Genomic DNA, 117,563 nt, shown 5'->3' on the forward strand with positions numbered 1-117,563 from the left:
ATACCAATTAACAATTCTATGACATTTTCATGAACAATTCATGAGCATTTCAAATTTCAAATCCGTTGACATAAACATAGGTCTGAATTTCATGAACACAAACAAAATTTTTGTGAATACCAATTAACACTTTCATGAACATAACTCTAAATCTAATTCGAAACTATCTAAAATATAAATTTTCGGAAATTCTTGAAAAAATTTGAAAAAACATATGTTAACCGAGGATTGAATATAAGCATCTTCCATTCCCAAATGTATCACAACAAAAATCAAATAAACACGAAATTGATTTATTTCTAACAAAATATTTATAACACTTCACTTTTCGGTATTTGTTTAAAAAAAATTGAAAAAAACTTATGTGAACCACGGAGTCAATATAAGCAACTTTCATGAAGAAAAATTTCACAAAAAAAAATCATTTAGATACGAAAATGGACTAAATTCAAATCGACCGACACAAAATTACGGGCCAGATCTCGACACGTCGCTGAAGTTCAGCCGAAATTTCCGACATTTTGTTGATTTTGAACGCAGATAATCGGCATTACCTGGGCGTGACGGAAATGACGAGGTTTTGTCAGTGGATCTTGGCGAGCTGAGTGAGAGAAAAAAACTGTGTTTCCTTCGTCGGCTTTTCTTGGAAATATCCCGAATTTTTGTGTTTTATACACTAACCCGAACGACAATTATGGACGAAACGACATGGACAAAAAAAGACATTTCCTTGCAAAGTCGACGACAAATAAATCAGGAACGACAAAAAACGAATAAAAACTGCCGGACTCCTCCAAATGACGTGACGCCGACGTAATTTCGCCGACTTTTTCCGACAATTTAAACCTTGCATATAATAACCAAATTTTAAATATCTAGTAAACTAGTCAAAACATACGTAAATATTAACCCACATTCATAAAATTATTTGCACCGTAATTTTTTTTTTATTGATATCTAGTATTTTCACTTTTTGAAATATTTGGCAACAATATACCCTATTTTTTAATTTTAAAAAAAAATCTTTTTTTGTATGTTTTTTTTTTTTGAGAAATTGCTCAAACTACCACCATATCAATAATTTTTTCCAAAAATCCACCAAAGTATAACTTTGGCCAAAAATATAAGTTCCTCAAAAGTGTGAAATTGAAAGAAAAAATAAGGTTGAGGGTATATTTGGTTTTTCACTTTGAGACAACTTGTATTTTTTGCCAAAGTTATACTTTGGTGGATTTTTGGAAAAAATTATTGATATGGTGGTAGTTTGAGCAATTTCTCTTTTCTTTTTTTTCCCTTTCAGAAGTCAATGGAATTAATGTTGGTAGCTAGTGGTACTATGAATACCATAAATACTGTATTGAATGGTTATAATCAACCTACAATCTTCTATCTAGTCTACCTTATGATCTAGTGACAAGCTTTTTGTTTAATTAGTTATATATCTTTCGATAATGTATTATTTATGTAACGAAAGAGGATACGTGAAATTAACAAAAAGGAGGAGATTAGAAAAAAGATGAAGTAATAATTCTAAAACACTTGGGATAATAGATATAGAAACAGAAAATTTAAATTAACCTTGACCGGTTATAAAGCAATAAACGGAAGGCATTCATCAAGACTTGCTGGGCAAGCGTTATTTTATCTCGCGATTTCTTGAAAAGCTAAAGCAAACATCTCGTAGGATACAAACCGATGAGACAAGTGGTGCACCAACACGTATTTCTCAAGGTTAAGCCTTGTTATCAAGGACCCACCCGAACATACACAATTTTTTCGTAACTTATTTTACCCAAATTTATGTTTTTCCTCATATTTTTGCCTGAAAATTTATAAATTAGACTCTTTTGAAAGAAAAAAAAACCCCTATAAGTTTAGAGAACTACTTTGTCTCTGCTTGTTATATTAGTATACTAAAATTCGGTTACAAAAGTTAAAGAAAAATGTTTTGAATTGAAGCTAAATTCATAAAGTTCTAGAGTGATTTTGTATCACTACTCTTTGAGAATCAATTTATCATTTATATAAGCTCTAAGTTTCCTCTTGTTATGTCATAAAGAATACGAATATACTATAGAATTTCAAATTTAATAAATTCAATGGCTGAACCCTAGTAGATATATATATCACAAAGCAATAATATAAATTTTTTATTGCACTACCACACAAATACACCTCAAAATTAAATACATATAGACAATACCGCCTACGAGATGTGATCTCGCGTTCTATTCGTAAGAGAAAAAATGGTATTATCACGTGCCTTAAACAAGCTTGAGTGAGATCAGATACTCATTAATACCACTTTCTTAACAATATACAATCATATTTTAAGCCATTAAAAAAAATTATGGTGAAATTGAAAGTATAAAGCTATCGAACTAAAGAAAAAGAAAAGGAGAGTCTAAAAATCAATGAACTAAGGAAACTGTGTGCGAATTAATATCCCAGCCAAATATAAAGATATGTGTGCTAAAGTCCTCCTTTTCCTTATGTTAATGTACTTATGGGCATTAAACGAGGCCCATTTTTGCTGCAGAGTCTTCGGCCACTCTTCGTGTGTGATCATATGGGAGTGGGCCTGAACTGCTTTGTGAAATCGGACCATTACTTTGGTTTCTTTGTGGGCATGTTATGATTTGCGATCTCTTGAAATTGAGAAAATGATTAATATACTACCCTTTGATAACTTTTTCTCATTTACCTTCAAAAATATAATTTGGACAAATATACTAGTAGGTTCAATGTACAAATACATTTTTTTCCCTTTCTTTAAAGAGAAATTGTCTCAACTATCAATATTTGATTTTTTTTTTTTCAATTTTTTCACCAAAAACTTAATTTGGCAAAAAATACTAGCTAGGGGTGTTTCACGAGAATCGACAAACCGAACAATCCGATCATCCAAACCAATCCGCACTCTTTTGTAACCCGTCCCATTACAACCCGAAGAATTTTGAGTTGAAACCAACCCAACCCGCAAGTGTTACAGATTGGTTTGGTTTTTGATTGTCATGAGATTGAATTGAACCAAACCAACACGATCCCGTTAAAATAAAAAAAAATTCTCTAAAAAAATGAAAAATGTTATTAAGGTAAAATAAAAGGGCCGGTTAGGTATGTAGCCCAAATTGGCCACCTCCTTTAAAATTTTAGCCGAACTATCACTTAAATTAGGCAAGTAGCCTAATTCACTACCAAACAATATTATATTCCTATCTTGCCCCTCATCAAACACATACCAAAATTTTCGCATCCAACTCCGAATCCTTCAATCCTCCGATATTGCCTCCGAAACTCACCGTCGATTTCGAATCCTTCAATCCTCCGAAATTGCCTCCGACCTCCTTTTCCGCCACCAATTTTCTGATTTTGCCGGTTCCGAATCCGAAGAAAACGTCTCCGTTCTCAGACTTGGAAAAAATAGTAAGTAATATTATTTTCAATTCGATTAACTCATAGAACACCATAATTGAAACCCTAGCTCGCATCTCCGATCAATTCTCTGTTAGATTAACTATAAAATATGGTAAGTATTATTTCCAAGTCGATTAATCCATAGAACACCATAACCGAAATTCTGAAACTTTAATGGTAAATAATATTTACAGTCTTACCATTCGATAGTAAATATTATTTACCATTCGAAAAAGCCAAATACTTGTCTTCAATTTGGCCAAAATTCCATGATTCAAATCCGATGATGAATAACTGGGAAAAATTAGAATTAGCAAACAAATAAGAACGAAGTTTTATGAAACCAAATAACCTAAAATACCTACACTAGACAAACAAAAACTAAGAAGAATTAAATGATTAACCTAGACAAACAGATAATATAAGAACAATAGAAGAACATCTACGAAATCGACGATCCTAAACATCTATTCCAAATGAGTCATCGAATATTTTAGTTGCAAATTGCAGGATAATTTTAATGGTAAATAATATTTACTATCGGTCTTTCGATAGTAAATATTATTTACCATTCAAAAAAGCAGAATACCTCTCTACGATTTGGCGAACGATTCCATGATTCAAATCCGATGATGAATAACTGAAATTTTTTTTGAAATTAACAAACAAATAAGAACTAAGTTTTATGAAACCAAGGGCAATTTTGGAAGTATGAGAAATATGAGCTATTTCCCTAAATAAATAGATAGTTGGACTATAATTTAAAAGTCTCCTCTATAAGTAGGCTAGTTGTTTACAAATCTCAAATAAAAAATACACCATATGCTTTATGATTTTAAAATGAAAATACAAATGCATTTTTAAATTAATTAATTGTTATATAGGTGTATCTCTATGGTCACGACAATTGATAAATAAATAATACAAGTAAACTCGATATGATCATAAAAACTTACTACAACTCATTTTTTTTTTATTTTGCTGATTTTTACGAGGTTTAGATTTTTATGGAGTATGACATTTGAGATGAGACATAATCTATTTATTTTTTGTTTTTGTATGGGTTTTTTTTTTATGAATTTGATTCAACGATTCTATTTTGTACATTTGTTGTGACAAATTTAGCCGAACAAACTGACTTAAGTCACCCTAAATAAATCAAATTAAACCAACCCGTTTAATACCGGTTCGGGTTGGTTTGGTTTCAGTACCATAAACAGTTTGGGTTGGGTTATAAAAATGACAAACCGAAGATTTCAGGTCGGGTTCATGAAATGTACAAATCCGAATAACCCAACCCGATGTACATGCCTATAAAATACCTCTAAGCCTCTTGTAGAAATACAATTTTAACATCAACAATTGATGTCAATTGTTGACATAGATGTCAATAATACATGCTGATTGTTGACATCTATGTCAACAAACAGAGAACCTAAAACTCACAGATGTCAACAATAGATATCAATTGTTGACATCATGTTAAGGGTAAAATTGTATTTGTACAAATAGTTTACTAGTATTTTCGGCCAAACTTTTGGTGAGAAATTGAAAAAAAAAACTTATCAAATGATGATAGTTGATGCAATTTCTCTTATTTTTTCATTAAAGTCCCGACCAACAAAAAATTAGGGTTCTCATTTGCCGTTCGCAACCCATGAGTCCTCTCTCTCCACCTCTCCACCCAAGTGGAAATCCTCCGTTACCACCTCACATTGCCGTCGACGAGCTTCTCAATGGCAGATTCCATGGCATCTCGATCGCCAATGATATTCGGATCGGTCTCAAATCGCGCGTCTTTGAACTCCTTATGCCCTGAGGAGAGTCGCTAGGAAGATGTCGCAATATAGGCACAAGTCTTCCTTTCGGATGCTCGTTAGTCACCGCGGGGTCGAGGACTCGTCTTCTCCGACGCTCATATAGATCTCTGGGCAAAGCCGCTCCGGTGAGTCTCTGATGTGAGGTTCCGTAGAGCGCTACCGTGCCCTCCTTAGAATTTGATTGTTATATTTCCATTCTTATTGTGACAATATTATGAAACATATGTATAAATCTCTCGAAACTTGTAATAAATATATAGGCACTTCTTTATTGGTAAATCACCGTATAAATCAATGGAAAGTAATAGAACATTCAAAGCATAATAAGTGGGTTCTTTGAATATAAGGGGTGAAAAGAAGAAGGAAAATTAAATAACGTGTCGAACAATTATACTATTTATTATCTCATACACAAAAAAGAAAAAAGGAAAAAAAAATGTCGCTCAAGTTTTGCAACAGTGGCCAGGTATTCACGTGTATGATGAACCAAATAAATTGTCACGGTGATCATAGTGAAAAGTGCCAACCTGTTCACCTCAATTACATCCTCGCTCACGTTTCTTTTTAATTTTATCGCTACAACAGTACAAGCTTCCAAATGACATTGAATAGTGTGGCAAATATATATCCCATTTATTGAAAAAAGAAAAAGAGGAAAGATGATAATAATAATAAAATATAGAAAAATCATAGCATTTATAATAGGAGACTCGGTTCCGAGTCGCCGCATATTCTGAGAGAGCACGGACATCTGTACTTGACACACAACCTAAAGCCTCCTTGAGTTTCCCACATACAATGACTTTCTTTCTCTTACCGCCAACCAATCACATCCCTACACGTGTCCCCCTAATTTCTCCCCAAATAGCGGTGAATTCAGAATTGCGAACCTCTCTCTCTCTCGTTGTTTACTGGAATTAAATAACATTTAACCACGGTTACTTACAGATTTCAATACTGGCAGTGATAAACTGTGACTCTGTGAGGGAGCGAGAACATATTTTTGGACTTTTTTTTTTATTCAATTCTATTTTATGTTTCTTAGGAAGTCACTTTAAAAATTGACTCCCCGGGCAGAAAAGATATATTCATATATTCCGAATAATAGGCCTTTTCCTTTTACCCTATCTCTTTAATTGTCAAAATTGAAACATAAGCATATTGATTCTTTTGCGTACCCATTTTCAGCTTTCACGATACTCATTTTTTTTATGTCAACTTTTGAGTTAATGCCAACAATGATAAAGCTGGTGTCTATAATTAGTCTTCAACGGAGTGATATTTCTCTTCAAATTTTCCTTCACTTGCCTTTTCTTTTTTTCCTTCTTCTTTTTCTTTTTGGGTTATGAATATATACGATGACACTTAAGAGATGACTATTACTACACCTGTAAAATTCTATGCTTTCCTGTGCAATCTATCTGCATGAAACGAAGTAAAAAAAAAGGAGAAATAACTTTTCCTTTTTTCAGTAATAATACTATGACTGTCATTCATTAGCTGTAAAAATAAATTCGAAAATTCTCACCGCATAATTTACATTTCCCGATACCAAAAACATCAGCTTTTGAAAGAAAAAAAAAAAAACCAAAAAACCGCGTATTACTAGTAGTTGTACTACGATCTCTCTCTCTCTCTCTCAAAAATAAAACAAATTCAATAAAATTAAACAAGGTCATCACTGGTTTCGTTGCTCTTGAACTGCCACGTCATCGGGAACATGGACATCGTCAATGGTGGTGACTTCTTTATCAGCTTTCTCATCGGAACCACCGTCTTTTCCGACGTGACTCTGACTGGCTTGGGCGGCGAAAGAGAGGAAGTTGGAGCAGACGGGCGTGGCGAGGAAAGTGGGGTTTTGATCGCCGGCCATGATGACCAGAATCTTCTCTTCGTAGATCTTCGGCGCTTTCTCGGCCGAGTCGAGCGAGTCATCCTTTCCGGCGGAGGACTCGAGGTCTCTCCGCCGCTGCTCTTCCCGGTCGGTGAGTCGCCAGTACGAGCAGGCAAGGATGAGAAGCGCGAACGCGATCAGCCCCAGCATCGCCGCCAGCCCGCCAAACAGGTACGGCACCGGCGAGTGCCACGGCGATCTCTGCATCGTCGCCGCCGTGGCCGCGGTCGGAGCTTGGCCGATCGCTCTGGCGGCTGTTGATTGGGCCGTCGAGAGTGCCATCGTAACAATCGTCGTGGTCGTGGTTCTCATTTTTTTTTTGTCTTTATATATTTTGGGTTAATTCCGGTGAATATATGTTTCCAAGGTGTTTTTTGTGGCTGAGAGAGAGAGAGGAGGGTGAGTAGGGCTTGGGAAAGAAATCATGGTGGAATGGGTATTTATAGCGAGGGAAAAGTTGAGAGAGAGAGAGAGTTTATGTGTAAATGTTTATAAATAATTATTTGTTTTTATTTATTTTTATGGGGGGGTTTATTTTTGAGTTCACGGACTTGGTGTGTAATGTTGTTGAGAGCACCAAAGCAAAAGGCAAAAGACAGGGTCGTTAATATTATACTTTGCTAATGAAAACTCGGATCCTCTGCTTTACCACATTGCCTTGTATCGCTGAGTTCATTTCTGGAATCCAATATTTGGCCTCGAGCTTTTGGGGTATGGCCTCTCTAATCTTGCTACGTGGCTGATTCTCAAGACAGACATCTTCACTTTTTATTTCAAATTTTATTTTAATTAATCCATGCTTTACATTTATTTACCGTTCATGAAAAATGATATCAAGACTTTTGTTTACGTAATTACATATTAGACCATGCATAAATGAGCCTGTAAACCTAATCAAATTTCAAACATGGAGGAATAGTATGTCTCTTTTGGGGATTGTTTCTTCCTTTAATTACGTTGATAATTTTTTCATTTTTTTATTTGTTGTTTTAATTGCGACGGAGGATTATTCCTTTTTATACGTATGATGCAATATTTGACCGCGTGTGCATGAATGAGGGGTTACTCCAAATTGCTAAGCAACAGCTCAGAATTATGAAAAAATATATAATAAAATAAATATGTCTTGTTGATCAAGATATATATATATATATATATATATAAATATATACATATAATATATATATATATATTGTATATATATATATATATATATATATATAGTTTGTTGTATTCCTTGTCAGCGAAACAAAAGTTCTTAAATGTCCTCGTTTTCTTGGAAACCCTACGCCTATAAAGTTTATATCTACCACAATAAAGCCTTCCTACTCCAATGGGTCATCACCAAAAAAGAAATACTTAATCAAATATGCATATAGACTACGTATATACGCGTATATATAGTTCTAGTCTTTATCTTGGTTAAGTATTTCTTTTTTGGTGATGATCTTACACATTTTAGTATGTTATCTTTCATTTTCATTTCTTCATATGACCAAACCCAATCACAATTCACAAAATATGGAAATCAGGTATGTATTTCTCTCACCAAGTTATTACATATTTATAAATATATAATAAAAAAAGCAAGCTATTGCCATATATGACTGCGATTTATCATTAAACGCACCATCATGCATAGCACTATTATTATTATTATTATTATTATTATTATTATTATTATTATTATTATTATTATTATTATACGATTTTCTAAAGATACAAGTGAACTGTGCATTATAGAAGGTCTTTTAGAATATAGAATGGTCCGTGCGATTTTAAAAAAGAGCAAATGTCACAAATAGAAACCGTACATGCTATATCATTACACTTCCATCAAAATAATGGTTGATACTTGATATCCCAGGTTAATTTGAAAGAAAAGCTTAGTCATATATTTATCTAGATCGTATCGCTGCTTTTGGAAATAGGGAAAGATTTGCCAGCAGGTACTGGTTTGGATTTGGAAATTGCACACAGCACACAGTAACTTTTCCATTACGATACAACGAAAATGATTGATAGCAACAAATATTATTTAATTTAAATCATCTTGCTTTTTCTCGGATATGAATCCAAAAACTGCTTGGCGTATTCTATCTAATCTTCCACTAGCTATATTTTTTTATTCTCTCTCTCTCTAGAAGCTATGGAATGTTTTTTGTGCGCGGGTGACGTAAATATTCATTTTGAGTTCGAGTGCAGTGAAAATATATTATTATAAAAGGGGAAGAGGCAATTTGGCTGATATGATCTGAAGACACAGTAAAAACGCACTGAAACATATCATTGAGAGGAGATATATGTGTTGGTTGCGAGAGAGACCATAATCATTTAGATATAATGTTAACAGCCATTGTATGAGCTAAGTGGAAGCCAAGGGAATGTGCCTTTCTTTTCCTTTCATCATCTCATTCCCTCACTCATTCTCATCTAATGCTCATCCCACTTAACAAAGACAAAAAATCAGGTTCAATTATATCGTATATTATGCAGGTTAGTTAGCCAAGGTAATTATTGAAAAAGTGGAGATGGTGACAAATTTGACCAATAACGGCCATGTTTAAATTTCAGTGAGAAATTAAAAGCAAAAAATTAGGAAAATAGCTAATTTAAACGTTTGACATTGCTAAATAATCGATGTTTGATAAATTTTAGATAAATAGTCGTAAATAATAACGTGATTTAACATATGAAAGTGACTATTTATCTAAAATTTACGTTTATAAATACATGAAAATGACTATTTACGTAAAATTTATCAAACGTTGGCTATTTAGCAATGTCAAACGTTTATATTGACTATTTTCCTAATGAACCCAGATAAAATATTCGTTAAAGATAAAACGAACCAAGATAGAGACATACTGGACAAGAAGCGGAAAAAACGGTTTCGGGGATTCTCTACTCAAGTTGAGTGAGATTGGATGTTCCCTTTCATTCATATATTACGTACATAACTTTACACATGTACATAAGAAGTTACAATGTTCATCCATGTCAGTTAAAGTATAAGGTGACGGTACCTAACCACGGTGAGCTTAGAGCACATCAAAGTAAATCGATAGGTAGACAACGATTTGGTTAGTACACATTTGATCCAACATGGGAATATGAAAAACCTGAAATCCCCCGGATACATTTCGTCTATGATGAAATTCGTACAAGTCTAGTTCGACATATAAAATCGAATTAGAGGAAAAAGCTATGGTGCTGATACTATAAACCTAAACGGTATGTAGACTAGAAAGATGGAATTTTTCACTGTGCAAAACTACTGCAAATATAATAATATAATTTTTAGAAGCGGGGAGGTTTTAAAAGAGCGATTAGTCGCTTATAAAGATATCAATGTGATATTTAAAAAAATAGGAGTTTAACAATTAAATTTCTAGAATTTAAAAGCGACAAGTCGCTTTTAAATATTTTTTCGCACTATTTAAAGCAACTTGTCGTTTCTAAAGTTGAAAAAATTTTAAGCAGTAAATTTTTGCTCATTTTATTTCTTCGAGTGACATTAAAAGTGATAGTCAAACTCAAGTTAGCTTGACAACATAATGAGCAAGACTACGAGCCTTTGTATTATTCCAAATACATTATTTTCTTTCTTCTTGGAAATCTAGGAATTGGGATTGCTTCCCAAAATAGACAAGTTAGCGGTCGAGTAGGGTTTGACTCTTAGTCTGAATCATAATAGTAAAACCTTGTTAAGTATCTTAAGATTTTATTTGTTGTCTTCCAATGTGAAGAGTAAAAGGATTATGCATAAATTAACATACGCGATTTACACCCTACACTATCTTAAGTATGATGATGCAAGTATATGGGATGAGATCCAACTATATAGGTTCGTCGCATACAATTGCTGCACAAAACTCTAATTATTCGCACCAATGATGAACTTGGTCATCTGAGGAAGAACCTCAATAAACATTGATGACAATATTAAGCAAACTAATAGATGTGATTTTGATGACTTCACATCACTTTAATTCAATAGTTGGATGATCTGGGTCATTGTTAACCATTTATTTAGAACACGTGATTTGATTGTTGATGTAGCCTTCTAGACCTTTGCCTCGAATCGCAGAAATGGCTTGTTAATGTCAAACAAAAAAGTTATATATGTCAAGTTTCACATAGATCGAGTGATTTGACGATTTGGGTCATTGTTAACCATATATCTATGACACATGATTGAATTGTTGAGGTAGTCTTCTAGACTTTTCCTCGAATCGCAGAAGCGGCTTGTTAATGTCAAACAAAAAAGTTATATATGTCAAGTTTGACATAGATCGAGTGATTTGACGATTGAGAATCTTCGGTGAAAATAAAGTTATTGAATTTGGAATTGAGAATGATGCTAGTGAAGATTTATGGATTTCCATTGATGAACACATATGGACTTGTAAAGAACTCAAAATCGCGAGCTCTGATACCATAAACGAAGAGAAAGAGGAAAAACTATTTTGATAATTCTATATTCGAACAAAGTGGATTTGTTACTGTCCTTCATTCATATAGGTACTTTAGTCGCTGAAAATTGGACAATATCGAAGACTTCGAGCGGTTCGACCCAAGGCCGAACCAAGTGACCTCGCCCGAGCCGGAGTTGTAGAAACTCAACAATCACAAGTTCCTTCTCCTAGCTCAAGAACGTTCTTCGTTCGTCGCGGAGACCTGAGAGTAAGAAGAAAAAGAAAATAAGCTAGAAGGGCGCAAAAGCGGTGCCTTCGACGCTCAACATTAGTCTGATTGCTTTTAGTGAGGTGGGGACGTCGTTATTCTTTGAGAACATTGAGAGAATCGAGCTCTATCAAAGTGAAATCAAGTGCGGAGGGTTCTCGGCAGCGTTTCACGACTCTAGAATCAAGTGATTTTGTTGAAAGAGAAGTGTGTACATTTTGCCTCTTGGTGAATGATATATTTATAGGGGAATGAGGGCTGCAGAAGCCCTAAATTTCTTGGTGCAAGGACCCATACGTGATTTGGCTTGTGCAAGGCGCAGGAGCTGCGCACGCCGCGCTATTCGTGAGGTGCGGCATGCCGGTATATACTTGATAGGTGTAGGGGCACACCGCACCAATCGAGATGGGATTTTCAAGAGCGCGCTCCCCATGCGCATCCGTGCGACGTGCGCCTCTTTTTGAGACGCATGCTAGGATATTTTCAAGAGCGCGCTTCCTGCGCGCGTCGTGCAGCGCGTCAAGAGCTTTTAGGTATTTTTCTTTGTTTTTCCTCGCCTTTTTTCATGGGTTCGTCTCGAGTGAATTTTTTAGCGTTCGTGGACTCGAATCGAGTTTTTTTGTGGGCTTCATTTAGGCTTTGACGTGGAATTCTCTGTAAATTAATTTTTTTTTAATATTTTCGAAAACGACCGACAACATGTGCAACTATCCACATAAAATAAATGCATCAGTTGTCCCATAATATGGATTATTGGCTTTAATACGGATATGTGAAAAAAAAACATTATAAGATATTTCGATTAAAAAATTAATTAATTTAGAGAATGTAATTGTGTTTTTCTTCCACGTATGCGTATGGTCGGGCTTTAGCAATTTTAAATTAATACTAATTCAATTCATTTTGGAATGCCAAAACAGCCGACCACATTCCAACATAAAGACCGATATACGTCAAGATTCAGACTTGAAGGTTAAGGTGAGAACAATATATATATATATATATATATATATATATATATATATATATATATATATATATAATATTTAATTTATCATAGCTTGTCAAGAGCGTATCTGTTTATACTCAGAAATAAAATTTAAATAGTTATGTTCTATCTATTGACACGTAGACCTAATTAATGTTCAACTTCGATAATGCGATACACAACTATATGCTGCATTCTCTAGGGACCTCGAGGAAGCTCGAATAATAATAATAATAATAATAATAATAATAATAATAATAATAATAATAATAATAATAATAATAATAATAATAATAATAAAGAGTCTATATATTAGGAGAATAGCTAACTTAAACGTTTGATATTGTTAAATAGCTAATGTTTGGTAAATCTTAGGTAAATAGTCATCTTCATTTATTTACAAACGTAAATCTTAGATAAATTGTCACCTCCATACATTAGGTCACATTATTATTTATGACTATTTACTTAAGATTTACCAAACGTTGACTATTTAGCAATACCAAACGTTTAAATTGACTATTTTCCTAATTTGCTCTTAGCAAAAATTATTCAACCTCTTTTTGGCCATTTGAAGTGTCCTCGGCCAACCAAAGTCCTTGGCCAGCCAAATTAATTCTCGGCCGTATTGAGGAGTCCTCACTAGCCCAACTGTTGATCTAAGCAAGGTTTTAAATGTCATTTTCGTTGTCATTTCGAGCTTCATGATTTATGGAAAATCGTTATGCCGATGGAAAACCGAAAGGAAAAAAAATGTGAAAAAGAGCAAATGAAATTCCATTTTCAAATGCCGTTTTCAATGGAAAACCGACGTGCCGACGGAAAATCGAGCGAAAATAATGTGGCGAAACAAAAGCATACATATATATTTGTAAATATAGTCCAAATTTAAAACACTTCAAATCATATATATTTAGCATAAATGTTTCATACTGAATGACATACCTACCGAATTTTTCATGAAATAAATATATTTTACAAATTTCCATTTCAACATGTCAACAAATTTACATCTCAACATGTCAACAAATTTCTATTTCTACATGTCAATAAATTCTATTCAAAGTTATTTCATTTCAATTCAAAATGTAACAATTTCATTAATTCCTATTCTAACAATTTCATTTTTAGCATAAATGATAAACTAATTTCAATTCAAAGTCTAACTATTTCAATTCAAAGTCTAACCATTTCAATTTCAATTCAAAATCAAACACCATCAATTGAATTCAACATATACCAATTCCAATTCAAAACATAAGTATATGTAATTTAAAATTTAAAGACATAATATTAGTTAAAAATAAAGAAATAAATAGTTGAAAATCTGATTTTTGAGTCACCTGAAAAAATGGTGGGTCGCCGGAAAAAAATGGTGGTTTGCCGGAAAAATGGTAGTTCGCTGGAAGTTCTCCAAAAAATATGAAAAAATATATATGATATATCGTCAAATTATAAACAACATTAATGAAGGCGATCTTATGAAAAAAAATCAACTTAAACATCAAAATGACGAAAAACAAAATCTGGGTTAAAGGGTATAAAAACGAAAATGAGTTTCGTCATTTCATCACCGATTCTTGCCGAGATATTGTGGAAAAGTGACTGTGCTCGTCCGAAAGTCGTCGATTGATGAAGAAACTCACCGAAAATCGCCGGTGCTTGTCGTCTCCAACAGTTGCCGAGAGTCGCCCAAAAATTTTTCTTTTTCGTCCGAAAACGCTTCACTGTCGCCGAAACCAGACTTTTTTTTTACTCTTTATAGTGGACGAAAATGACCGGCGTTCATTCATGGAAACAACATGACCATGTCGTCGATTTTCGAACGACAAAATGAAGAGAAACGACATTCTTCTTATCTTCGGCCGTCAGGTGTCCGAAAATGACTTTTCCGGCGATTTTCCTGGGTTTTCGCCGTCGTTTTGAACCATGGATCTAAGCTCTCGGCCACCACGTGTTGTTTCAACTCTTGATCTACAAATGACATCCACATATTACATTTAGACTATTTGTAACTAGTTTTGGCTAGATAATTTTAAACTAAAAATCCTAATAAGAATTGGAGAACAAAACACCTATATCCACATGTGATCAGGCGGACAGTGGTGCTCATATATTTCATGTTTAATTATTACCATCGATTTTTTTGAAGTATTTTGCTCTTACGTCGCGTATATATCTTAAAATTGATTACATCGAACATACATTTTTTAGCTATAATTTTGAAACATAAATTATAATATTAAGATTGTCCCACGTATAGAAAACCTCGAAATACTAATGCGTGTTAATTAGGTATAGTTAACCTAATTCATCATTCATATCGAATAATATAAAAACTTCAAGAAATGAACGTAAATATCAAAAGTACTGTGCTAGCTATCCTGATTCCTGTGCGTTGTGTGCTTTATAATATCGATCGACCGGTATTTGTTAATCCGCTGGCTAAGAGATATCATCGTTTTTTCTTTCTTTCTTTCTATTTCTTACAAAAAAAAGAAAAAAGAACAAGGGACTTATCTTTTATTTATTTATTTATCGGAACAAGGGACTTGTTGTTGGACCTTGCTGTTGAATTGGTCGCGGTTGGTATAACTTAGTAATTGTTTCTCTTTGCAAAAACAAACAAAATACTTAATATATACTTGATTACTGTATATCTCCTAGATATTTTAAGAATTTATTAATTTAAATAAAATAACACGTAACCAAAATAGTAAGTCAGTCTTCTAGCTAAAAAGTAACCAAAATTGTAACTTTTGCTAAAATGTATGAATAACAATTTCAAATTATAATTTATGAAAATTCTTGAGTTTTTTTTTAATTTTTTTTTAAATTAAAATTCAGAGAATAAGTCAGCAGTACCCCAATGCTTTCATGATTAACTTATAAATGATTGAAAATGTAATATAGATATATATTAAGTTAACTAATAAATGACTTTACTGAAATAACTTAATAAGTTGATTTACTGAATAAAATACTAATAAATTGAAATAATTTAATAAAAAATTAATACTGAAAATGGCTAATGTTTATTAACAATACTTAGTTCAAAAACTTAATAAAGAAAACTGCCAATATAGTAGCCCTTATATCTGTTGCTTTTTAGTGGCAATTCCATTTCCTTAAAGCGAGTGACGATATCGGTAGCCTTGAATCAGATGAATGTGTAAATGCATTTTACGTTGGACCAATTAAATTTCATGCAGGTATACCTTACTCTCATGCATTAATTTTCAAAATATATATATATATATATATATATATATATATTTGTTACAACTAGTTAATTTTTTAACTAGTTTTTAATATTTTAATCAAAGTTTCATTTTATTAAGAAATTAGTCCATCAAATCGAAACAAAATAAATTAACTAAAACAGTCAATTCAATTTCTTTTGGTCAGATTGAAATAAATTAAATTAATTAAAATAATTAATTTAATTTATTTCGATTTAATAAACTATTTATTTAATAAAATAAAATTTTAATTATTTTTTTAAAAGAGCGTGTGCTATTTATGTACTAGCCAATCCTGGAACCTGGATGGACCACATGATGATATAGTAGTAGCTATTTTTCTTTTCTTTTTATATATGTGAAATATAGAAAGGAACAAAATAATGGAAGAAGATAGATATTTATTTATTAATTGAAGGCACGCGAACAAAAAAGGATTATAAGAGACCAAGTAATTATACGATTTACAAAGTAATTGTGTCATTCTTTACATGACCAGTCTCTTTTCGTAAAAAAAAATGATTATTCTAAAATTAAGACTATATATATAGTAGTATTTTTGCTATTATGAAAAAAACAGTTTTAATGACAGTTATGATAATAAAAATAGAATAAAACTCAGCTACTAGATAATGAGAAAAAAAATTCTTCTAATTAATCATATTTTTAAAATAATTACAAAATAAAACTAATCCTTACATAGAGCGAAGATAACAATTACGGATACATATCAAAAGCATGCATAGGTTAAACCCGGGGAAGGACTATTCCCATATCTTTTATTTTCCCTCTATTATTAGTTAGTAAAGGGGAAAAATGTGTGATTGATTGGTATGAAATGAATATGTGGGTCCCAGAAGGCATTGAAATTAAGTAAAGAGTATTGGATTGGTAATATATGGCCGCATTAACTAGCTCCAATAACACTCTTTGAAAAAGAAGAAAAAAAATCAGCTCCAATAACATTATCTCCATCATTATAATCCGATCCCTACTTCTTTATGCTTTGCTTTCAACACTCTCCGGACCCATCAAATATACTATAGATATATTTGAAATTATTGCGTAAGGGAAGAATAGGACAACCGAGTCTTGTGGTAATCATAATATTGATCGAGCAATTTCAATTTGCTGTCTGTAGGACTATGAGTTGTATATGTAAGTAATTAGTATGTCTATTTAATTATTTTTATATGATCCCCTAATTAAACTAGTTCATCGATTAATCACAGAGATTGAAGGATTGTACGATAAGTGAACTTTGAAAAGACTGCAATCCACTAATGATAATGATATATTTATATTGCACTGGTGGATTGTGTGTGTACGCGTGTCTATGTACGTATTCATTATATAATATATTTATATATGTAATTTGCCGTAGCTCTGCTCCACTAGTGGTAAGTATAATACTATAATACACAATTATTACCATTGATAGAGTCTCCGGGTACTAAGATCTCTTTAAACTAAATCTTACGAATTTTTTTTAAACCATACTCTATTTATATCAATTTATTTTTAATGAGTTTGAATTTGGATAAAATCCTAGTTAATGAGATGACCTATGCGTATTTTATAAGTATTTTAATAAAAAAAATCTAAAAAATACTTAAATTAATAAATATGTATACTAAAATTTGCTTAAAATTTATTGATATAGTAATAATTTCAAACGAATAGGGTATGAGTATGATCTTGGCTAAAATACTTAAAAATCGTACCCTATCCATACCTTTATAATTTTTAATGGATAATATCTACTCATTACACATTCATTCGGGTAAAATTATATCCATAGCGTGTAGAATCTTGCGAATACGTGGATATTTGAGTAAAATTGTTATCCCTATGTACAATTGTTTGTTTCTTCCTTTTTGAAAAACAAATTTAGTTAGTTATATGTTCTTTAATTTAGTCGTTTTTTTTAAAAAGGGATTTAGTCGTGTTTTTCTTTATAGGTTTTTTTTTTTCAATTCTATTTATAGTTTTTTTATAATTGTCAAATCATATGATTACGTGTGATCTACTAACCAGAGGAAGAGTAATCCAAAACTCAATTTATAGTTACACTTGACATAATGATTATTTAAAAGTAAAAACTGAGATCATGCATATATTGCTTAATTAAATTTGGAAATTCTTTCATTTTTTTTCCCGTCTCCGTTTATTTCCTGACAGTGAAAGAAAGCGGATGCTAATTAATGTTTTATTTTTAGAATCAATCATGTGAAGGCTCTTCTCTGTTCGTTTTAGTTTTTTTATTCCTTTTTAATAAAGTAACTTTATTTTCTATTATCCAATCAACTATTTCTTGCATGGCCGTTTTTATGGGTATACTATTATGATGCTTATGATAAACTAAACTAGGGTTTAGTTACCAAATAAGATATTTATTTATCATGTATAGTACAATATAGAATAATATTCCACTAAGATATTTATTAATAAGTATAAATAGATGATGCTCTCAGGGAGGAAAAAAAACGACGCACTCTATATATTAGTTTTATATTCTAATATATTTTAGTACTAGTCACTTGAGTGCTCTAATTTATTTGCTACATCATGTCAATAGATATTCCATATCTGTACACTCGAAGCCACTTGGGGGTTGAAATGCTCTTCTTAATTTTATTCCTAAACTTGAAAATTATTTGATATTGTCGCTTAGCTTTTCCTTTGCGCACAAACTCCATCGGATATAATTTGGATCCCCAACTTTCACAAACAAATTTCAGATACACTTTAGATCAATCAATCCCACTTTATCACTTTTGAAATATTTATACGCATTCTTTCCTGAATTACTATTGTTTATTGACTAATTAATAGTTAGAGGGATCATATAGTAATTCATATGGATCAAAGGAACATACATTAAGTAATGAGTGTGCACAAAGGAACATACATTAAGTAACAGTGCTCTCTCTCTCTCTCGCACGCAAAAAAAAATAAAAATTGAGCCTATGGAATTCCGGTTTCAAAGTCCAAATTGTACTGGAATTTTGGCTAAATTATAAATAATACTCTATTTTTTATAGTTCCGATAACACTTTATATATTTAGAAAAACTAAAATATACTAAAATATTTAAATTAATAATTTTTTTAAAATAATGCGAACAAGTGCGAAATGGTATGAATTTTATTTCCGTGAACATTACCATAACAAAATATTTGGTACTTTAACTTGGCTGGAACATAATATAATTCCCGTTCTGTTTCGTCCTAGCACCCCATGTTTAACACAAACACACACAACCAAACAATTATTTGTTTTTCACTAAGATATACCTGTAAGTATCACTATGTTTATGTTAAAATTTGATGACACCCTTTGGATTGAATGTGGGGCATGATCAAACACAGCGATGCATTTATGATTCATAATTATGGGTTTAGAGACATCAAATATATGCGTGCAGTTTTACACTTCACGTACGTTTAGTATTACTCACCAATGGTAATATATTTCTTTTAACATAGTAAAGCGTTGTCATTCGCCCTTAGTGTTTTGTTTTTGTTTGGTTTGAATTTGTATTTTCAATGTATGTATGTTCTTAGTTTTTCCATATTTGATTACTTACAATTTATACTAATTCATGCAAACATGCATATCTTACATATTACATCCCTTATCATAGATAAAATTGGTTGTAATTTTGAATGTCTGGAGTATGAGCGACAAAATAAGGTCCAAAAGAATTGATAGAGAGGATGAGAAATATTTGATAAGGAGCTAAATCAAATCTTTAATCATGAGTCATATGTTGCAAACTCGATTTTATATTTTTATGCAATTAATCCCTGGCATTTCTCGAATTGTTCTGAATGGCTTCTGTAGATATTGAGAGAGAGAGAGAGAGAGATAGAGAGAGAGAGAGAGTCGAATATGAGAAATATTATGCTTATCTTGATATGAAATTGTATCACCTATTTATACATATGGTGGATACATGAACTAGACTAGATACATGATCAGTGTAATAAATATGCGTAATAACTACTTCTAGGAAATAGAGAATAATAAATATTACACAGAGAACAAGACATAAAAAATTGAATGAAAAATAAATGCAACACTTTTTTCAAGGTGAGGTGAGTTCCAAGAAGTGTGGGTTCCCGAGACATGCTTGTCAGGAGGAAGGAGAAGTGACGGCGTGACGAGGTGAAGCTTTGGCGAGGTAGGAGCTAGCGAGGTGACGAGGTGAAGGTCAGGGGGAGCGGACTGACGAGCTAGATTTCAAGGTGGTGAGGTCAGTTCGGAGTGCGGACTCCGAACTGAGGACGACTTAGTGTTGACACGAGCTGGAGTGAAGGCGAGCTTCAGTAAAACGAGCTGGAAGGTGAGACGAGCTCACGAGCTGATTTTCTATACTCCCCCTCAAGCTTGATTTGGTATGATGAACAAATCGAGCTTGGATTGCACAGTTCGAAGAGGCTCGTCTCGATGTGAGAAGAGCTTCGAAGTGAGACGAGTCCTAACTGGAATAGGCTTGCTCAGTGATACGAGCTTCCGATTTTCTTCCACAGGATTACAATTGATTTCTTCCAAGCATGCATGTCTCTTTTGCAGGTCTTCATTCCTAGAGTTGTGTCTTGGAGCTTATTTACTTCTAAGTATACCTGGTCTATGTTAACAGACGTCCGGAACATAATTTGAGTCTTGGGGCTGGTTCTCGAATCATGTTGTTGTGTGGAGTGATGTTGGAGCTTGACTTGTCTGAGCAGCGTAGAGATTCTTCCAGTATTGACATAGATGGTAGCTTTGAATCATGAGCACGGGCGATTGATCGTATAGTCATTGATCAAGTTCTCCCCCTGACTAGCCGAACATAGAGTGAAGAGCTCGTTGGATATGAGAGCTCAGTGATGAAGTGAATAGCTTATTCGGTGAGAGCCCGAATGTGTCGTTCACTTCTGATAGTCATTCTGTTATCCCCCTGAATATCAGAAGTGGATAAGAAAGATGATGTCTTGAGAGTGAAGACTTCTTAGTGGTGAGTTGTGAGCTCGATGTAGTGGGGTATAACGTCCTGAGCCGAAATGACACCAAGTGGATATGTCACCGAAGTGAAGAGGTCACCGGAGTAAGGCTCGGTTTAATAGCTGATTTGGTGACGAGAAGATTCGGTGATGAGAAGACTTGGTGGCGAGTGCTCGTTGTGGAGAACTCAGCTTGATGATAGGAGCGCGTGGTGGTGAGCTCGTTGTGGAGAGGCCGAGGTGGTGAGCTCGTTGTGGAAAGGTCGAGGTGGTGACCTCGTTGTAACGAGGTCGAGGTGGTGAGCTCTGTGTGTGCAATTTCCCATTTTGAATAGTCATTGATTCATTTCTCCCCTTGTCTATCAAAGGTACATCAATTTAAGCTTTTCATGTGAATTTCTTCGAGTGAGAGGTCACCTAGTAATAACTCGCCGAGTGAGGGCTCGCTGAGTGAGAGGTCACCAATTGATATGTTCGGTGAGGATATGACTCAGAGAGGAGATGACTCAGTGAGAAGCTGAGACGTGGTGATGATGAGACTCAAAATTCTTCAATTGAAAAATAGGATTGATGCTTGATATTTTGCTATCAAGGTGTACCACTTCGGATAGGCATTGTTTTGGTTCTCCCCCTGACTATCGGAAGTGGGACGCTATATATATAGAAATATTACCTCGTAGTCACTTTTCCAAAAAAAACTGAGGCCGAGGTCGAGGTCGAGGAGGTCCAAGATTGAGTGTCGAAGTCGAGGTCGAGGAGGTCCAAGACTTAGTGGCGAAGTCGAGGTCGAGCTTGGAACGAGTGGCGAAGTCGAGGATCTTGAAGAGGCGTTCCGGGGAGCATGTTCCGATGGCGAAGTCGAAGAGCTGAATTGCGGAGCTGCGACAAACGTCCATGAATTAGAGATCAGAGAAGACTCAGTCGCAGAGGCAGCGCTCGCTCTTGGATCTCGGGCGACGTTGCAGGGTGTACGCTGTGGATGGCGTCGAAGGTTGTAGAGTTGTCGGAGAACTAGGCTGCAAGAGTGGATATGTCACCAAGTGGAGATGTCACCGAAGTGAAAAATGTCACCAGAGTAAGGCTCGGTGAAGAGCTGATTTGGCGACGAGAAGAATTGATGATTAGGAGACTTGATGACGAGACACTTGCGGATGGGAGGCCGTTTGGAACAAAAAAAATCGCCTTCGATGTTTCATAGAATTTGACAGATATGGAAGTGTGGAAGAGCTTTTGGCGTGAGGCCGAGAAATAAGCTCAGAGATATTTTCAAAGTATATAATAAACTATACGTGAGTAAGGAAATAGGCAGAGCTTTTGGTATTGGACCAGGAAATAATTAGCTCATATAATTGTGTGAGAGTGAAATATGTATTTTTGTGTTCCGCCCGACGACGATCACCGTCGGGCGGAGTTGGCGGAAGCTTTGAGGTCACAGATCTACTGTTCTGATACCATGTAGATATTTAGAGAGAGAGAGAGAGAGAGAGAGAGAGAGAGAGAGAGAGAGAGAGAGAGAGAGAGAGAGAGAGAGAGAGAGAGAGAGATCTGAGAAATATTATGCTTATCTTGATATGAAATTGTATCACCTATTTATACATATGGTGGATACATGGACTAGACTAGATACATGATCAGTGTAATAAATATACGTGATAACTACTTCTAGGAAATAGAGAATAATAAATATTACACAAAGAACAAGACATAGAAAATGGAATGAAAAATAAATGCAACACTTTTCCAAGGTGAGGTGAGTTCCAAGAAGTGTGGGTTCCCGAGACACGCCTGTCAGGAGGAAGGAGAAGTGACGGCTTGACGATGTGAAGCTTTGGCGAGGTAGGAGCTAGCGAGGTGACGAGGTGAAGGTCAGGGGGAGCAGACTGACGAGTTAGATTTCAAGGTGGTGAGGTCAGTTCGAAGTGCGGACTCCGAACTGAGGACGATTTAGTGTTCACGAGCTGGAGTGAAGGCGAGCTTGAGTAAAACGAGCTGGAAGGTGAAACGAGTTCACGAACTGATTTTCTACAGCTTCGGATTGCTTCGAATTGCTCTAGTTTCGCTAGTTTACATCCCATATACTCCTCTTGGCCTCAAATACCCGAAATTACATTAAAAGTTACAAAGTATAATTAAAATACTTAAAAACGTGTCCCAATTCTTGTTCATAAGTTAGTGATATGTTGAAAAAATCGCATTTAATGAGTTAGTCAGATACACATTTTTTGTTTGTCATCAACACTGATAATATTTACGTCAATGTATAACGTTTATAATTAATATGTATTAGCTAAATCCGAACTACTCTGCTTGAAGTTGTGTTTTTCTTAGCTCTTATATTAAGTTTATAGCTCCTGTATAATACTAGAAAATGATATGATTATAACTCACTTATGATATAATTTTTCATCTCGGATTGACTATCAGATATTTCACAATATATATGTATCTGTATATTTTATATTTACAAATTTCTAATAATGGAATAATAAGGAAAATTAAAACTGTTGTAATGTAGATCAGGCGCTCGGCCTCTGGGCCTATTTGCATCATGTACCTGATTAAAATAAAAGGCATTAATAGCGTCCAAATTAATCTAATCGATCCATAGCAACAAACCATAACAAAGATTAGTGTTGGAATCTTTTGAGGCCATAACATAATATAAATAAATGAATTGAACATTATAAAAATTAAAAACACTAATGAGGAATAATAGAAGGGGCACCGTGTTCCCTCCACTTAGAGGCTTTATGACGTGAAGTTTTAGTTTTAAAATAGATTATTATTCTCGATATATTCAGATAAGGGGTATAGCACTGAGAAACGTTAATTATAGTAATTTTTACAATATTAAAATAATTGCGTAGTACACCATATATGTACTTCCAGATAATTGTACCTGCCAACAATTTTCATTATACTATTCATAAGCTCAACTATGGTTCAAATTACGCCACGTTTTGATTTTTCTGGTTTTAGAACTTATTGTAACATAGTAAGGAACATCAATAATCTATGTGCTATCGTAAAAGTTCCGTTAGGAAGAAAGTACTCTAGATGTTTTTGTTTTGTTTATATGTCGTGATAAACTACCGAACATTATCTTAAGCTAATGGTTGTTACTTTGATCTCATCTACTATTATATTTATACACATATATCTTTAAATACTACGCTTCCAGTGGAACATCTGAGAGATGTATATTATATATCCTGAAGAATGGTGTTTAAACTTAGTATTGCTCATGATACGATATATATACATATATATGTATATGTTAATGTTATATATATATGCGCATATATAAGAATCACGTTGCTGTCAAGTTTTAATATTGTATGAGATTCGCTCTCTTATTTTCTCCTATGTCTTGAAAAACACGAGCCAATAAGCAAATGTTTCCGAGTAGAATTTTTCAACCTTCTGTGAAATCGTTCTCGCAACAACGTCTTTATCCATTGATACTCTTAACATTACATAAAAAAAAAATCAATTTGGATGCCACTGTAACATATCATATGGCGTTGGCATTTCGATTTAAGCAGAAAAAAGTCAAGATCATGGTGAAAGCTGACAGCCATATATTCTTCTCAAATATGGAAGCTATATATGTGTGTGTATATATATTCCGAATTTAAGTGTGGTCTAATCATGCATATAGCTCTCCGCTCTCACAAACACGAACATGTTTTATATTCATATTAAAAGTATAGGTCAGTGAATATATATCCCACTCTGTTGATTCATGTTTCTGATTCTCTCAAGATTTGGATTAGACGTACAACTTGCTCTCATATTGGCAAGTTCTATTTTGGTTCCAATTCTATCATATAGTTGGATAGTTTTGGCTAAGCATATCCTTGAAATTCTATCATTTACATGCGTTGGCGGATCAGTCATTTCATTGGACAAGTGCACATGTATATAGTAAATTGTAAAGATAAGCTATTAGATCAGGGTATATAGCTAGTTCTTTGTATTTAACTTTAATGATTTGTTAAGATCTTGTGTATTGTAAGATTTTTATGTCTTTCAAATGTATTTAACTTTAATGATTTGTTAAGATCTTGTGTATTGTAAGATTTTTATGTCTTTCAAAATGGAGGAGCCTATTCACATCTCTTTAATTACTGTTAATAATAGATTTGTGCGTGTATCTACGTAATGGGATAAATAGTACAAAAAAATGAGATAATTAGCCAATATTAAAACGTTTGAGATTGTTATATAATCAACGTTTCGTAAATTTTAAGTAAATAATCACAAATATGATGTTGGTATTTCTGATTTCCCTTTTCATTGAAATAAAATGGTAAAATATTTACATCAATTTATGCGTGTAAATATATAGACGTGACTATTTATTTAAGATTTACGAAATGTTAGTTATATAGATATATAAAATTGTAAATATGGCTATATAACTGATGGACCAGGAGTGACCTTAATCATCACAAGTACTTGCTATGTAAGTTTCTTATTTTCCTGGTTAATATGGACATAAACAAAGGGAAATTTTGAAAATCTTTGAAATTTCAGGGGAATTAGAAGAAATACGCATTAATATTTAGAAAAGTGGAAGACAATTCCATTATATTTTGGGTCAACTACTTTTAACTATTTCTATATATTTACTCATAAAATATATGTGTAATTTAAATTTGAAAAGAGAAATATCATTTTGTAGACCTAAAAATATAAAAATATCAAGACTAGACCCATTAGTTTAATAATATCTTAAATTGGACTTTTGGTCATTTTTCGGACAAAAATGCCCCTGAAATTCAAATAACCCCTCTTCCTCTCTCATTTCAAACCCTCTTCATCTCTCTCTCTCTCTCTCTCTCTCTCTCTCTCTCTCTCTCTCTCTCTCTTTCTCTCTCCCTCTTCATCACAAGTCTTGTCACCTTCGAATTGGTTGCGCTTAGATTAGAACTTTGGGTATGTGTTCAGCTTCGATTTTGGGGGTTTCGCATCGTTTTTGGGAAAGTTCCATAGTTAGATTTTCTAAAAAAACTTGGAAAAATCCGGTGAATCTCATCGGAGTTCATCGGAATCCGATGAGATTCATCGAATTTTTTCGATGATCTTCAACCTAAAATCTCCGCCAAAATCCGATGCAATCCGTTGAAATCCAATGCTTTTTTATATATATATATGGACTTTTAGGGGTATTTTTTGTCCGAAAAGTGTCCAAAAGTCTAATTTCGGATATTATTAAACTAATGAGTCTAGTCTTGATATTTTGATAATTTTTTGACCTATAAAATAAAATTTCTCTTTTGAAAACTTAAAATTTGGCTTTCTGAATAATAAATTTAAAGTAGCAAGTCTATAACCTATATTATTTCATAAACATATGTATTGTTTGGAGGTCCAATTTCAATGATTTCTTTCCAGAAGCCCATTTAAATTTGTGGTGTCGTTTTTGGTCGAAATTACGTTAATTATCTCATTATGAAATGTTTTCTTATAATATCTTTATTATTGTTCTTGTTTAAAGAATACCTTATTTTTTGTGTATTTTATTTTAAACCCTTATTTCAAGTGTTCGTCTTCGCCTAAAGAAAATGAGTTCCTATGAAGATTCGTAGGACTAGGAAGATAACATTAGCAAAAACGAAGCAGCTTTTAGGTTTATATAGGGTAATAAGGTCTTATTTCTAATCTCAAGAGAGTTGTTTTCCGGATATGTAGCTCGTGAGGTTATGCGTGTTACAAATGAGCTATTTAGAGAATATCTTAATATTGTTACTAGCCATGGAATTTCTCCGCTTTCTTAAGAAGTAAGCCAGACATTTTGGCCAAAGCCCATTAAGATTGTTTTACGGTACCACACACTTCTCCAATGTTCCAAACGGTACAGTCCAGATCGAGCATCCTTCTTCTCCGATACATCACGATCCACATTCGCCGATCGTCGTAATTTTAAATGTTATATCGCTAGGCTCATATTAAGCCACGTGTCCTGAAAATCTGGAGGCAGCTTTTGGCGCCACGTGTCTCCTCTTTCGCTCCCATTGAGAAAAAAGAAAGCATCGCGCACACGATCAGGAAAATAACTTGTTCGCTTTGTTATTCTTCGTATCGCTTTTAAGAAAATTCATACACACCTCTGAACTGATCGATCAAGGAAAAGAAGACGAACAGGAAACCCTAGAAAGTGCATTAACCGATTGTGGCAAAGAAATTTCAAGATGAGGACACTTGTATCTCGGTTGATTCAATCAAGATCATTGATTCCCTTTCCCAGGCTTATGTAATTTCATTCTCTCTCTTAGCATTTTAATTTAATATGAAATGATTTCGCTTTTAGAAGGTTTTCTATTTGACATTGTCGTCGCACCTCGTTTTGAACGAATATTATGAAACCGCAATGGAGTTTGTGCAATTTTCTTAACCTGTATGTGTATCTTTCTGGTGTAGTACGATAGCTGGGTCGAGCAATGGAAGATATCTATCGACGGATTCTAATAAGGTCGACGAACCGTTTAAAGTTGAGGAAGCAGAGACTGTCAATGTCCCTCCTCCTCCTACAGAGAAGGTATTGATTGATTGATTTATTTATTTATATCTTGGAGTATACACTATTGGCATTTCAACCTTTGATTCTGCTGGAATTTATAGTTTTGGCCATAAGGCGATATTTGTCTGGGTTTGATGTTTTGTTTGTTTCAGTTACTTGTTCTTGGCGGAAATGGATTTGTTGGCTCGCATGTCTGCAAAGAAGCTCTTGACCGTGGCTTATCTGTTGCAAGCCTAAGCAGGTATATTCTTTTGTTATTGCAAAGCTAGATGGTTTTCAACAATTGTTATGTATTGTGGAGATGTAGCTTTCTAAGTGTATAATCAGTTTTTGGTATGTTAATGATTATGTTTATGTGGTCATGTTTTGTGTTGTCAGGTAGACATACTGTGGATGCTATAAGAGTGAGATACCATTTAGATTTTAGACGATTTTGGAACAAACTAAATCATCCATTTCGTGTGTTAAAATTTTTGTTTCCTCTATTTGATTTCTGATAATAGTTGAGAGATATACTATTAAGTGAATCCAATTGGATTGGATATGCCCTGTTGGCTTTAGATCAAAAGCAAGGTCATGATAGGATTCAATTTTTGTTTCCCACCAATTTGGCAGATCTGGTAGATCAACTATACAGGATTCGTGGGCATCTAATGTGGCATGGCATCAAGGTTTTCCTTTGTCATTTCATGTTTGCTATTCGGGCTCATTTTTGTGACGTTGTGATCTCTCTAAACCTATCTTCAATAAACAGGAAATCTTCTCTCTCCTGGTTCTTGGGAGGAGGCTTTGAATGACGTCACTGCAGTGGTATTGTTCATTCTCTTGTTTGGCCTCATCTTTCATATAACTTTTGACTCCCATTTTTTTTTTTTTCATTATGAGATCTGTGGTTCTTTGTTTTTCTTCTTTCTAGATCTCCTGCGTCGGTGGCTTTGGCTCCAATTCTTACATGTATAAGATTAACGGGACTGCAAATATAAATGCCATTAGAGCCGCGGCAGAGAAAGGTTTGAATTGACAGAAATAGTTTAATTGTAGTTCGGTCTCTTCCAACAAAATTTGAAGGCATAAAGCAAAATCCTGTTTACAATTTGCAGGTGTGAAAAGATTTGTCTATGTCTCAGCCGCTGATTTTGGCGTGGCTAATTATGTATTGCAAGGGTATTACGAAGGAAAGGTAATCACAACATTGACTAGCTCCGTAAAAGTTTTGTTCTTTCCATTCCCAAGTTAATAATGCAGTGATACATGTAATGTAGAGAGCTACAGAGGCGGAGCTACTAATTAAATTCCCTTATGGAGGTGAGAAATCTCAGTTCTCGGTACCTCTCTTTTCATTCAGATACCACCAGATTGTGTAAGACTTTATTATTTCAGGAGTGGTTCTGAGGCCAGGATTCATCTACGGAACTCGCCGTGTCGGAAGCATGAATTTACCTTTGGGTGTTATCGGCTCTCCACTCGAGATGGTAAAATCTCTCCCCTTTAATGAATTTGGACCCAAAATCTCTAGTCAAATGCGCTATGTTAATTTTGTTGTCGTGGGTAATATCCTAAAATTGTGTAAAACGTACGAGTGCAGGTATTTAAATACACAAAGCCTCTGACCCAAGTGCCTTTGGTCGGACCGCTGTTCGTTCCTCCGGTGAATGTCACTTCAGTTTCAAAGGTTGCTGTCAGAGCGGCGACCGATTCTGTGTTCCCTCCGGGAATCGTTGATGTCTATGGAATTCAACGCTATGGCCAGAAGAAATTTTAGAGTTCCTGTGGCGCTTTGGATTTTCCTAAACTTTCTTTTGGTTTATTAATAGTTTATACTTAATACTAGAGACTTTTGAGTAAGAAAAAGTATTCACATGAAATGGAGAATCTTTTCTGCCCTTTAACCTGTGAAGCTGAGAATTTATATGGGGTTCTTTTGTTCCCAGTTATCCAATAATGATCGCCTGATATATGGCGAATGTACTTATTTGTGTTTTTTTTCCCCCTTCTAATTCTGTGTTGATATTTTATACACATACTGTGTACACAATGTATGACAGAAGATGGCAAATGCCTCTCATATTTTAAACGGCATACAGAATCATATCTTGTATTTTAGGAATATTTTGTATGTAACCCTTGGAAGTTAAGAGTCTTCCAATATATAAATTTAGACCGGTGAGAATTTGTTCATTTTACACCATCGATCAATGTAATCAGTTTAACTGGGTTCCACATTTAAAAAAAATTAAAATTGGTTTAGTTTGGGATTTTGTGTGCGCGCGCGTGTTCAATTACATATAATAAAAAGGATAAAAAGGAGAAATGGTGGCAATAATACTTAATGTTTGATCAAAATACTATTTATATATTCAAACTTTTTTTTCTTTGGTACAAATACCACATGTTACGTTATAGTGAGTCCGTTATTACTCGGACCGTTAAGTTCTAACAGAAATTTTAACGAGAAAGTATTTGCGTGTGACTAAATTTGAAACTTTGAGTATTTTTGCCTAAAAAAAAGAATGAGTATATAAATAGTGTTTTGTCTAAACATCGAATATTTTTGCCATTATTTCCAGTATTTTTTAGGGTCAAACGGCTATATAGCCAAATAGAACTTAAGCTTTTGCAAAATAGTCATAGTTTGTCAACTATAAGCAAACTAGCCAAAGTAAGATTAATCTAGGTTGGATTGAATTTAATCCCAACGAACTATAAAGACAGAATGTAAGGTTTATGACGGCAGGATTAAAATTAATCGAGGCAGGATTAAAAGTCGTAGTACTCTCAATTGATTATTTTACTATACCTAATGAAACTATGGTTATTTTGCAAAAGTCATAGTTTGAATTAGCTATTTCATACCATTTTTCCTATGGGAACAAACTTGAAGCGGGGCTAGGCATGCATTTCCCTTTATAAATGGTACTTGATGTCGTTTATTGCTTGCAAATAAAACGACGCGTCGTTTGAAGAACACGAATGTATTAATTCGTAAATCACGGATAGAGCAGAGAGAGAGAGAGAGAGAGAGAGAGAGGAGAGAATGAACCAGAATCAGAACCAGAACCAGCAATCGAGCGACGGAAGGCACGATGACGACTCAGCCTTATCGGAGTTCTTGGCCTCTCTGATGGACTACACTCCCACCGTGGGTTTCCTTCCTTCTCGGTCTACTGAATTTTTCATTTAAGTTTGTCTATTTCGCGTGATCGATGTATAGGCCACCAGTTTTTTTTATGGGTCCGTGAAATTTCAGATTCCCGACGAGTTAGTCGAGCATTACCTCGCCAAGAGCGGCTTCCAATGCCCCGACGTTCGATTGTAGGTACTTCTTTGCCTTTCCTAACCTCCGATTTCTTCTTTATTTGCTTTGCCCTAAATTTCGCTTCACCTCTTTACTTGTCAAAATAATCGATCTCGAAATGATTTTAATTTGTTGAAAAATAAGCGCGTGATGTATTCGTTTTTTTAATTAATTGTTCATTACAATGTCAGAGTGAGGCTTGTTGCTGTTGCGACTCAGAAGTTTGTTGCAGAGGTTGCAACCGATGCTCTTCAGTAAGTCTCTTACACTAACAATGCCAATTGAAATTCTGTTTTCGTTGACCATAAGCTGATACGGTATTGCGTTTAGCTAGAATTCGAGTGTTTTTTGTTAGCCAGAGAGTCTCTCTATCTTGTTCATGATATAGGTTTTGATTCATCCATATTTGCGATGCAGGCAGTGCAAAGCAAGACAGTCGTCCATCGTGAAGGACAAAAGGGATAAGCAGCAAAAAGTATTTCATTCGCATCTCAATTTGTGATTCAGGGCCGGTTTTTATTTTTTATTCTATTTTTTATTATATCTTGTTTTAATTTATCAGGACAAGCGTCTCATATTGACGATGGAGGACTTGTCGAAGGCGTTGAAAGAGGTAAGCATAGCATTACGTAGGATAGGATTCTCTCTCTCTAGTTTAGACACAACTAATTGAAAGTATGTATTGCCAAATCTGATAAACTTTGTTGAATGATAATGATCAGCACGGCGTGAATGTGAAGCACCAAGAATATTTTGCCGACAACCCTTCGGCTGGGATGGACCCAGCTGCAAGAGAAGAATGAAGAAGCCCTCCGCAAAGTCGATGATCGGATAAGCTTAGCTTTGGTTGTGCCTTGACCTTTCAAATCACTGTTTTCTTCCAAAAAATAATGTGATAATTTGTTGAAATTTCTTCTATCATCGTTGTCATGTCGTTTTTTTTTTCTTCTTGAAATCTTTAGATTGAGAAACCGGAGAAATCACCAAGCAACCATTGTTTACTCGTCTCAAATATGTACAAATACATTGCCCTCTGTGTTCTATTCTATCCTTGTGTTTTATTAACATTGCTTGGTTGACTTTTAATCTCACACCACTCAGTAATTTTGTGTTCCGGAAATATGACAGCCAATAGATAGAATATGATGGTCATTATATGAATTACAACCCCAACGGTCGAAACATGTTTTCAAAACATATTTAATCTTTTTTTTTTTGGCGGAAAAAACATATTTCATCAAATTCTCAGTAAATGGATATATCTGTTCTACTTGAATCTTGATCATGCAATAGACTTGGGCGACTCTAAAAATCATGATCGCTCTGACGAGTTTTCCTAAAGCTGTGATATTTAGTACCTCGGTAATTAAATTATAAAATAACAACTCAGTATATATTTGCGCTCTCTCTCTGTGTCGCACCTTAAAAACTCACGGGCTCAGACTGAGACTGAAGCAATTTAGAGACAGCTATGTACAGGAGAATCTTACGTCAAAGTCACGAAGACTTGGCTTCTATTTCAGCATTGCGCTCGAAGTACTGGTTCTGCTCCGCAACGAGCTTGGTCCGACCATTGCGAGATTTCCACAGCGAAGAGGCTCTCGCAGATAATCTCGTTCCGATATTGCAAGCCTGTTGCGATCGCTCTCTTCTCCCTCAAGCAAGGCAAGTCCACGCACAATTAGTGGTCTCCGATGGACTCGCCCAAAACTGCCTCGTGGCCACCAAAATCCTTGCTGTTTATGTTCTCTCTCGGAGCTTTCTTCACGCCAAGAGCCTCTTTCTCGGCCTTGATTTGCGCTTCGCTTCGCCTTGGAATTGGATGATCAGATGGTTCGGCAACATGGGTTTGTTCGACCTCGCTCTCAGGTTTTACTTCAAGATGCTCTGTCATGGAACTTTGCCTGATAAGTACACTTTCCCTTCGGTGATCAAGGCTTGTGGCGGTCTGAGGAGCGTGGCGTTGGCTAAGATGGTTCACAAAAACGCCGAGTTCATGGGTTTGGAGGTTGACGTGTTTGTGGGGAGTTCTCTGATAAAGCTCTACGCAGAGCATGGCTTGATTCAGAGTGCCAGACAGGTGTTCGATAAAATGCCTACGAGAGACGGCGTTCTCTGGAACGTCATGCTCCGTGGTTATTCCAAGAATGGGGATCCGAAAAGCTCGCTCGAGATGTTCTTGGGATTGTGCAAGAGCGACGTGAAGCCCAATTCGGTTTCGTTTGCTTGTATGTTATCCGTTTGTTCCTCGGAGGAGTTGCTTCATTTCGGCGCTCAGCTTCACGGCAAGTCTGTCGTATCGGGTCTGGAATTGGATTCTCCGGTGGCCAATACGCTCTTGGCAATGTATTCGAAATCCCAGCGCTTGAACGATGCCCGAAAGCTCTTCAACCTGATGCCGAAGACCGACACCGTGACCTGGAACGGAATGATATCCGGGTTCGTCCAAACCGGATCCATGAGCGAAGCTTCGTCCTGTTTCCGCGACATGATATCTTCTCGGGTAAAACCCGACCCGATAACTTTTGCAAGTTTTCTCCCGTGCGTCACCGAGTCCGCCGGTCTCCGACAAGGCAAGGAGATCCACGGCTACGTGGTGAGACACGGTCTCCATTTCGACGTGTTTCTGAAGAGCGCTCTCCTCGATCTGTACTTCAAATGCCGAAACTCCGAGATGGCTCGCAAGGTTCTCGAACAGAGCGACACCGTGGACGTCATCGTCTGCACCGCGATGATATCTGGGTTCGTCCTCAACGGGATGAGCTCCGACGCCCTCGCGATCTTCCGGCGGTTGCTCAGAGAGAGAATGAGGCCGAACTCCGTGACCCTGGCGAGCGTTTTCCCGGCTCTCGCCGCCTTGGCCGCTCTGAAGCTCGGGAAAGAACTCCACGCCGAGATCCTGAAGAGCGGGACCCACGACGGGAAATGCTTCGTCGAGAGCGCGATCGCGGACATGTACGCGAAATGCGGACGATTAGACCTCGCCCGCCGGGTCTTCCAACGAATGACTGTCCGAGACATGGTCTCTTGGAACACGATGATCACGAGCTGTTCCCAGAACGGAGAGCCCGAGGAGGCGATCGAGTATTTCCGGCGGATGGGCTCGCCGGAGGAGAGAGGTCCGACGACGACGAGATACGACTGCGTGAGCGTCTCGGCCGCTCTCTCGTCCTGCGCGGCCATCCCGTCACTCCGCCACGGCAGGGAGATCCACGGCTTCGCGATCCGGACCGGCCTCGGCTCCGACGCGTTCTCCGCGAGCTCGCTCGTCGACATGTACGCCAAGTGCGGGTCCCTCGGCCTCGCCCGCCGCGCCTTCGACCGCCACCTGTCCCTCGAGAAGGCCAACGAGGTCGCGTGGAACAGCATGATCGCGGCTTACGGGAGCCACGGCCGGCTCGAGGAGTGCCTCGCGCTCTTCCGCGAGATGCGCCGAAACGGGATCGTCCCCGACCACGTCACGTTCCTCGGGATCATATCGGCGTGCGGGCATTCCGGGCGGGTCGACGATGGGGTCCGCTTCTTCCGCGCGATGACCGACGAGCATCGGATCCGACCCCGGGCGGAGCACTACGCGTGCGTGGTCGACTTACTCGGGCGGGCCGGGCGGTTGAGAGAAGCGTTCGAGGCGATCGAGGGCATGCCGTTCCGGCCCGACTCCGGGGTCTGGGGGACCCTCCTCGGGGCATGCCGGGTCCACAAGAACGTGGAGCTCGCTGAGGTGGCGGCGAGGCATTTGTTCGAGATGGAGCCTCGGAATTCGGGCTACTACGTATTGCTGGCGAACGTCCACGCCGACGCGGGAGACTGGGACGGTGTTCTTCGGGTTCGCGGGCTGATGAAGGAGAGAGGGGTTCAGAAGGTTCCGGGGTACAGCTGGATCGAGATTCGGAGCGAGACTCGGGTGTTTGTCGCCGCGGACGGGACTCATCCCGAGTCTGCCGAGATATATTCGGCGCTCAACAGCCTTCTTGTTGAGCTGAGGAGAGAGGGTTATGTTCCTCGGCCGTACCTTCCGTTGCATCCCCAAACGATGACACACGAAAATTCTGGGGTTTCTTGAGCCTCAAGGTTCTGGAGATACAGCAAAACCGCCATGGGCACGAAGAGAGAGTGCTCATTCAGTTATGTCGGTCACAGCACAAAACTCGTCTAAGGGTAGTGAGAGAGGAAGTGAACATGGAATCGAGGATGTCGCTGAGCTGTCTGAATATGGCGATCTCTCGTCACTCGTACAATGCTCGACTCGTTCTTCGTGTTAGGGTTGAAGCTGCTTCTTCAGGTTATCCCTCTCATCTCTCTCATGACATTTCTTCTTATAGTTACAGATTGATGATACATGGATTTTTTTAGTTATACCTAAAAATTGGAGCAACTGGTTGATGCTTTTCACGAAGTCTCACCCTAACAAAATCGCTGCACACAAATGAAGTTCCGTTGCATTGAACTAGAAATGTTGGGTGATTAGAGAGACTCGTATTAAATTTGTAAGCTGATTAACATGTTAGTTAGTGAGAGAGGGGTAGATGAATGAATGAATGAATGAAGCAGAATAAGCTAGTGAAATTTGTATATCTTTAAGCAACTTATGTTGACTTGTCAAAAAAAATAAAAAAGGCAGTGTGAGAGAGGCAAGCCTAGGAAGGATAGGACAATCCCTCTACTTACTAGTCCATACATTGGCGTTCAAAACAACCAATATGATTTGGGTACATTGGCGTTCAAAACAACCAACTTATTTTGAATTGCTTTCCGAGTAGACATCCTTCACAGACTTGATTTGGGTGGCTGATGGAGGGCAATCCTTTGACCATTTCCTTCTTGGAGAGCAACTCCAATCCTCCAAAGTTGAGATGCCCAAATTGAAGATGCCAAAGCCACGACTCCTCCTTGTAGCACATCTTGAGACATTGTGCGACGTCATTTTGAATGTTGAGGATGAACATCCTATTTCTTGTCATCAGTGCCTTAGCAATGAATTTGTTCACATTGTCTCTTATAGAAAGGTTACTATCTTTCAATCGAATATCCTAACCTTTCTCTAAGAGTTGTCTTAGGCTCAAGATGTTGCTCTTCATGTTTGGCACGTAGTAGACATTGGAGATGAATTGATGATCGCCATTCTTCAATCGAATGAGAATGTTTCCTTTACCTTTCACCGCCACATTTGATTCATCTCCGAAAGCAACGTTCCCCTTCACCGATTCGTCAAGCTCTACGAACATGCTTTTTCGCCTGCACATATGGTTGCTCGCACCACTATCAAGGTACCATTGTGTATCTCCTCTCCTTTCGTTGTCTTTGTGAGCCAACAAAACCGTCGTTGGGTTCTTTCTTCAACATAGTTAGCCTTCTCTTCAATTCTGTTGTTGCGCGGAGCTCTACATTCGGAAGCATAAAGCCCAAACTTCTCACAGTTGTAACATTTAATCCGTGACTTTCATACCTTGGTTTTGTGGCTCCTCTCCCACGACCTCTGGATGAGCTTTCTCCTCTTTGGTTGTTGTTGTCGTCATTGGGCCTCCAACCTCGTCCATGTCCTCGTCCTTGATCGCCACCTCTTATTTGTTGGCTTCCACCGCGATTTTCATTTGTCGAATCGACTCGTGTCTTGAGTGCTTGCTCCACGATATCTCACTTCTTCTTTTTCTTTTCTTCATAAGCTTGAAGCGACTCGATGAGTTGCTCCATTGTCATGGCTTCCAAGTCCTTCGTCTCTTCGATGACAGTGACGATATGCTCGAACTTCAAATCCATGGATCTAAGAACCTTCACCATGATTCTCACGTCATCTAACTTCTCGCCGTTTCTTTTGAGGTTATTGGTAACCGTCAAGACTCTCGAGAAATAATCGCAGACGAGTTTACCTTCTCTCATGTGCAAGGCTTCAAACTCTCCTCTTAAAGTTTGAAGACGTACCTTCTTGACTTGATCCGCTCCCTTGTAAGAGGTTCGAAGCTTCTCCCAAGCTTCTTTGGCCGACTTTGCTCCCGAGATCTTCTCAAACGTATCTTCGTCTAACCCTTGGTAGATTAGACAGAGAGCCTTCTTGTCTCTCTTCCTTGAGTCTCTCAAACTATCCTTTTGAGTTTGAGATAGACTACCTTCGTTCTCCGAGTCAGCGTGGCCTTTCTCGACTATCTCTCACACGTCGTGTACACCAAAGAGAGCCACCATTCTAAGACTCCAGTTATCATAGTTGCTCTTCGTGAGTATAGGGACTTGGAAGGGAACACCGTTATTCACCATCTTTAGGAGGATCTTGTAGCTCTGATACCACTTTGTTGGAAGGAAGTTTTGGGTTGGTGGAGAAAGTGTTTAAATATTTTGGATGTTTACGGAAAATATTTAGAAATTTGAAGGCTTGGGTATAAAGTAGAGAGGTGGAGAATTTCTTTGTAGAAAAGAGAACTTTTTATTTTTTGGCTTGATTAAAAAATGTAGGATTACATCCCTATTTATACTAGTTTATGGAAATCTCTAGATACAACATTTTTTAGAGAATTCTCCTTATTAATGACTATCCTAGATATTATAGATTATTCTAGAATTTATTCTCTCTAAGCTCTCTAGGCATATCAAAAATATTCTAGATAATATGACCACTTAACCAGGCCCAAAATACTAAAGGCCCAAACTACAACAAGAAATAATTAGGCTCAAATACTATAACCCAAAATCAAGTTTAATTATTCAACATGTATATCATTTGTCTTTTCTACGGAGAGTAACTAATTCTTCTGAAATAAATTAGTATGCATGCCAGCACTTCTCTGTCCATGCACTAGAATGTTTTTGTAAAATATTTAACGTAGAAAGTTATCATTATTTTTACCTGTTTTATTCAGCTAAACAGTGTCTTGCAATCTGTTTACAGAAATACGACGCAATAGTGTCGGACATCACAATCAGGGTAAACAGGTCAACGCGCGTTGACTTTACATTGCCGTACACAGAGTCTGGCGTGGTCATGGTGGTTCCCTTGAAAGACAACAAACGAAAAAGTGCATGGATTTTCTTGGAGCCATTGACGTGGGATCTCTGGCTCACAAGCTTTTGCTTCTTCGTCTTCATAGGCTTCGTAGTTTGGGTTCTCGAGCACCGAATCAATCCAGACTTTCGAGGGTCTCCGTCGCATCAGATCGGCACTGGATTCTGGTTTTCCTTCTCAACTATGGTCTTCGCACACAGTAAGTCCCACTATAAAATTTAATCGTAATGTTAATAATATCATATTGAAAGATCACGGATTACTTTTCTCATTCTAATAAGTTTTGAGAATTTATAAGGTTTATATTACCATGTTTTCAGAGGTCTCAAAATAGTGAGATTTGAACTAAGATGAGTAAACACAAAGAACCATCAGAACGAAAATATAAATTGATTTAACAAAATATATAAGGCTACTTATTGCATTCTAATATTTGAGGCTCTAATAAAAAAGATAAATGGATTTAACAAAATATATATTAAAATCATGAATTACTCATCTTATAGTCAATTAATTTTGGAATGAAACTGGTGCATGGCTCTTAGTAATTTGGTTTTTTCTTTGAAAATCTTCAGAGGAAAGCGTGACTAGCAATGCGGCGAGGTTTGTTGTGATAATTTGGGTGTTCGTAGTGCTGATATTAACGCAGAGTTACACAGCTAGTCTGGCGTCACTTTTGACGGTGGAGCAACTCCAACCCACGATGGCAGACTTTAACCAACTGCTTAAAAGTGGCAGCGATAAAGTAGGGTGTCTTCAGGGCTCTTTCGTGCACTCGCTTTTGATAGAATCAGGTTTTCCGAAATCAAGAATCGTGCCTTGTAAATCTGCGGAGGAACTTGACAATCTTTTTTCCAAAGGAAGCGCCAATGGAGGTATATCCGCTGCTATTGACGAATCTCCATACATGAAGCTTTTTCTTGCTCAGTACTGCTCCAAATACGCCACCATCGGACCAATATTCAAAACTGCTGGTTTTGGCTTTGTAAGATTACTTCTCCATCTTTTATATACCCTCCTCAATATATTTTCTTGTTTTATCTAACTATTTAGGCTCTTTATGGAACCCGAAAAATTGCAATTCATATATTTTGTACTGAATTAATGCCCAGGTATTTCCAAAAGGGTCTCCGCTTGTAGCCGACGTGTCGAGAGCGATCCTCAAGGTGACTGAGGGAGACGAGATCAAGAAAATCGAGGACAAATGGTTAAAACTAGACCGATCGGAATGCCGAGCTCAACACCCCAATGTCTCGTCCCACAGCCTCAGCCTAGGCAGTTTCTGGGGCCTATTCCTTATTGCGGGCACTGCTTCGTCGCTATCTTTATTCCACTTTGCAGCCAGATTCTTCTATAGACACCGCAAACTCTTGCTTGACCAGAAAGACTCCGTGGTCAAGAGAATCCAGATCGCCTTCAAAAGCTTTGACCAAAAAGACTTGAGCTCGCACACTTTCAGGAAGAGAGAACAAGAAGTCATGGCCGTTAATGGTAATCATAACGTGGACCTGCAAAATAGTACTTGTCCTCCAAGTCCGTCGAGTTATTCGTCAGATGTTACCGGATCGAATTCACCGGCGTTCTTTAGCGAGAATACAAGACCTTTTTCTAGTGGCCAAGCTTATCTAGAGATCGAGTTGATTGTGCAGGACAGTGAGGGACAAACAACTAATAGCTTGATTGTCACTACGACAAATTAGGGTTAGAGTCGTTAGACGCATATGCGGGATCTAACTAGGGACCAACAAGTACAACTAATAGCTTAATTGTTTCTACACATGCATGCATGTATTGTGTTTAAGTATAAGAGTCAATTCGTTGTATATAAGTTGACAATATGGTCCGTATATACAGATCTATAGTGATGAATTTTGTCGTCTATAAATATAAAGTGCTTTATAGCTTAAAATTGAAGCCAAATGTACATCAATAATTAATGTCTCGAATCAATGTTTGTCGGAGTATGTGAAAGTATCATAGAGTTCTATCTCAAAACCAATTGACTATGAAAGTAGTAACTCGTGATCTTTATAAACCTTGTTAGTTCTCATTCTCTTTTCTATGTGAGATTCCTAACAGCCCCTCTCAAGATGATGACTCTTTAACGAATGACTACATCATCTTGGATCAAATCCCAATGAAATAGATTGGATACCCGTTTGAGCTTAATGAGCTATGTTACCATATGAAAGTATCATGAGTTCCATCTCAAAATCAATTGGTTATGAGAAGAGTAACTCGTGACTTTTATAAACTTTGTTGATTCCCATTCTTTTTTCTACGTGAGATTCCTAACAATACAGTATCGTGTCTGTAGCCATGGAGCCTTGAACTAGCAATGAAAAACCTCAATCAAGTTGGCTAAAGATTAATCTAGAGTTTCAAAATTGAATTAGGTAGAGTTGGGTTTTTTTTTTTTATTTTTTGAGTCAATGGTTATGTTTGGACATATGAATCACTACAAAAGAGTTTCGGAAGTAACTTTGATTTCAGCTTCAAACAATTTTCTCTGAAGTTCCGACTCCTCAGAGTATATTTTAGAGTCCACGTTGATTATCGAAGTTATTAATATGTACAATTACGTAGTGCTACAAACGTATTTATTTTTTTTATAAAAAAATATATACTTTTATAAGGTTTTAGTTTGAATTTTGCACTACGTATATTAATTTTGTTACAGAACATCAAAGTCAAGAGATGGACGTTAAGGATATTCAGTGTGAGATTAATAAGCTCAACTTGGTGAGCAAGTCTTTACAAACTTGGGGAGCAAGCAAACTTGATGAGTAAGGATACTTGATGAGCAAGGATTTTAATTTAGTATTTTATTTCCTATAAATAGCCATAGTTGTATCCATTTCATTTTAACTCAAACTTGTATTTGACATATTATCTTCCAAACAAAGAGAAAGAATTTTTCTCCCAATATAGTGTTCTCCTTATTCTCCTTTCAACTCTTTATCATTGTTTTGGTAACGATCTTATATTTGGAACCAACATTTGGTATCAGAGTCTATGCCGAAGTACATGGAGTCACCTAGCAAATCCACCGGAGGAGATACGATGGCGACGAAGATCGGGAAGGAAGGAATCGTGACGCTCAACTATCCGATGCTCACGAAGAGCAACTACTCAGTGTGGGCGTTGAAGATGCAGGTGAATCTGCAGGCGCTAGGCGTTTGGGAGGCATTAGAAGATGGAGTAATCGAAGTGCACAAGGATAGGATGGCTCTCGCCGTCATCTATCAGGGAGTTCCGGAAGATGTCCTTCTCATGATCGGGTCTGGAATCGGATTCTCCGGTGGCCAATACGCTCTTGGCAATGTATTCGAAATCCCAGCGCTTGAACGAGGCCCGAAAGCTCTTCAACCTGATGCCAAAGACAGACACCGTGACCTGGAACGAAATGATATCCGGGTTCGTCTAATCCGGGTCCATCTAATCCGGGTCCATGAGCGAAGCTTCGTCCTGTTTCCGCGACATGATATCTTCTCGGGTGAAACCCGACCCGATAACTTTTGCGAGTTTTCTCCCGTGCGTCACCGAGTCCGCCGGTCTCCAACAAGGCAAGGAGATCCACGGCTACGTGGTGAGACACGTTCTCCATTTCGACGTGTTTCTGAAGACCGCTCTCCTCGATCTGTACTTCAAATGCTGAAACGCCGAGATGGCTCGCAAGGTTCTCCAACAAAGCGACACCGTGGACGTCATCGTCTGCACCGCGATGATATTTGTTGTAATAAAGTGTCATGAAGACTCTTGCTTGTAATTGCTTATTCATTAATAAAAAGTTGAAACGTTCATTCATTCCTCCTTGTCTGTTTGAAGCTTTATGATAAAACATTAGTCTTTAGTCCATAAACAAACTAAACAACTTACGAAGAGACAAATGTAGATTTGCATGAATAAACTCTTCGTAGTTTTCTTAAAACGATATATTCGCAATCTAAGGGTCAAAGGACTATTGACCTCAGTATGATTGTTAGAAGAATCTATGATGTCTGGTTATGAGGCATTAAGAGTTGGAGACTCTATAGTTCTTCTAGGTATCTTCCGAAGGTACTGAATTGACCAGTGCACTTCTAGAGACGAAATAAGAACAAACCATTTAACCTCTTATGTCTCGAAGTCACTACGTATGAATTGCATCGTGCTTACCTTAATCCTGAAATGAGACATGCCATTTCACAACTTACGTATTCTCATTTGAGAAAATCAGAGTTCGGACTCACTATGTGATTCCGAACAGGGCCTATTGGTGAAGTACTAAGTTGTGAAGATGTCATGAGTAACTTTGTGAAGTTCTCATAGATATGGAATTCATGTACAAGATTGCTGAAATGCAATGTATATCACCTCATGCTTTGTTCCTTGGAGTGTGAATAAATGAACTGGCCAGTGTCCAAATTGAGTCTTGACTCTTTTGGATGAAACAATGTGACTTGTTAGCTCCTCGTCAATACATTGTTTCTAACTTATTCACAAGCGACAAATGAGTTGAAGAAATATCAGCTAGAAGGGTAAAATGATAATTTTGTAAATCCCGACTAGCTGATGATATTCATGAAGGGTAAACACTGATAATATTCTGTGGATCCGCTCATTACAATTAGGTTGAATTCTTGAGTAGAAAATAAATTCATTTGAACCGAGAGATTTTCAGTGTCAACTCTTTAGTGGAGTCAGTTGACATTAAGCTAAACTTGGAAAAGGTTTTGTGAACTTTTGAGTCCAAGTGTTTAGCTCAAGCTTTGTTCATTTGGATCCATGAGGTCACTGTCACGAATCACATTGAGTATGAATAGTTAAACTGGAAGCTAAGTCAAAACAAGAACGAATATTGTAAAAAATGTATTTTTGTCTTTTGAGACATAGGACGAAATAAATGTCAATAAATTTTTTGACATGGTCATTTGATGACAAGTAACACTCGGCCAAAATTAGATTTATTGGGCCTTGTGGATTAATTTCATTTCATAAGAATTTTATTGAAAATTCTTAATGGGCATTTTTCATGTTGTCATGAACAAATGGAAAAGCTTCTAGAAGCCTTTTCTAGATGACCTTGGGCGCCCAACATACCCAAAGAAAGAGAGAATATTTTGTGCATAAATGTATCATGATATTTGCCAAAAGAAAAAGAGGAAACAAATTTCCCACACATGCATAGGGAATTTCGGCCAAGAGGAGTTAAGGGAGAAGCAAATAAAAGAGGAAACAAATCCAAGGACTTGCTTGGCAAGCCTTGGCCGTGTACCACATGAAAGAAAAGAGGAAATTGGCTCATCAATATGTGATATTCTATAGAAGAGGAAACTACCTTATTGAAGGTGAGACCTCTCCTATAAATAGGAGCCTCATTCCACACATTTCATTCATCCAAGTTTAAGAGATTTGAGAGACTCTCTCTCTAGAACTTGGCCGATCCTCTCTCTCTCTCTCTCTAGTTAATTTTCGATTTTTTGTTTTGGCACCTAGGTCCTCATTTGACCTAGTGTTTAGCTCTGTGACTTCAAGACTCGTTCTTAAGTCGTAGTGTTTAAAAGTGCCCACACACTAATTCCTTTTCTCTCTATAGTGATTTAGTGATAGAAACTTTCGTGGTTGCTCGAGTTGCCAAGGAAGGAAGAGAGACGTGCTGCGAGGGGAGACGAACGTTGCAACCTTTTCCAAAACCTTCTCAACGTTCAAGCTTCTAAAAAGGTTAGTAATCTTTTATGCTCATATTAGTTTTTATTTACATGTGCTTGCTCTTTGTCTAGGTTAGTAAAAACTGTTTTGCTTGAAAAATAAAATTTTTAAAATTCCGTCGCTTAACGAAGCGTTAAACTTTTTCTTAAACCCTAGATCAATTCCAACAGATATCTGGGTTCGTCCTCAACAGGATGAGCTCCGACGCCCTCGCGATCTTCCGGCGGTTGCTCAGAGAGAGAATGAGGCCGAACTCCGTGACCCTGGCGAGCGATTTCCCGGCTCTCGCCGCCTTGGCCGCTCTGAAGCTCGGGAAAGAACTCCACGCCGAGATCCTGAAGAGCGGGACCCATGACGGGAAATGCTTCGTCGAGAGCGCGATCGCGGACATGTACGCGAAATGCGGACGATTAGACCTCGCCCGCCGGGTCTTCCAACGAATGACTGTCCGAGACATGGTCTCTTGGAACACGATGATCACGAGCTGTTCCCAGAACGGAGAGCCCGAGGAGGCGATCGAGTATTTCCGGCGGATGGGCTCGCCGGAGGAGAGAGGTCCGACGACGACGAGATACGACTGCGTGAGCGTCTCGGCCGCTCTCTCGTCCTGCGCGGCCATCCCGTCACTCCGCCACGGCAGGGAGATCCACGGCTTCGCGATCCGGACCGGCCTCGGCTCCGACGCGTTCTCCGCGAGCTCGCTCGTCGACATGTACGCCAAATGCGGATCCCTCGGCCTCGCCCGCCGCGCCTTCGACCGCCACCTGTCCCTCGAGAAGGCCAACGAGGTCGCGTGGAACAGCATGATCGCGGCTTACGGGAGCCACGGCCGGCTCGAGGAGTGCCTCGCGCTCTTCCGCGAGATGCGCCGAAACGGGATCGTCCCCGACCACGTCACGTTCCTCGGGATCATATCGGCGTGCGGGCATTCCGGGCGGGTCGACGATGGGGTCCGCTTCTTCCGCGCGATGACCGACGAGCATCGGATCCGACCCCGGGCGGAGCACTACGCGTGCGTGGTCGACTTACTCGGGCGGGCCGGGCGTTTGAGAGAAGCGTTCGAGGCGATCGAGGGCATGCCGTTCCGGCCCGACTCCGGGGTCTGGGGGACCCTCCTCGGGGCATGCCGGGTCCACAAGAACGTGGAGCTCGCTGAGGTGGCGGCGAGGCATTTGTTCGAGATGGAGCCTCGGAATTCGGGCTACTACGTATTGCTGGCGAACGTCCACGCCGACGCGGGAGACTGGGACGGTGTTCTTCGGGTTCGCGGGCTGATGAAGGAGAGAGGGGTTCAGAAGGTTCCGGGGTACAGCTGGATCGAGATTCGGAGCGAGACTCGGGTGTTTGTCGCCGCGGACGGGACTCATCCCGAGTCTGCCGAGATATATTCGGCGCTCAACAGCCTTCTTGTTGAGCTGAGGAGAGAGGGTTATGTTCCTCGGCCGTACCTTCCGTTGCATCCCCAAACGATGACACACGAAAATTCTGGGGTTTCTTGAGCCTCAAGGTTCTGGAGATACAGCAAAACCGCCATGGGCACGAAGAGAGAGTGCTCATTCAGTTATGTCGGTCACAGCACAAAACTCGTCTAAGGGTAGTGAGAGAGGAAGTGAACATGGAATCGAGGATGTCGCTGAGCTGTCTGAATATGGCGATCTCTCGTCACTCATACAATGCTCGACTCGTTCTTCGTGTTAGGGTTGAAGCTGCTTCTTCAGGTTATCCCTCTCATCTCTCTCATGACATTTCTTCTTATAGTTACAGATTGATGATACATGGATTTTTTTAGTTATACCTAAAAATTGGAGCAACTGGTTGATGCTTTTCACTAAGTCTCACCCTAACAAAATCGCTGCACACAAATGAAGTTCCGTTGCATTGAACTAGAAATGTTGGGTGATTAGAGAGACTCGTATTAAATTTGTAAGCTGATTAACATGTTAGTTAGTGAGAGAGGGGTAGATGAATGAATGAATGAATGAAGCAGAATAAGCTAGTGAAATTTGTATATCTTTAAGCAACTTATGTTGACTTGTCAAAAAAAATAAAAAAGGCAGTGTGAGAGAGGCAAGCTTAGGAAGGATAGGACAATCCCTCTACTTACTAGTCCATACATTGGCGTTCAAAACAACCAATATGATTTTCGCAACAAACTATCTGTGATCAACTTTGCTCTACAATAAAAGGGTGATTCTTGGGGCTTGTCAATTCTCGATTCGCTGGACACAACAATTAGGGTAGTCTTCTGGTTCTGGTTGATGATGTCAGAACTTCATGGATTTTAGTCGGGTCTAACCTGGACAACATAGTTATAATAAATAAAAAATAATGACCGTAAAAGGGATTTAAAAAATCCGGAGCCGGAGCCAGAAGAACCTGAACTTTTGCACGTTCCTATTATGTGATGGGTTGTGGAAACATCTGTGTCGTTTTTCTCATATGCGTTTCCTCTGTGTTTATTTATCTAAATTCTATGCGTATGTGCAATTACGTAGTGCTACACCATTATCTTAATAATATATTGAGTTTGAATTTTGCCCTCTGTATCGTTAATTTTGTTACGGAATATTGGGCTCTGTTTGGAATCTTGGAATATGCATAAAAAAGAAAATGGAAGAGAAAATAAGAGGGCAATAAAAATTATATATTATGTAAAAGTTCTGAATGAGTATCATTTTTTCTTTTGCCTTGTATTTTTCCTCCATCGAGACAAATTCTCGAATTAAATTATCTGTACTTGCAACTTCCAAGTAATGACAGACTTTCCAGCGTTTCAGATTCAGTGAATATATTATGAACAAGCAATATGTTCCACCGATTAATTAATATATTTTAGTCTGAAAAAATATATATATAAAAACATATTTAAAAATATTTAAATTTGTAAAAAATGTATTTAAGATTTTTTTGAAATACTTTATCTTTTTTTTAAAAAAAAATCGGAATAAATGAATGTACTACTTCTGTATAAAGCAAAAAAAAAAAAAAAAATCAATGAACAGTATTTGGTGGGTAGAGATATTTCTTTTACTATATATATATATATATATATATATATATATAATACTTCCTACTTTATATATATAATATAATACGATGTATATATACATCTCAGCAACGACTTATCGGAGTCTAGTTGCCGCTCTGCTGGCTTTTCCAAATGTTTTTGGCATTTAGGATCTGAGAAATGATAAATATGTATAATAAACTCATAATAGTACTATTCATAGTCATCTCACTTTCTTAGCAAGTATGTTTTAGAAGTATCTGGATTTTATTGACTCCAACTGTTCGCAATTTAACGTTTCTTATTGTTACTTGATCCAATGACAGCTGTAAATTGTTTAGTTCTATTCTATATAAATTATAATTAGAAGCCAATTGGCTCCATATTTATTAAAGGTAAGAAATAAATTTTTTTTTAATGGAACATGAAACCCAAGAGCAGATAATAATAGAAACTAATCCAGAGTTTAGAAATTTACAGTATTTATTTGGCTAATAGTTTTTAATTCGTTTCTTTCAGATCAAAGTTTCCTATGATTCCGTAGCGTGGCACATTAAACCTGCTTCAATAAGAACATGCACAATGTTAGTTGCTACTAGCATTGACCAAAGTTTAAAATTTTGGGAAATTGCGCGGAAATTACGCCGAAATTGCGCGGAAATTACGCCGAAATTGCGGTATTTGAGAAGTCCGACACGTTTACGATCATATGTGCGTCCCTTAATATCGTTTTGCCCATAGTATAAAACACAAAAAATCATGTAATTTTCGTCACAATTTCTGTTGCATTTCACGCCGCAATTTCGGTCGCGTCGCCCATAAGCCGACCAAGCTAGTGCAAATTCAACAATATTTCGAAAAATTGCGTTTATTTGTGTACATTTGTGTCTTTCAGCTTATAAATTGTAATTTTTAAGGTTTTTTCATAAAATGTTGTTTTGTACTTGTTTCATGGTAAAGATATAATTGTTTTAATTTTTTTGGAGAAGTTACAAATTTGAAATTGATGTCAATTGTAAGTTAATTGTTAGTAAATTGTAGTTTAATATATGTATTTGTAAACAAGTATTTGAAATATGAAAAATAATAACTTATTAGTGAATTTCATATTTATGGTAGTTTTTGAAACTATGATGTGTTTAGAACTTATTATATATGCTTGAATTTGATATTTTTAACTTATTATGTACTTGTTTATTATTTGTGTTTGACTTTGAAGTTTGAACTTATTATAGTCGTGTATTATGCGTGTTTGTAATTGAAACTTATGTATATTTAGAACTTTTTATGTAAACAAAACTTATTTTTTATGTTTGAATTATGCAACATTATCTCCATCGTAATTTCCGTTGGCTACCACAATTTTCGTGAACACAATTTTTTTAAATTTTTACATTATTTTCGTCGTAATTTTCATCGATCATCGCAATTTTCGATTTTTAGGACAACCGATAAAAATGGCAGGGGACATTTCAATCATTGGTGTTAACACACCAAAGATAAGTCATTTGACATCCATCAAAGACCAGCTTATTTATTTTTATTTTTTTGAAATTCCATGAATTTGACAAGTCTACCGGCTATGTATACATTGATTTTCTTTGTTTTATTAGTTGTTAATACGTTACTACTACGAAGATGACCATGACACACAACTGCTTCTTGGCCAATCATCACTTCTTCATTTATGTTTTTATTAATTCATTGTCTATCAAACGAGGAGAGAGTTCTGGAGCATCGTTCTGGTAATTGTTTTCCACACAGACACATTCACACTTACTTTGAATGGGTCAGAGCAGAAGAAAACAAGAAAGAAAAAGGAAGTACTTTGAATGGGGTAAGAATCTTTGACGGTTGAATATAGGAAAGCCAAAATAAAATAAAATATAAATAATTTCAGTACCTTGTATAATTATAGGTGATTGCAATACGTGGGATGGTCAGATACTAAAAAAAACAAACATGACGGCAAAGCTCCACTTCCGCTTCATCGTCCTATCGTCGTTTCTGGTATTAATGGGAGTTTCGGGGCAGAACGAAACGTTTCAGGTGAAGGTGGGGGTGGTTGTCGACGTGGAAACTCCGATGGCCAAGGTTTGGCTGAGCTGTCTCGACATGGCTTTGTCTGAGTTTTACGCCTCAAACCCTCACTTCAAAACTCGCCTTCTTCTCAAAATCAGAGACTCCAACCAAGATATCGTCGACGCTGCTAGCGCAGGTTTTATTTCAGCCTCTCTCTCTCTCTCCCTCTCTCTCTCTCTCCTTAATTAATCATTTCATTCCATCTTAGTTCTCCGACGATATGTACGTTTTTCCTGAATTCAAGTAGTTGAGCCATTGGTTTGTGAGATTCGGTTAGTAATAATAATGTTTCCGTTTTAATCATATAGTCAGATAATTAAGATCTTACGTACGTAGGAGACAAATTAATTTAAAGATAATAGATATTCACCACAAAACCTAAGTGACTTAAGCAATGTCCAGGTATATTCGTAATTCGTGCCGGAAATAATTAATGAATAACAACCCGTTGAATTAAGTCATGATCAAAGTTTATACAATAACGTATGCATAATATATTATATATATCTTATCCTTGATGTTTGGCTTGAATAATTTTCAACTGACAACTAATAAACTAAATACAGCTGTGGACCTGATAAAGAACGAGCAAGTTGAAGCGATCCTGGGACCACCGTCATCGAGGCAAGCCAAATTCATGATCGGATTGGGCCAAAAATCACGAGTACCGATCCTATCGTTCTCCGCCACAAGCCCGTGTTTGACCTCAGACATTCGGAGTCCGTACTTCTTCCGAGCCGCCATTGATGACTTGTCTCAAGCTCCAGCAATAAGCTCTCTGGCTCAGAACTTTAAGTGGCGCGAAATCGTGCCCATCTATGCCGACACAACCTACGGCGAAGGACTCATTCCATACCTCGTTGACTCACTCCACGCAGTCGATGCTCGCGTGCCGTACCGGAGCGCAATCTCACGATCTGCCACAGACGACCAGATCGAGAAAGAGCTTTACAAGCTCATGACCATGCAGACCAGGGTTTTCGTGGTCCACATGTGGTACGTAAAAGTCATAACTAATTATATGGTCAAATATTTACCAAAGGTGATCGTGTATTACTACTTGTTGATTTTCTTTATATGATAATATTACTTGTGAATAGGTCTTCTTTTATTGAGGTGTTTAAAGTCACAAGTAACACTAGGACAAAAAAGGATTTTTAGAGGCTTTAAAGAAACAAATCACGTCTATAAGTTTATTTATTTGCTGCTTTTTTTTTTTTTTAATTTTCTTTTGACCTCATGATTGCGGGGCATTACAGGTACGATCTCGGAGCTCGGCTATTTAAGAAAGCGAATGAGATTGGGATGATGAAGAAAGGCTTTGTTTGGATCGTGACAAACGATTTCACCGATTTGTTGGGGTCGTTGAATTCTTCGGTGGTGGATTCCATGCAAGGAGTTTTGGGAGTGAGGACCTACGTCCCGAGGACGAGGAAGCTCCGAGACTTCGAGGTTCGATGGAGGAGGAAGTTCTGGCGAGAGAATCCCGAAACTTTCGAGGAAGAGAAACTGAACGCCATGAGCTTGAGGGCATACGATTCTGTTTTTGCCTTGGCCTTCGCCGTTGAGAAGGTTAGGGAAAATGCAACCAGCTTTGTCTTCGAAACCGGAACTACTATTGGCTCGACCGATCTGGATTCTCTCGGAGTATCTCAAACGGGTCCGAGGCTCATCGAAGCCCTAGCGGAGACAAGCTTCGACGGAATTTCGGGGGAGTTCAGGCTGGCCAGCGGTCAACTACAGTCAGACACGTTTGAGATAGTCAATCTGAATGGTGACGGATGGAGAAGGGTCGGTTTCTGGAGCCCGAAAAGCAAGCTGTCAGAGAAGTACTTATCGGTAAATACTAATAGTAATAGCGGCAAGAATTCTTCTAGGGTTTTGGGACCAATCATATGGCCCGGAGCATCAGTGGTAGCTCCGAAGGGATGGGACATTCCGACGAACGACAAGAAGCTTCGGATCGGTGTTGTGGTGAGGGATGGGTTTAAGGAGTTTGTGGACGTAAGTAATGGAACTAGGCTGGTCAAAGGGTTCTCCATTGACGTGTTTGAGGCTGCTTTGAATGAACTGCCTTATGCCCTTCCTCATGACTATATTCCCTTTGCTTTTCCTAATGGCTCCAGTGCAGGGACTTATGATGACTTAGTCGATCAAGTCTTTCTTGGGGTAACATTTCTATTCTTTTCTTTATATCCTTAGCTGACATTGTTCTTCATTTACCAGATTATATATATATATATAGTCTTTGCATTCAACTCCACTACGTATAAGGTTTTTTATGACTTTTTCTAGGACTTTTTTTTTTTTTTTTGAAGCAAAAAGCTCCTGTTATTAGGTAAGTAATATTTTAGTTGTGAATGCATTATTGCATGTTGAAGTGAATGTATTAATTGACAACGACAAGAGTAACCTATTACCTTTTTAAACAATCATGAGTTCTCATTCACGCTCAGGGTGGGGTTCCTTATATATATTAGCCCATACTATATTAGTAACTGTTTTTTTTTTTTTCTTTCAAGAATTCGATGATCAAAGAAACAATTTTCTGATATTACTTCATACATATAACCAAGTTTTTCTTCTTTCATGAAGTTAAGAAATACTTCCTCACTGGAACACATTGATACGATAGAATTTAAATTAGATCCATAAAAAAAGCCATGACTTCATCCTTACGTGTAGTGTGTGTACGTGTCTATATATATGAATATCATTTATTTTTTCTACGGAGAGTAACTAATTCTTCTGAAATAAATTAGTATGCATGCCAGCACTTCTCTATCCATGCACTAGAATGCTTTTGTAGAATATTTAACGTAGAAAGTTATCATTAGTTTTTTACCTGTTTTATTCAGCTAAACAGTGTCCTGCAATCTGTTTGCAGAACTACGACGCAATAGTGTCGGACACCACAATCAGGGCAAGCAGGTCAACGCGCGTTGACTTTACATTGCCGTACACGGAGTCTGGCGTGGTCATGGTGGTTCCCTTGAAAGACAACAAACGAAGAAGTGCATGGATTTTCTTGGAGCCATTGACGTGGGATCTCTGGCTCACAAGCTTTTGCTTCTTCGTCTTCATAGGCTTCGTAGTTTGGGCTCTCGAGCACCGAATCAATCCAGACTTTCGAGGGTCTCCGTCGCATCAGATCGGCACTGGATTATGGTTTTCCTTCTCAACTATGGTCTTCGCACACAGTAAGTCCCACTATAAATTTAATCGTAATGTTAATAATATCATATTGAAACATTACGGATTACTTTTCTCATTCTAAAAAGTTTTGAGAATTTATAAGGTTTATAAAGTCGAATACTCCCCTCATTAACATGCTTTCAGAGGTCTCAAAATAGTGAGATTCGAACTAAGATGAGTAAAACACAAAGAATCGTCAGAACGAAAATATAAATTGATTTAACAAAATATATAAGGCTACTTATTGCATTCTAATTTTTGAGGCTCTAATAAAAAAGATAAATGGATTTAACAAAATATATAATAAGATCACGAATTGCTCAGCTTATAGTCAATTAATTTTGGAATGAAACTGGTGCGCATGGCTCTTAGTAATTTGGTTTTCTCTTTGAAAATCTTCAGAGGAAAGCGTGACTAGCAATGCGGCGAGGTTTGTGGTGATAATTTGGGTGTTCGTAGTGGTGATATTAACGCAGAGTTACACAGCTAGTCTGACGTCACTTTTGACGGTGGAGCAACTCCAACCTACGATGGCAGACTTTAACCAACTGCTTAGAAGTGGCAGCGATAAAGTAGGGTGTCTTCAGAGCTCTTTCATGCACTCGCTTTTGATAGAATCAGGTTTTCCAAAATCAAGAATCGTGACTTGTAAATCCGCGGAGGAAGTTGACAATCTTTTGTCCAAAGGAAGCGCCAATGGAGGTATATCCGCTGCTATTGACGAATCTCCATACATGAAGCTTTTTCTTGCTCAGTACTGCTCCAAATACGCCACCATCGGACCAATATTAAAAACTGCTGGTTTTGGCTTTGTAAGATTACTTCTCCATCTTTTATATATATACCCTCCTCGAGGGTCTTTATGGAACCCGAAAAATTGCAATTCATATATTTTGTACTGAATTAATCCCCAGGTATTTCCAAAAAGGTCTCCTCTTGTAGCCGACGTGTCGAGGGCGATCCTCAAGGTGACTGAGGGAGACGAGATCAAGAAAATCGAGGACAAATGGTTAAAACTAGACCGATCGGAATGCCAAGCTCAACACCCCAGTGTCTCGTCCCACAGCCTCAGCCTAGGCAGTTTCTGGGGCCTATTCCTTATTGCGGGCACTGCTTCGTCGCTATCTCTATTCCACTTTGCAGCCAGATTCTTCTATAGACACCGCGAACTCTTGCTTGACCAGAAAGACTCCGTGGTCAAGAGAATCCAGACCGCCTTCAAAAGCTTTGACCAAAAAGACTTGAGCTCGCACACTTTCAGGAAGAGAGAACAAGAAGTCATGGCCGTTAATGGTAATCATAACGCGGACCTGCAAAATAGTACTTGTCCTCCAAGTCCGTCGAGTTATTCGTTAGATGTTACCGGATCGAATTCACCGGCGTTCTTTAGCGAGAATACAAGATATTTTTCTAGTGGCCAAGCTTCTCCAGAGATCGAGTTGATTGTGCAGGACAATGAGGGACAAACAACTAATAGCTTGATTGTCACTACGACAAATTAGGGTTAGAGTCGTTCGACGCATATGCGGGATCTAACGAAGGACCAACAACAACTAATAGCTTAATTGTTTCTACACATGCATGCATGTATTGTGTTTGAGTATAAGAGTCAATTCGTTGTATATAAGTTGACAATATGGTCCGTATATATACAGATCTATAGTGATGAATTTTTTCGTCTATAAATATATAGTGATTTATAGCTTAAAAAATTGAAGCCAAATGTACATCACTGATTAATGTCTCGAATCAGTGTTTGTCGGAGTATGTCAAAGTATCATAGTTCTATCTCAAAACCAATTGACTGTGAAAGTAGTAACCCGTGATCTTTATAAATCTTGTTAGTTCTCATTCTCTTTTCTATGTGAGATTCCTAACAGCCCCTCTCAAAATGATGACTCTTGGATCAAATACCAATTAAATGGATCGGATACCCGTTTGAGCTTAATGGGTTATGTTATCATGTGAAAGTATCATGAGGTTCCATCTCAAAACCAATTGACTATGAGAAGAGTAACTCGATCATTACTTTTATAAACCTTGTTAATTTCTATTCTTTTTTTTTTATGTGGGATTCCTAACAATACAATATCGTGTATGTAGCCATGGAGCCTTGAACTAGCAATGAAAAACCTCTATCAAGTTGGCTAAAGATTAATCTAGAGTTTCAAAATTGAATTAGGTAGAATTGGGTCTTTGTTTCTATTTTTTGAGTCAATGGTTATGTTTGGACATGTGAATCACTGCAAAAGAGTTTAGGAAGTAACTTAGATTTCAGCTTCAAACAATTTTCTCTGAGGCTCCGACTCCTCAAAGTATATTTCAGAGTCTATGTTTGGACATGTGAATCACTGCAAAAGGGTTCCGTTTTGGTAGGTACAAGAACTTAGGTGTTAACAAACCAGGGACAATATAGAAGAAGAGAGAAAAATGAGAGAAATGTGTTTGGATAGAATCAGACTTTTATTATTCAGACTTGATTACTAATGATTTTTAACAGTAAAGAGTATATATACAGACTTTACACGTTGGCAAGTGGGACCTATAACAATCTCTCATACTTGTGTTTAATACGCCCCCTCAAGCTCAACCTGGAGACGCAAGGTTAAGCTTGGAACACAATGACATGAATCTGGGAACACTCAGTGGTTTGGTAAACATATCGGCAACTTGATCTTCAGTCGGCACGTATCGAACTTCAATCTGCCCTGATGCTACTTCTCCCGGATGAAGTGGGCATCGATTTCGATACGTTTGGTCCGCGCGTGGAATACCGGGTTCGACGCTAGAGAGCCAGCCCCCATGTTGTCACACCAAATCACCGAGGCTTGAGTGGCCACTTTGACGCCAAGTTCTTCAAACAAAGATCGAAGCCAAATAATCTCAGCGGCTGTAGAGGAGAGCGCCCGATATTCTGCCTCTGTGCTGCTCCGGGAAACAACCTCTTGTTTCTTTGACGTCCACGTGATTAAGTTGTCACCGAGAAACACGCACACCCCGCTGGTTGACCTCCGGTCGTCCAGATTGTTTCCCCAATCGGCATCGGCATATGCCGTGAGTAAAATTTGTGGTGCGGGAGTGAACTTGAGACCTCATGTGGGAGTGCCGACGAGATACCAAAGGACACGCTTACAGGCTAACCAATGATTCACCGTTGGTGCTTGTAAGTATTGGCTCAACTTATTCACAGCGAAGGAGATGTCGGGGCGTGTCCAGGTCAGGTATTGGAGTGATCCGACGGTACTGCGATACAAGGTTGGTTCCTCAAGGAGTGGACCATCGGACTTGTGAAGCTTGTGACTCGGGCACATCGGCGTTGGGCAAGGAGTAGAGTTTGCCATGTTTGTTTTCAGCAAGAGCTCTTTGAGATACTTTTGTTGAGTGAGCCTTAATTCCGAGTTGGTCCGGGATGCTTCAAACCCGAGGAAGAAATTGATGAAGCCGAGGCTTTTTAGCGTGAATGACTTATCTAAGTCGGAGATAGCCTTGTTAATCAGATATGCATCATTGCCGGTGACGAGGATGTCATCAACGTAGACGAGAAGAAGAATGATTTTGTCAACCTTCTTATAGATGAACAAGGATATATCTGAGGTGGAGTTTGTGAAACCCCACTGGAGAAGGGCATTACTGAGCTGATCGTACCAAACTCGTGGGGCTTGACGGAGGCTGTACAACGCCTTCTTTAGGAGACATACATGATTAGGCTTGGAGTTGTCGATGAATCCCTCGGGTTGTCGCATGAACACTTTCTCCTTTAGAGTGCCATTAAGAAAAGCGTTGTTGACGTCGACTTGTTGTATATCCCAGTTGTAGGTAACGGCTAGAGTGAACACCACCTTCAGTGTTGAGGGTTTAATGACTGGGCTATATGTTTCAAAGAAATCCAGACCAGGGGTTTGTTGAAAACCCTTGGCAACCAGCCTTGCTTTGAGCCTTTCCACTGATCCATCAGCTTTATGCTTCACTCTGAATACCCATCTGTTCTGGACCACATGCATTGACTGTTCGAATGGCACTAGCTCCCATGTATTGTTCCTAAGCAGAGCTGCATACTCAGAAGACATAGCATTCTTCCATTCTGGGATAGACAAAACCTCACTGATAGATAAAGGCTCACTTTCCAATTCACACATTAGTAATTCCACATTAAATGATATTTTTGGCTTTGAGATGCCAGCCTTAGCACGGGTGGTCATGGAGTGATTATTGATGGGAAGTAAGGGTAGAGGAGGTGGACAGAGGGGAAAGTGAGAAGAACAATGCTCAAAAGTAGTTTGAGCAGGCAAGCAAGAGTCATCTATTGAATTTTCTATTGAATTTGTTTCTTGGTCCATGTTTTGAGGGGATAAAGATTGTGGGGCCAATTGGTTTGGACTATTGGGCAAAGAATGGGACATTGGTAACCGTTGTGATACAAGAGGCTGAGGACTTTGTGGTACAACAGTGGGGACCACAACATTAGGTGAAAGGGTGTTGTGTAAGGTACTTTGTGGTACAGTGGGGACCGCAGTTTCATAAGTAGAAGTTGGATGTGTGGACCAAGTTGCTTTTGACAAAGAGGAGGGAACTCATGACATGACACAGGAAGTTGAGGACCAAGGATAGAGCAATTTTTTTTATTTGATTTGGGCGGATTTTGAGCAAAAGGGAACACGGATTCATCAAATAATACTGACCTAGCAATGTAAACTTTACCAAACTCATTAAGACATCTGTATCCTTTATGTGATGGACTGTAGCCTAAAAATGTGCACATTGAAGATTTAAATCTAAATTTGTGGTTATTATAGGGTCTCAAGTAAGGATAGCAAGCACACCCAAATTTTTTGAAGAAATGATAGTCTGGTTTTGTTTTAAAAATCAATTCAAAGGGGGATTTGAAGTTTAAAGAGGATGAAGGAAGTCTTTTTATTATGTACACAGCAGAGACAAAAGAATCCCACCAAAATTTACAGGGTAAGTGTGCTTGTGCTAAGAGTGTAAGACCTAACTCACAAATATGTTGGTGTTTACGCTCCGCCTTTCCATTTTGTTGATGAATATGTGGGCATGGATGTCGAAAGGAAATTCCTAGCTTATTTAAAATAGGTAATAGTGCCCCCCCCCCCCCCCCCCCCCCCCCCCCCCCCCCCGAATCTGTTTGGATGCCCTTAATTTTTGTGTTGAATTGTCTCTCAGCAAAAGTGATGAATCTAAGGAGAGTATTTGTGGCTTCTGACTTTGTTCTAAGGGGAAAGACCCAAGTGAATCTTGTGAGATCATCAACAAAATGTATATAATATTTATATCCATCTACAGATAGGTCAGGTAAGGGACCCCATAAATCAGAGTGAATGAGTTGAAAAGGCTCTGTGGTTTTGACATTTAAGGCAGGAAAATGGAACTGATGAAATTTTCCTAGAGCACAATCTGAGCAAAACTTCAAATTATCCACATTAAGGCTACATTTCATAGAAGACAAGACTTTGACTAGAGTATCCTTTGAAGGATGACCAAGTCTTTTATGCCATGCATTGATATCAGATGTCTTAGAATTGTTTGAGTTGGTATTGCAAACATAGCAAGTACAATTTGACAAATCTGAAAAAGAATTACAATATGTGGAAATCCTTTTGTTACAGGCAATAGAGAAAATGGATCCTTGCAACTCAGACACAAAGGCTTGCATATTTGACTTCAAAGAATGAAATGGAGTGGTAAGCTTTGACAAGTCTAATTGATAGAGTCCATCTCTAAGATCCGCCACCAGAAGAATTTCCAGAGTAACCTTGTCCTTAACAAAACATTTATCATGGAAGAACTCAATTAGGACATTATTATCTCTAGTAAACTGGGAGATGCTCAACAAATTTTTGGTGATGGAAGGGACGTGAAGGATATTTTTTAGTAGGAGGCTGCCATGTTTATCATTTAATCTAGTACTACCAATGTGTAAAATAGGAAGAGATGACCCGTTACCTACGATTAGTTTGTCCTTCCCTTTGTACTCTAAGTGAATGGCCATGTTGTTGAGATCAGTGGTGATGTGGTTGGTCGCACCGCTGTCGAGGAACCATTCCTGATTGTTTTGAGCTTCATCGTTCGAGACCACGTAGGCTTGATGGCCTGAGTTAGGCTGAGAGAAGTTGGTGTGGCTTTCACCGTTGTTGCTCTGGCCTTTGCTCTGTGGTTGTCCACCTTGGAAATATATATCGAATCGGTGAAAGCATTTTATCGCGACATGTCCGACACGGCCGCAAAGTTGACACACTGGCCGATTACCTCTTCCGCTGGACCGACCACCGCGGCCACGACCACGAGATCCACGACCATGACCTCTAAACGCAGTGTGTGCCATCGGTGCAACGAATGAATCGTTTGACTGTGCTGAGGCTTGAGCTTCGATCCGCATCTCTTGCGAGAGAAATGCGAATTGAGCTTCTTGAAGTGAGACATTATCAGCTCTGTTGGTAAGGTTTACCACCACAGATTCATACTCAGGACCAAGTCCACCAAGTATGTACAACAACAACTCATCATCAGAGATGTTAGTTCCAATGGCAATGAGATTATCAGCTACGCTCTTCATCTTCAGACAATATTCATCAATTTTAAGATTTCCTTTCTTCAAAGTTTGGAGCGAAAATCTTAACTGAAGAGCTCGTGCCTTGGAGCTGGTGCGGAACGAGGATCCGAGGATTGTCCAAACTTCGGCTGCTGTTTGGCATCGGCTCACATGGCCGAGCATTGACTCAGAGATCGACGAAAGCAGCCAGCTCAGAAGAAACTGGTCGTGCCTTAGCCATAGCGTGAACTCCGTGCTCGCACGGTGGTGCCGTTTTCAGCCACGGATTCAAGAAGAAGAGAAGGTTTCTGAATAGATCCGAGAAGGAATGCGTCCAGTCCGTGAGCCGTGGTTGTTGCAAGTACTTGTGAGCTCCAGAAATTGTAATTGTTTCGATCTAGTCGAACGCTTAGGGGATTAAGGTGCGGAGAGAAATTTTGGTAGATCTGAGATTGATATTGGTGGTAAGATTGAGAAGAGTTGTTTGTAGCTGAGAAGTTTTGGTTTTGATTTGAAGCTGAAGTAGGATTTGCCATTGTTGTAGACCTTGGCTCTGATACCATAACAAACCAGGGACAATATAGAAGAAGAGAGAAAAAGGAAAGAAATGTGTTTGGATAGAATCAGACTTTTATTATTCAGACTTGATTACTAATGATTTTTAACAGTAAAGAGTATATATACAGACTTTACACTTTGGCAAGTGGGACCTATAACAATCTCCCACACTTGTGTTTAATATGTGTGTAGGCTCTCACTCAAACATTAATCTCCTCCATTCTCTAATGAGCTGCAATCTAAGATCTCTTTAGATTAGAGACTCCCTCTCTTTTTTAAGCAATATCATCTCCATAAGATTGTCTCAGCCATATACACAAACACACGTCACCCACGGACTATGTATACATAAAGCACAATAGTAGCAAGCAATTCTTTGAATCAATTGTCGATGCCGATCACCAAGGCAAGAGATTGGTCCAAAGATCAGCCACGAAAGTCCAGGAATGCCGGAAGATAGAATTTAAGCCGTGTGAGATTAAATTAATTCAATCAATGCTTAACCAAAACGAAATCCCTAGACGAGTTTTATTTAGGTTGCAATAAAATCTTTCGGGAATATGTTAGATCAAGAAATTAAATCCGATCATATCTCTTCAAAGATATCTGAACTAAAAAAATATATATTTTAAGTTTTATTCGTGCAAAAATAACATGCAACTTTTAGTGACCCGGATATCTTGAATTACTTGTTGCAGAGAATTTTGAACAATTACAATATTTTTTCAAACTAAAATCATACCATAGAAATCCAACAATATTTCTATTGAGCTTTAAACTACATATGATTTTACCAAGGCCTTTTCCATTCCTCATTTCCAAGAGTTATGTATCAATCTCATCTCTTGTATCTCGCTTAAGGGAGCTGTGTACCACTTATGCTTTCTTTTTTGTTTGGTTTGTTATTAAATGTTTCCTTGTTGGCTTGTAATATAAAAGTCATCTATGTTCGACATTAGAACTTGAGATGATCAGTACATTATCTCTTTAATCCATCTTAAAAGACCTTTCTCTATGAGGTTCTTCAAAAAGCAAACCACGTTGATTATCTAAATTCTTAATATGTACACGTAGTGCTACAAACGTATATATTTTTTATAAAAAAATTATATACTTTTTTAAGGTTTAGTTTGAATTTTGCACTGCGTATATTAATTTTGTTACAGAACATCAAAGTCAAGAGATGGAGACGTTATGGTTAAAGTATCATAGGGTTTCATCTTAAAATCAGGGCCGACCCTGACCTAAGACGGGTAAGGCTTGTGTCTTGGGCCCCCAATTGAGTTGGACCCCAAAAAAAAAATTATTTTACACTTTTTGCCTATTTTTAAGAAAATTTACATTTTTTACCTTAAAAATTAATACTTTTAGTCCATTTTCTAAAAAATTTACATTTTTACACCCTGAAAATTTAAATTTTTATTAGTATTATAGGGTCCCAAAATATTGAATTGTCTAGAGCCCCCGGTGAGTTTGGGCCGGCCCTGCTTAAAACCAATTAACAATAGGAGGAGTAACCCATGACCTTTATAAGGAGCAAAAAAGATACATCCCCAGTCGATGTGGGACTTCCTGATACACCTCTCTCACGCCGGATTGAACAACTGGTGCGTGAAGTTTGTAGAAACGGGTGGCCCAACATCGAGAATGAGTTTGGCTCTGATACCATGTTAAAGTATCATGAGATTCCATCTTAAAACCAATTGGCGGCAATAAGAGGAGTAACACATGGCCTTTATAAGGAGCACAAATGATACATCTCTAGTCGATATGGGACTTCCTGATAGTTAAGGATATTCAGAACATGTGGAAATAACATGCTCACAATTTTTTTTGTTTTTAACAAAAAACTTTTATTAAGAAAAAAAATAAGAGATTGAACTCTAAACACAAGTAGTGTTTATTCGACCGATTTTTTTTTATCAAAAAGATAAAAATATCTACAAAAAACTTTAAATATATTTTTGTCAAACCTAAATATTTTTTTAACATATCTCTATATATTTCTTCCGTCAGACTAAAATATATTAATTATTCCGTAACAACGTGCGAGAGATATATATATATATATATATATATATATATATAATATATATATATATATAATATATATATATATATTTTATAACGAATGAATATGTAAGATATACCTTCTACTTATTCGCGCAAAAGATTTGCAGTAGTTTTTAGATGAGATCTACTCAAGGTTTGTTCGGCAATAATCTATAAATGCTCGCTGCGTTTCCGGAAAGCTTTGACATTCAGGATTTGAGAAATGCTAATTATAACCACTAAACTCATAATAATATATGCAAGAACTTGGTTTTGATTCCTTTAAAAAATTACGTTAAAGAAGTATCTGGATTTCATTGAACGTTTCTTGCTCATGCCTCTTCCGCCAATTTCGTATTACTTAAAAAAAACAGCGACCTTGCTTTGTTACGTACTTGCAAATAGGAAATTACAAAGAGATTCCATTTACAAGCTACTGGTTGACTCCATATATATATTGTTGAAAGGCTGGTCATGATTCATGCGGCATAATCAGAGAATATACATATTTAATTGAAAATAAATTAGATTTGGGAAATCGATAGGTAATTTGGCTAATCTTAGCTTGCCACAACTCCTTAGTAGCACATAAACCCACCTTAATAAGAACCTGCGTATGAATTAGTTACGACTAATTAAGTGAGTCGAGACTGCGTCAACACTATTTGTGTATAATGGAGAAGTCTACGGACTGCATACGTATAATAAGACACTTAAAAATTTACGTACTCGGATTTATTTTATTTATTTGTTGCTAATATAATATTGCAATATGATATTAACACGTAGATGAGTATGACACACAACTGCTTCTTGCTTCTTGACCAACTTTAATTCCTTTATTTATGCTTTATTAGTTTGTTACATATATACCCTTTACAAAAAAATAAATAAATAAATAAATAAAATAAACAACCCGTTCTGGTAATTGTTTTCCACACACACACACGCTAAGTCGGTCAGCGAGAGTAAGAAAACTACAATAAAATAAAAAATGAATAATTTCACTACCTTCTAACTATAACTATAGGTGATTGCAATACGCGAGATTGTCAGATACTAAAAAAAAAAAAAATCAAACATGATGGCAAAGCTCCACTTCAGCTTCATCGTCTTATTGTCGTTTCTGGTATCAATGAGAGTTTCGGGGCAGAACGAAACGTTTCAGGTGAAGGTGGGGGTGGTTGTCAACGTGGAAACTCCGATGGCCAAGGTTTGGCTGAGCTGTCTCGACATGGCTTTGTCAGAGTTTTACGCCTCAAAACCTCACTTCAAAACTCGCCTTCTTCTCAAAATCAGAGACTCTAACCAAGATGTCGTTGACGCAGCTAGCGCAGGTTTTATTTCAATCTCTCTCTTCCTCTCTCTATTAATCATTTCCTTCCTTATTAGTTCTCCGACGATATGTTTTTCCCTGAACCATTGACTTTTGATATTTGACGCTACGTACGTAGAAGACAAATTTTATAGCGAATAGATTTTCACTCTTATCTTTGTTTGATGTTTGACTTTTATAATTTTCAATTGAAAAATAAACTCACAGCTGTGGATCTGATAAAGAACGAACAAGTTGAAGCAATCCTGGGACCACAGACATCAAGCCAGGCCAAATTCGTGATCGGATTGGGCGAAAAGTCTCAAGTACCGATCCTATCGTTCTCCGCCACAAGCCCGAGTTTGACCTCAACCACTCGGAGTCCATACTTTTTTCGAGCCGCCATTGACGACTCGTCTCAAGCTCCAGCAATAAGCTCTCTGGCCCAGAACTTTAACTGGAGCGAAATCGTGCCCATCTATGCCGACACGACTTACGGCGAAGGACTCATTCCGTACCTCGTTGACTCACTCCACGAGGTTGACACGCGCGTGCCGTACCGTAGCGTGATTTCACCTTCCGCCACGGACGACCAGATCGAGAAAGAGCTCTTCAAGCTCATGACCATGCAGACCAGGGTTTTCGTGGTCCACGTGGGGTATGTAAAACTCACAATTAATTATATGGTCAAATATTTACCGTTTGACTTGGAGTAGAGTTATATTTGTATATTTATTAATTGTGCTAACTAAATTAAGTTTTTTTTTTTTTTTAAAGCACTGAATTAAGTTACGGTAATGTAATAAAAAAAAATATAAATTACAGTGATTAAGTTGACTGAGATGTTTAAATCATCCATTGACTTATTAATTAAATCATCCCCATCTCACTGGCTTTCTTAAATAACCACGTACAGGTGACTATATTAGTACTATTTGTACTGAGATGTTTAAATCATCCATGAGTCTTTTTTTCTTCTGAAAATTAGAAAAATAAACAATTTAAACACTTGACACTACTAAATAGTCAACGTTTGGCTTAATATATATGAAGGTGGTTATTTATCTAAAATTTACGTCTGTAAATACATAAAAATGGTTATTTACTTAAAATTTATCAAATGTTGACTATTTAGTTATATCAAACGTTTAAATTGACTATTTTCCTAATAGACTTTTTTTTCCTATCACTATTTCAAATTATGTCCGTTGTGGTCAGGGATGGACCATAGGTCTTGACTATCCCAATTTTTTTTTTTCATTTTTGCAAGTTAAATATTTTTTATTTTTTTGTTATATAATTAAATTAATTACATTATAACAAAATGATCGACAATCCCTATAAAATTTAGCCTCGACTAGTGACAAGGCAACAACCGCTACAATTGTCATAGTCAAAATCGCAGCTTATAAGGTCTTTTAGACGCGACTTTTTTGTTTATTGCTGCGATATACGGTTGTGCCTCTATAATTTTTTATATCTCGTTTATATATTCTAGTGTAATATTTTTATGTAATAAATTAAATATTAATGGCTTTCATTACCTTTATAATTATGGATTAACTAAATTTTTATGTATAAATAATTTTTATATGCCTTTAAATTTAATTATTAAACTCGGAAATTTTATAATTTATTTTTGCCTTCTTAAAATTTCTTATGGCACTTAGTCCTCTCTAATAATATTTGTTTCTTGCTCCATCCTTGATCGTAGTCATATTTATTTTGTCGTGATTTACAGAATATTAGTTTTTTTAAAAACCTTATTTTGGGGGGTTTGCAGGTATGACCTCGGACCTCGGTTATTCAAGAAAGCCAGTGAGATCGGGATGATGAAGAAAGGCTTTGTTTGGATTGTGACCAACGATTTCACGGATTTGCTTGGGTCGTTGAATTCTTCGGTGGTGGATTCCATGCAAGGAGTTTTGGGAGTGAGGACCTACGTGGCGAGGACCAGGAAGCTCCGAGACTTCGAGGTTCGATGGAGGAGGAAGTTCCGGCGAGAGAATCCCGAAACTTTCGAGGATGGAAAGCTGAACGCCATGAGCTTTAGGGCTTATGATTCGGCGTTTGCGTTGGCCTCGGCAATTGAGAAGGTTAGGGCAAATAATGCAACGAGCTTCGTATTCGAGACCGGAAAGAGTACTAAGGGCCTTACCGATCTCGACTCTCTTGGAGTTTCTGGATCCGGTCCAAGTCTCATCAAATCCCTATCGGAGACAAGATTCGAAGGCATCGCTGGAGAGTTCAGGCTGGTCGACGGGGAACTATATTCAGACACGTTTGAGATAGTAAACCTAATCGGGGTCGGATTGAGAAGGGTCGGGTTCTGGAGCCCAGAAAATGGGCTAACCGAGAAGTTATCGGGTTCTTCTAGGGCTTTGGGACCGATAATATGGCCGGGAGAATCAGCAGAGGTTCCAAAGGGGTGGGAGATTCCAACGAACGAGAAGAGGCTTCGGATCGGCGTGGCTGTGAAGGAAGGGTTTAAGGAGTTTTTGGACGTAAGTGATGGAACTAAGCAAGTCACAGGGTTCTCGATCGACGTGTTTAAGGCTGCTGTGAATGAACTGCCTTATGCCCTTCCTCATGACTATATTCCCTTTACAAATCCTGATGGTTCCATGGCTGGGACTTATGATGACTTAGTCTATCAAGTCTTGCTTGGGGTAACATTTCTATTCTTTTTTTTTTTTTTGTTTCCTCAACTAATTTTTTTTTTCGTTTACCTTATTTAATATGCTGTATAATAATATGGTTAAAACTATAACGTATAGGAGTAGTTATGAGACGTCCTCTAGCTCGTATATATATTATTAATTATTTAACATGTTACTTGTTGTACTATATGTATGTATGTGCTATATAATGTGTTAAGAAATGAGTTCAATTATTATATTACTATCTTAATTAGCTAAACAATGTCGTGCAATGTGTTTGCAGAAATACGACGCAGTAGTGTCCGATACGACAATCAGGGCAAATAGGTCAACGTACGTTGACTTCACGTTGCCATACACGGAGTCCGGCGTGGTGATGGTGGTTCCTGTGAAAGACAGCAAACGAAAAAGCGCATGGATTTTCTTGGAGCCACTGACGTGGGATCTCTGGCTCACAAGCGTTTGCTTCTTCGTCTTCATAGGCTTCGTGGTTTGGGCTCTTGAGCACCGAATCAACCCAGATTTCCGAGGACCTCCGTCGCATCAAGTCGGCACCGGCTTCTGGTTCTCATTCTCAACCATGGTCTTTGCACACAGTGAGTCCCTATAAACCCTAATTTTTAGGATGACATATTGAAATTGTAAAACTACTTAACAAAGTTTATTTATTAGGTCATATATGTTACTCCTATGTCTTCTGTTTTGAAACTTTATAAACTCATATGCTAATTATCCTGATCATTTATATGGTATAAGAGCTCATAAAACTCAAAAGCATCAATCTAGTATACCCATGTTTGACCCAAAATGAGTAATTACAAAGAGGCACAATCTTTAGGTTATCATCGAAAAGATAAATGGATCTAACGGTACTTTATTGTTAATTGATTTTGAGATAAAATCTCATTCTTTAAGTAATTTGGCTTCTGTAAATATTTTCAGAGGAGAGCGTGATTAGCAACACGGCGAGGTTTGTGGTGATAATATGGGTGTTTGTAGTGCTGATATTAACGCAGAGTTACACGGCTAGTCTGACGTCACTTTTGACGGTTGAGCAACTCCAACCAACGGTGAATGACTTTAACCAACTGCTTAAGAGTGGCGGAGATAAAGTAGGGTATCTAGAGAGCTCTTTCGTGTATCCGCTTTTGAGGGAATCGGGTTTTCCAGATTCAAGAATTGTGGCTTATAAATCCGCCGAGGAATGTGATAGTCTTTTGTCTAAAGGAAGCGCCAATGGCGGTATCTCCGCCGCCATTGACGAATCCCCATATATGAAGCTTTTTCTTGCTCAGTACTGCTCCAAATACACCACCATCGAAACAATATTCAAAACTGCTGGCTTCGGCTTTGTAAGTTATATTCCCTCCATCTTTTTAACCTCCTCCATATATTTAATGTTTGTTTATTTATTTCTCTTCCTCTATATATAGCTGATCATCCAAACATTTAGGTTTTTTTTTTCCTTTTAACGGATAAATAAAACGTGGGGCTTCGATGTAGTTATTGGTAACTGTAATCACTGAAAAAATTTCACATACTTAGCATAGCAAGGGTTAGTTATTGATTTTCATTATCTTACTTAGAAATAACCTGTTAAAAATAAATAGAACAACGATATCTTAATTACTCGAAGGCCTATATACTTTAATTAATCATCATTAATTTGTTTACTAATTGATATCTAGTAGTTGATCAATGATTTAGGTATTGATTGAATTAATCCACAGGTATTTCCAAAAGGTTCTCCTTTAGTAGCCGACATGTCGAGGGCGATCCTAAAAGTGACCGAGGGAGATGAGATCAAGAAAATCGAGGACAAATGGTTCAAACTCGACCGATCGGAATGCCATTCGGATTCTCAGAAGCCCAAGGTTTCGTCCAGCAGCCTTAGCCTCAGCAGTTTCTGGGGCTTATTCCTCATCGCCGGTGCTGCTTCGTTGCTCTCTCTATTCGTCTTTGCAGCCAAATTCTTCTATGGACACCGCAAAATCCTTCTTGACCCGAAAGATTCCATGGTCAAGAGATTCGAGGTCGCCTTCAAAAGCTTTGACCAGAAAGACCTGAGCTCGCACACTTTTAGGAAAAGAGAAATACAAGATGTCATGACCGTTGGTAGTAATCATAACGGGGACTTGCAAAACAGTACTTGTCCTCCGAGTCCATCGAGTTATTCCTTAGATGTTACAGGGTCGAATTCGCCGGCATTCTTTAGAGAGAATGTAGGACCTTTTTCTAGTGGCCAAGCTTCTCCAGAAATACAGTCATTACCCGCCAACATCGAGTTAATTAAGCACGACCAAGAGGGTCAAACAACAACTAATAATAGTTTAATTGTAACTACAATAAATTAGGGCTACCCACATTTGTTGTTATATAGAGTTGAAACAATAGATCTATACCAATGTTTCCCTCGTATGGTATGTTTTTAAGTGATAGTTAAAGATGTACTAAGAAAGTTGTATATATTCATAAAGTTAGACACTCAAGAGTTTCTAAAAATCATGTGTTACTCCTCTCATTGTCAATTTCTTTTGAGATTGAACTCATAATATTTTCACATGGTATCAGAGCCCATAAAGCTTAAACAGTTATTCGCTCCAATCGTTGGCATTCGGCCAAGATGAGCGAATGCAAATAGCCGTCATCTTGAGGGAACGTGATAGGAATCTCACATCAAAAGTAAATAAGAACTAACAAGAATTTATAAAGATCATGAGTTACTCCTTTCATTGTCAATTGAATTTTAAGATAGAACCCCATAATACTTTCACAAGCTTAGTGATATTTGTGTCAAGTCCATTTTTTTCTTTCTAAACATAGGCCAGAGAAAAAAAAAAGATAGTTATTATTTTGTGTCACCAATCAGTCACTTGTTATATTAATTTTAAACATGCCTCACGTGACATGATTCGTGACATTTCTAAAACATTGAATTCAGAGGCATATGATAAAATAATTGTAAGAAAAATTGCATTAATCTCCCTAATTACTAATTAATTATTGATTTATATTGGAGCTTAGTAGTTAGAATGTTGGTCGAGTTTCGAATTACTTGATGTCTAAGTAATCAACTCAGTTTATCTTTTATTTTGTTTTAAAAGAAAAATCCAACAGAATCTAGAACAATCATCGACCAAAGTCAAAAAGAATCTATGACCTAAACGAGAGGCAACTTTGTATGGATCCCATATATCACAATGGATGAGATCAAAACAGGAAACAGAAAAATTGTTCTCAGAATGAAAAGCTAATCTGTGCTGTTTTGCAAGAGGATAAATACAACAAGGATTCTTATCAATGTTATGTTTAGAAAAATCTAACTGATGACTAAGAGAACTCAGACTCTTCGAGGATAAGTGTCCTAGTTGTTGATGCCACACTTTTGCAGTCACTTTATTCACAAATATAGTATTGTTGGTGAGGCTTTCCCTTGTTAGGATGTACAGGTCTTGAGTACTTCTACCCTTGCCAATCATCCTCAAGTCCCTGGAATCCTGAATAAGAAAGCCATCATTTGAAAAAGATACAATCAAGTTAGATTCCTTGATCAAAGCCTTAATTGATATCAAATTGAATTTGAAAGTGGGAACATATAACACATTGTGTATAATAAGGTCAGTACTCAATCTAACAGTTCCTATAAAATGAACAGGAATAACAGTGCAATTAGGGTAAGTGACTGTTGAATTGTATAATGGTTTGAGTTCTGAGAAAAAGGTGTTTCTTGGCACATATGTGTTTGGAAGCACCTGAGTCCAGAATCCAAGATTCATTATCTAAATTCATAGTCTGAGTTAGATTGACCAAACCGTATAAACCTTGGAATGAAGTCATGTTGACTTCACCATTTGTGATTAGACTTGCAAAGGAAGACAACTGGCTTAAGAGATGATGAATCAGTTGATGGATTTGCTCACTCATGAGATTGGAGGACGAGTTCATTGATGCAGAGTTGTCAAGACCACCACTATTGCTTGAGCCTTCCACAGTGTTGATTTGATTCTTGGATGTAAACTTGTAACCAGGGGTATCCATGAATCTTGTAACACTTGTCGACGACCGTATGTCCCACCATCTTGCAATGAGTGCAGGTAGGTCTTTCTTTGCCTTTGAATTTCCTCTGATCTTCACGCGCCGCCATAGCCAGTGAATTGGACTGATCATTGGAACCATTGGAATCCAATCTAACACTCCTCTGTGTCTCCCCCTGAGACAACATTGCGTAGACCTTGCTAATTTGAGGAATAGGATCCATAAGCAATACCTGTCCTCTAGCATGAGTGTATGAATAGTTGAGCCCCATCAGAAATTGCATGACATATTCTGACTCCTCAAACTCGCTAATCTTGGACTTTCCTCCACAATTGCACGGACAAACGCATTCCGGCTTGAAATCACACAGATCTTGATGGACAGACTTCAATATGGTGAAATAGACTCCAATTGTGTTCTGATCTTGAGATAGATTGACATACTCTCTTCTCAGCTGGAAGATCCGCGGTCCATTGGATTGTTGAAAGCGATCTTTGAGGTCCTGCCAGATGTCCTTAGCCGCTCCCCCAAACAGGATGCTCGCTGCGATTTCCTTATATACGGAGTTCATGATCCAAGCAATGATGGTGGAGTTGTTTATGCTCCATAGGCGTAAGAGATCTGGATCTTCTGGCTTCACGATGGTCCCATCAATGAACCCTAGCTTGTTCTTGGCTTCAAGAACAATCAACATTGATCGACTCCACGCCTGGTAATTGGTTCCGATCAAGACATTGGAAACGAGGCTTCCTCCAGATGAATCGGAATGATGAAGATAATATGGCGAGAATTGGTCTTTGATTGACGATCTCGATCTCGAATTTCCAGTAACACCGGTGATTGGGAGCTCCGTCGACTTCGTTTCAGGATCCGCCATTTACTTTGACAGGTACTGGATGAAGAAATCGAGAAATGGAGTAGAAGAAGGGAAAAGAACGAGATTCTCAGAAGCGGAATCGCTCTGATACCATGTTGATTTTGAGAACACGAAGCAGAGAAAAGAATATTGAGGAAGAAGATGAATAACAGAAAAAAAAAATGAATCTCATTATCTCGACGATCTGAAATCCTTTTAATACAAACATATTCAAACCATACGACAAGTCGTTTAATACTAAAAGAAGAATAAAGAAAATGATAACAATATAACAAACACTGAAAAACAAAATAAAAGATAAACTGAGCTGATTACTTAGACATCAAGTAATCCGAAACTCAACCAACATTCTAACTACTAAGCTCTCAAGATTGATCTAGAAATTGTTGTAACCATTAGACAACTCTAGAGACTAATAAATTTCTCTAGAAACTTCTTAGGTCCAAATAATAACTTTGAAGATTAATTACATAAAATCCTTCTGAACTATTACACGAATAATAAAGTGCTACCTAAATATTTAAACCTTATAAACGTATACCATCAACTTTTAAATGGTAACAAATTACATCTTTTAAATGGTGAAGATGTGATGTATGCACTGTTATTGTTGCAATATTAGTAACGTTGATGGTAAATAAACATTTGTAAGGTTTGAAAATTTTAGGGACACGTTATTAATCGTTTAAGAGTTCAAAAAGATTTTATGTAATTAATCCTAACATTTATTTATATTACCCAAAAGATACAAAAAATAACTAATAAGCCCTAAAATAATTAAGCCAAATTCATATATATATATATATATATATATATATATATATATACACACACACATTTGTATTATTTTTTAGAGGACACTTACGCAAGTTTCAGCAATACAAATAATAATATAAAATCCCCACAAATTAACGTATCGCGGTCTAGATACTCTGCTGGGTTTACCAAAAGTTTTGACATTAAAGGCTAAGAAATAATAGACATAAAAAATCAACAAATTGCATCCATTTAGTTTTCATTTTTTTTCCCCTACAATTACGTTCCAATTGTATCTCGATTTCATTGACTCGGACTGTTAGCATTTTGAACGTTCTTGGTCCGCGACTTGGCAAGATTGTATTTCCCTAAAAAAAAAAAAATAGTGATGTTGTTTTGTTACTCGATGATATGTAATATACTTCTATGAAGTGTATATTTCGATACAGAGTAATTAGATTCGGGAAATCGACACTTGATTAGGCTAATTTTGTGTAATTTAGTTTTTATATATATATATGTAAGTCCTTCGAGACTTCGTCAACTACTGTTAATAAATATATTTTTCAAATTCCATTTAACAAGTCTACCGGTCATATACGTATAATAAGACACTATTAACATTTTCTTCAGATTTATTTTTTTATTTGCTGCGACTATCCTCGTAATATGTTAGATGACCACGTAGATGACCACGAAATGAGGTTGATTCTTGGCCAATCATAAATTCATTTATTCCCTTAAAAAAAATTCAATTATGAATTTTTGGTGTATCAATAATCAAAGGAAACGCATCTGGTAATAGTTTGAAAAGAAGAATATATGACCGGTTGAATAGAAGAAAGACACGACAATATTTCTGTAACTTGTATAAGTATATACGACTGATTAAAGGCGAGTAGTGCAATACGTGAGATGAGCGTATTGTATTCTCGCAATACAAAAAAACAAACATGGCAAAGCTGCTCTTCAGCTTCATCGTCTTATTGCCGTTTCTGGTATTAATGGGAGTTTCGGGGCAGAACGAAACGTTTCAGGTGAAAGTGGGCGTGGTTGTCGACGTAGAAACTCCGGTGGCCAAGGTTTGGCTGAGCTGTCTCGACATGGCTTTGTCTGACTTTTACGCCTCAAATCCTCACTTCCAAACTCGACTTCTTCTCAAAATCAGAGACTCCAACCAAGATATCGTCGACGCTGCTAGCGCAGGTTTTATTTCAATCTCTCTCTCTCTCGTAAATGATTTCCTTGATTTTGGCGATATGTTCTTCCACCGATTTATGCGTTTGAATTAGTCAAGTTATAATGTTTCCGTTTTAATACTATGGTCAAATAATTCAGACGTACGTAGGTGACAAAATCATTATAGCGAATAGATTCTCACCACAAAATTATTCGGATAATTTAAATATTTATATAGATTTGAGTACTAATAAGTGACTTGAGCAATGTCCAAGTATTTTCTTAATTCGTGCTTTAAATAGTTAATGAATAACTAGACTTACTGGATTAATATACAGTATTATCTTTGACGGTTGACTTGCACCATTAAAAAATGGTCCATTAGGTTAATAGCAACATTTACAATTTGACATTGTTAAATAGCTAACGTTTTATAAATCTTAGATAAATAGTCACTTTTATTTATTTACAGACGTAAATCTTAAGTAGATAATCACTTCCATTTATTATGTCACATCATCTTTATGACTATTTAATTAAGATTTACGAAACGTTGATTATATAACTATTACAAACGTTTTATTTAGCTATGTATCTAATTTTTTGTTATTAAAAAAAAAAACTAAACAATTATTTAAGATCTTGGTTTAATATTTTTTTGTTTAAAAGTACAAGCGTGTGAAGCTTTATTTTCTTTGAAACTATATTATTAGTTTATAGTCTCAAATAGAGCATTTCTTGCTCGAAAAAGTTTCAATTCATCCCTGCTCTCCATCATCTTAAATAATCACCATTTCACTTTTATTGAACAACATAGTTGTCTATATTGACACTTTCACAATTTGAGGACTTTTCGTCTAAATTTGTAATCTTTTTATTGATTTGAATGGTTTTATCTTTAATCTTGTTTAAAAAAAAAAACACTTGCTGTGTCTCCTCTAACTCAATTTATGATTCCGCCACCGTAACACACAGCTGTGGATCTGATAAAGAACGAACAAGTTGATGCAATTCTGGGACCACAATCATCAAGCCAGGCCAAATTCATGATCAGATTGGGCCAAAAATCTCAAGTACCGATCCTATCGTTCTCCGCCACAAGCCCGTGTTTGACCTCAACCACTCGGAGTCCATACTTTTTTCGAGCCGCCATTGACGACTCGTCTCAAGCTCCAGCAATAAGCTCTCTGGTCCAGAACTTTAAGTGGCGCGAAATCGTGCCCATCTATGCCGACACGACTTACGGCGAAGGACTCATTCCGTACCTCGTTGACTCACTCCACGCGGTTGGAGCGCGCGTGCCGTACCGGAGCGCGATCTCACCTTCCGCCACCGACGACCAGATCGAGAAAGAGCTCTTCAAGCTCATGACCATGCAGACCAGGGTTTTCGTGGTCCACATGTGGTATGTAAAACTCACAATTAATTATATGGTTTACTACTTGTTGATTTTCTTTTTATGGAAAATATATCTTGTGAGGTTTACTAACCATGGTCTAATTTTGAAGATTTGACTGATATTTGTCGTCATCGTCTAGAATTTTTAAATTATATTTAACGTAATGATATTTATTTCGTCACAGGTACGACCTCGGACCTCGGCTGTTCAAAAAAGCCAGCGAGATTGGGATGATGAAGAAGGGCTTTGTTTGGATCGTGACCAACGATTTCACCGATTTGCTTGGGTCGTTGAATTCTTCGGTGGTGGATTCCATGCAAGGGGTTTTGGGAGTCAAGACCTACGTGGCGAGGACCAGGAAGCTCCGAGACTTCGAGCTTCGATGGAGAAGGAAGTTTCGGCGAGAGAATCCCGAAACTTCCGAGGACGTGAAACTGAACGCCGTCAGCTTTAGGGCTTACGATTCGGCTTTCGCCTTGGCCTCGGCCGTTGAGAAGGTTAGAGCAAACAACGCAACGAGCTTTGTCTTCCGAACCGGAAGGAGTACTATTGGCTCGACCGATCTCGTCTCTCTCGGAGTGTCTCGAACCGGTCAGAGGCTCATCGAAGCCCTAGCGGAGGCGAGATTCGACGGCGTCGCGGGGGAGTTCAGGCTGGTCAACGGTCAACTATATAATTCGGACAGGTTTGAGATAGTCAATGTGAACGGCGTCCTATGGAGAAGGGTCGGGTTCTGGAGCCCCAAAAACGGGCTGACCAAGAAATTATCGGGCTCTTCTAGGGTTTTGGGACCGATAATATGGCCGGGAGAATCAGCGGAGGTTCCAAAGGGGTGGGAGATTCCAACGAACGAGACGAGGCTTCGGATCGGCGTGGCTGTGAAGGAAGGGTTTAAGGAGTTTGTGGACGTAAGTGATGGAACTAAGCAAGTCACAGGGTTCTCGATTGACGTGTTTGAGGCTGCTGTAAATAAACTGCCTTATGCCCTTCCTCATGACTATATTCCCTTTGCAAATCCTGATGGTTCCATGGCTGGGACTTATGATGACTTAGTTTATCAAGTCTTTCTTGGGGTAACATTTCTATTCTTTTTTCCCTCGGATAATTTCTTTTTCTTTGTTTACCAGATTTTTATATAAAATTTGTGTTTATTATTAATTATTTAATATTCTTAATTCTGCAAAAATTAGTTGTTATATATGCCAGAACTTCCTGGTATTGTTCTTGTATTAGGCTATTAGCTAGGATATATATTTTTTAATGTAAAAAAAGTATCTCTATTATAATTAGGATAATATTTATAGATAAAAGTAAGAGATAATTACGATAGTAGTCCAATAGCTCATCCTCTATTTAAAAAATAGTCAAAGTTTCATTTTATTAAAAAAAATAGCTTACTATGCCCGCATTAAATTAATTAACTATAAAATAAATCAAATTAATTAAATAGTAAATTAAATGAAACTTTGACTAAAATTTAAAAGAAGTTATGAGATTGGTTAGTTGCCACAAATTCTTCTAAAAGTAATTATTGTAGAACTATAGAAATAATATTTTTTCATGATAGAACTATAGAAATAACGTTTCCATGATTGAAGTCTATTTTCTCGTCATGGAAAGTATAAAAGAAATTAGAAATTTCCATGATGGAAAAATACTTCGGTTGTAGAAACTCTTGGGCGACTACTTGTAGTAGTGTATTGATTCTTATGTATGTGATAATCATCAGTTCAATTTTTTTTACTATGTGTTAGCAGAAATACGACGCAGTAGTGTCGGACACCACAATTAGGGCAAGCAGGTCAACGTATGTTGACTTCACGTTGCCGTACACGGAATCTGGTGTGGTCATGGTGGTTCCACTGAAAGACAAAAAACGAAAAAGCGCGTGGTTTTTCTTGGAGCCATTGACATGGGATCTCTGGCTCACAAGCTTTTGCTTCTTCGTCTTTATAGGCTTCGTGGTTTGGACTCTCGAGCATCGAATCAACCCAGACTTTCGAGGACCCCCATCACATCAGATCGGCACTTGCTTTTGGTTCTCTTTATCCACAATGGTCTTCGCACATAGTGAGTCCTATAAATGATTTCTAATACTTATTAATTAATTTCTCATCTCATTATTAATTAGTTTTGAGAGTTTATAAGATTTCATATGGTTAAATACTCCTTTCATTAACATGAGTGCAAATGTTTGAAGATGAGTAAACAAAAAGAACCGCAATCTTGAGTGCTAAGATCAAAAAGAAAAATTGATTTAGCAAACTTTATAAGTGAAATTACTCAATCTGTACAACTGTCTCAAAAATTGTTGCAACAGTTATTACGACAGTTAATAAATATTACGAGAAATTAAAATGAATGGAATATTATGAAATTCCCTCAATTCCCATAGAATATCTCTCCCGAAACTTCTACATATGTTTTCCGTTCTTTTCAAAGTAAAAACAAATTATTTACTTCTTATACGCACAACGCACCCATATATGAGCACCCAAGCAAGAGCATATACATAGAAAGAAAGCTTGAACAACACGTACGAAACTCAAACAAAAAGTGAAACGCTAAAAAAAATTATAACGAATATTGTGAAAATCTAAAAGTCTAATTGTGATCCCACAAAAATTGCTGAAAATCTTCTCAAAGTCGGATTTGAAAAGTCAACAGAATAAGTTGACCGAAATTATCGTAGGATCTGTTGCGACAAAATTTGCAACACTAAGGAAAATTTCCACAATATATCTTAATAAAATCCAATATATTAACTTAATATACATTTATTTTGCCTAATTAACATCACCAATAAATGCTACAACAATAAGTTTGCTAATGTCATTCTCATCTTTGAGACTCTAATGGAAAAGATAAATGGATTTAACAAAATTTATACGATCACGACTTACTCGTCTTATTGTAATGGTTTTGGAACGAACTGCATATATAGTATGAAAAATTTCATTTTGTAGACCTAAAAACTATCAAAATATCAAGATTAGACTCATTAGTTATATAATATCTGAAATTGGACATTTGGACACTTTTCGGACAAAAATGTCCCTGAAATTCAAATAACCCATATTCCTCTCTCATTTTCAAATCATCTTCATCACAATTCTTGTCACATTCGAATTGGTTGCGCTAGGATTAGAACTTTCGGTGGTCTCACATTGTTTTTGCAAAAAATTCCATAGTTAGAATTTCTAAAAAAAAAACATGAAAAAATCCGATGAAATCCAATGAATCTCATCGGATTCTGATGAAATCCGATGAATCTCATCGGAGATCATCGGATTTCCGATGAAATCCGATTATCTCCGATGAGATTCATCGGATTTTTCCGATGACCTTCAATCCAAAATTTGTGTTCAAAATCCGATGAAATCCTCCAAAATCCGATGCTTTTTATACATATATGGACTTGCGAGGGTATTTTTGTCCGAAAAATATCAAAAAGTCCAATTTCGGATATTATTAAACTAATGGGTCTAGTCTTGATATTTTGATAATTTTTAGGTCTACAAAATGATATTCCTCTATAGTATTATATTTTTTTTTCTTTAATTAATTTTGTTCTCTTCAAATATTTTTAGAGGAAAGCGTGAAAAGCAACGCTGCGAGGTTTGTGGTAATAATATGGGTGTTTGTCATGCTGATATTAACGCAAAGTTACACGGCTAGTTTGACCTCACTTTTGACGGTGGAGCAACTTCATCCAACGGTGGCAGACTTTAACCAACTGCTTAAGAGTGGCGGCGATAAAGTAGGGTATCTGGAGACTGCTTTTGTGTATAAGCTTCTAAAGATATCAGGTTTTCCAGATTCAAGAATTGTGGCTTATAAATCCGCCGAGGAATGTGATAGTCTTTTGTCTAAAGGAAGCGCCAATGGCGGTATCTCCGCCGCCATTGACGAAACCACAAACATGAAGCTTTTTCTTGCTCAGTTCTGCTCCAAATACACCATAATCGGACCGATATTCAAAACTGCTGGCGTTGGCTTTGTAAGATGATCTTTTCTCTATCATGGCTTACTTGTTTTAGTTTTCCTTCGTCTAGCTAATCACTTAAAGGTTTGTTTCAGGAGAAGGTTTTATTTATTTTAAAGATCGATGGAATGCCAGGCTTGTTTCTAGTTATACTATAGAAATTGACTAGAGCTGTAGTTGAGGATATTATACTCTGACCTATCATGTATTAAACTCATGTTTGCAATTAGATAACTTTAAAAGTGGCTATAAGTCATTAGTGCTGTTAGTGCCGTCAGTTATTGATTTATCTTTATTAAAAAAGAAGAAAAATACAGCAAAATTTAATAATATCTCAATTACTCTAGTTCTATAATTTGACTAATCATTACTGTTCTAATTGTTTCACATTGTATTGTATTTATTGTATTAAATTTCAGGTATTTCCGAAAGGTTCTCCTCTAGTAGCCGAAGTGTCGAGGGCAATCCTCAAGGTGACCGAGGGAGATGAGATCAAGAAAATTGAGGACAAATGGTTCAAACTAAACCGATCCGAATGCCATTCGGATTCTCAGAAACCAAAGGCTTCGTCCAACAGCCTCGGCCTCAGTAGCTTCTGGGGTTTATTCCTCATCGCCGGTGTTGCTTCGTTGATCTCTCTATCCGTCTCTGCAAGCAAATTCTTCTACCGGTACCGCAAAATCTTGCTTGACTCGAAAGACTCGGTGGTCAAGAGAATCGAGGTAGCTTTCAAAAACTTTGACCAAAAAGACTTGAGCTCGCACACTTTTAGGAAAAGAGAACAAGATGTCATGACCGTTGGTGGTAATCATAATGGGGACTTGCAAAAGAGTACTTGTCCTCCAAGTCCATCGACTTATTCGTTGGATGTTACGGGATCAAATTCACGGCCGGTGTTCTTTAGAGAGAATTTAGGACCTTTTTCTAGTGGTCAAGCTTCTCCAGAAATAGTATCATTGCGTTGATTGTGTCAGGACTACGAGGAACCAACAACTAATAGCATACTTTTTACTACAACAAATAAGATCAGACACAATTTTCGTGTATTTACACACTTCCTCGTAGGAAAAAAATACACACGACAAACGTGTGTTGATATAATTTAAGTAATAAATCTATATTCCTCGTTTATATATATATATATATATATATATATATATATATATATATATATATATCAAAATATATATATATATAGGTTTCGAACGAGAATACATACTCTCTCTCTCTCTCTCTCTCTCTCTCCCTCTCTCTCTCTCTCTCTCTCACACACACACGCATACGTCGTCTCATTCCATCTTTATCTTTGACCAGATTCCAGATTTTTGGTGTCTATTGTAGACAAGCTAATAATATATTGCCATTTTTATTTTTGAAAGTGACATTATTAATCAAGATTACATGATTTAATACAGATATATTAAACTGAAAATTTATAAATCTTCCATATGTAAGGAGGCATGCATTTTTACAGCTCATAAGATTCGAATACAGAACCTTTCAACCGAGGTCATTCTGGCTATTGGAATGAATTATCTCTTCCATTTCCAATAAGCCGCCTTCCAATTGCTTATTGGGAATGACACTTCCGTTAGACAAAATGGTGTCTTCCATTGCTTAACGGAAGTGAATTTTCTGTTAGGCTTAATGGAAATATGCATTTTAGTTTACTTCCATTAAGTAATTAAAAATAAATAAAAAACCAAACTTAAATGGTAAATAAAAAGGGACTAAAATGTTAAAATTTTAAAAGAAAGTACTAATATTCAAATTGAATTTCATCTTTATTAATAACACTATGAAATTTTTTAAAACTAAACTATATAACAAAAATTAGAATATAAACTTAATTATGAAATGAAAATTTTAAAAACTAACTATATAACAAAAATTAGAATATAAACTTAATTATGTAATAAAAAATTTAAAAACTAACTATATAACAAAAATTAGAATATAAACTTTATTATGTTTTAAAATTTTTAAAAATTAACTATATAACAAAAAATAAAATATAAACTAAACTATAATAAAAAATTATAAACTTAAGAATATAATTTATATGAAGAGATTATTGTAGAGAAATATTTGTAGAGAATTTGAGAATATTTGAGAGTTTGATAGAGAAGAAAGTTTGATTTGTGATTAAAATGATTAGAAATGGGATGTATTTATAGGAGAAATAAATTAATGGATTAAAATTTAAAAAATTGTGCAAATTCGGAGGTCTAACGGTTAAATAACGGACAAATTTTTTCAGCCGTCCATATCCAAACAAATGTTAATCTAATGGCCGAGATTTAATTAAAAAAAACATTCCCGACATATTTAATATCTATACGCTACACAATTACACATACAATGTGACACACTACACACTGACGCACAAACATTAATATACATATACACACAGTCACCACACAACGGTACAATACTGTCTCACACCCCTTCCGACCGTCTGACGCACCTTCGACACGTGTCTTAATGCCTTCTTCCGAAACCGAAGCTGACGGTACACGCACGTACCGTGAGGCGTGCCTTTGTCATGGAAGTTCTTCCTTCCGTGTTTGTACCATCCGAGAAGCCGGGACCATTCCAATATATATATATATATATATATATATATATATATATATAAATGATAAGTCAATGAAATACTAAATAGTAAATGGGTCAGTTTGAAAATAAATAAATTGCTGATTGTAGAATATTATTCTCGTCAGACTTAAATCTAACTACTAGACCAAACTAGATATCACAATAATAATACATTGCTATTACTAGTGAATTAGTTAGACACACTACTATCAGTTATTTAACGGCCACGTCAATGTATATTGACGTTAACTAACACAAGTTTTATTGACTGAGTTTGATTTTGACTTTGACTTTGACTTTGAGGAAGGTTTTATATGTGTACACCTTTGTGACGATTGACGAGTGCATATTACATACACCTGTCTCATATTTATTTTTTTTTGCTCGAATAATAATTTGTTCTTAATTTTTTTTGTGTTTTTTTTTTGGAGTTTAAGGTAATTTTTAGGTTTTAGGCTTAAAATTCAGTGATATGACCTCATTTGGCCTATCTAACATTGTTTTGGAGTACTTAGAAGTAATAATCCAGTCATACGGAGCTTTTGGAGCGAAGAAGATTAACATTAATAAAAGAAATATCATAACTTTGACAGTGTAACAATATTATATATACTTGGATGTTACTTATTAATTTATGATATAAAAAGTACCAAAATTAATTTAAGCGGTCGGTCTATTATCATGAAGTTTGAAAACCCAATTTATAGAGAACGACTTTTACTTTAAATAATAAAGGCAAGTTGCGATCATAAAAAAATTATGGGTAAGGGAATTATTCTAAGCATTACAGAGTTGATATTATTGGTACATTGTCTATTTGTCCCACCGCGTTAATATTAAATTCACCGTACAATTCCTATAAAAAGGAAAATATTTAGTTATGTACGTCAAACCTCGTTTAGTGTCCATATAGATCAAAATATTCTATTTATTCTCATTCTCTCTATATTCCCAATATTCTATACCATAACACATATCTAAATTTAATATATATATATATATATATATATATATATATATATATATATATATATATATATGACTACCGTCATGTTACAATCACTCTCGACCCCCTCCAATCTGCAGAAATGTCTCTTCGTGAACGGAAAAAATTCAGCCATAAACAGCTAGCTCATAGTTGACTACCGTCTATCAAGTTATTTTTTTGGTTAAAAAAGTACTTCTTACTTCATGACACTAATAATCAAACATAATAATTAATTGACAAATTGATAAAAAAAATCACTACGTTTTAACGTATAAGTAGCAACAATAATATATTATATTTTATATTATGTATATAATAGACTAAATATCAACAATATATATATATATATATATGTATATATCATTAGTTTCTTAGTTTAGCTTTAGTTGTTAGTTTTAATCAGGTTAAATTGTTTTTCCTTTATTTACGGTTCTGAACGTTATATTGTTGCTATTTTTTTTGTAAATTGTTTTTCCTTTATTTACGATTCTAAACGTTATATTTTTTCTTCTTATTTTATGGCATCAATTGTGTACTTGTTGTATATATATCCATCTTTATTTATTAATAAAATCATTCCATTCAAAACTCATTCTAGTGTTTAATATGGCATCAGAGCACCATTAAAGCTCATACATTTTTTTTATCCCTTTTTTTTTCACACCAGAGCAAAGTTTACCACCATGACTTTTGAAAATATCCAGCCTGCCAATACCTCTTCCACCATCCCTATATCCAATCCATACAATATGCACCATTCCGACAGCCCTTCCCCAGTCATCGTCACTCTCACTCCTCACCGGCGATAAATATGGCTCATGGAGCCGGACTATTACCATGGCGCTTCGAGCGAAGAGCAAACTTGGATTCCTGGATGGTTCTCTCCCACGTCTCTTCGAATAAGGTGCACTGGTGAATTGACAGCGTTGCAACGAACTGGTTGGAAGTTGGATTCTTAATTCCATCTCGCCGAAAATTCAGCCCAACATTCTCTACGCTGATAGCGTGGCTCAAATCTGGTCTGACCTCAAAATCTTCCTCCACTAGTACAATTGATAGCATCAGGTGCGACAAAAGTCGCACCTTAAAGCCCCACAGTCGCACCTGGAAGTATCATCAGGTGCGACTTTAGATGCGACATAGTTGTTGCGATATTTTTATAACTAGCACGCAAGTGGACGTATCGAACAAGTAATAGTGTTACGTAAGTAACGGATATCGATCCCACAGAGACTAGTTACTCTAGCGACGTTAAACAACCTAAAGCAAATTGATTTCACTGTATTAAGGTGGGAGGTGCAAAAATTAACTAGAATAAAAATAACAAAACAGCAACGGCAATTTAACACGAAACTTCAATTAAGAGAAAATGGGGGTCACGACTTCACCGGAAAGCTAAGACTCGGGGGTTTCGGGTTCCAACAACTAGACCTACTCTACTCACGCTAATCTCATTTCTCCCTAAGATATTACCAGCCTCTCTCGAGTAATCTAACAACCTACGCAATTGACGGATTATATATCCTCTCGGCCTCTAATCCTATTAAAACAATCACGAGCAATAAACACGAGAATTCAAACGATTACATTAAGCTTAAGCCGTCTAGCAACCTAAGAATAAAACGAAGCATGGATTATGAGCATGAGTTTTCGCCCTCCCTCGAGTGATCGAAAACTCCTAAAGACAATCTTAAAGATGGCCAATCTAAAGAACGCATTAAGAACACATCCACACAAGCATGAATAATTGAGCAAATCACAACATAATTTCACCCTAACGAAACCCCCTAACCCAATTTAATCCGGCTACATCGCAACCCCGCTAAAAATCTAGCCTCTAACGGAATCCATAGTCATCAACATAATGATCAAAACCATAATCAACATAATCATAAATAAGAGAAACACTATGAGATTCATGACGGGAAGAATGAAACTATCAATTAATTGAGAAATAACAGTAATTGAGAGTAAGGGTGAGAAAGAAAAACTATTAAAAACGGGAGTTCACGGTTGCTCGTTCGTCGGATCGTCGACTCAACTTCGCTCCCAAACAAAAGCTCTCAAAGAAATAGTGCAGCCAAAAGTAGAAAAAACTAAAACCAAACTAGAATGAGTTAATTAGGTTACAAGAGGTGTTTTTAGCCCTGAGTGTGTGTTTTTCGGAGTGATCTGAGCCTTCCAATTCGATCCAAGGGTCAAAAATCCTCAAAAATTGCTAATTTCCCATTCCAGTAATCCGAAGGCACGCGGCGCGCGGTAGTCACTGCGCGGCGCGCGGACTCAGCTCCAGGTTATGCGCGCTCCGCGCATAAGACTCTGTGCGATTTCGTTGTTTGAGTCCCAGTATGCGCGGCGCGTGACTAGAGGCCCGCGTCGCGCGACTAGAGGCCCGCGGCGCGCGGTCTCGGATCCTGTCTTCCCGCGGCGTGCGGTGGAGGGCGCGCGGCGTGCGTATTCGCCAAGTTTCTTGCCCATCTCAATTTTGACTCCATTTTGACCTTTTTTACTCCGAATCTCATCATCTTTCCACGATATTGATTGTAGATGCTCTAATGCTCCTCTGAACCTGAAATTACTCAAAAACCTACTAAAAACCATTAAAATACTTGAGGACTCGTCGGTTTTCGGTTCGGGAAATAGGAGTTTTACGCGTGATAAACGCACCTATCAAATCCCCCCAAACTTAAACCGTTACTTGTCCTCAAGTAACAAAAGAAACAAAAAGAAACATAAAATTACGCAAAAGAAGTTAACCCGACTAAAATTGGTAAATTTCAATGCCTTGACTACACTGATCAACTCATGCTTGCCTCAACTTCTAACCTCTAGACTTACATTGACATGGACATCTGTGGTTTTAAACCCCAAGTCAACTACCAAGTTTAAAAGAATCATTACAAATACGTGTTAGCCCTCACCGTTTGCAATGTTGTTTTATCTCAAGTAACTTTTGCTTCCCAAGTCTCGTGACCCTCCCAATCCTAAAATGCAACCACAAGAATCGTTTTATTTGTCTAGACAAAATCTTCGATTCGACACACCATACGCCTTTTCTTCCCCCTTGATCTCCACTAATGCACACACATCCTTCCTGGTTTGTCAATAGGTCTTAGCGGCTTGTAATGTTCAGGCTTAGGTTCGGGTATGAAAACAGATTTTTAGTGGTTTTGACATTACCCTTAGCGACTCCATTCTCACCAAAACTTCCCCCTTTGTCTTCACTCACTCACTTTTCTCAATGTTCTTGGTTTTGAAAAAGCCTATCGAGAACATCATACCTCTTTAGCCTTTCTTCCCCAAATCCCCCCAAACTTTGACTCGACCACGACCACACTCTTCAAAATAACATAGACCATCACGCCATAACTACAAATAACTCACATAGGCACGTTGTTTTATTTTTTTTATTTTTCTTTTTTTTTCTTTTCTCTTTTTTTTTTCCTCTTTTTTTTTCGAGATATAACCTAATAAGTCACCGGCGTGGTGTCTAAAACGGCAACCTAACAAACACAAGGAGTGGGGTCGTAGCATATATCACACAAGGGTCACAAAAAAAATTCACTCAAAGATATCACTCAGGAGTCGCTAAAGTTAATGTGGGTTCTTTGTGGGATTTCAAACTTATTGGCTCGGCTTTTTCTGACTAAGTATCGAGAGAGGATAAAATGTTCGGCTTTTTGTGAGTGGGTTCTACTTGATACCTGTTTCCGGGTCGGCTTTTTGGCTCGAAGGGTTATTCCTAATGCCTATATCACTCTCACCAGATCAGTATGCGCTCAATTTCGCCTCGACTAGGGGTCCGAAAAGGTTCTTAGTGTGTTCGGTGGTCATTTCTTAGGACTAGTTAGGCAACTACTCAAGTTCAGCTAAGCATTGAGACAAACATTATTCGGGTTTAGGCCATACACAGACTCAATCAAATTCTTTTTCACTTGGTAATTCACAGATCTATTCTAATGCCTAAAGCTCAAGACTATCCATATCATCGGCAAACATTTAACGAGTCACCAAAGCAGTCAAAACACCAATTTCTATCAATTGTCCTCAAAACCAACAATTTAACTACTAGTATACAGAGAAAAACACCCCCGCAAAACAAACAAACCCCCCCCCCCCCCCCAAACTCAAAACCTACATTGTCCACAATGTATCGATGCAAAAACAGGGGTGGAGGAACGTACCTTTGCGGGGGTGGTCGAGCGCCCCTACTCGTCGCGGCCATGGTCATTGTCCTCGTCGGGATCGCGGGGAGCGTAGAGGTGTGACTCCCACGGAGGATATGTCGGGTATGGTGTCATGAGGTGATGTGGGTATGCCGGGTAGATCGGGGCGTCATGATGTGTTCCAGCCTGAACATCGGGATGCGACGCGGGGCAGCTTTGCTGCGACGTCCACGTGTTGTAGACGTTTTGGTGGAACTCGTCTCTGTCGCGCTGCCGTTGGCCGAAGTCGGTGAGGAAGCTCCCAATGGCGTTATAGCGCTTGCCCAGTGTGTCGATGCTCTGGTCGATTCGACCCAAGTGGTGGTCGAACCGGTTCATCATGGCTAACACTTCGTTATAGCCGGAGGTGGGTGCTTCGTTGTAACCGGTGGCGGGCGCTTCGTTGGTCTCAACCGGGGGTGGAACGTCGTCGGGGACATCCAAGAAGGGGGCATCAGGGTTGCCTTGGTACTGCTCGGGAATGTCGATGAACCCGCGCCCGTCCGGATGTGTGGCTCCGTGTTTCCACTGCTTTAGGATCATGATCTTCTGGTCGTCGATTGGGTCCCCCAATTTTTCTCGCATCTCGGAGGTCGGGATTCGCAGTCCCTCGTTGAGGTAGAGCTGTGTGATGAGCCCCCCATTGCCGAGCGTGACATCGGTGTCGCGATTTGCACAGAACACAAATTGCTCTTTCAGGATTTTTCCGATGTTGACGCCCCTCCCGGTGACAATGCACACTAATAAAGCCAGGCGTTGGAGATCCACTGTGTGCTCCCGCAGATTAGGAAGGATCGTGGCACAGATGAAGTGCTGTCACGCCTTTGCGTAACGGTTCAGGCTCGATATCGGGAGGTGGCTCGGGACTACCTGGCCATGCACCACTTTCGTCTTGTAGGTGGTAGGGGTGAAACTGGATCGGTTCGGTTCGGTTTTTGACAGTTTTAGTATCCGAATCCGAATTTTCGGTTTTTAAAAACTCGGTCCAATATCCGGTCCAATTTAGTCTAAAACCGAAATTCGGTTATCCGGTTTCTTAAATCCAGTATCCAGTCCAGTAACCAATTTTTAAAATTCGGTTATCCAGTTTGTAAAATTTCAGATCCAGTTTAATATTCAGTTTTATAAAATGGATATCCAGTTTCTAAAATCCAAATCCAGTTTGTAAAAATTCAAAAAACGAGTACAAACGACTCTTATAAAGCTCCAAAATGACAATACATAATCTAAAACTGAGTAAAAAAAATAAAATTCAAAAGGACACTCGTCTCCAACTACCTGCACATGTAAATATCATAATATAAAATTAAAATTACTACCCTAATGATCATAATAAACCATACAACAATTGAATTTGTATGTTACCTTTATAGATCACATAATCAAGTTATAGTAGCAGTATGAGTTGATATATGAGAAGTTTGTTCTTCTATGACAACTTGACCATCATGTGTTAATAATAGTGACATAAATTTGTTTTAATATATATTTATTTTTAATTAAAAAAAATCGGTTAAATATCCGATATCCAGATTTTCCCAAAATCAAATCCGATATCCGATCCAGTTTTGTAAACCGGATCGGTTATCCGAATCCGAATTTCGGTTAGCTGACGTGGCTCCAAATTTCGGTTTCGGTTCGGTTTGGATATCGGTTTTATCCGATTTTCGGTTCGGTTTTGTACAACCCTAGTAGGTGGCTCCGGGGTGGGTGAGGAGGCGAATCCACTCTTCCCATTGTGGATACTGGCACAGGTCAGCGTAATCGTGATTCTCGGGTTCTGGGATCCCGAGGTAGTCGTTGAGCGCCGGTGCGGAGATGTTGACCACCACATTACGCACTTTGACGAAGTTGCCCTCCGTGACGGAGAGATTGGCGTAGAACTTGCGCACTAACTTCGGTGATGCCGGCGTCTCGATGTTGCATAATTTCTCCCAATGGAGTCCCTGGATTTGTGCCAACATATTCCCGCACAGTTGATTGGGTGCAAGCACACGCTCCGCGATGAGTCCCTTCTTTGATATGGCGTCCCAAACCTCGCCGGCACCCTCCATTAATGTTGATGGTCGTGGTAATGCCGCCCCCGACCGACGGACACGTTTGGGGTTGACTCTCGATGTCGAAGCTCGGTGCATCTGCAAACCACGACGGAAAATGAGTCGATGCTATTATGATGAATGCCTATTATCCCTTTGTATCCCCCCCCCCCCCCCCAAACATGTTCACAACTAGACCCCGTACGTTTTGACCCGTAATCCTACATAAATATTTCACTTTTTCACTTGTACGTTCGTTCGGGTATTTCATCGAACACCTAGAGTGCATGCCAATTTTGTGATGAACACTTAAGTCATGAAGAGTATTTACACCATTCCTATAACCACATTCTCAAATTTAATCTCTAATACCACGAAATCATCACCATTCTACGAAAAAATTCGAGTTAGAGATTCATACCTTGATGTGTAGGGGATTGAAAGATGAAGAACACCAAAAAAACGTAATAAACACACACGAATTGAAGTATATGAATCGAAGACAAGAGTTGTGATGAGTGAATTTCGTGTTTGTATGATGATTAGGGTCGGATTTTTTATGAGAATTGGGTTAGGGTTCGAGAGAATTTGGGGTGAGAGTATTTTTGAAAAGAAAAACTGCCAAAAAGCCTTATTTAAAACAACTTACGCGGGTCCGCGCGCCGCGCGCCTTGTTCTGCGCGCCGCGCGGACCTGAGTCTTGAAATTCGCGCGGAGCGCGCATATGACTCTGTGACTTTGGCGAAAAAAAATTCTCGTTTCGCGCGCTGCGCATGTTGGAGCCCGCGGCGCGCGCCTTCGTGTTTTTCTCGCGCCGTGCGTCTGATTCCTCACGGCGCGCAGATCGTCATTTGGCTTTTGCGCGGAGCGCGCATAAGACTCTGTGATTTGGAAAAGCCGAAAGTCCCGTCTGCGCGCCGCGCAGTGTGTACCCCGCGGCGCGCGCTGTGCCATTTTTTTTTAACTGGAAAACTGAACACACAAATAAAAATTAAAACAAAACTGGGTTCAATCAAATAAGTGAAAAAAAAAATATGAAAATGCGACGAAAGAAAGTCGGGTTGCCTCCCGATTAGCGCTTTAGTTAATGTCAATAGCTTGACGGGGTACCGTGTTTTCTTCATGGAATTTCGGTGATGTGAGTGACCGCCTTTTTGCTTTCGAATACGCCTCCAAAATAGGGCTTAACCCTCTGTCCATTAACCTTGAATTTTTCGCCTCTTTGGTTCTTCAATTCAACCCAACCATGAGGGTAGACTTGATCGATCTCGAATGGCCCGGACCACCTCGACTTCAACTTTCCGGGAAAGAGCTTCAGTCATGAGTTGTAGAGGAGGACTCGTTGGCCCGGAATGAGCTCTTTCCGAATTATGTGCTTGTCGTGTCAAGCTTTCGTTTTTTCCTTGTATATTTTGGCATTCTTGTAGGCATCGCGTTTGAGCTCGTCAAGGGCGTTGAGTTGGAGAAGTCGTTGTTGCCCCGAAGCTTTATAGTCAAAATTGAGCCTATTCATTGCCCACAGTGCCTTGTGTTCAAGCTCGACCGGCAAATGACACGCTTTCCCATAGACTAGGTGATAAGGAGACGTACCAATGGGCGTTTTGAATGCCGTGCGATAAGCCCAAAGTGCGTCATCGAGCTTACTCGCCCAGTCTTTCAACGAGGTACTCACCGTCTTCTCCAAAATTTGCTTGATTTCTCAGTTGGAGACTTCCGCTTGACCATTAGCTTGAGGATGATAGGCCAAAGCTCTTCGGTGAGTGACGCTATATTTGGTGAGGAGGGCGTCGAATTGCCTGTTACAAAAATGTGCTCCCCCGTCACTGATGATGGCTCGTGGCGTGCCGAATCGGGTGAAGATGGTATTTAAGAACTTCAAGACCACCTTCCCGTCGCTTGTCGGAGTAGCCTTGGCCTCAACCCACTTGGATACGTAATCCACCGCCAAAAGAATGTACTTGTTTCCGTAGAAAGACGGAAATGGGCCTATAAAATCTATTCCCCAGACGTCGAACGGTTCTATTTCCAAAATGTTAGTGAGTGGCATCTCATTTCGGTTAGAAATATTACCCGTTCGTTGGCACCGGTCACAAGCAATGATGAAGTCTCGGCTGTCTTTGAAGAGCGTTGGCCAATAGAAGCCGCTTTGAAGGACTTTCGCTGCCGTGCGGTTCGGACCGAAGTGACCTCCGCATTCAAGGCCATGGCAATGTCGCAGAACCGACTCCATCTCATCCTCGGGAACACACCTCCTCACAATCAGGTCTGCACACTGCCGATAGAGAATCGGCTCCTCCCAGTAATATCTCCGGACCTCCGAAAGAAATTTCCGCTTCTGGTACGTCTTGAGGTCGGTAGGCACCACCTTGCCTACGAGGTAATTCACGATGTCGGCATACCATGGGAGGATGGCTTGATGGACGGCCAAAATCTTTTCATCGGGGAAATCATCGTTGATGAGTGCCGTCTTGTCTGGAACGTGCTCGAGAGTCTCCAATCTCGATAAGTGATCAGCTACGAGGTTCTCTGTGCCCTTCTTGTCTTTGACCTCGATGTCGAACTGTTGGAGGAGAAGGACCCAACGGATTAGGCGGGGTTTAGCGTCCTTCTTGTCCATGAGATATCGAATTGCGGCATGGTCGGTGTAGACGATCACTTTATTGTCGATGACGTATGGCCGGAATTTATCGAAGGCGAAGACCACGGCCAATAACTCTTTTTCCGTCGTTGTGTAGTTCAGTTGGGCAGCGTTAAGAGTTCGGCTTGCATAATAGATTGCACGGAAAGCCTTATCTTTACGTTGCCCAAGAACCGCACCCACCGCGTGATCGCTCGCGTCACTCATGATCTCGAATGGGAGACTCCAATCCGGTGCGGTGATGATCGGCGCTGTGCTCAACTTGTGTTGAGGGCTGTGAAGGCTTCTAGGCATTCGTTGGTGAAGGCGAATTTGACATCTTTCTCGAGCAACCCGCACAACGGCTTCGTGATTTTGGAGAAGTCTTTGATGAAGCACCTATAGAAGCCGATATGCCCCAGGAAACTTCTCACTCCCTTGACCGAAGTTGGCGGTGGTAGCTTTTCGATTGTGGAAATTTTCGCCCGGTCTACCTCTAACCCGTCCTTTGAGACCCTGTGGCCTAGCATGATGCCTTCTTGTACCATGAAATGGCACTTCTCCCAGTTAAGCACGAGGTTAGTTTCTTCACACCTGTTAAGCACCTGAGACAAATTCTCCAAACATTGATCAAATGTAGGGCCAAATACGGAAAAATCGTCCATAAAAACCTCAATTGTTTTCTCCACCATGTCGGAGAAGATGATCATCATGCATCTTTGGAATGTGGCTGGTGCGTTACATAGCCCAAACGGCATTCGCTTGAAGGCCAAAGTGCCATAAGGGCATGTAAAGGTGGTCTTCTCCTGATCCTCTGGTGCGATCGTGATCTGGTTATAACCTGAATATCCATCAAGAAAACAATAATACTTGTGCCCTGCGAGACGGTCGAGCATCTGATCGATGAAGGGAAGTGGGAAGTGGTCTTTACGCGTGGCGTTGTTGAGCTTGCGGTAGTCCATGCAGAATCTGTACCTGATCACCGTCCGAGTGGAAATGAGCTCGTTGTAGTCGTTTCTCACCACCGTCATTCCGCCTTTCTTCGAAACGCATTGCACCGGACTTACCCATGCGCTGTCGGAGATCGGGTAGATGACCCCGACGTCGAGCCATTTCAGGATCTCTTTCCTGACGACCTCCTTCATCGCCGGATTGAGGCGTCTTTGGTGCTCCACCGAGGGTCGATGCCCGTCCTCCAAGAGTATGCGGTGTACGCAATAGGAGGGGCTGATCCCTTTTATGTCCGAGAGTGTCCACCCGATCGCTCCCTTGTGCTTGCGTAGCGCCATGAGCAGCTTTTCTTCTTCTCCCTTGGTGAGGTGATTCGAGATGATCACCGGAAGGGTTGAGTCTGCGCCTAAGTATGCATAGCGGAGATGTGCCGATAATTCTTTCAACTCGAGCTTTGGGGGCTGTTGAATGGACGGAGGCACTCGAGGTTGGCTCTCCCCCAAACTCTCGATCGAGTTACGTCGATATGGTATGGCTGCGTTCATGTACTCTACGTGCTCTAAAGCTTCACATTCATCAAACTCGTTAGTGAAATCGATAGAGTTCAGCAAACTTACCTCGAGAGGGTCCTCAGATCGGTGAGAGAAGTCGGCAATGATGGAGTTACATACATCGATCCGAAAGACATCGTCGCTCGCCCTTGGGTATTTTATGGCATGGAACACGTTGAACACCACTTCTTCGTTTTGCACCCTCAATTTTAGCTCTCCTTTCTGGACGTCGATGAGAGCTCCTCCTGTGGCAAGGAATGACCGCCCTAGGATAATTGGGACGTCGCGGTCTTCCTCCATGTCGAGCACCACGAAGTCGGTGGAGAAGATGAACTTGTCAACCTTGACCAAGAGATCCTCGATCACTCATCGTGGGTATACGATGGACCTGTCCGCCATCTGTAGCGTGATTCGGGTCGGCTTTACTTCGCCGATGCCGAGCTTCTTGAAAATAGAGTACGGCATCAGGTTGATGCTCGCTCCCAGGTCGCATAGTGCTCGCTCAAAGAAGGTGTTCCCGATAGCACACGGGACGGTGAAACTCCCTGGATCCTTCATCTTCACCGGCAACTTCCTCTGAATGATGGCGGAGCACTCTTCGGTGAGGGTGATTGTGCTGCAGTCCTCTATTTTCCTCTTTTTCGAGAGGATGTCCTTCAGGAACTTGGCGTACGTCGGCATCTGCTCAAGAGCGTCAGCAAACGGGTATTTATCTGAAGCTGCTTGAATACCTCGAGGAACTTGCTGAATTGGTGATCGAGTTTCCCTTCTTTCTGCCTCTGAGGAAACGGCAACTTTGGCGTGCTTGTTGGAGCTGGGGCACTCGCCGGAGGTGGCGTGACTTGGGGCAGCGACACGGGGGATTCGTCTTTCTCCACATTCTATTTCTTCTTGCCGGAGTTGTCAATCACTTCTCTGCTTCTGAGTGTGATGGCATTGACATGTGACCCGGGGTGGATGTCGGTGTTGCTCGGAAGCGTTCCCTGAGGTCGTGAGTTAACCGCGGTTGACAGTTGCCTTATTTGCGTCTCAAGATTTCGGATCTGCGCCGATTGGTTCGAGAGAGACGTCTTCGTCTCGTGCATGAACTCGGTGGTGGAGTTTATGAAGACGGTCGTTGACGTGGCCAAGTTGGCGATGAGCTCCTCTAGGTTGGTCTCGCCCTTGTACGCCCGAAATGGAGGAGGCTGGTATGGCAGTGGTCGGGGCTGATTCTGTGGCGGACGAGGCTGGGCTTGAGGCGCGGGTTGCATAGGCATGTTGTTTTGGGGACCTCTCCATCCCCCATTCTGGTAGTTGTTCCTTGGGCCTTGATTGTGGTTGTTTTGGGGTGGCCTGTTGTTGATGAAGTTGGCATGTTGACCGTTGTCCCCATAAACGCACTCGTCACTATTGTGATGCCCGTTGCACCAAATACAGACTTCAGGGGTGTGCACGGCTTGAACGGAGGCTTTCTGTCCCTGGACTGACTTCGTGAGATCCGCCACCTGTGCTGCCAGTGCCTTCATCAGCTCCATCTCGGGAGTGACTGGAATATTCTTCAAGATGCGCCGCTCGAACGGGCATTGATCGTTGTTGTAGGCTAGCTCCTCGAGAATGCTGTGAGCTTCCTCCTCTGTCTTCTGAAAGAACGACCCTCCGGCGGCCGTATTGACTAAGGTGCGAGACGATGGTGAGAGACCGCCATAGAAAATCTGCACCATCATCCACCCTTGGATGCCATGATTGGGACACCTCCTCTCTAACTCCTTGAAGCGCCCCCATGCTTCAAACAGTGACTCCCCGTCGTATTGGGCGAACGAATGGATCTCGTTGCGTCTCTTGTGCATCTTCTCGAACGGGAAGAACTTTGAGATGAATTTGATGCGCAAGTCGGCCCATGAGGTGATGGACCCGGCGGGAGGGAGTTTAGCCACGTCTTGGCTCGGTCCCGTAGTGAAAACGGGAAGAGGCGGAGGCGAATGGCTTCGTCGGACACGTTGTGGAGCTTGAATGTGTTTGCGATCTCGACGAAGTTCGTCAAATGGTCTTGCGGGTCTTCGGCAGGTGATCCAGAGAATTGATTCGCTTGGACCATGTGAATTATGTCAGTCTTGATCTCGAAATTCTGGTTACCCGCAAGAGCCGGGAGAGCGATTGCCGATTGCGCGGCATCGGCTGGTGGTAACCCATATTGAAATAAGGTCTTTGGCTCTTCATTCGCCGCGTTGTTCGCTCTATCTTCCATTGCTCGTTCCCTTGCTTGCTTTCTATTTGTCTTGCAAAAATTTTCGATCTCAAGATTTAGTGGAACGAGGTTTGATGTTCCCTCACTCCGCATGCACCTTCAAAACAGAGAAAATGACAAGCCAAGTTAGGAAACGCGTAACGAAATCAAATGGCAAAGCAGATTATTTTTCGACGCTATTGTAAAAAGTCCCCGGCAACGGCGCCAAAAACTTGTTACGATATTTTTATAACTAGCACGCAAGTGGACGTATCGAACAAGTAATAGTGTTACGTAAGTAACGGATATCGATCCCACAGAGACTAGTTACTCTAGCGACGTTAAACAACCTAAAGCAAATTGATTTCACTGTATTAAGGTGGGAGGTGCAAAAATTAACTAGAATAAAAATAACAAAACAACAACGGCAATTTAACACGAAACTTCAATTAAGAGAAAATGGGGGTCACGACTTCACCGGAAAGCTAAGACTCGGGGGTTTCGGGTTCAAACAACTAGACCTACTCTACTCACGCTAATCTCATTCTCCCTAAGATATTACCAGCCTCTCTCGAGTAATCTAGCAACCTACGCAATTGACGGATTATATATCCTCTCGGCCTCTAATCCTATTAAAACAATCATGAGCAATAAACACGAGAATTCAAACGATTACATTAAGCTTAAGCCGTCTAGCAACCTAAGAATAAAACGAAGCATGGATTATGAGCATGAGTTTTCGCCCTCCCTCGAGTGATCGAAAACTCCTAAAGACAATCCTAAAGATGACCAATCTAAAGAACGCATTAAGAACACATCCAAACAAGCATGAATAATTGAGCAAATCACAGCATAATTTCACCCTAACGAAACCCTCTAACCCAATTTAATCCGGCTACATCGCAACCCCGCTAAAAATCTAGCCTCTAACGGAATCCATAGTCATCAACATAATGATCAAAACCATAATCAACATAATCATAAATAAGAGAAACACTATGAGATTCATGACGGGAAGAATGAAACTATCAATTAATTGAGAAATAACAGTAATTGAGAGTAAGGGTGAGAAAGAAAAACTATTAAAAACGAGAGTTCACGGTTGCTCGTTCGTCGGATCGTCGACTCAACTTCGCTCCCAAACAAAAGCTCTCAAAGAAACAGTGCAGCCAAAAGTAGAAAAAAACTAAAACCAAACTAGAATGAGTTAATTAGGTTACAATAGGCGTTTTTAGCCCTGAGTGTGTGTTTTTCGGAGTGATCTGAGCCTTCCAATTCGATCCAAGGGTCAAAAACCCTCAAAAATCGCTAATTTCCCATTCCAGTAATCCGAAGGCACGCGGGGCGCGGTAGTCACTGCGCGGCGTGCGGACTCAGCTCCAGGTTATGCGCGTTCCGCGCATAAGACTCTGTGCGATTTCGTTGTTTGAGTCCCAGTATGCGCGGCGCGCGACTAGAGGCCCGCGGCGCGCGGTCTCGGATCCTGTCTTCCCGCGGCGCGCGTATTCGCCAAGTTTCTTGCCCATCTCAATTTTGACTCCATTTTGACCATTTTTACTCCGAATCTCATCATCTTTCCACGATATTGATTGTAGATGCTCTAATGCTCCTCTGAACCTGAAATTACTCAAAAACCTACTAAAAACCATTAAAATACTTGAGGACTCGTCGGTTTTCGGTTCGGGAAATATGAGTTTTACGCGTGATTAACGCACCTATCAATAGTCGCATATGAAATTCCACACCTGATGATATTAGGTGCGACTTGTCGCACCTGAAAGTCGTCATCTGTGAACGACTTGTTCGTCCAATGGTTCGTGACTTTGAGGTGCATCAACGAAACCAAGAAGGACAAAGAAGAAAACTCTTTGCATCCAGGGTACAATTCTGCTTCCAACTCGGCGAAGAGGTCTTCCACTTGCTCTTCTACACGCACCTCGCTCTGGGTCGGCTCCGTAGCATCGTCAAAATCCTCGTGATCCCTGATATCCTCCACATCACCGTGCAATCCTCTTATTCCTCTCTAATCTGTTCCTCCGATGGAATCTTCTTCATGAGGAAGGACGACACGCTCAAGCTCGCCGTGATGATACCATTTTGTGTAGCCTGGGGTAAACCCCTTGTTCAGCAAATGATTCCTGACAACCCCGATGTCGTGCCATCTCACGTTGTTGCAAGGTTTGCAAGGACACCGATATTTGGCTTTTTCGTTAGGGAATCTTCTTGCAGCGCGAATAAACTCGTTAACACCGGTTTTGTACTGCAATGTCACCCGATTATTCTCTGTGATCCAATCTCTACTTGGATTGGACATTTCGCTGAATGGGAGCGAGAAATGAAAGTTGGGAAGAGTTATTGATAAAGGACGACGGAGAACAAAATGAAAGAGAGATTATGAATTCTATGTTATTTTGAGCTCGGATTGAATAAGTTGGGAGTTTTTAAACTAATTAATTCGAAACTCTATCGAAATTTCGGCAGAGTTTCCCCTATTATACTGACAAACCAAAAACCCGCAAAATTATTTAAAAACATACACAAACCATCCAGAACTATCATATAAATTAGCTCAGCCCTAAACCGAACCTCCGTGGTTCGATCACAACATTTATAAATGAAAAATAGAAATAAACAAAATATCACAAACTATCAAAACATGTCACAAACTATCAAAGCATGTCACAAAACTATTTTTCTTATTTAAATTACAATTTCATTACATGTTAAATCAACTATACAAACTTATCTCAAATTAATTAACTAATTATAAACTAAGCAACATAAATGTAATTATTAAACTAATTACAATTTCTAGGTAATAATTTACTTACAATTAATCTAAATTAATTAAAAGCAAAAAATTTAAAAATGTCACAAACTATATATCAAAACATGTCAAAAAAACAATTAAAACTTAATTTTAACCTAATATAAACTAATCACATTATTAAACATGTGAAATTATCATATTAATACTAACTAATTTACAATCAATTTAAACTTTTAACCTAAACTAATAGAATAATTAAACTTAACCAAATTACTAAACATGTTAAATTAATTATTAAATTAATACTAATTAAGTTACACATTATTATTAACTTACATATTTCACATTAATTAACTAACCTAACATATTAACTAACATATTATATATACACTAACCTAACTAACTAATTTATACACTAATATATATTTATCAACCTAAGTAATCTAGCTAACTAACTAATATATGATTATAAAAAAAACTAATATATACACTAACCTAGGACGGCCGGCCGGGAACTCGGGGACAGCGGCTCGGAGGCTGGGACTCGGGGACAACGGCTCGGTGGCTGGGACTCGGAGGCAGCGGGGCCGGGGCTGAGCGCACGGCGAGGTCCGGAGGCACGAGACGACGGCTGTGAGTTTAAACCGAGTGAGAGAGAGCGAGGCAGAGATGGATCGAGGCAGAGAGGGAGTGAGAGAGAGAAATACTGAGTGAGAGAGAGAGGCAGTGGTGACTCGAAGGCAGCGGGGCTAGGGCTGAGCGCACGGCGAGGTCCGAAGGCACGAGACGACGGCTGTGAGTTTAAACCGATTGAGAGAGAGCGAGGCAGAGAGGGAGTGAGAGAGAGAAATACCGAGTGAGAGAGAGAGGCAATGGTGACTGGCGAGGTCCGGTGGCCGGATGAGGCAGAGGTCCGGTGGCCAGAGACGCACGGTAGTACGGGTACGAGGCGGAGGACCAGAGACGCACGGTGGTACGGGTACGTGGCGCGGTGGTCGGCGAAGGAAGAGGCCGAGAAGAGAGGGACGGAGGGTGGTCGGAGAAGGGAAGTTAGCAGAGAGGGAGAGTGAAATTGGGTTTGAGCGGCTGGAGAAGAAAGGATCGCGACCAGGGTTTTTAAACAAACCCAAATCATCAGATGCGACATTATCGCACCTGATAACTCTTCAGGTGCGACTGGTCGCACCTGATAAATATTCAGGTGCGACTAGTCGCACCGGATTATAATTAAAAAAAATAAAAATTTCATTCGCCACGTCAGATTAATGAAATAAAAGAGGGGGAGATGAGGCTCGCCTAAAAATTTAAAACTATCTGATGCAACACAGTCGCACCTGAAAGTTTCAACATATTTTCAGGTGCGACTAGTCGCATCGGATTGTCAAAATCAAAAGACAATTTGAGCGAATTTTTTCGGCTTCTGATTGACTATCTGATGCGACTAGTCGCATCTAAAAGTGATTTAGATGCGACTAGTCGCATCTGATAGTCTTGCGCATCAGAAAATCAATTTTGTAGTAGTGCTCGCTGAGTCATTCTCCATTAAAGATCTTGCGCCATTACGATAATTTCTAGGCATTGAGATCTCTCGTTCCTAGAAATGTATTTTAATCTGTCAACGCAAATATATACAAGACATTCTTAATGACTCGGGCATGCTTGGTTCTCGACCATCCCCTTTTCCAATGGAACAACACTTCATTTAACACCCAATGATGGGACTTCTCTTCTCGATGTGACAATTTATCGTCACCTTATTGATCGGCTCTTATATTTAACTGTGACTCGACCTGACATTCAATGTGATGTCAACACTCTTGGCCAATTCCTACAAACTCCACATTCTACTCACCTCAACGTTGCTTATCGCGTTCTTTGTTATTTAAAAGGCTCTGTCGAAAAAGGACTTTTTCTTTCTTCGACAAGCTATTTCACTGTAGTTGGGTATTCTAACTCAAATTGTGCCGGTTGTCCCCTTAGTCGACGTTCTATCACTGGATATTTCACCATGTTATGTGATAATCCAATCTCTTCGAAATCCAAGAAACAACCTACTGTCTCTCGATCTTCCACCGAAGCGGAATATTGAGCATTAGCAGCAACCACCGCTGAATTGCAATGGCTTAAATTCCTTCTTAAAGATCTAGGAGTTCATCTTAATACTCATATCACTATCCGTTGTGGTAATCAATCAGCCATTCATATCATTGTAAATCTCGTTTTTCATGAATGTACAAAACATATAGACATTGACTGTCATTTTGTTCGCGAAAAAATTACGTGTGGCCGCATTTCATCTTTTTACATGCGCTCCAACGACCAACTCGTTTACCTCTACACCAAGCCACTTGGAGCTAATGCGTTTGATCGACTTTTAAGCAAGATGGACATCATCGACATTTCTCCTCCGATTTTAAGGAATTTTTGTAAGTCCTCAAAATGGAAATATTATATTTTATATTATGTACATAATAGGCTAAGTCAACAATATATATCCCACGGGATATTAGTTTCTTAATTTAGCTTTAGTTAAGTCAAATTATTTTTCAATTCTGAACGTTATTCTGTTGTTATTTTTTTCCCTTATTTTATGGCATCAATTGTACTTGCTGCATATATATCCATCTTCATTTATTAATAAAGTCGCTCAATTCAAAAGTCATCCCAGTGTTAAATACTACCAAATACTACGGTTTTCCTCTGATGACAATTATATTTATATTAAAGCAGCCGGCCACGATGAGCTATAATTAAAGTTGGACATCTAATGGCAAATACTATGGTTTTCCTCCGTCACAGCGAGAACTTTTTAATAAAAAAAATTATGGTTCCTATGTCTAAAATAATAATAATGATAATAATAATTGATGAGACATACATATATATTCGCAATTACCAAACAAATAAAATCAGATAATTTATATCTTAAATTTATGACACAAATAATTGGATGAACTCTATCTGACTTAGAGAGTTAGAGCTGACCGCGTCGCCTAATTTTCTTCTTCTTTCCAACTACACAGGACTGGTTATGCCACCAATACATCAATACAATTATATATACAAATATATATATAACTCGTTGACCATTATTGTATATGGTTTACACACACACACACACACACACACACACACACACATATATATATATATATATAACCTTCAAATGTTAAGCCAAAAAATATATACGGCCTTCGAAGTCAACTTCTATCATGTATGTCGCGTTTAGTTTTAAATATAAACATAGACTTTTGTTAATGATAAAGCGAAAGTCTATTGGATGTATATACACGCTCTTTTTTAAAAAGCTTATCCGTTAAGATAGATATCCGCGGACATTGTGGAGTACTTGACGTTAGTCCGCGTTGCATTTTTTTTTTTTTTTTTGCTGTATAAAAAACTGGACATAAGCTTTGAGAGTTTAAAGTCAATATAAAGTACATATGCTTACCGATCGGAGGTTTAGAAAGAATGGCATATAGAAAAGTTAACTAATTTCTTTTAACAATGCCAGCTAATCTCCAGTCATGCGTATAAATATTGTCAAAAGTACTTTGGAGCTACGATTGAAATGTATTATATTGGTAGGTGTATCGAAACTCTAATTTGCAGATTATTATGTTTGGATAATACCCACCTATATTTTGGAGAAATTTGAAAACTAAGATCAAATATTAATTCTATTTTATCTATAAGATAAAATATCATGCAATTGGTACTTTTTTTTAACATAATTGAATTCGATTATAGGGTGCATTCACTTATTTGGACCGTTAATAATAATAAGCCTGGCTGGTTTATAATTATTAACTAAACATTGACTAATATGTAATTTATATTTCATCAAAGCTAATATAGCTAAAACACCTATAAAAAAAATTAATAATATTAGCTAACCACAAATTAAATGACGGGTAAATAGTAAAAGAAATGGACTTTATATATCGTTTGCGTTTAACCTCAAATAAAATGGACGATTACCAAGTATATATTATTTAAATCTTTGGTTTTAAGTTTCAGCCATAAAATAGTCCAGATTATACACCGTGGAGACGTAATGGTCGATTAAGTACGGAGACAATCATATGAATATCATTGTCTTCACGTACACATTATTCCAATTAACCGCAATATTTGCAACTTCCGTATATATTGGTAAAATAAATTATTTAAATCTCCAAGTCTATACTGAACAAAATAAAATATAATATATATGCCACATATATTTATAGGAGAGCTAATGATATGTCATATTTAGATCTCTTGCAGTAAAAAAAAGGGTCAAGCGACTATATAGCCAAATAGAACTTAAGCTTTTGCAAAATAGCCATAGTTTGTCAACTATAAGCAAACTAGCCAAAGTAAGATTAATCTAGGTTGGATTAAATTTAATCCCAACGAACTATAAAGACATAATGTAAGGTTTATGAGGGCTGGATTAAAATTAATCGAGGCAGGATTAAATTTAATGACAATCTGGAAATCGAGGATCTGAAGCAGAACCGAAACATCTGCTTCTTCGGCGACGCGATTCTTACGTCCTCGACGCTCGCGATGTTCCCGATCGCTCCGTCGATCTTACCTCCCGTCGGACTCTCCGTCACGGCGGCGAAGGCGAGGAGATCGACGGAGATTCGGGACTCTCCGTCACGCTACGGCGACGAGGAGGGCTTCCTCGCTGGAAAGGTTCGTCGGACTTTGCCTCCGGCGGCGGTGCCGGCGTTCTTCTTCGGAGTGATGAGTCCGAAGTTGCAGAGAAGAGCTCTTGGAAAAATCTGGCGGCGGTGCCGGCGTTTTTCTTCGTTCTGTGGATTATTTTTTTTTTCTTCCTATTAGAGGTGGCTATTTTGCCTAACCTAATGAAACTATGACTATTTTGCAAAAGCCATAGTTTTGAATTGGCTAGTTCATGCCATTCTTGCAGTAAAAAAAAAATTGAACTTATACAAATTTTTATTCTTAGTATTATGAGAAAATTATACATGAACTGAACTATATTATTTTTTATGTTTGAATAATTAGGTTATAATTTTAATTGAAGGTAATCTCAGACTATCTCAAACAGTTCTCGTATATTTATTTGGATTTGGTCAAAGATAATACCCAAATAAAGAAATAAAAACAGAATAAAAAGATGAAAGAACTCTAGTCTGCGTCTGGTGAAGAGCGACTTCGTACGAGTTACTATATATACATATATGTATGTTTGGTATATGCATGCAATCAATGCTCTTATCTGGAGGACAAAGAAAATACAAGAGAAAAAAAAAATGTGGAAATTTACATAATAAATATACAAGTCCAAATGCCAATCAATCAAATCATTATCAATTTTACGTAGAAAAAAGGGTGGTACTGAAATGAAGATGAAGAAGATTGAAAGTGCTTATGATGGTTTGGCATTGTTAGCGATGACGGTGATGATGTTGGTGGTTTCATGTCCATGCACGGTCAAGGGTCAGAGAACAGTTCTGAGGAATGTTGACGTGGGCTTGATTCTGGACACGAAGAGCTTGTTTGGGAAGATGGGACTAAGCACAGTCAAACTCGCTCTCTCTGATTTCTACGCTTCAAACACTCATTTCACAACAAGGATTGTCCTTCACTCCCGGCACTCCTCTTCCGAAGTCGTCGACGCAGCTGCTTCAGGTATATATTATATTTATAACTATGTGTCGTAATTAAATCTGATCTCTGATTAATTTTTTATTCATTATTCAATTCTACTTTCGTTTGATATATCATCTATAATTAGTTGCTGCCTCTCTTTTGTTATTATTATTTTTTTTTTCAATCCTGTTGTTGCCTATGGTTAATTACTGTGTATCTTGATAAAATAAATTAATTTATTTAATTTGCCTCATGAACTCAAGTAAAGTCCTCATGATTAAGACAAATTAACATTATATATACTATATATACATATTGATTAAGACAAATTATCATTATATATACATATACATATATATATATATATAGAGGGACATGAGGTAGAATCTAAATTTAGGGGCTAAAGTGAAAAAAAATAAATTAAGATTAGTTTATAAATTTTCAAGATAAAAATACGATAAAAAATAATATATAAAAAAAAAAATTGAGGGAAAGTTTAACCTTATGGTGAGTTTTAGTTGGCTCCGTCCCCTTACTCGTATATACAGAGAAATTGATATTATAATTTATAACTAGACCGTTGAAATTGATATTTTAGGGCCGATCAAAACGTTGGCTACATGTTGATGTTAGTCGATTTCAATAAAAGATAATCTAGTAATTTGCTAAATGAATAATAAAGTCACGCCATCATCCGTGGTTAGATTTGAAACTTAGGTGAAACATTGACTAGATTGAAATAACAACGTTTAAAGTGGCTTAGTCCGACTAATTTTTCATAAATTTCTAATATTAGTGACTTACTAGTAATCGATAGAATGAAAAATTGCTTAAAATAATTTAATGACTATTCTCCATAAAAATTATGGCCATGAAAATTACTTATACAGATTTATAATTGTGTTACATAGTATTCAGGATTTTGTTTCCTACAGCTATCAAATTAATCGCTAAGTTGCTGAAATAATTTAATGACTATTCTCCATTAGTATGATAGTGTAACTAGCCAGAATGACATACGGGTTTATAATTGTATTTGCTAGTATTATTTCATGAAATAATAACGTCAGGATTTTGTTTCCTACAGCTATCAAATTAATCGTTAAGTTGCTAGCTGCGATGATACTACTCCTCTCAATACCAACTACTAGGCATATCGATTATATCTAATCTTTTTTCGAGAAAAAAAAAAAACCAATCTATTATTTCTGCAAGTATGATATAGCTTTTTTATTTTATAAAATGATATTATAGCTAAATAGCTAGTCAAGATTTGCAAAATAGTTATATTTTTATTAAAGTTAATAAAACAACTAGATTTACCCAAAAAAAAGTATAAATATCATATTCCAATTAATTTTTAATTTTTCAAACGCTAATTTTTTTTTTAAATAATAAATTAATTATATTTGACAATAAAAATTGTAATAACAGCTTGAATTGGACTATTTTGCGAAGAACTTAGAACTGTAGCAATTTTTCTAATCAATTGTTTCCAAGCAATTATTTCGTATAATTTATATATATATATATATATATATATATAGTTATACATATATGACCGATCCAACCCGTAGGTAATATAGACAATTGGTTAAGGCCCCACATATTCCTTTTTCGTTTGGCTATATGTTTAGTAAGGCCTCGTGAGAAAAATTATACAACTCCGCTGATATAGAATTTTACTGAATATTTTTTTATATTATATGTGGTTGAGTTTCAAATATTTCCATATTCCAAATGCTCGAATATAGATTTATCATCATGAAAAATATTATAAAAAATACATTCAATCCTTTACTTTCATGTTGCTTGAAATTCTAATTTTTTTTTTTTTTTTTTACTTTTCTAATTTAACAAAACAGCTCTAGACCTGATAAAGAACACAAAAGTCCAAGCCATCATTGGGCCCCAAACATCAATGCAGGCCAACTTCGTAATTAACCTTGGAAACAAAGCCCAAGTTCCGATCATAACGTTCTCAGCAAAAAGCCCAACACTCGCTTCAATCCGAAGCCCATTCTTCTTCCGCGTCGCGGCGAACGACTCGTCGCAGGTCAGAGCTATCGCCGCCGTCGTGAAGGCTTACGGATGGCGACAAGTCGTTCCGATCTACGTCGACAACGAGTACGGCGAGGGCGTGATTCCGCACCTCACCGACGCGCTCCAATCCGTCGACGCGCGCGTGCCGTACCGGAGCGTGATTCCTCCGGAAGCCTCCGACGATTTCATCGCAGCCGAGCTCTACAAGCTCATGACGATGTCTACGCGCGTCTTCGTGGTCCACATGCTTCCGGATCTCGGAGATCGGATCTTCGCCGCGGCGAAGAGGATCGGGATGATGAGCAAGGGCTACGTCTGGATAGTCTCGGACGGAATCGCCGATTTCTTCAGCTCGCAGAATTCGACCGTGATCGAGACAATGCAAGGCGTGTTGGGCGTGAAAACTTTCGTTCCGAGGAGCGACAGGCTCGAGAGCTTCGTCGTCCGATGGAAGGCCGAGTTCCGGAGGGAGAATCCGACCGTGGTGGACGATACTCCGATGGTCGTGTTCGGGCTCTGGGCTTACGACGCCGTTTTCGCGCTAGCCACGGCGATCGAGGAGACGAGCGAGACCACTGCGAAGTTCGGCTTCAAATCAACGACGAGTAGCAACAGCTCTCAGAACTCGACCGATTTGGAATCGTTGTCTGTGTCAAGAACCGGTAAGAAACTCGCCGAGTCGCTTTCGGGCGTCAGGTTCAGAGGACTCTCCGGAGTCTTCGAGCTCATGAACGGCCAGTTACAGACGCCAAACTACGAGATAGTCAACGTCTTCGGAAGCGGAGAAAGAAGGTTAGGATATTGGACGATCAACGACGGACTGACGAAAAAGTTGCGACCGAGAAACAAAACGACGACATATTCGGCTCGGAACACGAGTTTGGGACTTATCATTTGGCCTGGAGATTCCACTTCCCCTCCGAAAGGTTGGCAGATTCCGACGAACGATAAGATTTTGCGGATCGGAGTCCCGGTGAAGACCGGTTTCCAGGAGTTCGTTAAGGTGTCGATTCCGTTCTCAAACGACACCGTATTTGGTTACACAATCGACGTGTTCAAGGCCGTCTTGGGAGTCATGCCATACGCTGTCCCGTTCGAGTTTGTTCCCTTCGAGGGAACCTATGATAATCTTGTCTACCAAGTATTCGATGAGGTATAATCTATCTATATGTATATTTAATCTGTTGTATTACTACGTTTGATGAAATACTTAATTACCTGGTTTGGAATTTGATTGATCAGAAATTCGACGCCGTTGTTGGAGACGTGACTATCAGGAAAGATAGATCATCGTTGGTGGATTTCACGTTACCGTACACAGAATCCGGAGTATCAATGATAGTTCCGATCAAAGACTACAAAAGCAGGAATGCTTGGGTGTTCCTGAAGCCATTGACGGGGGATCTTTGGGCAACGATTGGTGGTTTCTTTGTCTTCATCGGGTTTATGGTGTGGGCTCTTGAGCATCACAAGAATAAGGATTTCCAAGGCACTGCAATCGATCAGGTCGGAGCAAGCCTCTGGTACTCCTTTTCTACCATGGTTTTTGGCCACAGTATGTACTTCTATCCTATCGCTCACAAACTTTGATTGCAAAGAATAATTCTCTTGCTTGACTTGACTGGGTGATCATGTATCTTGGTTTAAAGGGGAAAAAGTGGTGAGCAACTGGGCAAGGTTTGTTGTGATAATATGGTGCTTTGTGGTGCTAATCCTCATCCAGAGCTACACGGCCAGTTTGACTTCGCGTCTAACTGTTCAGCAACTTCGGCCTGTGATCAACGACGTGAACCAGCTGTTGAAGAACAGAGAAAATGTGGGGTACCAGAAGGGTTCCTTCGTCGTTGACATTCTGAAAGATTTGGGATTCAAAGACGACCAACTTAAGATCTATAACTCTAAGGAAGAGTTGTTTAGTCTCTTTGAAAACGGAACAATGAAAGGAGGCATATCTGCCGCTTTCGACGAAACCCCTTACACCAAGTTGTTTCTCGCCAAACACTGCTCCAAATTTACCATGGTCGAACCTACATTCAAAGCTGATGGCTTTGCATTCGTGAGACCTCTCTCTCTCTCTAGATATTTACCATAATTTGTTTTAGTTGCAATCAAATATCACGGGGTTTCATCTTTAGAATTAGCCGACGATGAAATGAATAACCAATGACTTTATGTTATGTCTTCGTTGTGAAATATAACGTCCCTTCAAGATGGTGACTTATAGGGATTACTCGTATTGAGTCGAACCACATCTTTACTTGCATATAAAGATCTCAAATGACCTTGTGTCTCTTGTTTGATATGAAATCTCTGACATGTATTTATGGTACAGGCTTTTCCCAAGGGCTCGCCTCTAGTTCCTGACGTTTCAAGGGCAATACTGCAAGTGACAGAGGGACAACAAATGAAGGACATTGAAGCTGTATGGTTCAAGAAACAGCCGACTTGTCCAGACCCGAGCACTCTGTTGTCGTCTGACAGACTTAGCCTAGAGAATTTTTGGGGTCTCTTTCTCATCGCTGGCGCGGCTTCTGCGGTGGCTTTTGTCTCCACCATTGCAAAGTTCTTCCACAAGGAGAAACACATTTTGATGCGCCCCAGACCCATGTGGATCAATATAAGAGACGTTCTCATAGAGTTCAGCCGATTTCACGAAAATGATCAAAGAAACGGAGCTCAAGCCGCAGTCGATCTACAAGAGCCAAACGGAGCTCCAGTCAGAGGCGTTATACAAGATCCAAACGAAGCTCAGGACAGAGGTGTTGTACAAGATCCAAATGAAGCTCGGGACATAGGCGTTGTACAATATCCAAACGAAGCTCAGGACAGAGGCGTTGTACAAGATCCAAACGAAGCTCAGGACAGAGGCCTTGTACAAGATCCAAATGAAGCTCGGGACAGAGGCCTTGCACAAGATCCAAACGAAGCTCAAGACAGAGGCCTTGTACAAGATCCAAATAACGAAGCTCAGGACAGAGGCGTAGTACAAGATCCTAATGAAGCTCAAGACAAAGGCGTTGTACAAGATCCAAATCACGAAGCTCAGGACAAGATCCTAATGAAGCTCACGACAGATGACAATGGTGCAAGCTCAAGTGATGCTCAACCAAGTCATGAAACTGAAATGATAGTTATTACCAATGTTCCATAAACCCACAAAATTCCATCTTTATTTCTCTTTTATGTGCATAGCGTAAAGCCATGTTTTCAAATAATAATTTCTTTCAAAATTTCTGTTAATAATCCACATTTCCTTTAATTTGTATCAAAATGATTTGTGGTTTGTAATTGTAGTTTGTCATTTATAAATTGTGGTTTTAAATATATATATATATATATATATATATATATATATATATATATATATATATATAACTATTATTATGAGGTACAGTGTTATGCTACTAGTTTTTGTATGCACTTTTTAGCAGTCAATAATTTAGGAAATCAGAATGTACCTACAGCAGATCAAACTGCATAAGCTCTACTAAAGGCCTCTCTGTCAGTAGATTCCTCAAGCTGAGAGACAAGCTTCAAGTTGATAAACCACCCTTCAGCTTGACAAGGGATGTTTTAGTCATTGCTGACTACGTGAGGAACAAAGCAAAGCCAGTCAAACAAAGTGAGTTGGCCAATACTTTAACAGCCTAGCGTAATTGCCAGGAATAAAGATTTATGTTACAATTAGTTAGAACGTTTGTATAATCTCAACAATGTAATCTATTCTATTCAATCTAAATGAAAAACAAACACATATATAGTTTTTTTCTAAATCTAATGCTCTCAATTTATTTCTTCCGCTAGTTTCATATGGTTCTTACCAATGTTTGATATACCCAAAAATCTCGCGAAATTCCATCTTGATTTCTCTTTTATGTGGATACGGATGTTCGAAAAGTCATATTCAAAAGAAGAAAAAAAAAATCAAAATTTGTGTTGACGATCAAGGTTTCCTTTAATTTGTTTTAAAATTATTTGTGATTCGTAATTGTAATTTGTACATTTTTTTTATTTGTGGTTTTAGTTGCTTTTAATTTTATTATGAGGCTCGTTGTTGTGATAATTTTTTAAAAAAAATTATATGCATTTTTTTCAGTATAGTGGTCAATACTTTAGGGAAACTTTTGTCGAAATTCAGATAGTTTTCAGATAAACCGTTGAATTACTCGCCTGTTTGGTAGTTAACTCAAAAAGTTTTTGTTTTCTATTTTCTAATTTTTGTAGTTGTACTGAAAAATTATTTTGCAGTTGTTTTTAAAAAGCTGTTCGGTACAGTTTTCATTTTTGTTTTTGAGAAATTGAAAAAACTGTTTGGTACAGTTTTCATTTTTGTTTTTGAAGGAGAAGGAGGAGAGAATAGAAGAAATTTTTTTTACAAAACACCTTTTATTTGTTTTCAGTTTTCTTTACTCTTTTACAAAACAACTTCAAAATTTTTTGAAAATTTTTTCCGAAAAATTAAACCAAACGCAACTTTCACTTTTTATTTTCAATTTTTTTATCTCAAAAAGTCAAAAACACGAGGGAATCGAATCGTTACCTCAAGGGTGTCCTTCTTGGCAGCGACAGTCTTCTTCTTCCTCCCGATATCAACACCGTAGTGTTGGAGGTACCATTGCTTGAACGGAGCAGCGTCGACTTAGACGATAGCACCTTTCACGAGATTCTGAGTTCGGACAACTGAAATCAGTAACATCGATCATTCATTTTGTTCGAGAGCTCCCAATTTACCAAGATGGAATCATGTTACTGGACAGTACTAGCTCTCAATACATGGAGTAATTGAAACACAAATCACGCAAGGTTTAAAGCCAATGAAATGAAAGAATCTGAAACCTATAGCCATTAGCTAAACAAAACTAGCATGTTTCATTTAAAAAAAAAAAAAACAAATTTCATCTTCGCATTAAACACTCTCTGATCCTAGCTTTACTTAGGCAACGATTAAGATAAAACTACCAAAGCTTATGCATATTACCCGCAATTACGTTCCGGATTGATAACATAATCGGTGTTAGGCCCGTATAGCCGAACTGTTACAGCCACATCATTTCCATTCTCTTCCTCCACATAACTTTCAACACTGCAGCAAATTAAACTCCTAATGATAACAAAGAGCTTCATTGATTTTGTCTTGTTCTATCTCTTTCAACGATTGGCTTACCAAATCAAAGTAAAAAAAATAACCCAAAATCCACACCAACAAAACAAAGAATCTCAATCACCAAACCCTAACTCTTCAAAATCAACACTTAAAGATCTCAACAACAAGCAGATAGTCAAGAGAGAAAGGTAATAAGACTAACCAGAGTAGGTTTAAACTGCTTCAATCTCTGCAACTTTGGAGATGAGAGATGAGATTGGGTGATAAGTGAGGGAGATTGTCGCAGGAGAGACAGATGACGAGATTTTTGGGGGAGCAGCGACCTGGTTCGCTGAGTGACCTTGTTGGTCGCAGTTGAGTGTACACATCAACGTAAACGACTTTTCCATAAACAACACAGCAACTAAGTAACATATTAAAGAAAAATAAAATTTCAAAACTTACTCCACGTGTGGTGGTCTTTGATCCTACCTTAGAAGTTGCTTTCCTTATTTGTATTACTAAGTTCTAATCCTCCTATTGTTTGCTAGTTTCATTGAGTTATATATCACAACAGATTACTAAAACCAATCAATTTAATAATCAAAATTAAGTTCTAATCAGATAAAGAAATAAACAGAACATGCTAATTGGAATATATATATATATATATATATATATATATATATATATATATATATATATATACACACAAAAAGTATTCAAAACTTGGTATTAGTCCATTAGCATTCAAAACTAAAAATTGCTAATAAAAAGGCTATACAGTTTTGTCAAGATGGAGTAAATACATAGTCAATAACAGAAATATATAAATCAGTCAATAGTGCAGAAACTAATCAAAGTTACCACCATAGTCCAGATATGGGATTCAGTGTCAAGTACATAGTTTTGCATCAAAATGACAGTAATGTTATTCTTTCATGGATGCTCTAGATCAATCAGTAACACCGACGGAGACACATAGACGATAAGTCAAGAGAAAGAACGCATAAACTAATCAAACTTACCACCATAGTCCAGATATGAGATTCGGTGTCAAGTACATAGTTTTGCATCAAAATGACAGTATTGCTATTCTTCCGTGGACGCTCAAGATCACTCTGTATCACCGACGGAGACAAATAAATAATAATTCAAGAGAAAGAACAAAGAAATTTCTTCAATACACTTTGCTCTCTGAATTGCATATAAATTACAACTTATTTATGGACAATTTTTCTTTCAGGTTATTGCAAAATCTTAAAGATATTTCCAAAAGTACCATTTACCAACCAAATTAGTGCCCTGTACACATATCACATGACATAAAATTATTCTAAGAAATTTTTACTCCAAAGACAAAATTATTTCCAAGAATAATTTCTTACAAACTTAATCACAGCATCAATAAGATTATTCTAAGAAAAAGAAAAAGAAAAACCGATGTAATATATTTCATATGTAATATTTATATATAATTTCAAAGAGATGCAATGTAACCAACAAAATAATATGTTCAAAATAAACCTCTCACAAGATCACATTAATCCCAGATATATATCTTGCGTTGAACTTGCGTTGTAGAAAGTTTTCGCCGCGGCGAAAATCACATGGTGCCGCGGCGACGGTTCTACAACGGATAGTGTTAACGTTGTGGGAAATCTGAAATTTAAGTTCTTCTACAACGCTTTACAAAAGCGTTGTAGAATCACCCAGATTCTACAACGCTTATCCAAAAGCGTTGTAGAAACACCTGGATTCTACAACGCTTAGTCATAAGCGTTGTAGAAACACTAAGTTTCTACAACGCTTATGTTAAGCGTTGTAGAATCCCTAGTTTCTACAACGCTTATGTTAAGCGTTGTAGAAAGTGGGTTGTATAATCCATCATTTGTAGTAGTGTATTTGAATAGTACAGGTAATAATCCTTTGCTCCGAACCCACAAACAAAAAATAGAGCAAGAAAATTGACAAAGCCCCAAAGTGAACTAGGTCGAACTCTTCTGAGACCATGAAACAAAGGAAAAACGAGGATTCGACCAAGATAATCAGAGGATTGCAACAATATTCAATATTCGTCAATCAAAAAACACTAAGCTAAAGCCCCAAATCTGACCTAGGCTCCCTCAGAGGGGAAGGAACCCCTAATTTCTACCGATGAAAAAAAAAAAGAGAATACAAACACGAGTGATGATTTACCTCTGCAATACTTTCAGCAAGCAATGATTTACCTCTCAAGCTCGAAGCCCCAAGTCTATCGAATCTCCGTCGAGCTTTTCGACCTAAGAAGACACGAAGTCTATCGACGAAGATAAGAATTTTGGCCTCTTGAACTCACTCCGACGTCAAACCCTAGAAATTGCTCACTAACAAATCCGAGAAAAATATTAGAGAAAGGGTGACTCTGGAAAGATACGAGATGAGAGATAGAGAGAGAGCATCTGAAGGTTACGAAGAGAGAGAGAGAGAGAGTGATATACGAAGATGAGAGAGATGATTTATTTTTCTTACTTAGTCAGTTTTAGAATTTTGATGTACCGCTTAAAACAAAAAAAATTGTGGGAAATTTCCCTCCAACATCAACAAAATAGTGAAATGTTAGAATTTTTTTATTTTTTTAGTGCTACCACTGCTTCTTTAGATTTGGCTGTAGTGAAAGGTGTTAAATTTTAGTGGGAAACTTCCCTCTATTTTAAAGTGGTGAAATTTTGATAATTTTTAATTTTTTTGGGTATTACCACTACTTCTTTATATTGACTGTAGAGAAAAAAAGGCCATTAACTATAGTTTTATATTCGACTAGAGTCTAATATAGGCAAAAAAAAAAAGTGACCGTAGTCTATCTTAAAAGACTTCGTTAAAAGGCTAAACTGAAGTTAAAAAAAAAAAAAAAAAAACTGTAATTGTATCCCATATTTCTGGTAGTGTAAGCTCATATTCGGTGCGATATGTCGCACCGGATACTCATCCGGATGACTAAAAATTTCACTAATATTTAGTGCTATTCGGTGCGACTATGTCGCACCTAATATTAGATTGTCGCACCTAAAGGTATTGGGTGCGACATTCGTCGCACCTACTACCTTTACGTGCGACAATCTAAATTTAAAGTAGATATTCACCACAAAACCTAAGTGACAATAGCAATGTCCAGGTATATTCGTAATTCGTGCCAGAAATAATTAATGAATAACAACCCCGTTGAATTAAGTCATGATCAAAGTTTATACAATAACGTATGCCTAATACATTATATATATCTTATCCTTGATGTTTGGCTTGTATAATTTTCAACTGACAACTAATAAACTAAATACAGCTGTGGACCTGATAAAGAACGAGCAAGTTGAAGCGATCCTGGGACCACCGTCATTGAGGCAGGCCAAATTCATGATCGGATTGGGCCAAAAATCTCAAGTACCGATCCTATGGTTCTCCGCCACAAGCCCGTGTTTGACCTCAGACACTTGGAGTCCGTACTTCTTCCGAGCCGCCATTGATGACTCGTCTCAAGCTCCAGCAATAAGCTCTCTGGTTGAGGCCTTCAAGTGGCGCGAAATCGTGCCCATCTATGCCGACACAACCTACGGCGAAGGACTCATTCCATACCTCATTGACTCACTCCACGCAGTCGATGCTCGCGTGCCGTACCAGAGCGCAATCTCACGATCTGCCACAGACGACCAGATCAAGAAAGAGCTTTACAAGCTCATGACCATGCAGACCAGGGTTTTCGTGGTCCACATGTGGTATGTAAAAGTCATAACTAATTAAATGGTCAAATATTTACCAAAGGTGATCATGTATTACTACTTGTTGATTTTCTTTATATGATAATATTACTTGTGAATAGGTCTTCTTTTATTGAGGTGTTTAAAGTCACAAGTAACACTAGGACAAAAAAGATTTTTAGAGGTTTTAAAGTCGTGTCTAAAAGAACACGTCAGTGTTTAGAAGCGAGAAACAGGCGCGATTTTTCTCGCGTCTATGCCTAAGAAATGAGGACATGAAAATACACCTGCCAAATGGTGGGAGAAGAAAAAAAGCCGCGACAAGAAACGAATCACGTCTATAAGTTTATTTATTTGCTACTTTTTTTTTCTTTTGACCTCATGATTGCGGGGCATTACAGGTACGATCTCGGAGCTCGAGTATTTAAGAAAGCGAATGAGATTGGGATGATGAAGAAAGGCTTTGTTTGGATCGTGACAAACGATTTCGCCGATTTGTTGGGGTCGTTGAATTCTTTGGTGGTGGATTCCATGCAAGGAGTTTTGGGAGTGAGGACCTATGCCCCGAGGACCAGGAAGCTCCGAGACTTCGAGGTTCGATGGAGGAGGAAGTTCTGGCGAGAAAATCTCGAAACTTTCGAGGAAGAGAAACTGAACGCCATGAGCTAGAGGGCATACGATTCTGCTTTTGCCTTGGCCTTCGCCGTTGAGAAGGTTAGGGAAAATGCAACCAGCTTTGTCTTCAAAACCGGAAGTACTATTGGCTCGACCGATCTGGACTCTCTCGGAGTATCTCAAACGGGTCCGAGGCTCATCGAAGCCCTAGCGGATCTCCCTCTCGTCGAAATTTCGGCCGAGCATTCTCTACGCTGATAGCGTGGCTCAAATCTGGTCTGACCTCAAAATCTTCCTTGCTGAGTCATTCCCCATTAAAGATCTTGGGCTCTTACGATATTTTCTAGGCATTGAGGTCTCTCGTTCCTAGAAATGTATTTTTCTCTGTCAACGCAAATATATCCTAGACATTGTTAATGACTCGGGCATGCTTGGTTCTCGACCATCCCCTTTTCCAATGGAACAACACCTTCATTTAATGCCCAATGATGGGACTCCTCTTCCCGATGTGACAATTTATCGTCACCTTATTGATCGGCTCTTATATTTAACTGTGACTTGACCTGACATTCAATATGATGTCAACACTCTTAGCCAATTCCTACAAACTCCAAATTATACTCACCTCAACGTTGCTTATCGCGTTCTTTGTTATTTAAAAGGCTCCGTCGAAAAAAAGGACTTTTTCTTTTTTTGACAAGCTATTTCATTGTAGTTGGGTATTCTGACTCAGATTGTGCCGGTTGTCCCCTTAGTCGACGTTCTACCACCGGATATTTCACCATGTTAGGTGATAATCCAATCTCTTCGAAACCCAAGAAACAACCTACTGTCTCTCGATCTTCCACCGAAGCGAAATATCGAGCATTAGCAGCAACCACCGCTGAATTGCAATGGCTTAAATTCCTTCTTAAAGATCTAGGGGTTCATCTTATACTCATATCACAATCCATTGTACGGATAATCAATCAGCCATTCATATCGCTGTAAATCCCGTTTTTCATGAACGTACAAAACATATAGAAATTGACTATCATTTTGTTCGTGAAAAAATTACGTGCGGCCGCATTTCACCTTTTTACATGCACTCCAACGACCAACCCGTTGACCTCTATACCAAGCCACTTGGAGCTGATGCATTTGATCGACTTTTAGCAAGAGGGACGTCATTGAAATTTCTCCTCCGATTCCAAGGAATTTCTGTAAGTCCTCGAAATGGAAATATTATATTTTATATCATAATAGGTTAAGTCAACAATATATATCCCACGGGATATTAGTTTCTTAATTTAGCTTTAGTTGTTAGCTTTATCAAGTCAAATCGTTTTTCATTTATTTACGATTCTGAACGTTATTCTGCTGTTTTTTTTTCCTTATTTTATGGCATCAATTGTACTTGCTGTATATATATATATATATATATATATATATATATATATATATATCTTCATTTACTAATAAAGTCATTCAATTCAAAAGTAAATTAAAAAAAATATATATATTCAAAGGTCATCCCAATGTTAAATATTACCAAAAAAAAATTTCAAATAAGAATAAGAGGTTATATTGTATGACAAGCAGCCCGATGAGGCGATGACAATTATATTTATATTAAGGATAAATTACATAAATGCCCCCTGAACTTTTGACTATTTAACAACGTGGTCCCTACTTTTATTTTTCTTACAGCGTCGCCCTTGAAAACTTTGACAATCTTACAAACTTAGTCCTTCCGTCTATTTTTCTCAACAATCCATCCATTTTTTCCCATGTGATTGACATGTGACTATTTAAACAGGGACAGAATTGTAAAATAACAAAAAATATTGATTTTATTATGATTTAATATTATTAAAAATTATTATTTATTATATAAAAAATATAAATAAAAATAAAATAATTATGTAAAATATGAATTTTTAATAAAAATGAATTGTAAAAATGAATTATTATTTATTATTAATTTTCTATTATCATGAAAAAAAAGTATAATGGAAATGTATAAAAAAAGTATTAAAAAAAGACAACAAACAAAATGAAAAATGAAATTTTTTAATTTTAATTTATTAATTTTAAATATAAAATAATTAAATAAAAGATATATAGGTAATTTTAAATATTCAAGTTATTACACAAGTTAAAATAGACGGAATATACTCCCAAAATTTGACGGAATGACTAAGGTTCCGTTTGGAACCCGGAAAATAGGAGGGAAAGGAAAATGGAAATCCCTCCTATTTTACTTAGGTTGTTTGAATTGAGGAAAATATGATAGAAAAAAATATGATGGAAAATGCGAAGGAAAGTGTATAACTAAAATGAGGATTTCATTTTCCTTCGAAAATCAAATGGAAAATTAGAATCTCTCCACATTTGTCTATGAGGGGATCACATTTGTCTAGGGTAAAAATGTAAAACTTTTTAAAAATGGGTAAAAAATGTAAATAAAAAAATTTAAGGGGGGCTAATTAAAAAAATCATGGTAAAAATGAATTTTTTTTTTTTTAAAAATGGGTCAAAAGTGTAAATTTTTTAGGGTAAAAATGTAAAACTTTTTAAAAATGGGCAAAAAATGTAAATAAAAAAATTTAGGGGGGCTAATTAAAAAAAATCATGGTAAAAATGAAATTTTTTTAAAAAAAATGGGTCAAAATTGTAAATTTTTTAGGGTAAAAATGGGCAAAAAATGTAAATAAAAAAATTTAGGGGGCTATAATTAAAAAAATTCATGGTAAAAATGAAATTTTTTAAAAAAAAATAGGCCAAAAGTGTAAATATTTAGGGTAAAAAATGTAAAAAAAATTTTAAATGGGCAAAAAATGTAAATAAAAAAATTTGAGGGGGAGGGAGCTAGAGCCCACCCTGGACTTGAGTTAGCTCCGTCCCTAGTCTCATCGTTACTTTCCCGTCAATTTTCACTCATATTTTCTATGACTTTCAAACACAATTAGAATTTTGACTTTTTCTATTATTTTCTCTTACATTTTCATTTTCTCTATTATTTTCGTTTTCTCTCTTATTTTCCGGGTTCCAAACGGAGCCTAAGTTTGTAAGATTGTCAAAGTTCAAGGGCGACGCTGTAAGAAAAATAAAAGTATGGATCACGTTGTTAAATGATCAAAAGTTCAGGGGGCATTTATGTAATTTATCCTTATATTAAATCAGCCGGTCACGATGAACTATAATTAAAGTTGGACATCTAATGGCAAATACTACTGTTTTCCTCGGTCACAGCGAGAACTTTTTAATAAAAAATTTATGGTTCCTACGTTTAAAATAATAATAATAATAATAATAATTGGTGAGACATACATATATATTCGCAATTACCAAACAAATAAAATCAGATCATTTATGTCTTCAATTTATGACACAAATAATTGGATGAACTCTATCTGACTTAGAGAGTTAAAGCTGACCACGTCGCCTAATTTTCTTCTCCTTTCCAACTACACAGGACTGGTTATGCCACCAATACATCAATACAATTAAATACACAAATATATATATATATATATATATATATATATATATATATATGTGTGTGTTGGTTTTGGAAGCCCAGCAACTCTTTTGCCGAAGCCCATCAGTTGATGCCCACTGGGATGAAGATCAAGAGGCGTCAGCTCCTAGGTGTTGTGCTCTGTCGTTTAACCTAAACGACATCGTAGCGCATAAAGGAACATAAGCCGTTGATCTCACCTGATCTGACGGTCACAAGCATCTCTTCGGGATCGCCTATCTCTTATAATGAGCTCGAGACCTTTTGTTCGAGTCATTACGTCATGTTCGAATACTGTGTTAGGGTTTTCTCTATTCTTCTTCTCTCTCTGAGTGGTTTGTTCTTGAGCGATCGGCTTGATCGTGTTTCTTGTGTGAAACTGGTAAAAAGAATTGCCTGTGATTGAGAGTGTGAGGTTGTATTCGTGAGTTTGAGAGATTGGTGATCTTGAGGGTGTAATCGAGACGAAGCTAGTACAGACCGAGTTTCTCCCACGAAGCTCAACGTGTACGTAGATCTTTTTGGATCGAAGCACGGGAAAAATCTGGTTGTGTCTTTTTCTTTTTCAGTACTTTACTTTCTTGCACAAATCCGAGTAGTTATTTTTAGGTCATCTTTGTGTCATAGATTAGGGCTAAATACAACAATGGTATCAGAGCCTTTTTTCTCTCGTAGACTCGTGTTCTTCGAGCGATCCTTGCCCTAACCCTAGTTTCGCTGGATCCTAGGGTTTTCTTTGTTTCTTTGGTTGATCTGTTTTTATATCTACTGTTCTTGTGTGTTAAGTACTCGCTCAGTTCTTGCTGGATTGCTTTTGTGTTTGTTTCTTTGAATCCCAAGCTCTAGAGAATGGGGATTGGACGATTGGAAAT

At 38.0% G+C, this 117,563-nt stretch overlaps 11 protein-coding genes and 2 pseudogenes across 11 annotated transcripts; 10 read left to right on the forward strand and 3 right to left on the reverse strand.

Moving 5' to 3' along the window:
• Nucleotides 1–6,724: 6,724 nt before the first annotated feature.
• GDU5 (glutamine dumper 5) lies at nucleotides 6,725–7,520 on the reverse strand. The gene has a single exon (XM_089621478.1). It carries the CDS (start codon nucleotides 7,441–7,443, stop codon nucleotides 6,916–6,918), a length of 528 nt encoding a protein of 175 aa, XP_089477604.1. The 5' UTR covers nucleotides 7,444–7,520; the 3' UTR covers nucleotides 6,725–6,915.
• Nucleotides 7,521–26,905: 19,385 nt separating this feature from the next.
• Nucleotides 26,906–29,668, forward strand: LOC149391733 (NAD(P)-binding Rossmann-fold superfamily protein). The gene is made up of 10 exons (XM_089621212.1): nucleotides 26,906–27,294; nucleotides 27,462–27,579; nucleotides 27,714–27,802; nucleotides 28,177–28,232; nucleotides 28,316–28,371; nucleotides 28,478–28,571; nucleotides 28,662–28,741; nucleotides 28,824–28,866; nucleotides 28,942–29,033; nucleotides 29,147–29,668. The coding sequence occupies exons 1-10, from the start codon at nucleotides 27,233–27,235 to the stop codon at nucleotides 29,321–29,323; spliced, it is 867 nt and encodes a 288-aa protein (XP_089477338.1). The 5' UTR covers nucleotides 26,906–27,232; the 3' UTR covers nucleotides 29,324–29,668.
• Nucleotides 29,669–30,534: 866 nt separating this feature from the next.
• Nucleotides 30,535–31,902, forward strand: TAFII15 (TBP-associated factor II 15). The gene is made up of 6 exons (XM_089620414.1): nucleotides 30,535–30,700; nucleotides 30,809–30,873; nucleotides 31,048–31,110; nucleotides 31,274–31,331; nucleotides 31,419–31,469; nucleotides 31,579–31,902. The coding sequence occupies exons 1-6, from the start codon at nucleotides 30,596–30,598 to the stop codon at nucleotides 31,657–31,659; spliced, it is 423 nt and encodes a 140-aa protein (XP_089476540.1). The 5' UTR covers nucleotides 30,535–30,595; the 3' UTR covers nucleotides 31,660–31,902.
• A 357-nt stretch (nucleotides 31,903–32,259) lies between these two features.
• Nucleotides 32,260–35,483, forward strand: LOC149391735 (pentatricopeptide repeat-containing protein At4g21300-like). The gene is made up of 2 exons (XM_089618621.1): nucleotides 32,260–35,138; nucleotides 35,210–35,483. The coding sequence occupies exon 1, from the start codon at nucleotides 32,328–32,330 to the stop codon at nucleotides 34,917–34,919; it is 2,592 nt and encodes an 863-aa protein (XP_089474747.1). The 5' UTR covers nucleotides 32,260–32,327; the 3' UTR covers nucleotides 34,920–35,138; nucleotides 35,210–35,483.
• Nucleotides 35,484–37,615: 2,132 nt separating this feature from the next.
• On the forward strand, nucleotides 37,616–39,547 carry LOC149391736 (glutamate receptor 2.8-like). Its single transcript, XM_089620043.1, has 4 exons — nucleotides 37,616–37,621; nucleotides 37,734–38,046; nucleotides 38,423–38,832; nucleotides 38,960–39,547. The coding sequence occupies exons 1-4, from the start codon at nucleotides 37,616–37,618 to the stop codon at nucleotides 39,545–39,547; spliced, it is 1,317 nt and encodes a 438-aa protein (XP_089476169.1).
• Nucleotides 39,548–40,862: 1,315 nt separating this feature from the next.
• Nucleotides 40,863–46,292, forward strand: LOC149391737 (pentatricopeptide repeat-containing protein At4g21300 pseudogene; annotated as a pseudogene).
• A 1,960-nt stretch (nucleotides 46,293–48,252) lies between these two features.
• Nucleotides 48,253–53,667, forward strand: LOC149391738 (glutamate receptor 2.7-like). The gene is made up of 7 exons (XM_089620815.1): nucleotides 48,253–48,382; nucleotides 48,464–48,763; nucleotides 49,194–49,623; nucleotides 49,887–50,796; nucleotides 51,515–51,827; nucleotides 52,225–52,634; nucleotides 52,737–53,667. Exons 1-7 carry the CDS (start codon nucleotides 48,331–48,333, stop codon nucleotides 53,322–53,324), a joined length of 3,003 nt encoding a protein of 1,000 aa, XP_089476941.1. The 5' UTR covers nucleotides 48,253–48,330; the 3' UTR covers nucleotides 53,325–53,667.
• Nucleotides 53,668–62,114: 8,447 nt separating this feature from the next.
• On the forward strand, nucleotides 62,115–67,340 carry LOC149391739 (glutamate receptor 2.7-like). Its single transcript, XM_089619494.1, has 6 exons — nucleotides 62,115–62,316; nucleotides 62,523–62,952; nucleotides 64,078–64,963; nucleotides 65,238–65,550; nucleotides 65,897–66,306; nucleotides 66,685–67,340. The coding sequence occupies exons 1-6, from the start codon at nucleotides 62,115–62,117 to the stop codon at nucleotides 67,306–67,308; spliced, it is 2,865 nt and encodes a 954-aa protein (XP_089475620.1). The 3' UTR covers nucleotides 67,309–67,340.
• A 1,584-nt stretch (nucleotides 67,341–68,924) lies between these two features.
• LOC149391740 (uncharacterized) lies at nucleotides 68,925–69,866 on the reverse strand. Its single transcript, XM_089620044.1, has one exon. The coding sequence runs from the start codon at nucleotides 69,864–69,866 to the stop codon at nucleotides 68,925–68,927; it is 942 nt and encodes a 313-aa protein (XP_089476170.1).
• A 1,724-nt stretch (nucleotides 69,867–71,590) lies between these two features.
• LOC149391741 (glutamate receptor 2.7-like) lies at nucleotides 71,591–78,150 on the forward strand. Its single transcript, XM_089620045.1, has 6 exons — nucleotides 71,591–71,828; nucleotides 72,777–73,206; nucleotides 73,385–74,273; nucleotides 74,958–75,270; nucleotides 76,791–77,200; nucleotides 77,605–78,150. Exons 1-6 carry the CDS (start codon nucleotides 71,627–71,629, stop codon nucleotides 78,148–78,150), a joined length of 2,790 nt encoding a protein of 929 aa, XP_089476171.1. The 5' UTR covers nucleotides 71,591–71,626.
• A 10,246-nt stretch (nucleotides 78,151–88,396) lies between these two features.
• LOC149391742 (uncharacterized) lies at nucleotides 88,397–91,812 on the reverse strand (annotated as a pseudogene).
• A 9,655-nt stretch (nucleotides 91,813–101,467) lies between these two features.
• On the forward strand, nucleotides 101,468–107,088 carry LOC149391743 (glutamate receptor 2.7-like). The gene is made up of 5 exons (XM_089620046.1): nucleotides 101,468–101,756; nucleotides 103,583–104,913; nucleotides 105,003–105,315; nucleotides 105,410–105,816; nucleotides 106,093–107,088. The coding sequence occupies exons 1-5, from the start codon at nucleotides 101,468–101,470 to the stop codon at nucleotides 106,909–106,911; spliced, it is 3,159 nt and encodes a 1,052-aa protein (XP_089476172.1). The 3' UTR covers nucleotides 106,912–107,088.
• A 5,001-nt stretch (nucleotides 107,089–112,089) lies between these two features.
• On the forward strand, nucleotides 112,090–113,663 carry LOC149391744 (glutamate receptor 2.6-like). The gene is made up of 2 exons (XM_089621346.1): nucleotides 112,090–112,592; nucleotides 112,976–113,663. Exons 1-2 carry the CDS (start codon nucleotides 112,114–112,116, stop codon nucleotides 113,241–113,243), a joined length of 747 nt encoding a protein of 248 aa, XP_089477472.1. The 5' UTR covers nucleotides 112,090–112,113; the 3' UTR covers nucleotides 113,244–113,663.
• Nucleotides 113,664–117,563: the final 3,900 nt, after the last annotated feature.

Source organism: Urtica dioica, chromosome 7 (assembly GCF_054948205.1).
Source record: "Urtica dioica subsp. dioica isolate 48M chromosome 7, U.dioica_male_clone48M_v1_H2, whole genome shotgun sequence".
Lineage (NCBI taxonomy): Eukaryota > Viridiplantae > Streptophyta > Magnoliopsida > Rosales > Urticaceae > Urtica > Urtica dioica.

Coding starts and splice junctions, on each gene's coding strand:
- GDU5 (XM_089621478.1), bottom strand. CDS start 7,443: ATGAGAACCACGACCACGACGATTGTTACGATGGCACTCTCGACGGCC.
- LOC149391733 (XM_089621212.1), top strand. CDS start 27,233: ATGAGGACACTTGTATCTCGGTTGATTCAATCAAGATCATTGATTCCC. Junction 27,580..27,713: donor CTCCTCCTCCTACAGAGAAG/GTATTGATTGAT, acceptor TGTTTGTTTCAG/TTACTTGTTCTTGGCGGAAA. Junction 28,867..28,941: donor AATTAAATTCCCTTATGGAG/GTGAGAAATCTC, acceptor TTATTATTTCAG/GAGTGGTTCTGAGGCCAGGA.
- TAFII15 (XM_089620414.1), top strand. CDS start 30,596: ATGAACCAGAATCAGAACCAGAACCAGCAATCGAGCGACGGAAGGCAC. Junction 31,111..31,273: donor GTTGCAACCGATGCTCTTCA/GTAAGTCTCTTA, acceptor TTTGCGATGCAG/GCAGTGCAAAGCAAGACAGT. Junction 31,332..31,418: donor AAAGGGATAAGCAGCAAAAA/GTATTTCATTCG, acceptor TTAATTTATCAG/GACAAGCGTCTCATATTGAC.
- LOC149391735 (XM_089618621.1), top strand. CDS start 32,328: ATGTACAGGAGAATCTTACGTCAAAGTCACGAAGACTTGGCTTCTATT.
- LOC149391736 (XM_089620043.1), top strand. Junction 38,047..38,422: donor AACTATGGTCTTCGCACACA/GTAAGTCCCACT, acceptor GAAAATCTTCAG/AGGAAAGCGTGACTAGCAAT. Junction 38,833..38,959: donor AAACTGCTGGTTTTGGCTTT/GTAAGATTACTT, acceptor ATTAATGCCCAG/GTATTTCCAAAAGGGTCTCC.
- LOC149391738 (XM_089620815.1), top strand. CDS start 48,331: ATGGGTCAGAGCAGAAGAAAACAAGAAAGAAAAAGGAAGTACTTTGAA. Junction 51,828..52,224: donor AACTATGGTCTTCGCACACA/GTAAGTCCCACT, acceptor GAAAATCTTCAG/AGGAAAGCGTGACTAGCAAT. Junction 52,635..52,736: donor AAACTGCTGGTTTTGGCTTT/GTAAGATTACTT, acceptor ATTAATCCCCAG/GTATTTCCAAAAAGGTCTCC.
- LOC149391739 (XM_089619494.1), top strand. CDS start 62,115: ATGAGAGTTTCGGGGCAGAACGAAACGTTTCAGGTGAAGGTGGGGGTG. Junction 62,317..62,522: donor CGTTGACGCAGCTAGCGCAG/GTTTTATTTCAA, acceptor ATAAACTCACAG/CTGTGGATCTGATAAAGAAC. Junction 66,307..66,684: donor AAACTGCTGGCTTCGGCTTT/GTAAGTTATATT, acceptor ATTAATCCACAG/GTATTTCCAAAAGGTTCTCC.
- LOC149391740 (XM_089620044.1), bottom strand. CDS start 69,866: ATGGCGGATCCTGAAACGAAGTCGACGGAGCTCCCAATCACCGGTGTT.
- LOC149391741 (XM_089620045.1), top strand. CDS start 71,627: ATGGGAGTTTCGGGGCAGAACGAAACGTTTCAGGTGAAAGTGGGCGTG. Junction 71,829..72,776: donor CGTCGACGCTGCTAGCGCAG/GTTTTATTTCAA, acceptor CGTAACACACAG/CTGTGGATCTGATAAAGAAC. Junction 74,274..74,957: donor TTTATCAAGTCTTTCTTGGG/GTAACATTTCTA, acceptor ATGTGTTAGCAG/AAATACGACGCAGTAGTGTC.
- LOC149391743 (XM_089620046.1), top strand. CDS start 101,468: ATGAAGATGAAGAAGATTGAAAGTGCTTATGATGGTTTGGCATTGTTA. Junction 101,757..103,582: donor CGTCGACGCAGCTGCTTCAG/GTATATATTATA, acceptor TTAACAAAACAG/CTCTAGACCTGATAAAGAAC. Junction 104,914..105,002: donor TCTACCAAGTATTCGATGAG/GTATAATCTATC, acceptor TTGATTGATCAG/AAATTCGACGCCGTTGTTGG.
- LOC149391744 (XM_089621346.1), top strand. CDS start 112,114: ATGTTTGGCTTGTATAATTTTCAACTGACAACTAATAAACTAAATACA. Junction 112,593..112,975: donor GTTTTCGTGGTCCACATGTG/GTATGTAAAAGT, acceptor GGGGCATTACAG/GTACGATCTCGGAGCTCGAG.